Genomic DNA, 139799 nt, shown 5'->3' on the forward strand with positions numbered 1-139799 from the left:
TTCAGATCAGCCCCAGAAAAGCACTCCCACCCCACCCCCCAAACCAAGTCCTCCTTCAACCTCCTCTGCCCTACCTCCCCATCCTGAAAACTGCCTGCCCAGTAAAACTGGGAAAAGGTCAATGGGCCATCATTTAACCACCTTTAAAAAGGGATTATGAACTTAACCACTCAAACATAAACATTTCAGTGTATAATGAGCCAAAAAGGAAGCTGGCCGTGAAACTTGACTTTCTCTTGAGTTTTTAGAAAGTGTCTCTGAATTTCAGGGGAGAATAAGGCAATTGCCTTCCTGAATTTTTTTGTTTTGTTTCCTCCAGTGGTTTTTACAAGGTTTTGGGGAGTCTTTCTGTGTCCGTATCATTTGCTCTGCTCCTTCCCCCTAGAGAAACCGAACTTTGGAACAAACACAAATTAGGTTCTTCTGCTTCATTGGAAAAACCCACCACCATCCCTCGGAGGTCACGGGCTCACAGATTGGGAACTGGATGGGGCAGATATGGTCATCTAAGCCAATCCCTCCATTGTGCAGATGTCACCACTGAGGCTCAGAATCCTAGTGGTCAAGGTCAGCTGAGACAGCAAGTAACGGCCACAGTCAAGTCACTGAGGAAAGGATGATTATGTCATTCTCCCCTCCCCCCCCCCATCTCATTTTTGAGCAATAGAAACTCTTTAAACATGAGGAGGACTCACTTAGAACCAGATACCATCAATGGAGCACAGGAATTCTTAAGACTGCTCTGTATTGGAGTCCTCTTGGATCCCATTGTCCAAAAGGCACAGAGATCCAAGGATCAGACAGAACTAGAAGAAACCATAGAGATTGGAGTATCCAACTTTCCCATTTTACAGATTAAAAAATTGAGGGCGAAAGAAAGGAAAGCAACTTCCATTTTCCAGCACTAGAGAAAGTGCTTTTCCTGGCACTGCTCCCAACTGATCTAATCTTGTTTACATGGTGGTCGGCATGTTGTCTCCCGTTTTTGCCTTTCCTTAAATCCCTAATGTCTAGCACAGTGTCTGGCACATAGTAGGTACTTGATAAATGTTCATTGACCAGATGTCTGGGGAAACCAATTTTGCCCTTCTCGGAATCAGCTTTTGTTTTGTTTTTTAATTGTTGATATCTTTTATTGATTTAGTTATTGATATATTTCCTATATGCTCCATCTTTTTCCTCCCTCAGAGAGCCATATTTTTTTGAAAAAGAATTTCTTTTTTTAAAAAAGGAAGAGAAAAAAGTCAACAACATTAAAACATTACATCTAGTTTGCACACATAAATAAAAATATGTTAGTATGTTTACATTATACCCATGCCATATGTGTATGTTATCTGTCTATTTTTCTTAGAAAGCAAACCACATCTGAGAAATCTGAGAAAATGGTGGAGTTAGCAAAAAGCAATATAGCTGAACTTCCCCGCATAAAACTTCTTATTATTTTTTTAAAAATAACTTTTTATTGACAGAACCCATGCCAGGGTAATTTTTTACAGCATTATCCCTTGCACTCACTTCTGTTCCGATTTTTCCCCTCCCTCCCTCCACCCCCTCCCCCGGATGGCAAGCAGTCCTTTACATGTTGAATAGGTTACAGTATATCCTAGATACAATATATGTGTGCAGAACCGAACAGTTCTCTTGTTGCACAGGAAGAGTTGGATTCAGAAGGTAGAAATAACCCGGGAAGAAAAACAAAAATGCAAACAGTTTACATTCATTTCCCAGTGTTCTTTCTTTGGGTGTCGCTGCTTCTGTCCATCCTTGATCAATTGAAACTGAATTAGTTCTCTTTCTCGAAGAGATCCACTTCCATCAGAATACATCCTCAAACAGTATCGTTGTTGAGGTATATAATGATCTCCTGGTTCTGCTCATTTCACTGAGCATCAGGTTGTGTAAATCCTCTCTGTATTCATCCCGCTGGTCATTCCTTACAGAACAATAATATTCCATAACGTTCATATACCACAATTTACTCAACCATTCTCCAATTGATGGGCATCCATTCATGTTCCAGCTTCTAGCCACTACAAACAGGGCTGCCACAAACATTTTGGCACATACAGGTCCCTTTCCCTTCTTTAGTATCTCTTTGGGGTATAAGCCCAGTAGTAGCACTGCTGGATCAAAGGGGATGCACAGTTTGATAACTTTTTGAGTCAGAATCAGCTTTTGAATAATTGAAGGAAATGCCTGATTTCATTTAAACATTAGTGAAAATCATTTTTTTTCCATCCCGGTTTACAGATCCCTTTAAGGGTTCCAAGGATCCCAGGTTAAGATCCTCTGATTTAGAATTAGAAGCATCTTAGGGACCACTGAGAGCAACTGCCTATCTTCCATTTTACAGAGGAAGAGACCAATGAGATCACAGGGCCATTGAAGCCAGAATTCAAGCCATCGCCACCCTCCCATGGCCCGGCAACAGGTCATCTCCCCGCTGAGACCAGTTTCTTAATGTGTAAAGCGAAGGATGAGGCAGGAGGAGCCCTAAAGATCAAAAGGTAGAAGGGGGTTAGGTATCTAAGGGTCCCAGCAGGAGACTTTCCAAGTCCCATGTAATTTGCACATCAAACCCCAGCATCCCCTCTAAAGTCAATTTCTCCAGGCAGATCCCACTCTCAAAGGGAGCAGGGACCCTGCCCATCCTCCAGCCCTTCCACTTCAGAGAATTCAGCACAAGTGGACAGCCATCTGGGCAACCCCATGGTAGGGGGAGAGGGAATGGGGAGGGCCCGAGAACAACCTTTATTTAAAGAAGATGTCACACCCAAAAGGTTGAATCAATTCCATATTCATTTTATTATCCCAAAGGCTCTCTGACAAGACCAAGTCACGGGCCAGAAGACAGCTGGATCAGAGGTGGGGATGTTGAGTAACGACAAAGCAAGCTCCCCATGGCTGTGCCCAGACGTCTCCAGTCCTTCGAGCCCTCGTTTGGAGAGGTCCGCTCCGGCGAGACGTCGCTGGGTCCTGGAAATCTCTTCCCCTTAGAGTTAGTCCATCCCTGCCCCCCACTCCACCCCCGTGTCCCAATGGGCAAACTCCGGGAACTACTACACAGAGACACACACAGTCACTCTGAGCCTCTCGGTATTTTGGGAAGAGCCGGAGATTTGGGAAGAGCGGGAGAGATTTGGGAAGAGCAGGAGAGATGGGCACAGAAGGCAGGAAGTTTCAAGGCAGAACCTGGGACTTCCTGAATACCCCGAAACAAAGTTGGAAGAGCAGGATCCTGCTACTTAGGAAGGTTGGGGGGGTTCTGGAACAATCTGAGGTCCTGCAAATGCCTCCTCCCAAGAGTCTGCCTCCAGAGAGACTTTACTCTCTCTGATCTGACTCTGAGCATTAAAATTTCCAAAAGAAAACATTGGGGTCCAACATATTCACCTTCTGAATATGAGAAACAAGTGCTGAGTCTCAGTGTTTCCTCAACAAAATACTTATCTACTAATGAATCCAGGAACTTCAATAGAACAACCACACTCCCAGAACCCATGAGCTCCAATTTTTTTTTTTTATTAAAAGAAACATTTTCAAGTTGGTCGTACCCTAAAATATACAAAGTCTGCCCAACGCAAACCACTCGAAAGATTCTTTTCTCACCAGATGATCTGCCTGGTGCCCGGCGTCCCCCTTTCCCTCTTGGCTTTGCCAGCTTTCCCTTTCACTAATGGCAGGAAAAAGGGGACATGGGACCCTCTTCATCATTAGATTGTAAGTGCCTCAAGCCCAGGGCCTTTGCCATTGCCCTCTACTTCCCTCCACTCAAGGTACTATTTGTTGAATGACTAAATGAGTGACTAGTAAGTAAATACCAAGCCCTGGCTGGGCTTTTTTGTGCTTCCTTCTCTAGGACACTTGGGTGATGTGTAGAATTAAGTCAGTTCACAGGTTCCTAAGTTTCCCCAGCCACCCCAGCCCATAGGTCTTCGCCCGATGCCCTGTCACAGGCAGAAAAGGGTAGCAAACTCCCGGCCCTTGGCTTTGGCGTGGTGGTGGGAACTAACTTTAAACTGGGCCCTTTCCTGGACGGCTACTGGTCCCCCGTTCCCCCAGAGAAAAAGGTGGAACCAAGAAAAGCTAAAGAAAAATATACAAAATGAACCCCCCACCCCACCCCACAAAGGGCTTAGGGGAAGTTCCACTGCACAGGCCTGTCAGCCCCCTGGCCAGCTCCCCTGCACGTCTGCAACTTCAGACACCAGAGAGAGAGACCCCCAGATCTAGGATCCAGCCAATGTGTCCGGCCTGGCCTCGCAGCGGGAAGCTGGGGGGAAGGAAGGAGGAGGAAGACAAGGGGGAAGGGGGGCCGGCCAGGTGCGGCCCATCTCCCTTGCCCCCCACCCCGAGGCAGCTGGAGGAGCTCCCCCCTCAGCTCATCACCAAGGTCTCCACATGCACTTGGACACGGCCGAGGAAGGCAAGCCGCTGGGGATGCAGAGGGCAGGCTCCGGCCCTTCCTGGGCCACCTGGCTCAGTTCTACCTCTGAGGCCTCTTCTAGGTCAGAGCAAATGTCCTCACTGGGTGACAGCGACAGAGGACTGGGCAGTGGGGACAAGGGGCCCCCGGGGGAGCCCAAGCCGTCTCCCCCGGGCCAGAGGCCGCCCCCGGGGCCGGCGGCCGCGGCCTCCCCCAGGACGTCTCCCAGCAGGGCTTGGAAGCCGGCGCCTTCGTTGAGGGGCATGGACTCCAGCAGGTGGTTGAGGAGCTCGGCGGCGATGGCGGCGTCGATGCCCGGGCAAGTGGAGACGAAGGTGTGGACCTCGTGCATGCACTGGATGTAGCCGGCTGCGAAGCGTTCGCTGGCCTCCCGATGGAGTTTGTCCGATTCTGCAGCCGGGCAGGAGAGGAAGGAGGGCTCAGAAAGCCAGAAAGGGACAGAGGGGGAGAGCACACGCACAGCCTCCCTCCAAGGGCAGGGAAAGGAGGCAGGGCCAGCCCAGATCCTTCCCCGCCAGGGCCTAGGTCCCCCTGAACAGTCGAGGGCCCAGGGGCGGAAGCTCCCAGACTCACTCCACTAACACTCAGCACCTACCTGTGCCACAGGCGTGGCACTGTGCCAGCCCACGGGTGCCGAGGCAAGTAAAACAGGCTCTTGTATTCATGGAAAAAAGTCTGGGGGGTTTCTCTAGCAATCCCTGCCAAGAAGCTTGTGCAAAGTACCCACCCAGACCCGACCCCGGACATTCAAGATAGGCTCCCCAGAAGTTTACAGTCTCTCAGGGCCACGCCACGCACATAAAAATACAAACCACAACACAAAAAACCAAAACACTCACAAAAGAACTGGGAGAGGTGGGGGAAGGGAGTGGGAGACGAGCAACAGATGGTCCCTGAGCCGGGCCTCGAGGGAGCTTGGAGATCCAAGGGCTGAGCGAGGAAGGCTGAGCTGCAAGCCGGGCCCCCCAAAGCTCACCTGCTCACCGTCCCTAACACGTAACTCCCCCCCAGCCTTTGGAGACGTCACTACTCCCTAAAATCCCGAGCACAGAATCAGGGGGAAAGGAAGAGTGGCCAGTGGAGGGAGGAGGAAAGAGCCAAGAAGGGCTGTCTCTATTGTAGTGGAAAACAAGTTGGAGTCAGATGCCCAATGTGTCCAGCCTGGCCCCGTAGCGGGAGGCCGGGGAAAGGATTCTGCCCCTCGATATCTGCAATTTTGGATAAGTCACTTCTGCCCGGACCTCAGTTTCTCCATGTGTAAGATGGAGGTGAGAAGCTTGGACCAAGTGGCCTCTGAATGAAACTACTAGAGCCAAGTTCTGAGGCTCTAGAACCTCGAAGAAGTAGTTTAACTTTCCTGGGCCCATTTTCTCATCTGCAAAATGAGGGAGGAGGTTGGGCTAGGTCAGGGCTTTTTACTTGGGGTCTGTCAAGTTGTGTTTTGCTTTTTAAAATCAAATCACTGTCTTCCAATATCACTGTGGCCACATGCATTTTTCATGCCCTGAAAAATATGAATTAGAGGTGGGGTCTCTAAGGCTTCTGCAGACCCTGGTGGGGGCCACGGAACCTGGCCTAGAGGGTGGCAGGGATCTAAATCTCTGGTCCCATAAAGGGGCTGAGCTAAGTAACCCCCCAATCAATGGATCGATCCACAGTTCGATTGATGGACAAGCACTTGGAGGGCGAAGATTTGGGGATGCAAAGAAAAAGCAAAATCTGGCCCTGCCCTTAAAGAAGTTCTACTTGAAAGTGGATGGTTGAATAGAAGGCAGAACTGACACCTAGAACTGAGCCTGGCACTCAGGCTTATCGACTGACTGTAGAACAGGTGGATGAGGGCGAGGAGTGTGGCCAAGGCGGCCTGGCGGCCCCGGTACCGTTTGCTTGGGCTCTAAGGCCCCCATACTTTGCAGAAGGGGTGACGTGGAGCCTGGGGTACAGGGAGTTCCCAGTATTGTTAAAGAGCCAGAGAAGTAGGGGAGGAGAGGGCAGGAGGTTCGGGTTAGATTGGGGGCTCACTCACCCAGGGACCGGCTCTGCAGGACGCCCTGCACCCGCTTTACCGTGAGCTCCAGCACCTCCGCGTTCTCCATCTTCATCTGAAACTAACCGGGCAAGAGGAAAAGGAGGGAAGCAGGTAAGCAGAAGGGCGGAAATGCTGGGGCTGGGCCGGGGCAGCCCCCCCCCCCCGCCCCCTCCTGAAGCCAGCGGGACAGTCTCCCCTCCCGAAGCCGGCGGGACAGCCCCTCCCTCCCGAAGCCTGGTGCCCGTCTCCACGCTTCCCCGGGCTGGGGCAGTTCCCCCTCCCGAAGCTGGCAAGGCAGTCTCCCCTTCCCGAAGCCGGCGGGGCAGTCCCCCCCTCCCGAAGCTGGGCGCCCGTCTCCACGCTTCCCCGGGCTGGGGCAGTTCCCCCTCCCGAAGCCGGCGGGGCAGTCTCCCCTCCCGAAGCCGGCGGGACAGCCCCCCCTCCTGAAGCCGGGCGCCCGCCTCCACGCTATCCCAGGCCAGGGCAGTCCCCATTCCCGAAGCCGGCCGCCGGTTACCTCGGCGTCAGCTAGGATCAAGCGCAGCTCCTGCAGGCTCTCGTTTATCCGGGCTCTCCGTTTCTTCTCTACCAGCGGCTTCCTGGCCTGGGAGACAAGGGAGGGAAAGGGCAGGGGAGAGCTGCAGTGAAGTCCCCGCATCCCGAGGCCGGGCGGAGGGACTCCCGCTCCCACCCGGGCTGAGGTGGGGCCAGAAGGCTGGGGTTCGGCTGCCGGCTCTGCCGTGTGCCCCGGGGCGGGTCCGGGGCCGCAGGACGGGACTGCGGGAGAGGGTCTCCAAGCGCCCTTCCAGCCCGGCGCGGGGCGGAGGGGCCCTCACCTTTCGGTCTCCCTTCGCCTCCCAGAAGTCCTCCTCTTCCCGCCCGGGGCGGCTTCGGCTGGGCCGGAAAGACGGGGCCATGAGTGTTAGCCGGGCGGTGGGCGAGGCGGACGGAGCGGAGGGGACCCGAACCACCCGAACCCTCCCCGAGCCCAGGAGGCTTTTGTGGCGAGAGCCAGAGCTCTGCTCGCGGGCGCCTGGGGCGGTGGGGATGGGCCTGGGGGTGGGGCGGAGACCTGGAGGGGCGGGGATCCGGCCGGGGGGCGGGGTCCGAAGGGGGAAGCCAGGGGGGAGGGGGAAGGGAGAGGAAAAGAAGAGGGAGAGGGAGCCCGGAGGAGTGGGGCGGGAAGCAGGAAGGGAGAGCGAGCAGGAGGAGAAAGGGGAGGGGGTATGCGAAGAGGAGGAGGGAGAAGGGAGAAGGGGGAGGAGCAAGAGGTGGAGGGCAAGGAGAGAGAGAGGAAGGGGCGGTGGGAGAGAGGACATTGAAGGAGGAGCCAGGAGCGGAGGAGGAAAGAGGGAGAAGGGATGGCCCGAGAGAGGGGAGGAGAAGGGCAGGGGGCGGGGCGGGCATCTGTGACTTGGGAAGAGAGAGGGCTCGAATGAACCCCCCAGACTCCTGGGACTCCCCTCCCCCCAGACAACGCCTGGGTCCCGTCTCCCCTCCCCCCGCGCCCAGTTTATAAACTCCTATTTGCACCCCGCTGGGCTGCGGGAACCTGGGGAGGCCTAGAGGACCTACGGGCGCCCGAGCCTTTCTTTGTTTAGCCGGGCGGCCGCTGCCGAGGAGCAGCCCGGCTGGGCGGGGGAACTGGAGCTGATCCTCGCCCTACTTGGGGCGCTCGTACTGAGACAGTTCGGGGCACCACTGGGGAAGCGCTGGCTCTGGATCAGGGCTGCGTGACTAACCGGCGGGGAGGCTCTGAATAAGTCATTTCTCATTCAAAGGAGAAGCGATGCGTCCCTCATTTCTTTATAAAATGCTTCGGGCCTTGGGCTCCCTGCTTGCCCCATCCGTGACCCTGCTCACTCTGTCCCCAAGTGCCCTCCTCTTCCTTCCCCATTCCTCCTTATCAGCTAGAACCATCTAGCACCTCTGGAACTGGGAGGGACCCCAGAAGCTACCTAGTCCCAGTTCCTCAGTTTACAAGGCCAGCTGAAATGATTTTTTTCCACTGAGGTGGAAGTCGCCCAACTCCAGAGCCAGAATCAAAGTCCTCAAGCACAAAGAGAGTTCTTCTTTATCTCTATGCCCATCAGCCAGCCCTGTGATTGGTAAGCCCTCAGGGGGTTCTTGAGTCTCCCTAGAACTGTAAATGACCCATTATCCCCTCCAGGCAGGTGAGGTACCAAAGTTCCTACTGGGTCTCAGCGTTCTGGGCCAAGATGTTGGGTCCCATCCTGAATGCTAAGCTCCAGATGAGCTGGAGGGGCTGATGTCAGCCTACAAGCTGGGTTGTAAAAGCTCCTTTGCCCACTGTTTGAGTTGTGGGCAGGTTTCCATTTCCTCCAATAGTTAGCCCTATTTTGTCCAGTTAATCTGTGTCCCCCTCCCCCCAAGCTACCCTAGATTTAAGGAATTCTTTGGGTCAGCCTTCATTCAAAATCACAGCTCACAGGGCCCCAATCAATCTTTTCTTTCTTTCTTTCTTTCTTTCTTTCTTTCTTTCTTTCTTTCTTTCTTCTTTCTTTCTTTCTTTCTTTCTTTCTTTCTTTCTTTCTTTCTTTCTTTCTTTCTTTCTTTCCTTTCTTTCTTTCTTCTTTCTTTCTTTCTTTCTTTCTTTCTTTTTTCTTTCTTTCTTTCTTTCTTTCTTTCTTTCTTTCTTTCTTTCTTTCTTTCTTTCTTTCTTTCTTCTTTCTTTCTTTCTTTCTTTCTTTCTTCTTTCTTTCTTTCTTTCCTTTCTTTCTTTCTTTCCTCTAGAAGCTTATCTTCTAATCAGAAAGTACATGTTGGGAGTAGTGGCCAAGAATGTGAATTGTGATCTCAGACATCTCAGGGGTAGCAAGTAGAAGAACCTAGCAGTCAAACCCTTTCCTAAACACAAGAGAGTATTGGATTGGTTAGAAAGGAGATGTGGAGGGAGTCCCAGAGTGTAGAACCTGGTGGCTTCCAGACCCTAGCTCTGGTTTTGGAGGTGGGGAGCTGCCGTCTCCTGTTTTGGCATTTGCTGCTCTTCCCAAATAGCCGCCAGACTACCATGGTGATAAGAAATAGGATGTTTTAGTGAGAAACAAGTAAACAAACAGTCCAACAATTCTGGATCTAATGTCACAGGACTTGGATTCAAATCTTACACTTAACTATTTTATCAACTGAGTAACTTTGGAGAAGGTTTAACTTCTGTAAAATAAAGAGTTTGGATTGTTTGAGCTCAAAAGTCCCTTTCGGGGATAAATCTCTAATCCTTTGTCTAAGCTGTGGGTGACAAGAATATTCAAGACTGGGCTATTCTGCTGCCATCAGGTTCAGCATTACATTGTTATCTATTAATAGTTCAGCTGCATTTCTCTGCTGCATCCTGTGATTCTGCTGGATACTGGTTACGATGCAATGTCTTCCATGTGTAGGAAGGATATGTCACTCGTTTAGCCCATATCAGCTTCCATTACAAAGGGACACATCCATTCTTTTAGGCCACAGCCAGAGCCACTATGTCAGCTCCTTTCTGATTCAGACCCTGTCAGCCGGCCAGGTACACCTAGGCACCTTTTGAGCTGTTTGTTTCTTACATTGGCCCCTTGAATTCAATCTACTCTTTAAAATCCCTTTCAATCATTTTCAATCTCCAAGATGCCAATTGTGGTTCAAATAAATCATCCCAGGAGTGTGAATTACTTACCAGGGGTCCTCAAACTTTTAAAATAAGGGGCCAGTTCACTGTCCCTCAGACTGTTGGAGGGCCGGACTATAGTAAAAACAAAACCTTTGTTTTGTGGGCCTTTAAATAAAGAAACTTCCTAGCCCTGGGTGAGGGGGATACTCGTTCTCAGCTGCCGCATCTGGCCCGTGGGCCCTAGTTTTAGGACCCCTGACTTAGACTAAAAGAGGTAAGATGGAGCTAGCAACATTTCTCCTACTTCCCTGCCATAGATGAAGTCACCATGATCCCCCATACAGGAAAATTAAGCAACTCCAGCATTACATGAGATCCTTTCTTCACTTGATAGCATAGACTCAATCACTAAGTTCATATTGGCTCAAACTCATCCTGCAAAATCATAGAAAGTCAGAATTGGAAGGGCCCTTTCAGATTCCCTTTGAGATTATCAGTAATGAGATTTTTTTTTTTTTGCTTTTTTATTATACCTTTTTATTTGCAAGTTATATACATGGCTAATTTTTCAGCATTGACCCTTACAAAATCTTCTGTTCCAACTTTTCCCCTCCTTCCCCCACCCCTTCTCCCAGATGGCAGATAGACCAATTCATGTTAAATATGTTAAAGTATATGTTAAACACAATATATGGATACATTTGGATGGGATTTTAGAAATTATATAGTCTAATCTCTTCCTGAAATGGAATCCTCTCCCACATTGTCCCCCCTCCAACAACTGGTCATCCAATCTCTGCTGGAAGACCTCCAAGGAGGGAGCACCCCGGCCTTTTCTGTTCCCATTTAAATGGATCTAATTGTTAGAAAGTTCCTTCTGATATCAAGCCTAAATTTGCCCCATTGCAACATCTACCTTTTACTTCTAGTTTTTTGTTTGTTTGTTTGTTTGTTTGACCTCTGAGGCTACAAAGCTCCACCAGCAATGAATTAACCTGCCTGTTTTCTTATTGAATTTTTTGGAGGTTCTTTCCCCATATTTTCTCATTTATTAAGATGATGTGATTTTAATTTGCATTTTTCTGATCATCACCAATTCGGAGCGTTTTTTACAGGTGGCCATTTTGTCTTTTGTGATAGATATTCTCTACCCTGTGGCTGGTCACCAATTCGTCCTCTCTCCTCAGTAAATAGAGAACCTTCGATTCTCCTTTTATTTTTTAATGGTCCAGTTTCTTACTCTTTGGTTATTTATTGGAAGTTATTGAAGTGCGTGGTTTAACATGCTTAGCTAACCTCCCTTTCTGTCAAACTGCACTCCCTCTTCTCAGTTATTCTTGCGGATAAAGCCCTCTTTTCCTCCATCCTCTGGAGTCTGTTGACAGCAACAAAAAAGCTTAGTCTACACTTATCTGACCTTTTCTTTCTCAAATAAGGAAAGCAACTTCCCCAGAAGGGGAGTGTCTTGTCCAAAGTCAGAGAGCTACTAAGTAGCCGGGACAAGCTGGGTTTGTATCCTTTGGCTCCAAGGTCAGGGCTTTCTGCTACATCATGTCTACGGTTCAGACTCAATAGCATGTCCCTGCACTTATTAGGGATTCTAGCCTTGGGGGGGGAGGGGCTGGAAGCCTGGCCCCCCTGGCTTTCTGGGGCTGCCCGGTGCCCTGTGCCTGCCACAGCCTTGGAGAGGACGGTTTGCTTCGGATTGATTGGAGGAGGTGGCTCTGGACGGAGAGAGGCTGTTCTGGGCGAGGGGGGAGTTGGGGACTGAGGGGGTGCATGGTGTTGAGATGGGGCATTGTTCCGGCTTGAGAGGATGCTCAAGGCTGAGAGGCTGCCTTGAACAGGCAGGGGGAGGTCCCAGCCTAAGGCAGCACGGGTCGTGTCCAGCCTCCCCCCTCCCACTCCCCGTGCTGGGCACTCTCCTGCCCCAGGGGAGCCTGGGGCTGGTAATTTGATGCAGCTGACAGTTGGCAGCTGCAGGCGCCCCAACAGCGTGGGGGGGGGGAGCGAGGGGGGCAGCCCAGGGAGAGCAGAGTGAGCCAGAGCTAGCGACAGGTGTTCCTGCCTCAGCCCCTTTGTCTGGGCCTGGGGCCTTTGTGTAGGGAGGGGCGCCCGAGCGCTTTTGTTGTCCCCAGGCGGTAGGGGTTGGATGGAGAGGGGGAGCAGGGAGGGGGAGCCAGCCCAGCAAGCCCAACGCAGCCCAGCCCAGCCCGGCCCAGCCCTTCTGTGGGTTAGTGACCGGCCGCCCATCTGCTCCCCAAAGGGGGGAGGGAGAGCCAGGTGGATTCATTGTCTCCCACCCGACAGAGGACCTGGCCTTCAGGCGGCCTTTTCCCTCCTCCCTGGGAGCACTTAACCTACTGGGGTAGGAAGAACCCCCGCCTCACAGATTCCTCAGTGGGAGAGAATTTTGAGTCAAATTGCCCAACACTTAAATTTTAAAGATGAAGAATGTGGATATTGTGAGGCCTCAGCTTGCTGGAGCTGTGGGGACCTGGAAAAGTTGTTGTGCCTCAGTTTCCTCATCTGTAAAATAGGGATAATGACAACATCGACGTCCCCGGAGTGGTTGTCGGGAATCCAATGAAATATGATTTATAACGTGCTTAGCATAAAGTGAAATGAGCAAAACCAGGCGATCATTGTCCACGGCAACAGCAAGATTACACAATGATCAATATCAAAGCCCTGTGGCTCTCTTCAACAATGAGATGATTCAGGCCAGTTCCAATGGTCTTGTGATGGAGAGAGCCATCTGTACCCAGAGAGAGGATTGTGGGAACTGAGCGAGGATCACAATTTAGCTTTCGCACTCTTTTTGTTGTTCTTTGCTTGCTTTTTTTCTTTCTCATTTTATTCCTTTTTGATCTGATTTTTCTTGTGCAGCAAGATAATTGTGGAAGTATATATAGAAGAATTCCACGTGTTTAACATATATTGGAGCACTTGCTGTCTAGGGGAAGGGGTGGGGGGAAGGGGAGAAATTTGGAATACAAGATTTTACAAGGGTGAATGTTGAAAATTATCCATGCATATTTTTTAAAAATAAAAAGCTTTAATTAAAGAGTTTTTTTTAAGTGCTTAGCATAGTGCCTGGCACATAGTAGGTGATTAATAAATGCTTGTTCTCCTCCCTTCCTTCCTCCATAAGTTTAGATGATATTTTGATTCATCTACAGCAACTGTATAAAATATGAAAATATTTGTGATTTCTCTTGGGGACAACGCCCCGAATATTGCTCAACTGGTGGCTCGTGGCCTAAATTCCCAGCTTTTCAGTTCAAGGTGAGTGAAAAGAAAAATGTCATTTTTCTCCCATTCAGGCTCACTCTATTGTCCATGGACCTCTTTCTTTCTGTTAAGAACCATTTCAGGGGACAGTAAAAAGCCTTCATGAACCCACCAAACCCTTGTGAAGGGCTCTGAACTTCTCCATCTCTTCCTCTCCTCCCTATACTCCAGAGGACGACCATGTCCCCCAGGCCCAATGTGACTCCGGAACTCTGGACAGTTCCATAAACTCCATGAGCCTTAGTTTCCCCACCTGGAGGATAATAAGTGTACTATTTGTTCAACAGGGTTGCTGTGGTCAGGAAAGCTGGGGCAGGGGAGGGGAGTGAGTAAGGCTGATGCTATATTTGGAGTCCAGGCTTCCATTTTCATCAGCCCAGGGATCTTCTCTGATGGAGATTCCTCCTACCGATGTAGGCAAGGAACCTTAAGATTTGTCTGGGGGCTCAGGAGCTTATGGGACTTGCCCAGAGTCACACAGTCACTATAAGTCTATGCAATGAGAGAGGTGAACCAGAGGGCCCCTTTCCGCTCCAAATCTATGATTCTGTGATCATAAGGCCCAAGAGTAAGTGACTGTTTCAGTGTCACACAGTCAGGATGTGTGAGAAGCAGGACATGATCTTACAGTGCTGGCTCTCTAACCACTAAGCAGCGCTGCTTCTTGAGGTTATTATTCCCATTTTATAGCTGAGGAAACTGTGGCTGATAGTAGTAAATTATCCATCCAATTTCTCTTAACTCTCATGTTTTTGCTACTAAAATCCTTGGTTTGTCAACTCATTCAGCCTCAGAAACAGAGAGACTTTCACCAAAAGAAATGACCCGAAAGGAAGTGTCTGTCTTGCCACTGTACCCTGGGGACCAGAGGACTTTTCCAGCTCACTGGTAGGGAGGACTTGGAATGGTTGTTGTCTTTCTAGAATGGTTGTTGTCTTTCTAGAATGGGAGCCCTCTGAAACACTTCTGGCACACAGTAAGCACTTAATAAATGCTTATTCATTCATTCATTCATTCACCTATTCATTCATATGTCTAAAATGGGATTCAAATCCATATCTTCTTGGCTCTCTGTCTTTCAGCCACTTCCTGGGCTACCAATTGCCAGCCCTCTGAAAATACTGTTGAAGAGGATGGGGATGTGCTCGTTTTGTCCCCTTTGACCTGATGTCCGGACTTCAGGGCTCTTTATTCCTTTCATTTATGCTTCTGTTTGGAGCTGGATTTAGACACTTGCTAGGCCAGCGAAGGCAAAGCTTACTCCCATGTGAGCTCACAGTCCTCTTTGCCACCTGAAAGTATGAGCGAGTCTAGGACACGATTCCCACCCTGCCTGGAACCCTTTACCCCATCAACCACTTTCTAAAGGTTGTCTTGTTTGATCCTCACAGAAACTCTGGCAGGTAAGTGCTGTTATTTACAGACAAGAAAAATGAGGCAGACAGAAATTAAGTGACTTGTTCGGGGTCACATAATTAGTCAGTATTTGAGAGTAGATTTGAATTCAGGTCAATACTTTGACAACGGAGTCCGAGGCTCATGCTGCAAAAACTGAATTAACTTCTTTTGACTTTATCTCCCTTTCAGAGGAAAGGAGGAAAGACAGACCTGGGAGGAGTTGGGTGGGTGGGGGAATTGCTCCCTACTCTCAAAGAGACTCGAGAATAGGGAGATGTCCCAGGACAGCTTATTTGGTAACTGCCCTTAAGGCACCTCACAATTCTAACCACGCTGGACAGCAACACAGCCCACCCTGACCTCAAGAGGAGGAGGCGGACCCACTTCCCACCCTAGCCAACCCAAATGGCACCCGATGGAGAAAGAACTCTCTTTTTTTGGCTTCTTTCTCTCAGAATTCTCCCCCCAACACACACACAGTCCCAGAAAGTCAAGTTCCAATGACGCCATCAACTGGTGAACTCTGGGATGGTAGATGGTGTCCGCTTGGATCTCTCATCTCCATAGCAACACTCTCTGGGCCGAGAGCCCAGGAAGGAGCCTAGGGCTGCGCAAGAAAGAGGTTGTGTTATTGGATTCTAAAGCGCCAAGAGGGAAAATCATAACCCTCTGGAATAAGTGGAATCATGCACCGAAAGGCGAGCCCACAGACCAAGAAACAGAGATGACGGATACATGGCTGCCTAAGTAGAAGGATAGATGGATATGGCTAGATGCTCAGAAGGATGGACACATGAATGGATAGAAATACAGAGATGAATAGACAGGAGGATATGTAGAGAAAGAAAGGATAGGTAGATAGAGATAGAAGAGTAGATGGATAGATACGGGGACCGACAAATGGATAGAGATCTACAGAGATGGAAGAGAGAAGGATGAATAGAGGGATAGATGGAGATACATTGATAGCAGAAGGAGAAATGGGCAAAGAAGGATATGTTGAGATAGACAGACAGATGGACAGAGATAGCAACAGGAGAGATAAACAGAGAGACAGATATGGTTCTGTGAGGTTTATAGAGTGTTTGCCATTTATTATCTCATTTAGTCGTCATGATAACCTTGTGAGCTATTCAGTCTTTAACAGGAATAATGATCACTATTTGTCAGTAGACATAACGCGAATATTCTATAATAGCCCTTTCCAGCATATGGAACACCCCTAGTCCCTTAACTCTCATAGATTTTTTCCTTTTAATTAAAGCATTTTATTTTCAGAACAGATGCGTGGATAATTCTTCCACATTAACCCTTGCAAAACCTTGTGTTCCAATCCCCCCCTCCCTTTCTCTCACTTCCTCCCCTAGATGGCAAATAGTCTAATATACGTTAAAGATGGTAGCAATAGATGGGAAATCCAATATATCTCATAGTCTTTTAGCTACTGAGGGGGTGGGAAAGAAGTCTAGAGATAATATTTTGTAAGTCTTATCTTTTTAACTGAGGTGGGAGTTGCAGCACAGCAGGTCAGTAGTAGCAGCAGTCCGAGAACCGTTGCTCGCTTAGCTCAGGGGCTCTGGGGAGTTGGCAGAAGCCACAGATTGACAGAGAAAGCCCTGTCACAGAAGCAGCGGATCACTCGGCCCTTAGAAGGAAGGTTCCGCACTTGACTAACGCAGCGCTCTCATTTCATTGGCCCATTTGCTTTCTAAACTTTGACATAGGTATTACGACCTCTGATAGAGGGAGAAGGGTCCTCCTTGGTCCAACTCACAGTTCCTAGCAAAGGCTGAAACTTGTGGTAGAAATAATAGCGTAGGGGAGGGCAGAGAAATGACCAAGATACATTAGTATTTGTCTTGTTAGTCCTCAGATTTGTCCGGATGGACCAATGGGAAGACAAAGCTGGGGACATTTTCCCATCAGTAGTTCAGGACGGATTATTGGAGAACACGGGCTGAGCAATGAGTGAATTTCCTTGGCCAATATCTTCTGACAGTCCCCTCCCCCCTTTTAGATTGACAAGTTTCTTGAAGGTGATGGAGGAGGAGACTCACAGGACAAACTACGGTCCTGTCCCCAAATCCCATCAACTCGATTGAGGCGAACGCAGCTTCATCACAATAAGCTGGTGGGTCTGGTAACTGGCACAGAGCTGCGATTGTGGCGCCAGGGGCTAGAATTGGACCTGGGAGGACATTATGGAATGATGAAAAGATAAATGAACAAACATTCAGCATTTCTTAATTAATATCTTCCAAACAACCCGATATTCAATTATATCATATATAATAAAATAATAAAAAAGATTAAGATCAAAGAAAATATAATGAGTAGAAACCATTTTATTATTAGAATATTTATCTTTTCTATCTCGAAATCAATGCCTGGTTCACCAAACTTAATTTCCAACCAATGCTTCCAGGCTACTTATAGAATAGTCAAGATAATATGATTTTTACCTTCTGGGTAAACAAAGTCATTTTCCCCAAAGGCGCCATTTGTGGGGGGAGTATCTGTAAAGGAGTGCGCAGATCTCTTGGAGTGTCTCCCTAAGACATACTTTCGCACTCAGTTCAAATCAGGGACCAGCGTCGGGCCTTAGACATCAACCCGACAATTTTTCAGTCGTGCTGGGCAGGGCGGGTCTGTTGGTGTCTATGTTTCCCTTGGAGGGAGTGAAATCTGTTTTATGACTGACAATGACCAATATTGCTAGTCCAGGGCTGAGGTCTTGCTGTAGACAAAGGTGTTTTCACGAGCAGGATTCCAGGCTTTCATCCATAGTCACATATTAAGAGATCATAAGGTCATAGAGCTTCAAAGTTGGAGACTTTGGAGACCATGTAGTTCAACCTTTTCATTTGACAGAGGTAGAAACTGAGTCCCAGACAAGTGAAGTCACATATGGAAGTGAGGAGTCAGGCTTGGACCAAGGTTCTCCGATTCTGAAGCTAACCCTCTCTCCAGAGTCCCAGAGCTCCTCAGAATCGTCATCGATTGCAACCTGGCCCAGAGCTGTAATAAAGGTGGGGCGATGGAGGCTTTGCCTCAGGGTGAGAAATTTAGAGAGGGCACATACAGTAGGTGCTTAATAACCACTTGTTGATAGCTCAGTTGGCAAGGCTTTTGTGGTGGAGGAGGAAAGGTAGGGGACCCAAATTCCTTCCAGGTCGGTCCTTTCCAACTTTCCACGTTAAGCCTTAAAGCGCTAGAGGAATTCCCTCTCCCACCGCTCTGTTGGGGCTTTATTTTCACATCCGGGTCATTTCCAGGAATAGTCCCCTTCTTCCTCAGCTGCTGCAGTTCTCCAGGAACTCAATGGTCCCTTGTAACAAAGAAACGTTTGTGAGCAAAGCCGAGCAGTGTGGCCTGGAGGAGCATTCGGCCTTCTGTCTCCTTCTGGGAGACGTCGGGGACCCCTTCACTCTCCCCTCTCTGATTTCCCCCCTCTCAGCTGCAGAGGGGACTGGGCACTGCTTGACTCAGACACTAGTGATTGTCCTGGGGAGGGATAAGGGGATTGTGGGGGGGACAGGGCCTTCTGCAGGGGATCTGGTCTTGACCACACTCGGTTTGGAGACATTGGAAGCGTGCTTGTTGTCTCAGCCGTTAGGAGGCGAGGGCCGGGATTATTTCCGCCTTTATTTGAATCCCTAGTGTGGCCACGAAGCCTGGCGAGTGGCGGATGCTCATCATTTGCTTGTTGACTTGGGCACCTGACTTCTCTCTTCCGAGCCTCAGTTTCCTTCTTTGTCTCTTTGGCCGTTCAGTCGTTTTTCAGTCGTCTCTGCCTCTTTATGATCCCATTTCCTCGGCAAAGGGCCCGGAGCGGCTTTTCCTTCCCTGCTCCGGCTCATCTTGGACTCGAGGCAATCGAGGCAAAGAGGGCGAGGAGACCTGCCCAGGATCGCCCGGCTAGCGAGTGTCTGGGGCTGGACTTGGATTCAGGAAGAGTCTTCTTGCCCGCTAGCCAGTGCTCCGCACTGTGCTCCCCCAGCTGCCTTTCACCATAAGGTGCATGATGCTGAGACCTGCAATCCTTCCAGTGGAAGCTGCCCAAGTGCGGAGGGATGCGCTAGCCTGGGAGCCAAGAGACCCGTTACTTGTGGAACCTGGACAAATGATTTTGCCTGTGTGAACTTCAATTTCCTCCAAAATAAAATTGAGGGGGCAGCCAGGGGGCGCAGTGGGTAGAGCACTGGCCATGGAGTCAGGAAGATCTGAGTTCAAATCTGTCCTCACACACTTAACACTTCCTGGCTGTGTGACCTTGGGCAAGTCACTTAACCCCAACTGCCTCAGCAAAAACAACCAAAATAAAATTGAGGAAGGGAAAGTACTTATATTTCCCCATCCTGTCCTTAAGCACCAGAACACCCACGAGATGTGTTCGTGCACAATGTCGGGGTGAGGAAGCTCAGCCCGCGGGGCCCTAAGGCTGGTTTGAGGATGGCAGAATTTTTTTTTTTTTAAATGATGATGCTTTAGTGACAACCGTGTTTGGCAGCCTGGCCGACTCCTCCGGCCCCCACCCTGAGCGCTCTCTGAGCTTGAGATTGACAACACCCCCTCCTCTCACTGGGCCCCCCCTTTCCAGGAAGGGAGACGTTTCTTCATCCTGTCCATTCAGTGTTCCGTCCCGGCAAGAGCCTCCTTCTAGATCGGGGCCATGGACTGGGGGATTTCAGGGGAGTCTGTACTGCAGTTTAGGCAGTTAAGTACACGCTCCTGAGAGGGGGAGCACAGACTTCCCCAGACGGCTGCCCACGGGGTCCTGGGACACGCGGAAGGTTAAGATGATCCATCTCCACGGGGCAGGGTGGGTGAGGGGGGTGCAATGGGAAAGACATTAGACGGGAAATCAGAAAGGCTCCGAATGCTGCCTCAGTTTACGAGCTGGGTGGTTGTAGGCAACCCCCTAACCGCTCTGTGCCTCAGTTTGCTCAGATGGAAGCAGGGGAAGCTGCGCTGAAGCTCTCTGCAGCTCCAGATGGAAGAGGCGATAATTAACGGCCATGACTCTTCCTGCCCTGATGCTCTAGGATTGATCCAAACATTGGGGCCCGGTGCCTCCCCTCCCCTCCCTTGCCTCAGCCTCTGGGGACTTTCTGCCATTTGTCCCTGAAGTCCAGCAGCCTCTTCAAAGGACACTGGGGAAAAAGGATTGCTCTGCGGCCTCCTGAGCTTTGATCTTGCCAGGAAGGCTTCCGAGGGGCCTCCCCGGGAAACGCCTCGCTCTGGGACCTCACAGGTCCCAACACCACAAAGCAGGCCTGCCCCTCCATCTGCCGGGGAGGTGACGGGACTTCCGACAGCCATCGATCCTGCGGACGGACCCCCCGGGAAGCTGTTGGTTTGCCCTTTGGGCCTAGGGACGAACTTTAGCAAGACTTCAAGGAGAGAGAGGGAGGCGGGGGAAGCAGCTGGATTTGGAATCGGGGGCCCCAGGCGCCCCTTCCTGCCTTAGGCCCGAGATGCTCTGCCCCTCTGCACCTCATTTAGAGTTAGCGGGTGGGACCAGGGGATTTATCATCCCTGCCAGGTCTTAGGATCTTAAAAATGCTCTTGGACCCTTGCCTGGATGGACGCTTCTGCCATCCCCTTCTCTAAGAGCAGACCTCGCGCCTTCTTCTCCTCCCCCTCCCCTCCCAGGGATGGGCACCCAGTCCATCACCAAGCCTGTCAGGATCCCGCTTAGCAGGACCGCTAGAGGTTGTTTGTGCCCTGATATTCCTGGGAGGAAGCGTTGGAGGCCGTCTCAGAGGAGGCTGAGCGGGAGGTAGAACCGGCCAATTGGGGCAAAGCCGCGGGGCATTCCGTCAGGGACCCCTGGGTTTGGGAGAGGCCTCCGGCTCCCAGCCCGTTCCCAGAATCCCGGGCGCAAGCTCTGTGGCCACCCGGCCTGGCCCCGAGCGGGAACGGCCCCAACGGCCTTGTCTGTGTGTTGTGACCTCTGTGGTTACAAGGACCCCTTCTCTGAACCTCAGGCTAAAATGCAAAACGTCAAATGTGTAGGATTATAACACAATTAGATTGAAATAACTTTCAAAATATTAAAAAAAAGAAGTCCAAGGTTCTCCCCTTAAAAAGTGGTCAGTTGTCTGGGATCAGACGCCTGTAGTGGCCCCCTCCCGGGCGTGGAGCTCACCCCCTTGGCTGGGGCCCCGGAACCTCACCTTAGGAAGTTTGTCTGCAGGTTTGCATCATGTCAGGACTCCAACCAAAGATCTATTCTCCAGGAAAACCTTCCAGGAGGCATCTGTGGTGGCCCCTGGTCCAAGCACCCCCAGCTGCTTCTCCTGCGGCCTGGGCTCGGGGCCCTTCACCACCTCATCATCATCGCCTTCCTCTTTAGCTCACTGACATCCCTTCAATGTGGATTAGCAGTGCTCCGGGAGGCGGTGCCCGAGACAGAGTCCGGAGGAGCCGTCTCCCTCTATTTCCGGAACCAGTGCAGCCCCAAACCTGCCTTCACATTGCGGGCTCACATCACACTGAGCTTGCGGGCCACTAGCACCCCAAGCTCCGCGGCTCGCTCTTGTGACCCCAAAGGTCCTCGTCTCCAGAGCTCCGGCTTGGCCCGTCACAGCCGTCTAGTGTGTCAGCTCTGCGACCCAGCCTGGGGTCCTCTGTGAACCAGAGGAGCGGCCTCTAGGCCAGAGACCGGGGCAATGCTCGGTTAGCCCAGGGCCGCTCGTGGGTGTCAATTATGGTGCCATCGAGGTCTGTTTGCACCTTCTCCTGCAGAATGATGAGGGACACTGTCCAGCCTCTCTAGGGCTTGTCTAAATGCCCAGGTTAAAGAGCTGGCTGGGAAGGGCCACTTGCCCAAGCTTTCTCACTGGTCCAGTGTCAGGTAAATCTCTTTTAAACTAAAGTTGCTTTTAAGAATATTCCTGATCGGGTTTGCAGGGGATGTTTTGTTTGTTTGAAATCTGAATTCTAGCTCCCAGTTAATGTGCAAAATAAATGTGCATTTATTTTGTTCTTTTTTTTGTGGACACGGTGTCACAGAAAACGAGACAAACAAAAATATATTTACTTTATTTAGCCAATTTTCTAAAAGGCAAAAAAGTCATAAAAAGTAGCCACAAACAGTGAACTCAGAATCCTTGTGTGTGAACAAGCCGCTTGTCCACAAAGGCTCCGAAACAAGGCAACACATGGAGTTTAAATAACAACCAACACACACTTTTAGAAACCTCGAACAAAGGCTCAGCTTTCAAACGGTGGCGGACATTTCCCAACAGCCGGGTACGGGCGTACTTCCGTCTGTCTGTCCACTTCACAGATAAAGAGGCCAGGCTTGACACTGTATAAAGACAGCCACAGAATGACCTGAAGAGATCCAGTATCTGACACTCCCTTAAAGCAGATGGGCAAAAACATTCACTGCCTGGAGAAAACGATACCAAAATGCAGAGGAGAAAGAAACCCTTAACGCTGAGATTGGGGAAACCCTCTGGAAAGCGCATGTGCACATGTGCGTGTGTGTGTATGAACGTGTGTGTGTGTGTGCGTGTGTGAGTGTATGAGTGTGTGTGTGCGGTGCAGTCTTAGAACACAGTCCAGCCGACATCCGACTTGGGAGGCCAGCCCTGCCTCTGGCATTAAGATGGGAATATTTCTTGGGTTCATTTAGAACTGCGGTTTTCCCCGTCTGATCTGGCAGCTGATGGGCTTGGTTTTATTAAGATTAAAGTGACTTTAAATAAAGAGAACCTTCAATATGAGATTTTTTAAAAAATGACCTTGATGATCTTCATAACCATGAAGTTTTTTTTACCTTAATTAAAGGCCATCAAGGAGGGAAAAAACCCCAAACTCCTCCTTCATCTATATCTCCCCAACAGAGTCCAATTTAAAGTTGACGTATTAATGAACTGTTTTATCGATGATAATTTCCCACCAAGAACAAGGGAATATGACTGGATTTCCAAACTCCCTAAGTGGCCAGATCCTTGCCACGTTTTGCAGAGCTGGTCCTCTCTCAAAGTCCTCCTCAAAGTCAGAATAATTTACAGGCCTCCAAAGGCATGAGGAGAGGGGACCGGGCAGGGCTGGCCAGGCCATCGTCCGAATAGTGCTTTGCACACGCCTTCCTGGCGCTGGCACAGCACAAAGGGTCTAGGGGATTTTGATTCCACAACAGAAGCAGGTCTGCAGGGTCAAGTACGTGGAGAGAACGACTGACTGATGACAATGGAGGCTGAAGAGTGATGATCGTGCTCTTGGAGCAAAGCGATAGAATAACAACAACAGCAACAGCAACAACCGAGACTGGGGATGGGCATGGGGGAGACCAATCGGCACAAAGCAGCCCCAAGCCATCGGGTCGCCCCGGCTCGCTTCCCGTATCCCACACTAAATGCTGACCCTGCTGGAGCTGGATCCAGAACAATTCCGCACGTGTCCATGGTGGGGTGAGGGCCATTTGTGACTTTATCTCACGTAACGTATCGGACGCCGTCGCTTTCGCTAAGAGCGTGAAGCCCCTCACCAGACTCGTCAGAGATCTCACCACTTTGTGCTTGTCTGCAGCAGGAGCGGACCCCCGAGCTGCCGCCTCCCCCTTGGCCACCTCCTGAGCTCTATCAAGCTACAAAGCTTGGGCAGTTGTCAGGAAGGGGAGAAGAGGCCTGATTTGCTCTCTCTGGTTTCCTTATTTTTAGAAACTTTTTTTTTAAACTGACTAAATTATAATTTAGATAAGAAAGCAGCTCAATAAATAGAGAGAACAGAGGTGGGGGCTGAATACTCCGACAGCCCTGAACGATTTTCTCAGATATTAATACAAACTCACAAATTCTCACACAGCAAGCTTTAAACGACCTCCCGCTGAGTCTTCGGCATGTCCTCGGAGATGCCGAATCATCAAAGCGGGGAGAGAGGGGAGTCCCCGGAAGCTCTCCCCGCACACAGGGTGACACATTCAACCGGCAAGAGACAGGGTGAGAAACGAGCCCACGGAAGCGACGCTATCCACTCCGCAGAGTTATTGTACAAAATCTGCTGAATTACAGATGGAAAACCTGGAGCCCCTTCCCGGGCCCTGGAGACATCAGTTTTACATGGATTCCTTCAGACAAGTGACCTTTTTTCTAAAACAAAAAAGTTGACACGAATAAGTTATTTCACTAGAACCAAGTTTCAAGCTGTCTTAACGCTCTCTCGAGCCCAGCCTCTGCAGCGCACGGGGCGGCAGGTGCCTGGGAGGGGGGTGCCGGGCTAGGTCTCCTCTTGGGGGCCGTGGGGTGCGGGCGCGGCGCTCTTCTCGTCCGGAGCTTCCGGGGTTTCGCTGAGCTCCATCGCTGGAATATCCTCGTCATACGGCTCATCCACACGCTCTCTCTGGCTGTCCTCGCAGTCGGGGCACGCCTGAAAAGGAAAGCCGCGAGGTGAGCACAGGGGCGGGCGTAAGAGCCGGGCTCAACCTGGGCCCTGCCTGCAGGCCAGCTCTACGGACTTCCCCCGCTGGCTCGGCCCGGGCTTCTCAGCTTCCCCTCCAGATGCGGCCTTGGCTTTGTCCTGGGGTGGTCATGGCCCCCACCCCGGCCCCAGCCTTCCACGGGAATATGACCTCACGCACTCAGTCTAAGGGTGGGCATGGGGGGCCTTGAACTGCTACAGACGGCTTTGGGGAACCCCACAGATGCGAGCTCGAGATGTGTGGGAGACTTCAGTTCCCTGGGGCACCGGGGATGAGGCTGGGGAATGAGAGCCTCCGGCACGAGGCTGGCGGGTCACTGCTCTGCGCCCCTTCTCTCCCTCCCTTTCCTGGCTCCTGCTGAAGATCCTGAGGGAGGCGGCTCAGGGCAGACCTTCAAGGGTCTGAGAACAAGGTGGAAGGCCAGCATTGCCAGCCCTGCCCTTAGGAACGCCCTCGCACTGTCCTCTGCCCGACCTCCTGGGAAGTCTGGGGGCTGCTCCTCAGCCAGGACGCAGGCCCCGGGCCTCCATGGGGAGCTCCCGCCCCGTCATCGCTCAACACACCCTCCTCATCCAGTAACATCTCGGGGCCCCGCTCCAACAAGGCAAGTGCTGACACTGCGACAAGCCCCTTCTCCCCGCCTGCCTCAGTTTCCTCATTTGTGAAACGGGCTGGAGAAGGAAACTGACAACCCCGCCAGTGCCGGACAACTGCGGAGCACTGAGGGCTTTCCAGGTCTCCCCTCGTGTTTTCCTCCCTACAATGATCCCACTTACAGATGAGGAAATGGAGACAGCGACCCAATGATCTCACCCAGGGCCCACAGCGGGATTTGAATCCGACCCAGGCTCTGCCCCACAGCGCCCCCTGGTGGCCCCTGTCACACCACAGGCTGCGCACTCCCAGCCAGGCCCAGGCTCTGCCCCGCAGCGCCCCCTGGCGGCCCCTGTCACACCACAGGCTGCGCACTCCCAGCCAGGCCCAGGCTCTGCCCCACAGCGGCCCCTGGTGGCCCCCACCACAGCACTGTCCACTTACAGCCAAGTCCAGCGCTCTGGGCAGCCCTCCCCTGGGCATCCACGTGTGGACTTCATGCAACTCTCGCTTCTGCTCGTCGGCAAACTTGGGCTGGAATTTCTGCATCACCTTCAACTTTTCTCGATCTTCCTTCAAAACAGTTTCTAGATTTCTTAACAAAGGATTTAAAAAGGTCTCAGTCATCTTCGGCCCCGCCCACCCCTGGCTCCTCTGCCCTTTTCTCTGCCATCCAAGCTCCCCTACAGGCCTCCTTTTGGCCCGTGACTAGTTGGAGGGCCGTGACTTTCGTTTCCATCTTCAAATAACCCGAGAGCGGGGAGGGGGAAGGTGAGTCTGTAGAGCTACTCATTTTAGGGCAGATAAATGACATTATCTAGACTTCAAAAAGGAGCAAAGTCCATGGAGGATTTTTCTGTAGCAGGAGCTCCTATTTCAATAGAATCGGTTCCCCTTGTAAGAGCAAATCTCGTGTGCGCATTTAGAAAGGAGGAGCCCCTCTCTCCTCCACAAGCCAGCCCGGGGAGCTCAGCTCTTTCCCTTGAAGTCTCAGTCCCTGACCCAATCTCCCTGCAATCCCCCTGACCTAAACTCTCGGACAAACGGACAGACTGACCGAGCGACTGGCAGCTTAGCATCAAACTCCTGCTCCTCTTCCCCCTCCCCCTGCATCCTTTGCCTCTCAGCAAGATGGAACTTGTTCCCTTAGGGACAAGGAGGCAGGAGACGTGATAAGAAGGGCAAGACCCAATCTCCTGGATCGCTCACGGTGTCTCCATCAGGTCTCACGGTCTGGGACAAGGAGCAAGCCAAAGATGGACGTTGGATTCGAGGCCCACCGCTTACTAGCTACCCTGGGAAACTGCCTCCCAGAGTTGCTGCGTGGGAAGATCCCACTGACGCCCAGCTCTCTGATGGCACAGACCAAAACAAACATGGGCCACAAATGGGGCTGTTCTATTGTTTGAACGACACAGCCACCATCTGATCAAGGGTACGAGAGAGAAGATAGGGAGAAGGGACGGGAAGAGTCTGACAGTTAGCGAAGGCAATGGACTTTGAGGGACTCGGGGATTTTAAAAGACAGAGCTGAGGCAGCACAGAGGTGAGCAATGAGGAGGCTGTGGAGGAACGGGGAGAAGACCAGGAGAGAGAAGGAAGCCGGGAAGGGAGGCTGCAGCCAGGCTGGAAGGGCTCCAGTGCCAGAGAGAAGCGTTTGAGCATCTACTGAGCATGTGAGCTACCTACTCTTTATGAAAATCCCTCTGGTAGCTGAGCGGAGGCCGGCAAGGGGGGAGACCTGAGGCAGGGAGGCCCACAATGAGGCTCTTGCAAGTGCTCAGCCGCAGGCGTCGAGGAGGCTAAGTAAGGTCAGAGCCAGAACCTGGCGGACATCTGAGGCGGGACTCTGAGGCTACTACACCAGCCACCACCAAAGCCCTCGACAGGCACTCACCGGGAAGGAAGCTGGTAGGTCATCATGATGTCATCCTCGGTGTTTGCCGTCAGCATCCAGATGGGGTCCTGGAAGATGCACTTAAGGAAGTGCTCACTGTCTGGGAGTTCGGGGTTGAGTTTGGCCCGATGGCTGTTCTCCGAGGAGTCGATGCTTCCAAAGTATTTGCTCGTGTGGCTTGTCTCACTGCTGCCTGTGGAACCAAGAGAACAGCATGTCACCAGCCCTGGTGGATGGGAAGCCTCGCTCCATGTCTCTTAGGACACAGAAATAAAAGAGGAAGGGAGATATCGACCATTAGGAGGACACCCGGGGTAAGGGATATGATTGCATGGAGAACCCAAGATTGCTACAGTATGGCCATTTGGCTCCCCCTTTTCCCTGGCATTTTGCTCCTATTTTTGAAGATGCCCAAAGCTCATTCAGAATGGCTGCCACAAACAAGGCCTCCCATCCAGCCCCCTCTTTCTGACTTCCTTCATGGCAAACTCAAGCTCCCTGTCAGTCCCATGAGGGTTTCCCTGCCACTTCCCCAGGGGCTCCTCAGTTGCCCTGAACTGTCTGTATTGCTAGGTATCAGCACTAGTGAGGACTAGTGAGGAAGAAGGGGGACTAGGACCTCTGGGGAGGCTCCATAAGCATTTATGAGGAACCTCTCAGGTGCCGGGTATGGGAGATACAAAGACAACCAGGAATCAGCTCCAGGCTCTCCAGGAGCTGCCCCTTTGAAAGTCGGAGATTGGAAGACAGCTCAATCCAAGGTAGGGAAGAGGAAGGGGCGGAAAAGGCTGAGTGCACAGATCAGTTTTCTTCTTCCTCCTTCTCTTCCTCCTCCTCTTTTTCCTCTTATTTGTTTTAAGCTCAAGCCACCCATCACACACCATCTCATCCAGTAGCCACTGCTAGCCCAGTCCTGCTGCTGATCAGGCCTGAAGTTTTGACTTGCCCTGCTTCCAACACAGGCTAGTCCCCAAGGGATCAGCATATAGTGTGGACTTAGTGAAGATATGGGATTGTGGCATTATCCCTACTGCAGGCCAGTAGAGACCTGCCAGCCTCAGCCTCCATCTGTCAGGTGTGTGACAGCAGGCCCAGACAGAGGGTGCTTCTTAAACTGTGTTTTAAAGGAGCAGAAGGGCTCTATGGGGCAGAGGTGAGGAGGGAGTGCCATGAAGGAGAGCCAAGGGGACAGAAGCTGAGCCAAGTGGCCGAAGGCCTTAAAAGCCAAAGAAAGTGGCTTCTATTTGATCTTGGGAATTTACATGGAATTGATGATTAAAACTGATATTAAACCCATGCCTTTTTTTTCCCTTTCCAATAAGAAATGGAAAAACTCACGGGAAGAAAATCTGAAGCATTGCTCAGCTCAATCACTGTGCATTGGCTTTGCTCCCCTGCTTTTTAGCAGGCTTTTTTGGGGGGCGTGGGGTGGGGAGTTGTGAATCGGGAAGGAATTGTGTCAGAACCAGAGATCCATCAGCAGGGCCAATGAGGACAGAGGCCGACTGCGACGGTTCCCGTGCTTGCACCAAAGGGTAGGATCCCCAGGTCGGTGGCACTCACCTGTCCCCGTTCTAGAGGTGCCGCAGCCAAGGGATCCAGAGCCCAGAGACTCGGAGGCGGCCGACACACCGCTCCCAGAGGAAGCCGACCCGGTGGCAGAGCAGCCATCTTCTGCCAGCAAAATCTCTAGTAAGTCACTGGATAGAGAGAGGGCGTCGCTGTTGTGTGCATCCATTGGCGAGTCCACCTTGAGAAACGCAGAATAAGATTGTTTATGTGGAGGGAAAAAGCCACTTCCTTAGTCTCCTTCCTCAGAAGCAGTCAAGGTGTCAAGCCGGAGGTCCAGGCTAAGTCACGTCGCTCCAGACCTGACCTTGGCTCTCTTCTGGGGACCATAAGCTCCTCAAGGGAAGCTGCTATCCTGCCTTTGTGCCCCCGGTGGCCAGCATGGTACCCAGCCCGCAGGATTCCACGGTTTGCTGGCCGATTAAGGAATGCTGGATGCTGAGATAATTTGGTTTTAAAGCTTTAAGAGATGCCTCTCCAAGATATTTCTTAGCAGAGCTGTAATTAATGGACCATTTCCCAAGGGAAGCCAAGTGCAGTAGGGAGATTCTGAGGCTAAGCACTTTCCTAGTTTTTCATTCTGGAGTTGCAAGGGCATCCCGTCCAGCCCTTCATGTGACAATGTGGAGGAGAATGAGGCCTTAAGTGACTCGTTCAGGTCACAGGGGAGTTTTGTGGCAGACTAATTGGCCCCCAGACCTGTGAGCCCAGATCCAGGGCTCTCTCCCATCTCATTAATAGTCTGCCCCTATCAAGGCCGCCTTCTGCCTCCCCTTCTCTATTCTTCACCTCCACTCCAGGCTGGGTGACAGCCCCCTCCCTGTGCTTGCCACCCTGAGGACGCTGCCCACCACGGTCCATCCTACACTTCCCCTTCACAAGTTCCTTATTGAAGGCCACCATTTTTTCCCATGGCTTTGAAGGGCCGTCTTTCAAAGGAACGAGGGAAATCTGAGTTTCTACTCTCAAGCTATGTTTTAGCCTCCCTGAGTGACATTGAATTCTAGGTTTTTTTGGAAAAACAAAAATCAAATGTTTGGAATGTTCTAATTTGCTGGAATGACATCGAAAAGCAGAGTTTATTTCCAGCCTTTTTCTCTAGCCTTCCCGAGCGGTTGGAAAAGACCACTGAAAAGTAGTCTGCACGAGGCACCGATTCATAGCACTCGGGGATATTTTGGGTCTGGCTGAGAACCTCATTCTATCTGACCCCAAACTTTAGGAGGCAGAGAAAATACTTACTCGGTGAGGCCCTGGTCCTTTGCCATCATTGAACTCGGCCATTTTATTATTTGTTCCCTCACTCAATAGACCATGTCCTCCCAATGATCCAGAAATGGCCGCCACCGAGCTTTCGGCAACTTTGGGTATTTCTTCTAATTGAAGCAGATTTAGCTGTAAGGGGGAGCTGCATCGGGACTGGAACAAGGGTGGTGATACTTGATCTTGTCTTCCCAAGGACTGGGGCGTTGCAGATCGAGACGGCCCCTCGGGGGCCCCGGGGGCAGGAGGCCTTTCCCTTTCAGCTGGATGGTAACCAAATGACTGTGTGGGACATAGTGTCTGGGAGGAGAAAGATGCCTGAATGGGGAACTCGGGCTGGGCTGCCAACATCATTTGGGAAGAGCATTCGGGATGCTGGGGACAGCTGCTCGGGCCGGGGTAGAACGGAGCGTGCACACTGGGGTTCATCGAAGGGAACGTGTAGTTGGGTAACACAACTGCCATGACTGGAGTCAGGGGGGTGGTGAATGCTGGGGGCTGCAAGGAAATGTAATGCTGGGAGGTCCCGGAACCATTCAAATGAGCCTGGCAGGCCTGAGGAGCTGATGACACGCTTCCGGCTGTTGGGACAATTCCTGGCGATGGAAAAACAGGCAGAGGATATGCGGGCACCATGGTAGGGAACGAGGCTGGTGGACAACTGGCCTGGGAAGTGTCTGACGGTGACCACGCCGTCGAATTCAGGCCGATCAGTGGCGACCGAGGAGGGATGTGTGTGCCCGAAGTCGTGCTGTCAGATGACTCGTGGGGCTTAATTCGCTTGGACTTCTGTTTTCTGTTCTTTCCACTTTTTTTCCAAGATGAATCCATCATAGAAATACTATTTCTTAATCCTGGAACAACTGAAATAATGCAAAAATGAGCTGAATTAGATTTTTTAAAGTGACTCACTTCACACACTGAGCCCCTGCTGGAGGCCTCTCTGGGAGCTAGCCGGAGGCTAGGGTACAGGATGAACCCCAACCTCCAGGGCAGCTGGCACTGCTAGGATATTATGAACGGCTTTTAACCTGCACCTCAAGCCAAGAGATCTGCAGGCGGGAGGAGGATGAGAGTGGAAGTGCTGGGATCACCTGCATCCTCTGGACTAGCGCTCAGACCAAGACGAAGCTTACCAACACACTGCAGAACCTGCCCAGTAAAAGGGCAGACTCATCCAGGGAGAAAGACCAGAGACATGGACACCGGCGTGCTCGAGGATGGGCCGCTTCCCTGCTGGGGGCACAAGGCTGGGAATCCTGCTCCGAGATCTCGCCCTCCCTCCTTGCTTCCTGTGAGCGACCTACTGGGAGGCGCTATGGTGGGAGGCCGGGGTCCCAGCCCCAGCCTCTAGCTGTTCTGGATGCATCTGAGAGTCCTGACAGACGGGACATTTGGAAGGCGAGGAGAGGGACTCCTGCGGGGCTGGAGAAGGAAAGCCCTGATTTCCAAACATGGGAAGGTCAATGAGAAGAGGCAACGGCCGGCCGTGCAGGGACAGTGGGGGACGCCCCCACTGCTGCATGGACAGTGCACAATGATCTCAGTTCCTGACACCTCCTCTCCTGTATTTTAATGGGAAAGATGAGGGAGAGTGGGCTTGAGGACAAACCGCTACAGGTTTTAGAGCTCGCTGAGGGGCGGATTCAAAGCTTAGTCCAAGATGCGGCATCTAGAGATGAGGGGCAGATGTTCCCCGACAGCTTTTTAGTCCTTCTCCAAGATGGGGCCGGGGAGAAGCCGGCATGGGGGAACCTCCCAGCACTTGTCCACACTAAGCTTGATACAAGGAAGAGTAATTCCTAATCATCTGGACCATCCACAAGGTGGCCTGGGGGACTTGGGGAGACAGGGACTCCTCTCGCAGGAAGTGTTCGATCATGGATTCTACTAGAAGGCTGCGGAGATCCCTTCCCAACGTGAAATGTCATCACTCTGAGCCTCTATCTTGGTTACATTTGGGGTTAACTGAGTGAACCCACAATCAAGTTGTGGTTATTAAGCTATGAACCAAATCCGGCTTTTACTCTTCAGTGGAAAAAACCACAATACGAGCTCCTCGTTTCTGTGGGAGAATATTCCACTCAGTGACTCACAAACAAACTAGCGGAAGCTGGGGGTGTGCCGGCGTTCCCAAGTTAAAAAGCTGTCGGCGCCGCGTACGTCTGCTGACAGACGCGGCCCTAGAGGAGCAGAGGCTCCCGCAGCTCCCAGGAGGGGGGCCCCAGACCCGGCAGAAGGTGGGGTGCTGCCTGTGGAAGCAAAGGTGGGAAACACGGGGTGTCCCTTGCCTGGGCACTGGCCACGCGAGCCATGGTACGTGAAGGGAAGGGGATGCTAATGGAGGACGCTCTCGACGTGAGGAATACGGAGAGCCTGGACCCCCGGGGGGTGGGGGGCAGCAGGACTAGGAAACTCACAGCACGCTCACGCACACATGCAGATGCACACACAAGCACTCACATGCATAGACACAGTGTGCGCGCGCACACACACACACACACACACACACACAGACAATGCAGATGCACACACAAGCACATACACAGGGACCACAGCAGAAACAGCAGCCATGACAGAGGATGGGCACTGAGGGGGAGCACTGCACTGGAATTTAAAGCACCAGTCACTTCCCTTTGTTTTTTTCTGAGGTGGGGACCGGAGATGTGGGAGGTCCGCCCGTCGGTCTGGTTTTCAGGGGGCACTGATCTCTGGCAGAGGGCACGGGAAGGCAAACAGTGGGAGGTTTTCCTTCTAAAGAGGAGTCTGTGGCAAGGCCTAGGGGTCAGTCACTCACCACGTTCTATGGGGCGCCCCTTGGATCTCTCCTGCAGATAATAATGGCAGCGAGACTGGAATGTGCTGAGTCTAGTTGTCTCCTTAAACCTGTGCAAGAAGCTCTGCTCTTCCTTCTGCGTGTGGGCCGCCAGCACCTCCTTGGTCAGGCCCACCTTCTTGGGGAGCCCCTTGTCCGGGCTGGAGTTGCAGTGAGAGGTCGAAGCTGGGCCAGCGGCGTTGTCGAGTGACTCCATCCCACTCAAAGGGTCCTCTATCATCTCTGGGAAAACAGGGAGAAAAATGGGCCTATGAAGCCACCGTCCATGTTTGTCTCGGACGGGACGCCCCACGGGGCCCGGCAGAGAAGGGGCATCCGTGCTCACCCCTCTGACTTTCTAAAGGACTCAGACAGGAGAACAGTGTGCACAGGGACAAGATTATGTGACGACCAGCTGGGACGGACATGATGCTTCTCACTCAGCAATGCGGTGATTCAAGGCAACTCCAACAGACTCGGGATGGAAAGTGCCATCCGCATTCAGGGAGAGAACCATGGAGACTGAATGTGGATCAGAGGATTTGTATTTTTTTGGGGGGGGGTTTGTTTGCTTTTTCTTCTCATGGTGATTTTTTTTTGCCTCTTTGGTCTGATTTGCACATGTATAACCTCTGTCAGCCGGCTTACTGCCTTGGGGGGTGGGGAGGAAAGAATTTGGAACTCAAAAGTCCACAAAAACAAATGCTGAAAACTATCCTTTGTGTATTTGGAAAAATATCCTTACGACTCAGTAAATGCCCAACTCAGAGGAAACCCTCCATTAGTTAGAAGACTTTGGAAAGTTTCAAGCTTTGTGCTAGCAAAATCTGCAAATGCATCGACTTTATTAAATCCACCACACTGAGCACTATATAATCTTTTGTGGGTCCCTCATGACCCCGGAGACCGCAGTTGTAAGATCTATAGCTACGGTCAGTGAGTGGAAGGGGACCTGGCCCAGAATTGTCCCAAGGACTCTTCTGGGGGAAACCAAAGCCCTCCTACTGGCCTGTTTCTATGCTACTTATTTTTAAACAGAATAAACAGACCACTCATGTTAACTGAAGTCATGCGGTATTTTCGGAGTTGAGGGACTTGCATGGCATCATTATGCCCGGCCTTGCAAATATACCTTAGAGACTCTCTCTCTAAGAGGATACCTTAGAGAAGGGGACCAGGGGGAGGCGAACCTACCTGACTCCGGTTGGAGCTTCTTGTCCCCAACGTGGACCAGGGTGCTGCTGTAACTGCACTGACTGGTGAAAGAGACCACACTTTCGGCTTTGCCAGGGAGAGCCAAGGAGGCCAAGGGAGCGCCAACAACCGGGTGGTGATCTGCGCTGGCTGTTTTCAGGACGGTGACATCGGGATTTAAGGAAATTTTCACCATCGACGTCTCCTCTTTAGAAGGGACAAGGAGAAGGTACAAAAGTGGAAAGTGGGTGAAAAGCAATACAAGAATATTCAGGATGTTCCACTTAGCCCAGCATCCAGGGGTCCAAATGGCCAATCCCCACTTTGGCTGCCTCTGCAGAACTCGGCCCTCTAGACACGGGAGAGGAAAGGAAGGGCTCAGCTTCCAACACCAGACCGTTCTCATGGGGCACGCAGGTACTCTAAGGACACGTTACAATTACTAAATCATTTCTACTGGGCTGGAAGAACCTGCTCAATTCTGAAAAAGGTGTTTATTCTTTCTTCCTCCATACAGAAAAAAGCAATTGCAGATTCCTGTTGCAACAAGAGTTCCACAAGAGTATCACGTCCCAATTTTAGCAACTGTCTTAAAGTGCAACAAGTGTACTGCAACCCCTTTAACCTAATTTATGTGAAGCTTAAATAATCATAAGTAAGTCCTCCAATGTCATGGAAGTGGGAGATCTGTAAGACTCCTATAACACTTCAAAATGTGGGATCTATAAACAAATAAGCTTTAGTAAGCACCTACTGTGTGCCAGCACCACGGAGAGAAACCCCGAAAGGAAGTGTTCCTGCCTCCCTGGGGGAGAGAGCACATTCCTATCTAATACATACGAAGGCAATGGGAGTGGGGGAGGTGGTAGAAATCTTGAGAAGGGGGCACTTGAGTGGGATTTGAGGAGGCGGAGACGGATCTGGGGCCATGGGCCACTCTAGAAGCCCAAAGCGAGGGAAGAAGCATGCGAGAGCTGGCTTCGAGTTCCATCGGTCTGCACTTAAGCCAATGACAACTTCCCTCTGGGTCTCCAAAAGTGGAGGGCCTCTGAGGTGCCATTCAGCTCAGAGCCTGAGAACTAATTTCAAGCATCCTTCAGATTTTTTACCTCCCCAGGGGCCCGTTAGGGGTTGACTAGCACCTCTCTCTGACAAAAGGAAAGCAGGAGGTTTTTAGGATGCAAAGTGGCCTACGGGTCTCTTGCCAAGAATCACAGAATAAGAAGAGACTTGGCCAGGCACACAAAAAAGCCCCAGTGAGCCCAGGCTTACCTGCTGCTGCTGGTTGCCCTGGCTCCACGGAGAGGTTCTGCTCACCCTCTGAGGGCGAAGCTGGGACACAGGGCAAGGTCTCGCACTTGCGCTTCAGTGGCCCGGCCACACTGCAGCTCTCCAAGTACCTGTGGTGGGGGAAAGGGGAAAACGTCTCCACTGAAGGAAAAGCCGGCATTGTCACGAAGAACTGATGGAAAGGACATAAAAGTGGTTGCGTACCTAATCACACTGTCTAAGCAGCTTATCTGCTGGTAGGAATACACAGACTGAGTCTTACAGGCCAGCTCCTCTGTAATTATATTCCTTGGCAAGCCGGGGCCCAAATTGTCCTTCTCAGTAGCCAAGATATCTTTTGTTTGGGCATTTGAATTATTTTGACTCTCTGTAAGAATAACAAAATGGTTTGTCCATTTGTCACTTTTTCCCCAAAAGAAAAACACTTGCTAAGTTAATATGACGCCAGCATTTTAATTCTGCATACAGATGATGCTCGGGAGCCTTTTCTCCCCCTACTGTAGGTTGCCCAAAGTCATTCTGTCCTGCCTTTGAAGACTTTGGCTGCAGCCCCACCCCCCGAACCCCTCCATGTAACCAGGTTCTCCATGAACTCTGGCCTCGGTCGGCCCCAAGAAATCTCATCCCTTCCCGCGGTTCTGAGTACGAGCTTCAGGCTGAGCCTTCCAGGGTCTGACTGCTGCACTAACCCTTCTTCTGAGCTCCGAGTTCCAGACTGCATCTCCAACTACCTCGAGGAGCTCTCCAGGGGATACCCCATGAAGGCAGAGCTCCCGATGCCCTCTCAAGTTTGCTCCCCATTTCCCCCATTTCAGACAGTGCTCCGAAGCCTGGGCCCACCAGACATGAGGCTGGGAAGCGAGGACCAGAAGGAGAGGTGCTAGCAGCGGCTGAATTGGCCTCCAGAGCCTGACAGCAAGAACAGGGACGGGAGATCTTTCGAACCCCAGCACCCTCGACAGGCAGCAGCACACTGGAGCAGCGGCAGCAGTAAAGCACGGATGTTTGGGATGGTCAGTTTAAACAACAGCCATCAAGGAAAAGTTAAATTGGGGTGACAATCCCCACCCCCCCGAGATGGTACGAGATTGTGGCTGGAATTTCAGAATGGTTTCTATCCGCAACATGTGACCGTCTCAGATGGACAGTCCTAACGGCTGTTGTCCCTCTGGCCGGTCCCTTGCCATGGTGGGAGGCTCTCTACCTGTGGCTGGCTTCCTCATTTCTTCATTCTTGCACAGAATGGTGCTTTTGCTTGCGACCTTCTGGGCATCTTTACAATTCCCTTTCCGGGTATTCTTGAAGAAAACAACAAAAGTAGCATTCATTAGATACTGTCCCCCTCCGAGCCACCTAAACTAAATGCAATCAGATCAGAGAGACAGGAAAACATTTTGGTCAAGCACTCCTGCGGCACGAAACTGGCCCCAGCGTTCCAGAAGCCCCCGTCCTGAGAAGCCCTGGGTGAACTTTTAAATTTCTGAATGCTGTGACCGAGGGGACCTTGGACAGGGTCACCAGGCCCCCCCCTCCCAATTCTGCCGATGAGAAAAGACAAGAGACTCGCTCCACATCCCCCCAAGAGGGGCTGTTGGCGGAGCCAGCGCAAGAAGGCGGCCGCCTGACGCCAGCGGTTTGTGGGCCCCGTCCCGTGCTGCTTCTTGTTCTCAGGCCTGGCGCTGGATCTGGCCATTTTAAATGAATTTGTATGGAGACCTTTACATAACGTTAGTTTTTAGTTGCTTTAATTCTGAATCAATTTTAAAGAAGTCCCAAGTGAAGCGCTTAGAGAGTGGCCAAACCAAGGAGGGACTGCGAAGGAAAGTCCTTGGGCCTTCTTCTGGGACCAAAAGGGAGCAAGTGAAACCCCAACATACAGGCCTCCTCTTCCGCGAGTCCTCGGGCCGACGGCCGTTGCTGTCGCTGGAGGATGTCTGGCTCATCAAGTGCTCATGGGAGCCGTTGCTGCCCAGGCTGCCATAGCCGCTGGAGCCGCTGTGGTGGACGGGCTGAAAAGAGAAGCGCGAGCTCACTCGAGGTTACCACAATACATGCCCCCACAGCTGCTCACTGACCTTAGACCCTTGGACCTTCGGAAACAGACTCTGAGGTTGAGGGGGGAGGCAGGAGCGGGCCCTAGGCTCCCGTCGGGAGGACCCCACCCACCAGGGGCCAGCCCCTCGCCCGGGAGGCTCCTGCACTCCTCCTCAGTGAGGCGGCCACAGTGCCTCCCCCACATTCCGCTCCTTCCCACGTCACCCACTTCTTATTCCGGCTTCAGGGACCAAACAGAACATGGCAGCCTTCAAATAGCTGAAGACGGCTCTCGTGTCCCCGCCGAGTCTCCTCTTCCCCACTGCCCCCACCGATCCTCCTAGATAGGCTTCGGACCCTCCCGGTCTGGCCGCCCACCTAAGGGGCTGCCCAGCTGACCAAGGTCCCTCCTCGAGCATGGGGCGGGGAAGTAAACCAGGCTGTGGGATTCGGAGATGGGAAGGGCCTCGGAGCTCATGCAGTTTGGTCCCCAGACTGGACAGGGGAGGAGCTGAGGTGGGACTGAGAAAGGCTCTAGGTCTTCTGACTGCAAACCCGGTGCCCTCTGTGTGCCCCTGGTGCCCATCAGGCTGAGGAGAGCTCTTCACTCTTGGAGGGAGCTCTTCTACATTTTGGAATCCACCTTCCTGACACTTGCCATCCCCGTGTCTTCAGGGACTCTTGGGGAAGAGACGGAGAGCTTTGGAGTGCGCTCATCCTGGCCGCTGAGGCTGGCAGAGGCCGGCATCTCGCCAGGTTGGCTTTCTTGGCACTACAGTAGTCAATGCACCACAGCTCTCAGAGCTGAGTCTCTACTTCCCCACAGTTAGTACTTAGCCCAGAGCCTGTTCTAGCATACTCATAGAGCAGCACCTTGAGCCATTACCCAGTCAATGGGTAAATGCCCCAATCGATGGATAAATACAGGGCTAATACTGCTGAAGCTCTCGAGCCATTGCCCAGTCAACGGATAAATGCCCCAATCGATGGGTAAATGCAGGACTAATTCTGCTGAAGCTCTCGAGCCATTGCCCAGCCAATGGGTATACGTGGGGCTAATTCTGTTGGGGCTTTTGAGTCACTGTTCCATCACTGGATACACGTGGGACTCTTTTTGCCTTGCTGTCAACAGCCTCCTGAGACACTAGGCTTCAGCAGCAGAGCCTCTAAGGGCACCAGAACAGCCCTGTCAGTTTTAGCCCTGAGACAAACAGTTTTATACCCTGACCAAAGAACCTACCCTTACCTACTCTATAAACTGAGACCAAAGTCTTGATTTAGGGCCAAAATAATGGATCGTTGAAAGACTGATGGTTTAACCAGCTGGATAAAGTCTGACTTGTGAGAAAGTGAAAGCCACTGAGTCATCACAAAAATCTCTCAAATGAGTATAGCCATTGGAAAGTATATCTTAAGACTTCTTTTGTAAACCAGACATAGACCAATACCTCACATCCCATACCCCCCAAAAAAACAAAAAACAAAAAACAAAACAAAACCCAAATCCAACTGAACTTAAAACCTAAACAAAAAGGGTGATATCGTGAACAAACTCGAGGGACAAGGAAAAAAGAATGACCTTTCAGGAAAGAATTCACTACCAAAGCAGGGATAGCAAAGATAATTTAAAATGAAATAAAGAATTTTGATACATAAAAAGTTTTTCTGCAAACAAATCATTATAGCTAGAATAAGAAGGAAAATAGGTAACCGGGAAACCAGTAAGTTTCTCTGACAGAGCCTCATTTCCAAGAGACACATAGAGAAATGACTTGAACTTATAAGGATAAGAGTGATTTTCCAGTAGATAATGGTCCAAGAATAGGAACAGGCAGTTTTCTCAGGGAGAGATCACATTATCAATAAGAACATGAAGAAATGGTCTAAATCATGATAATCAGAAAGGTGCTAATTAAAACAACGCTGGCTCCATGTAGCACCTCCAGCTTAGCAGAGCTGACTAAAAGGATGAGAAGGTTGAGGGGGCTGCAGGAAAAAAGGGCCATCGTGATGCATGCTGGGAGAGCTGTGAATTGACCCCAACATTCTTGGGAAGTATTTTGAAACGACTGTCTTCCAAATGACCCAGTGATAACTAACACCACCGGGCCTGCATCCCCAAAGACCAAAAAATGAGAAGGATTCATCCATACAAAAACATTCAGAACCTTCAGCGTTTTTTTGGTGGTAAGTGAGGAGGTGCTCATCAATTCTGCTCTACAAGGATTATTCTTTGCTATAGCCAAGAAAGGGATGGTGTGAGAGAAACGTGGCAGGACACAGGTCAATGAGGTGGAGCAAACAACTCGCATAGCAACAGTAAAATGGCAAACAAACCATGTGGAAAGCCCCTGAACTCCCAGCCTCCCAGTGACCCCAATAACCAGGACCTGCCAGTGAGCCCTGCTGGGCACCGAGACATTGTTTCCAGGCTCAGCTAATGCAGAAGTCTGTTTGGCTTGAGTGTAAAAGTTTATAATAAGGTTTGTTTTTCTTCCTTTTCAGGAGGGAGTGGCGGAGGGTGAGAGACAGAAAGATTTTTGTGGATTGAAAACATAAAATTCATATTTTTTGGAATTTTTAGATTAGGAAAAAAGGAAGCAAAGCTAGAGAGAGATGAATAAGCTAAAGAAGATGCTGGCTAGCATGTACATGTGCTTCAGACGTGACTAATACATAAACTTGTTTTGCTTAATTATGTGTATTTGTCACTTGAGTTTTCTTTTTCTTTTTCTTTTTCTTTTCCCCCAATGGATGGAGGAGGAAGGGAAAGAAAACATTTTTAGTAATAAAAAAGAAAATCGAATTTTGAAAAGTCTCGTTTTACTTAAGTGCAGGATGTCAGACTATAGCAACAAACTTATACTTTGGATTTATAAACAGAAAGTTTATTTAAAAACTCCAAGTCATGTTGCTCATATATGAACTTACTCAGGAGAAAGGATAAAAAGGACAGAGTCTCCAAAGACCAGTCTGGCACTTGACACAGTTCCTGGTCCATGTTAAGTACTCGATAAATGCTCGTTGGCAGGATGAAGAGATGCCATGATCTCCCCTTTGCATTGGTACAATGACCAGAGACTCATGAAGGACCTTCCGGGGGCTTCCTCAAGAGTTCACATCTCCTATCCAAGTTCCCAGAATTTAGGGCTCTACCATTCAAAGCTGGGACTACTTCCAAGTGTCTCCCGCTACTCCATCAACTTGGTTACCTATTAACCTGCCCTGTGGTCATAGGCACTGACAAAACTTGGTTTATGAGAAGGACATTTTCACAAATGTGTGTTAGACCATTTATTATTCATTACAAAAGATCACTCTGTTGCTCCAAGTTTGTGAACTGCCGACCTCACTGACCACTGTGATAAATGTACTAAGTTAACACCGAGAAACCTACCTGCAATAACAATCTGTATATCTGTTCAGTGATCTCCTGAATACTGGGATGAGGAGTTTTCTCTTCCGTGCACGTTTGAGCAGCAAAGACATCTTCGTTTAAAGGCCCCCTGAACAAAATCAGCGAGACCCATCGTGAGAAGATCGCTATCCCGTGGTTCATAAACCCTGGGCTCACAAATAGGCTGAGCAATGGAGAGAGTGGCTGGTGCAGCCCAAGGACTGTGCTCCGGAGAAGGTCTGGCCTGCCTGTCAGCGCTGGAGCTTCCCCCTCCTTCCTTCCCGGCTTCTTTTACCTCACCCAACACTGCCCAGCCCTCTCTGGCTTCTTCTATTTGGGAAGCTCAAGGTTGCAATTTAGAGTATTTTCAGTGCAATGGGCATTAAGTAAGTGCCTACTGTGTACAAGACACTGTGCTCAGGACTAGAGTTACAAAGACAGATGTGGTGACGGAGACTTCTTTTTTTAAGGAGTCTCCAGTTTACTGAGAGGATGCACTTTATATTTTAGCTATGTCATCAATGAAAAACTGTTGCGGCTAGGTCAGAGGCATTATTTTTGGGCAAAAGTGTATTATGGATATCAAGTGTGAACATGGATCACGTACTCCAATAGCTGCCATCCCTACTGCCTTCCTCAGCACTCTTTTGAGAGTGAGACTTCATCTAATGTCCACAGGCTTCTCTCAGACAAGCCTCATTTTCAACTCGGCCGCATCCTCTACCTCGGAAAAGCTGGTGTGGGGCACTCGGCCTCTGTCCCAGCCCTGCATAATGGGGGTACACCTGGAACCCCCAACATCAGAGGACCTACCCAAAGGAGCAAGGATACTATAACAAAGGCCTGTTCCACTGAGTTAAGACTAGATTACAGCCAAATGTGGCTCCATCTCCAATCCCAAACCTTGACCTTGAAAACACTAAGATTAGAAAATGGCACCTACTTTCTCACTTACACAGTCATAAAGTCCAAGCATCCAAATACAAATCTGTGGGTCATCCTCACTCTTCCCTCCCTCCCTTTTCTACTTCACAAGTCTTGTGCTCTCACATGCCCATGCAGAGCTGCAGGGAGCAGGGCCTGGAGAGCCTCTTGCTAGTCTCATGTCTGCCCTCAGTGCCCATCTCTTATTCCTGCCCCAGGGCTGAGTAAGGGCGTGGGAACCATAGGGACCCAGAAAAGGGACAAGGGAGGAGATATGGACCCCGTTCACTTACGTCCTCACTTTATGTCTTCCAATTATAAAGGAAACTTTTCTGTTCCAAGGATTGATAAAACTGGACCAGCTGGTGTCCATCGTTATATACTCTCCATTTCGAGTGCAGAATCTGATCGGAGAATAGTCAAAAGGCTGTCCGCCATACTGTAGGACTGTAAGAGCGAGAAACATCTGTCAATTCTACATTTGGATTGATTGAGGTTAATAGCAACAAAAAAAAAAAAATTCACCCAAATCAGGAAAGGAGATTTAAAGATTTATTTTAGTTTTGTTTGTTTGTTTGTTTGTTATTGTTGTTTCGGTGAGGCTACTATCAAGGTTAAATGACTTGCCTGGCCAGGAAGTATTAAGTGTCTGAGGCTGGATTTGAACTCAGGTCCTCCTGACTCCAGGGCCGGTGCTCTAGCCACTGCGCTCCTTAGCTGCCCTTATAGATTTTTTCCCAGTTATTTTAGATTCTACATGTAACATGTGCATGTAACAAAAAATTGTTAGCATTTTAATACTGATTTGAGAAAATCCAACTGCCACTTTCAAAAGCTGTTTTAAAAAAAAACCCAAATTTTACTTACAGATAGCTTTCTTTTCTCTTAAGTGTATTTTTTAAGCATTCCACTCTCTAGATGTTCCTATCATTTCATTACCTTTTCCTTTAAGAACTGCTACGCTCTGCCCTTGGGTGCAGGCATATTTAATTTTGATGGTTTCATTAGGTCTATCTTTTTTGGTTGCATCTTTTTTCGCTCACCTCTCCTAATTACTGTCTTTTTGTCACCTTGTCAGGAGATGTGGTGGCTCTAACTGGCTTTCTGACTACAGTACAATAAGCTATCCTGCAGTTCCCTTCTTCTAACACCAGATGGATCTTTCTTTTCTCAGTGTATATTTCTTGTATATGGCAAGTTGGTAGGTTTTGCTTTTTCAGCCATTCTATAGTATACTCTTCTCACAGCTCTGACTAGTAAACTTGTTTCTCCCCCGCACTAAATTCTGTTATAAAATTTCTTTCCTTTAAAAAAACTCGCTAGATTTTGCCAAGAAGCACTAACTTCCTTCTTGCCTCTTCCCTCTGTTCTAGGAAGTTTCTTTTCTGGCCAGCTAAAGTCCACTTAAAGCCAAGAGGGACTCCAGACTTTCTCTTCCTTGCAGGGCCTAAGCCCAGGGTGCTCTTCCTTCCCAGATACTCAAGAGTGTTCACTCTTCTCTTATGTTCCTTTTGTGAATTTAAGAACTCTCCTGGGGCTAGTTTTCTCAAAAGGAGCACTTCTAAGAAATCCAACCCCCCCAACGCCTTAAAGAAGATGACTTACTTTTTTTGTGAATTGCCAGCATGAGAGGTCTGTCCTGTGGGTGAACGTGCACCAGAATGGGAGTACCAATCAGGTCCTGAGGTAGATAGCCCAAGAGAGGAACCGCTCTGAAAGTCAAACAAAGGAGATTGGGAAGAAGTTCTTTGGCTCACATCGAATGGGTACATGTTCTCTAAAATCTGGCTGAACACAATAATTGTAAAATATGTATGCATTAAAAAAATAAAATAGTTTATTGGGATTGCCTTTGGTCAGGATTAGAGATACAAAGACAGATGTGGTGACAGAGACTTCTTTTTTTAAGGTTCAGAAGAACCAAGTTTTTCATAGCTGGTCATGGATCTGACTTCATTTGTGTGGAGTGTTTTGTAATTGATGTTCATATAGTTCCTGGTTTTTTTTTTTTTTTTTGCAAGCAGACAACCAGATATTTTGTTTTGTCTACATTTTTAAATGAAATTTCTATTTCTTTCTTTTGCTGAAGGGCTTTGTCAGAGATACATGGAAATGATTTTATATCCTACAATTCTGCAAAAGCTGTTGTTTCAAGAAGTTTTGGATGATTTTCTAGGATTCTCTGACTGTATCATCATGTCACCTGCCAATCTTGATAATTTTATCTCCGTGTTGTCTATTCTAACTCCTTTAATTTCTTTTTCTTATTGTGAAAGGCAACATTGCTAGTGATTTTGAATAAAATGGTGATAATAGAAAAAAAATAAAGTCTACTTGAACAAATTCCACTTTAGATTGTGTTCATCTTGTCCAAATCAACCCAATATATTTAACGCAGTTTTAAAACAAGAATGGCAAGGGAGCCATTTCATTAAATGCAAACACAATATTCCCCAAAGCATTTCTATAGGAATTAAGTTAAATTATAAATTTAGATAATAAAACATTAAAATACATGTAATGGTCACTATGTGCCAGGTACTCTGCTAAACACTTTACAAACAGTATCTCATTCAACCCTCACAGACCCTGGGAGAAAGGGGCTGTTTAGTTTTTTCAATCACATCCAACTCTTTGTGATTCCATTTGGGGTTTTCTTGACAGGCACTGCAGTGGTTGGCTATTTTTTTCTCCAAATGAGCTTTCCAGTTCATTTGACAGATGAGGAAACTGGGGCAAACAGTGTGATGTGACTTGTCCAGGATCACACAGCTTAGTAGTACCTCAGGTCATATTTGAACTCAGGTCATCCTGACTCCTGGATCGATGTTCTAGCCACTGATGCCTCTGTATAAACATATATATTGTACACAGATGTACAAAGGAACATAGATATGTGTGTATATGTGCCAAGGAGATTTATCTGTATACATGTATCTGTCTATGTACAAAAGCTTCCTTCTCAGTACACGTGATACTCTTGCCTCTCAGTTTCTTTGTCTGGCAGAGGAAGGGTTTACATTTAGCGATCTCACCTTTCTACAATTCTGTGACTGGAGTGCTTCATCTGAACCTCAGCCAGACTTAGCCTAAGGATACTCTGGCCCAGCATCAATTTTATTAAGCAGGAGAAGACTCAGGTTTTTGTTGAGATGGGCATGAACAACAAGGTTAGAGGCAAGACAGAGAGGAAAAAGCTCACCTTTCATCTACATCTTGAAATAAACAATTTGGGGTGTGTGTTGTCGTAAATATTCTCTTATCTGGCGGGATCCTGGGCGCTGAAAGAACATTTTAGAGGAAAGCTTTATACAAGTGACACGCGAATTTAGTACAGACAAATTACAACTACTGGGAAATTTCATTTCAATTTAGTGGGATGAATAAGTTGCTAAAGAAAAAACCAGTACTGGATGGTTTGTTTCTGGACCTCTGATTTCCCTGGAGAACTGGCAGCAAGGAGCTCCTTCTTCCTAACCAAACAGACCAACCCCTTCTTGGCAGCTTCCAGCCTTATAGAGCTGCTCAGGGTAATGGGTGGCTAAGCAAGCTGCCCAGGCCCATATAATCAATGCGTATCAGAGATAAGACCCGACCTCAGTTTTTCTCTCTCCAAGGTATTAAAAAAATTGATTTCTGTCTACTACACCACATTTCCTCCCTAACAAAGAAGAAACTTACATTAACATGTCTGGTCAATTTCTCTTCTGTTGCTTTTATTAATTTGGCAATATAAAGAAAATGCTCCAACGATAGCCAAACATTGCTCAACAAAACTATTCTTGAAGTTTAATGATCTTGAAGGTCAGAACAAAACTGCTTTCGGCAAATTACTTGGAAAAATTAGGGAGTTACGACTCTGGAAGAGGCCAGATATCTTGGGAAATCTTGTGAGATGGGTTGACCTTACGGCTGCTATGACAGGGAAAATTGTTAACGAGAAATCAGATTGTAAAGCAGAATTCTTGTCGCTCAAGGACGGTCCCTAACGACCTCCAAACAACCTAGCTTAGAGTAGCTTATCTCTACAAATCGGCCATTTGATGATTTGGGAAGTTGAGAGACAAGTTGTTAAATTCTACATCTTTATTGACTATTAGAAGACCACACTTTTTGTTGGTAGGAACACGCGCCATTTTTGCCCCAAAGACAAGAGACATAAAGACCATGGGCTGTAAAAATGTAAAACACTTTCTTTGTCATTTTAGGGTACAGCTAAGGAAAAAAAAAAAACAAATGAATAAATACAGTTAAAACTAGAAATCCAGTGGCAAACTGGTGACAAGCAGTGTTTATATTGACTTAGTGTCATACAAGACAATTCCTGGTATCATAAGACCAATTACCTTCGTAGCCAGAGTGCACCTTCTCTGCGAGCAAAATACAGCACGGCTGAGTTTCTGCATTGTGTTTCTCTTGTATTCTGATAAGGTAAGGAGTCATTCGGAATGGATGATAGCGGATTCCATTTTCGTGATCTTTGCCGCCGCTATAAATCCAAAATAATAAAGGAATTATGAAGTAACAGACTTCACGGGTCTGAACTAGATTATAACAATGACATTTTAAAATGGCAGCCCTCCTAATCTGTCTGGCCTCTTGGGGAAAAGAAAAGACATCGCCTCTCTTCTGAAGAGCTGATCACTTCAATCCCTGGTATGTGACAGACCAAGGGACCTCTAGTCCCCAACCAGGTAAACATCCCGGGTTCAAGCCTTGGATTCACCAGCGGGCACCAGGCCCTGTCTCACTCCAACATGTCCCTCTCTTGTTCTCAAGCCTCTCAGTTCCATCAAGGTCTACATCTTCTCTGATACTTCAAGGCTCAGGGATTTCATCAATAGCATGAAATTTCCACTGATATTAATGGCAGGCAATTGGACCACTATCAAGGTGACAGTTTGGAAGTTTCAGCGGTGTCAAACCCAGCGCGTCACGCCCTGCCTTTATGGCCCTGAGAGAGGTCATCAGCCCAGCATTGGGCCCAACTCAAAGCCTCCTTGGCTTCAGAGACTCTCCCAGACTCTCTCAGGCCTTGGAGAATGCAGGGGTCATCTCTGTGACGTCATGCAGAATTATAGTGGGGTTTAATGAAGGCATTCATTATAGAATCCCAAGATTTTATTACTGAAAGGGAGCTTAGGGAATTATGCCTCCTGAAAACACTTGCATGTAAACAGGAACTTGAAGGGGTAATAAAGGAGAGGTGACTCTGGCCCCTCCTAGCTCCTCTGAAATGCAAATTAAGGCAACTCTGAAGTGAAAAAAAGGAACTAACTCTCTGCTTACTTAGCAAATGAAGGTATCCCATAATTCCTTAACACTGATGACGTAACCTTCATATGTCTTTAATTACCCAAGGAGTTCCAAAGACACCAGGCCTTGGCTCTCCATTCTCCAGCCTGCTGGAACCCTCCCACTAGGAGCGGGCTCCAGACCTAGTACGACTGAGATGGGGTTGGGAAGCAGTCACCACGAGTACAGCCACAGGAGGTCAAGCTCCAACGAGAAACAGGAGAAAGCCCCGCACTGTTCTTTCTCAGGTCTCTTTGTGGCTGGCACTTAGTCCCTAAAGACTCTGCTCAGGGGGTCTCACCCATTTGGAATGCTGACGGGAAACTGGCCAGTCCCTGCCCAACTTTTCCATTCATCAGTTTTCCTTCCCTAAAGGAAAGGGCAATGTGAAGCCATGGAAAATGCTGCAAACTGTCCATCCCAAAGGGCAGAAGGTTATATGGGGGAAGAGGGGAGTGTTAGGTAAAAATAAGTCCATCACCCAGTTTGAGAAACATCTTACTTCACTTTGGGCTCAGAGACCCTGATTTATCAGATACCTACTGGGGTGTCAGGGAGGCAGTGACAAGGATTGGCAAGGACTGCAAAAATAGCAGCTTTCGTAGAATCTGAAACTGCTAAAAAGACAAAAATTTTTCTAGCGTCATGATGTACTAAAGCTTTTCACCAGCCATATGTCATGTTAATTTAAAATTTTAAATCTACCCTTTTAAAAACAGGTCTGATTTTTGCTTTTTAATTTGATATTAGGCTCAGAGATTGGGGGGTCTGAAATAGTCCCAATCTTTGGCTCAATATTCAGTGAAAAAACAAAATTTTTTTTATGAAAAAAGATCACTTGGCTGAGCCATGTCTACTTTCAGGAGGACGGCTTTAGAATTTCAGAGTGACACATCGTGCTGATGAGAACCAGTCACTGCATACTGACGCCGGCAGAGTTCTGAGCGTTTTAAAACATTTTCCCAGCAGTTTACAATACTAGGAAAGCTGCTCTATTTGGGGCTCCCTGGCAGTGTCACCTCTAGGTGGAAGCTAAGGGCTAAGGACCTCTTATTATCTGTACTACTGTCACAGCCCCCCACCCAGCACATACACACACATGTATGCACACACGTCCAAACATACAATCTGACAATTAAAAAACTCTCCCTTTTCTAAAGCTCAGGAAGCCATCTGAGGGTGGCCCTTCCCCTGCCATGACAGATGCTATTTCGGCACACATTTGTCCAGTCTCTGCTATGGAAGAGGTGGGCCCTGACAGGTTCTTGAAGAAATGACTGGAATGGGCCCATTTTGGATCAGACAAATGCCCTGGGGCAAAAGTGTGGTTCAGTTTGGCCTAAGAGGAAGGAGTGCGCAATATGGCTGAAGCTAGATGCAGAAGACCACCCAGAATGGCAGAATTGTGATGGAGATCGCGGTCTCCAAGCAGGGAGACAATCCCTTAGAAAGACTCTGACAAGGGAGCTCGTGTTGGGAGTCTGGGGAGAGACAGCCAGAGCAGAGACAGTGGTGGGAGGTCGGAGTGAGAGAGAGGGGAGCCTTGCAGCAGGCAAGGGGAAAAAGGGGGCAGGGGCGGGCATGGAGATGGATGCGGATGGATCCTTCAGCAGGGGCGAGTATGGAGATGGATGCAGATGACCCCTCAGCAGAGGTGGACACAGATCCCCCACATTGGGACACCTTCCAGGACTGGGGGGAAGAGCTCTAAGCAAGGGGGAGAAGGGGACAGAGAATTAGGAGTTCTGCGAGCTCAGAGCCACCCTGGCCCACATTAGGCAGTTGTTCTTGTCATTTCTGGCTGAGAAAAGCACCTTTAGTCTTACCTGATGCGGCAGAAGAAAGACTTCTCCTCCATGTAATCCTGGCTAGAAGAATCTATAAACACACAAAAAATTGTAAGTCACACACACAATGAAAAACAACTCAAGAATCCAGGTCTGAAAAATAGCTTTTGCTGAAGCACAAGATGGAAACGCTGACTGTGGCCCACCAATGGGACGCAGCCTTCTCCTGCCACGCGGGGCTCCTCAGCCGGCAGAGCCTCTGAGGGAGGCTGGCATTCCGGTGAGGCGCACAGAGGCTCTGGAGCCCCCCCCCCCAATTTTTAGACATTCCCAATTCCATTTTCTGCTAACCTTGATCCTGTAGTTCAGTGACTCAGACCCAGCCCTGGCCCATGGGGTGGTCGGGGGGCAATGACACCCACCGTACCTGCCTCACAGGCCTACTGGGAGCGAAGCCTCTGGGTGCCATAGCTCTCGGTGCCATTCTCACCAGAGCCGCCATCCCAGCCTTTGAATTCTCCCAAGATACTTGCCTAGAACAAGGACCACTGCCTAATAATGGCATATACAGGGCACAAGGCCCTGAGGTCCCACGGCAGCGCCTTCCAGAAGTCATCCAAGCCTCGAGTTCAGATTCAGGCCTCCCCTTTAGCTTCCTGAACGGCCTTAGCCCAAACCACTTAACTCCACTGTTAAGTGAGGAAAGTGGCCCAGATCCCCCAAAGTTCCTTTCTGGCTCCCGTATTCGAAGCCAGGGAATGCGCTTCTCCGTCCCATTTGTGCCCCCTTTGCCACAAAGCCCACCTGCAGCTCTAAGCTGAAGTCTAACAGCCAAGCTTCGCCACTGCTGCCAGGCCGGCTTGGCCGGCAGCACGGAGAAGGGCACGGGCTCCTCCCGGGGCTCCCCTAGCCCTCCTCAGAGACGGGCCTAGATCCAAGGTTGCTTTCAGTTGCTCTTCGCCTTATACCCAGCCATGAGTTTAGTGACAATTATAATCTTAGCTGGCAACTACTTGGTGAAACAAAACCCGTGCACATGACACAGGGACATTTCTGGTTGGTTTTGGGCATTGAGGCAGCGATACTCCCTCAGGAATAGGAGGGGAAATGACCCCTACCACCTCTGGCCTTCTGCCCACAGGGACCCTGGACTTTGGCTTTGGGGGTGCTTGTTCTGGGCGGGGCCAGCTCTCACACTGGCACTGAGGGTGGCATGGCCTTCAGATGGTGACACTCCATGAGCAGGGACACTCCACACCAGGGACACAGATAATTAAAGACAAAGATTAAATAGGGAAGGAGGATGCCCTCAGGTGGGGTCTTCCCTCATCAGAACGGTAGCTCCCTGTCGGTACTACTGCCAGCTCTTGAATGCCATGCTGGTAAGTGCTTCCTAAAAAGGATTTGTTCCTTCCTCCATTAAAGTCAGTGGTCCGAAAGCTGATCTTTCTAACTGCCTCACATTGTCCCACCCATGTCAGGAGCCCAGACCCTCGGCAAGAAAACCTCAGCTGGCAGCCTCCAGGAAGCCTTTCTGGGTCCTCCCTCCTGGCCCCCCACCTTTTGGGGGAGCACTCTGCCCTCATCCCATTCTACCCTGAGCCACTCCCCACACTTGCCTGCCCATTGTGCAGGACTGGCTTTTTCATCCTCAGAATGCCAACCCTCCCACAATCCCCAGAGGTCAGCCTCCCCTGGGACCCCGAGGTGGGCTGGGCAGGGGCCCCTGCACTTTTGGCTGACCTCATGACTTCCAAACATTCAAGCAGAACCCCCCACTTGAGGCAGGCCCCGCCGAGGGTCGGGCAGCTGGGACCTCTCACCGGCTCTGCGGCAGACGCTCCAGGCTGGGAGTCGGGATGGAGCGGTGGAGCTGTGGAACACGCTCACGTCGTGGGGTGCCAGGAATTCCACAAACTTGGCGTCGCGAAACGCATCCTTCTTACAGGGAAGAATGGACGCGGCCTGGTCAGAGACGTACGCGATCTTTCCGGTAACCAAGGAGATGGCCATAGCAAACATATCCTGAAAAAGAAGCGAGAGGAGCTCAGCGCTATCTAACCGAGACCCCAGCCTCTCAGAGCTGTGCCCAGGGGCACAGGAGCCGCTGGCACAGGGCGGTTGGGGACCGCCCAGCATGGTCTGCAGGACAGGGGCCTTGCCCTCTCACCGGCCCCTGAGTGAGAGCCTCTCCCCACCAGCCTTTTGGAGCAGCAGTGGGAGTGTAATGTGTGAAAACCCCCAGGGGATCCTGGACTGGAGAACCCAGAGCTTCGCTCCATGTGAGCTGTGTCTTTTGGTCCCTCTCTGCTAAGTGATGTCACCCTAAGAATCAGGGACACGGGCTACTTCATTAACTGGAGTCAGGGAAAGACCAGAGTGGCCGCTGCGGGCAGCAAGAGAAGATCTGGGGGACCCCGAGAAGAGTCCCCCCTGAGCCACCCATGTGACCCTGGGGAAGCTGGGGAGCTGGCCCACCCCAGAAGGCCAGGTGTGCTTCGCTTCCCCAAATTTATCGCTGTTCTATCACAAAGGGTTCAGGAGACCATTAAATGATGTGTCCGGACTGCAAGGACACTGACATAAACTGAGCATCCGACGCCTTGGTAACACTCACCACGTTCTTCATGATGTATTCTGACGTCAGAGTCTCGATCTCCTTGACCGTGTAAGAAGGCACATCCAGATCGGCTGAATGGTTCTCACTGGTCATTAAGAGCTGATAATACTCTTCGTTAGCTGCAAGGAAGAGAAGAGGTTTTCTCTTTGGTTTTTTAAAACAAGCCAAGATTCTCAATGAAAAATGGGTTGGAGATGAAAAATGGTGAAGAGATGAGCCCCCGCCCCTCGCTGACCACCACAGACCAAGAACACCTGGGCTAGAAAGGCTGGCAGAGGGATTTGGTAAGGGACATTTTTCATTTTGCTGTTTTTCTAAAAAGCCTCCTCTTCTCCTGTAAAAAAAGGGGTGAACCAGGACAATTTTGAACGCCCCGACTGCCCGTCTCCTGCTGTGCCCCCCAGAGTCGGCCCCCAGTTCTGATGCCTGCAAGTCAAGCCTGTGGGAGCAGATGCTCGTCCAAAGCCACCAGTGCTTTCTTTCAATCCTCACGTGGCACCTCGGGGGGCCTAAGTCCCTAAGGGACTCAGACAGGGCTCGATATGGAAGAAAACAAAGCTTTATTGAGAAATGGGCTTTGCGTGCTTCTGACGGCCGCCCCTCAGAAGCGTAGCTCTTGGGGGCTGTGGCCTGCGCTCTCTGGGAGACAGACTGCACAGCCTTCCCACCTCCTGACCGTGCCTCCCTCCACACCTGCCCTCCTATTTCCTCGATCCCCCACCTGCCACGTCATCGTGGCCCCGGCTAGTTTCCCTCTCTGTTCACAGGGATAACAACATCTGTAGCACTGCCTGTGAAGGCTGGCGGTGGGGCCACGTGAGAGAATGTATGTAAGATGCTTCACAGATGATAGAAATGTCACCATTAGGGTTTTTTCTGGTAGGCAAAAACAGGGAGCTTAAACCTATTAAGGTTCAGGAGCTTTTGGTTGTAGTGGCATCTGACCCAGCAGCATCAGGGAGCCCCAGAAGGGCCCCAGGCAGAACAGTGATGTGGCCACCTCCGAGTCCCAAACTGTGCCAGGTAAACTGCAATGGGAAATGTACAAGGCTGAGCCCCAGGGGAAGGGAACCGACCTGAGGCATGCTGGGAGGTCAGCTCTACAAGGGGGAGGCAGGGAAGTGGGGGACATGAAAGTGGGGACTTAGCAAAATGAATGAGGCAGCAGTGTGTGGTGGGCCACTGGCTGAGCCTTCAGATCCCTTCATTTTTGTTTTAGAAATAGGAGTCTGGATTGGAATATTTCAGCCTGGAGATATATATGGGCAGCCTCACACACCCATACCCCAGCACTCACCCACACCCTCTCCCTCTCCCCCAGCCACCCGCACCCCCACCCTTGCCAAGAATGCAGGTACCTTTGATTTGTTTGATGCTCCTGAGGGCGTACTTCAAGGTCGCCAAGGTGCTGGACTTGCCCTTGGTCTTCCTGTCAGGAGGCAGATGACCTTTCAGTTCCTTTAGCGTCTTGATCAGCTCTTTCTGAGTTTTGGCTTTGGCTGACTGTTCACTGCTATGAAAATTAAAGAAGTGATAAGAGACTCCTTTCTTTACATTTTCTTTTCTAAGGAGGAGGACTGGGAGTCCTTGAGCCAACAATGGGAACTCTCCCACTGGGTTTAGGAAGTTTTCCTGGAAGAATTTTCAGGCACTGTGGCCCCAACCCCCAAGATTGTCTGGGAAATAGCCCCTCTGACTTCCTGCTGTAGCGGCCAGGGAAGGCAGGGGCTTTCTGAATGCTGTTCAGTTCAAGTGGATCAGCTGGGAAGAAGCCCTCAAAAAAGGTGGCATAGGGGGAAGGGAGGAGGAGAAGGAGGAGGAAGCAGCAAAGAACACTGGGTAACCAAGATGAAAATCAAGGTGTGAAATGGCAATATCCTGAAGAACAGGACCAAGTCAATTCTACAAAGTGGCTTAAACTCAGACATAGACTGGAGGAACAGAGGCTCCACTTGGTGGCTGCTCCCTAGGAAGCCCTCCAAGAGAAGCTGATGTAATCTAGCGATGATTTTGTGGGCCTCTGATTTTAGGAGGGCTTCTGTTCTAACAATAAGTCAGTGAGTCTAAGTCTTCTGGCTTTGGAGTCTGCCTCAGGAAACTGAGGCAATCCAATTTGTGTGATTCTGAAGAGACCACTCCTCAGTCAAGTAGCTTCTGGCCCCAGGAGAGTCTCACAGATCAAACCTGAGACAATAGTGAACAGACCATTCCTCAGCTCATTGCTGACTGTCAGACAGATAATCTGTTGGTCAGTGGTGACCAAATTCTGGAGACTGCTCCTCCGGGCCATAGAATTAGCACATCAATGAGAGAAAGTGGATAAAGGGGTCTCTTAGCTTCTGCTTCCTTGCTAATTTCTTTGGGAACTTAGCCCGCTTGTAATGTTGCATTACAATTACAATAAAACGTTGTCCTTTGCCTAATTCTTTTGCGACACCTTGGGACACCAGTCTATGACCCCACCATCCTGCCAGCCTGCACGGCAATATTTGGTGCTTCTAGGGGGACCACGGCCCGGGAATATCACGCTTCCCAAAAAAGCTCCCAGGGCTGTTCTCCTCCTCCTGGATATTTTAAAGGGTCAAGTTCAGAACATTCAAATAGTTAGACATACCTGCACCCACTGGTGGATGGATTGTGGGCAGATTTTACAATCATCAGCCTAAAAGCATTCGAACTGTTGGGACAAAAAACAGGAATGCAGAATTTAGAACAAATCCTTCTTTTTCCCATACTTGCCCCACCGCAAACAATCAGACCAGGGAATACACTCAAAAGTCAATAATTAAGAGGGTGTTGGGGTGGATTTTGGGTGAGCCAGATAACTTTTAAAATGAGGTGGATAAACTTTACGATCTTCAATGGAAGGTTAAAGTATTTATTGGGTGCTCACTGTGTGTGAAGCACTGGGCTACAAGCTGAAAAGCTTGACAGAAAACTCCTATTTGGGGAAATAAGACATGAGGGAGCGTTTCTCTTTAGGGGGTGCTAAGAGTCTGCCGAGGGTCAGCACGCAGTGGCGGCCCAGGTGGCCTGTGGCAGCGCACACGCTCTCTGACCGATGAGCACAGAGAGGGGCCATGGGTCTAAGGGGAAGAGCAGAGGGGATGCCCCACAGAGCTGGGGATGGGGCCAGGGTGGGGGGAGAGGAGGGCCAGACTCTGGACTCTAAAGCGTCACGATGGCTCAAGAAGAGGGAAGAAGCAGGGCAGCTGGGGGCCTGAGGAACCAGACCTCTTGTGGCTCTCGGGGGACTCCACCAGCATGGCAGAATCCTTCCCGTTTTCGTCAGAGTCGTTGCCAGGAGACTCGCGCCCACTGAAATCATTCTCATTTGTTTCGTTCCCACTCGATCCGCTGCTCATCTCGATGTCTTCCTGGAGGGCATCCACGTTCTGACCTTCGGTTCCGTTATGATGGTCAGAAGCCAGTTTGGAACAACACTCATTCATTGTGTCCTCTTGAAGTAAGACTGCTGAAAAGAAAAACACAGTTTTTCAAGGTGTGAAGGAACAATTAGCAAATGTCTAACTATGCTGAGTGACCCGATGGAGCCTGCTTAAAATACTTATTTGATTTATATATGAATATAATCAATATATAACATATTTGTTAACTACAAACATATAAATGGCATATAAATTTTACATGTATACTTATGCATATATATATTAATGCATTTCCTTAAAAGCTTAGTCACAAGGCTAGGAGCATTCTCTTGTTTATACAAGATCTACTTTTACTAAAGAAGATGAATTCTATTTCTTCACAATCTTGTTAATAATTAGCACACACTGACACCCCTAAAGGCTCTGCCCGGGTGCAGGTTCATCATCTTTATTCACAAAAACAATGGTGACTTAAATTTAATAAAGCTGCCAGTGTCTGCATCAGAGCAGAGCCAATCCCATCATCTGTTTCAGTTTCATTTAATTAACTGCTCAATGGGGTGAGTTTAGGGAGTCTGAACTGTAACCGGCTAAAGGTGGAAAGGGGGACATGGGGAAGCCCAAGCTAAGGCCCCCATCCTAGGGTGTCCCTTCTTTAATTGCGTTACCACAGGTATTTGTGAGCGCCAACAAGAGAATGAGTGACGCAGGGCCTCCTGTGACCAAACCGGTTGGACGCTGCCCCTGGAACGACCCAAAGCAACTGAAAGCCCCAATCCAATAGACACCAATAGTTATCCATCAGCACTAACTGCTATTCTGGTACCTTGTTAGTGTCCTTAATAGCATTAAACGTATTGGAGATGTTGACTATAAGATCACCTCCTTTATTAATCACTGATGAAGAATTCCAGTCTGATTCAACAAGCCTTCGCCAAGGACCCAGTGGATGCCCTTTCTGCCTCTTGCTGCCCAGTGAGGAAGGTCTGGCCCAAGCTGGCACAGAGCACTTACTACCAGGCACCCAAGGAAATGCAGAGATTCAGGCCCATCAGAGTTTTCAGCTGGGCATATAAGTCCATTTGTGCCATGGCTCTGCTGGGGCCGTGTCCAGGTGGAACAGGGTGCCACTGAGGCTAAGGCGAGTCCCAGCCACCTACAGCAGTCCCCGCTAGAGCGAGGAAAGGAACCTCCATGGGTATGAGGGCGGACTGGTACTACCACATTCCTGGAAAAGCGATGCAACTAAGGAAGCCTTTGCTAGATCCTTTGACTGACCAAGAGAGCACAAGAGAGAGAAGGAGACCCCAACTTAACCGCCTGGGAGCAGAAAGAATGTAATAACCTGGGAGGTGCCATGAGGAAGGCTTTCTGTGGGGATGGTGGCTCTGCTGTGAAGGGGTGGAGGGACTGTTTTCCGGACAAGGTTCTAAGGTGTATAGGGGACACTGAGGAGGTGAATCTTAGTGAAACCACGTGGGCAGAAATGGGAAACAGGCCTAGGAAGGTAGACGGGAGCTGTACTGTGGAGAATTTTAAACAGCAACCCAAGGATTTTGCATTTCATTCTAAAGGCAACATGGGACCCCCGAATGCTTTAATAAAGGACTGATTGGTCAGTGTCACATCGACCATCGCATGGCAGACAGGGGAGATGGCACTAGTGGTGGGCAGAATCTGAATCAGGCCAGAGAAGGGAAGAGGAGAGATCAGATGGTGAGACAGATGCTGGGAAAGCGCAGTTAACAGCGTCAGGGATGAGCGACTCTAAAGCTGTGAACCTGGGCAGGCCGTGGTACCACCGAGAGAAGCTGGGAAGCCAGAGGGCAGATAGGTTTGGGGGAAATGCAATGAATTCTGTTTGGGACAGGCTGGTTTGAGGTGCTCATGCTACTCAGAGAGAGCTGTCCAAGAGGCAGTGAGGCGTTCATTTGGGATTGTAGCTCAGAAGGGAGATTAGGGATGGACACTTTGGAAAGGGCCAGCACAGAAATGATGATCGAACACTTAAAAAAACTAGAGAGAGGAGAGGGTCCTTCACAGTCTTGGGCATGCTTTGGACAGTCGGTCAACTGGCTAAGGACAGGTCCTATCCCTCCTCTGTGAGAAGAACTGGGCCTTCCAGATGGCAGAGGCGTGAGCAAATATCCTCCAGGGGAGACACACAAAAAGCGTGGTGTCCACCACTGCTGCTTCCACTGCCCAACAGTCCAAATCTGGCTCTCTGTGCTGTCGATGCGAGCGTCACATTTCTCTGACCGGATTCCCCTCTACCTACTTAGGCTCACCTCATCTCACACACACTCACACAATGGGGAAAACAACTGCTTCCTCTGGGCAGGGAGGTCACTTTTAGCTCATGTCTGTATCTTATGAAAAGTTCAAGAGGTGTAGTTTCTGGGTAATCATTTTTTTAACTATGCTAGTGAATAATTAATAAAAAGATTGTCATTTGGCTGTTTCTTCTTAGTCAAAAACCCCTTATGGAACCTTCTCAATGCCCTTGGAAGAGTGGCTGTTTCTGAGGGTGGAAATCAACTCTGATTGGTTAACAAGAGATTTACCTATTGCCCATACCACCCCACCTGGGGTAATCCAGACAAAAGGGGAGAAATCCACTTCCAGCCAGACCTGTCTGACCAAAACATGATGGGCTAGAATTCACTGATTCATCTAATGCAGGGGTCTTCAAACTACGGCCCCCAGGCCAGATGTGGCAGCTGAGGATGTTTATCCCCCTAGCCCAGGGCTATGAAGTTTCTTTATTTAAAGACCCACAAAACAAAGTTTTTGTTTTTACTATAGTCCAGCCCTCCAACAGTCTGAGGGACAGTGAACTGACCCCCTATTAAAAAGTTTGAGGACCCCTGATAAAGGAATATATGACCAGATCTAAGTTTTCCATCAGTTGTACACTTCAAAGGCTACCTGAAAGACCTACAGGAGCTCATTTTTAAATGAACAAAGTTCTAGAAAAAGGGAAAAACCTTGGTCTTAATTGAATAATTGGTTCTGAAGTTGATGGTATAATGGAAAACCCAATCACCAAGTTGTCAGGGGCTCAAGTCTGTCCCCCGGCTCTGCTACATACTTCACAGAGCTCTGAAGCAAAAAGGAGATCATAACAACCTTATTATCTACTGCACACTGGGCTGTTCTATGTAAATGGACTGTACTCATTATAATAACGTGCAGAGAATCAGAGGAGGACTTCTGGGAGGGGGGACCTTCTAAGGGACCCACATCCCTCAGATCTTCTTGTGTTCCTGTTGTCAGAGCCCTGCTAGCTGCCTGATCCATTGGTTCTTTCAGGGATTACCAAAAGGAATTCTAGAAAAACATCAAAGATGAAAGGTCCCGTAGAAATAATCTCATTTAGATGATTCAGGCCAGTTCCAATTGTCTTGTGATGAGAAGAGCCATCTGCACCCAGAGAGGATTGTGGGAACTGAGTGGGGATCACAACATAGTATTTTCACCTTTTTGTTGTTGTTTGCTTGCATTTTGTTTTCTTTCTCATTTTTTTCCTTTTTGATCTGATTTTTCTTGTGCAGCACGATAATATAAATATGTATAGAAGAATTGCACATGTTTAACAAATATTGGATTACTTGCTGTCTAGGGAGGGGGTGGGGGAAAGGAAGAGAAAAAAAAATTTGGAACACAAGGTTTGCAAGGATGAATATTGAAAATTATCTATGCATATGTTTTGAAAATAAAAAGCTTTAATTTAAAAAAAAGAAACAATCTCATTTTACATATGTAGGAATTAGGCCCAGAGAAAGAGAATCTCTATCTCAGATTTATCCCACTAATACACTGCAGAACTGTACCCCAAACTGAAATGAACTGCTATGGAATTGGCTAAAATAATATATGACGGTCTCAAAGGACATTTATGTCATCTCAAATACACCAGTGGAGCCATATCTCTCCCATTTTAAGCCCAGAAGCACTCCCTGCAACAGTGTGGCCTGAAGCCTTCCACACCTACGGAGTCTGGGTCATGGTCATTCCTGCTCCGAGTCTCCTGCCAAGCCACCACCCAAGGGCATAATGAACCAAAGTGCAGTTGGGGGCTTCTGCATGGGCCGCCACTGGGAGTCTCAATCAGTTGTGCTTGGAGGACTGGCTGACATTTTATGTTACTATTGCTTCACAATATCTCTTGCAATGCTTCTTTGAAATTCTTTTGAAAGTGTGGTACGTGATGATTGTATAAATATGTATGCATATATTGGCTTCAACATATATATATATATTTTAAACATATTTGATACATACTGGGTTATTTGTGATCTGGGGGGGGGGAAGGTGGGAAAATTTGGAACCCAAGGTTTTACAAGGGTCAGTGTTGGAAAATTATCCATGTATATGTTTTGAAAATAAAAAGCTTTAAAATAATTAATTTAAAAAATCTCATTTCATGGGGGAAAAAAAAGAAAGTGTGGTACAGTCCTCCACGCCTCCACATATCTGCGCGTTCCTGCCACATACCTGCCACACTTTAGCTCTCCAGTAAACCTCAATTTCAGTTGGCGTTCCATGACTTCCATACCTCAAAGAATACTGGTAATATGTGGACAGGTCTTTGTTTTAGGGAGAAGTCTGAAGTCACTAAAAGCACAGTGCGATTCCTCAAAAGCAGTCCAATCTGCCCTTCCCTCTGCCCCATTCTTGACTAATTCATCATTTTTAGAGAGAACAATTTCAAAAGTTACAGAGGGATTATTACACTTCCTCTGAAGACCTAGTACTGAGTCCCCATATCTTCCTTATAAAATAGCAGGGATGAACCCACTTCGATGCACTGTGGCAGCAGGTTGGATGAGGCTTCTGGAACTCTCCAATCTGGGCCAACCATTCACTGTTCTCTTAGTGATACAGTGCTAAAGGAATGGAATCAAATGGGACTTTCGTGCATAAGACCTGGCCATTTATTTCAGTGGCTCCATGGAAGGACAATTTGGGTTTGAGGGCCTAGAAACTGCCACCGTCTTGTTCTGGCTAGTAGACAATGGTCAGCTCAAATCTCAGTTGAGTGGAGAGTCAAAAATGGTGCCCATGGGTGAACAGCAGTCTGCTGGCCCGCAGGGTAGAGAGGAATTTGAAACACTCAGAGCTAGTCAGCAAGGGCTGTGGCCCAAAGTATGGACTGGTGATTCATTCATAGAGCCTAGCCTGGGTCCCAGGGAATGGAGATGAAACTGCCATGTCCTCTGCCACTTGGTTCTCACCTCGGCGGGGCTGAGGCCCAATGGCAGGATGCCAGTTTTAAAAAACTCCCTTGGGCTATCAAAGTGCCAGGAAAAAAAAAACTGAATTTGGGAAAACACCACAATTCCAGATTGGGAGAGGCCTTGAGAGCCAACTTAGTAATCTCAGACAATAAGAGTTGTGCTGCCACTTCAGAACTGGTGCTATGTATGCCCTCTGAAAACAGATGCTCTGCCTTCCAAACAGCCAGGACCGGCAAGACGGAGAAACATCCCTAAGAATGTTGGCATCTGGCTCAGGAGGGCTACAGGGGGTGGTCTGCAAGGGGCTGAGAGTAGGGGCCACAGTAGCAGGGATCTGGCCAGTGACACTGTGTCAGCCAAATCTGAACTCAGGGATGGAAGAGGGAGACACAACAAATGAACGCAGCACTCAGACAGAGCTCTTGAGAAGAACACGGTGAGAAAGAATTGTGGCTCTTTATTAACTTATATACAAGATAGCAAAATGCTTTTGGTGATCTCTTTAAAAACTGAATCATACACATATAATGTTCACTTCTTTAGATTTTATTGAACTTTAATATTGACAGGCATTTAATTCTGTATTCTTGAAAAAAGTAATGTGACCAATACTATCTGTAAGGCTATTCACTTAAACATTAGCTACTAAAGTTAAAGCATCTGTCCAAAACACGCCTGCTACAGGCTGCCACGGTCCACACAACAATCGTTCTTCGGCTTTGCCAAAGTCTTTACTGGCTCTCGGTGAGGTCTGGCCAGATTGGGGGCCAGATTGGGACCCAGATGGCCCCAGCCCCTGTGGAAAATCCCTCCTCCCCAATCAATGAAATCCTCCTGGTTGCCAGGTACTGGGCTGGGCGGCATGAATGCAAAGACAAAAAGGAAATGCTTTCTTCTCATAAATGAGAAGTGACCAGACCTTTGGTAACATATTCATGTACAAGTTTATGGAAAACAGATCCCAATTAACAAAATAGTTTTGGGAGATGCAGACCCCTGTGAGGATGAGGAGGAGAGGAGGGGCCCAAAAAAGGCCCCAGGGAGCAAACCGAGCTTGGAAGACGAAGGTCAAGGGGAAAGCATCCCAAGTCTGTGAAGTTAAAAGTGGTGTCATGACCCTTTCCTTCCTTCACTTCCCACTTTTTGGCATCAACAATTTCTTCAAAAAGGTCAAGTTGGACGTGTTTTCATGGTATCCTCTCACTCTTTCTCAGCCTTCTTCTTTCTTGGAGATCTGCAAACATTTTGATCTTTAAAGTGTGGGATCTTTTGGACCCCAGAAGACTTTTGTTGTGCATTATGCTGTAACTTCACTTTTTGATGATCTCACCCACACCAAGGACCACCTTCTGGATTTTGGACCAGAGGCAGCCTTCTTGGTGGACAGATAGAAACTTCTGGCCGGTCTATGTATCTGGGGACTCTCAGATTCACTCTTGCGTTGGATTTTCCAGCCTACTTTCCCCTGACCTCGCTTCCATCCACCTTCACATGGATTTAATTTGCAGGGTCTTAACAAGTTCCTCATTAGAATTCTCTCTCTTCCTCCTCTATACCATTAGTTGGAATAGATGCTGGGGTTGTCGTCAAAGGGCTCTTTCTGCAAAGACTTCCATTGAACATTGCTCCATGAGATGAAGACCATCCCAAAGTGTGTTTCTTGTGGCTTCTGGTTGGACCTGAAATCTTCTGTCTCTGGGAAGAGCCCGAGGCATTTATTCCGCTTTCCTTCGGTCATATGGTCCAAACTTTTTAGGCCAAGGAGGCCATGGCTGCCCCAATTCAGCTCTTCCTGGAGCACATCCTGGACCGCAGGTCGACAGACAAGGCTGGACCATTTGGCTTACCAAGGACTAAGCGGAAGCTAAGGGACTGTCTAAATGTGGGATGGTTCTCGGTCCCCTGTTGCCCAGTTTCTACTCCTGGCTGGTCTAGCAGTGGAGGCTGAGAGCCACTTTGCCAGCCTCCCTGATGATGCTGAGCACTGGCTTCAGAGGCAGATGGAGAAGAGCTGACCTTGGCGCGCCCTGGCAGCACTTCCCAGTGCCTGTGCCATGGTGTGGGACTCCTGGGTAGAGTGGGTCTTGGTGTTCTGGCCTCTCGAACACAGAACATGCTTTATATGTATCTGTGCCGCCGAGGGAGTGAGGTGTCACCGTAATTCATGCAAACTGCCTTCTGGAGCCTTTTCCTACATGTTGAAATTTTTGGAAGTTATTTTTCTCCAATTAGAAATTTGTGTCTAGTCCTGGCAACAGGCTGCTTGTGTTTCAAGGCCCAGTCTGGGTAAATACAGAGCTAGTCATCCCTGACAGTCTGAGAAAAAGGCCACTAATATTATTTTAAATAGTTACCATTCCTAAAAGCAAATTTCAAAACCCACAACAAAGTCTTAATAAATTAAATCCTGGTTTATATTCTCATCATCCAACTGTGTAGGGCTCAAGCTTTGAACATTTTAACTTGCCAGGACTTTCTTGACATGGCCCCTTGCGTCTGGATCTTCACAGTATGATGTGCCATGTAGGCAGACCATGATTAAATCAGAATTGTTTCCTCATCAAAACGCTTAAGTGATGCTTAAGTGGCTGCTCACTTGGACAGTACAACACAACTGGAAAATAAGACATGACCCGATGATGCTGTGGGCAACTTTTCCATGGACCAGCGTGTGCACGAGCGGTCTAAACATCCAAGGGAATGGACACAACCAGGGAAAAGTTTGCACAAACACTGACTTTGGTAACTCCAGAAGTTGTGACACGGCTTTAGAATCAGAAACGCCCCAGGAATTCCAGCTCTCTGTCCACGAGCTCTATTAAATGTGGGCCAGTCCGATATCCTTCCTCATCATACAGTGGCGCCGAGTGGCCAGGGACATGGAGACCACCATGCAGGAAGCCCTTCCCCAAATGGCAGGGCACACACCAAGAGCCCCTGCCTTCCGTCTTCAGCCCTGTTGTGTCCCTTGTGCCTCACCCTGAGGCTTTTCTGCCGCCATCTATATCGAGGTGAGCACAAAGCAGGTTCCGTCTGCCACAACTCCCTGTAAGCTCCATGAGGGGACCTGGGATGGGTTAAGTGTGCCAGGACCGTGCTCTGCCCAAGTAAGTACTTCAGCTCCGACAGTCCTGCAGTGGCTAACCAGGATGTGGCTGAGCAGCCCCTCAGCCCCCTTCCAAGCCCCAGCCGTGGCAATGCTTTCTCCAAGGAGCCTCTTTCCTTCTTCAATCAAGTTACTCTCATTGCCCCTCAAGAGTTGGGGGCCCTTAGGCCCCCCTGGACTTAGGATCACAGACTACATGCCCAATGGCAGCTTATTGACAAAGAAGGAAAGCTGGGAGGAAGAGTGGAGGAAAGAGTGCTCAGTCTGAGTCGGAAGCTCTGGATCTGGGTCCCTTCCCAGCTGTTTACTAGCTGTGTGGACCTGGGCAAGACCCACATCACTTCGGTCACTGTAAGAGCCCCTGTGTTCTTATCTGTGGTAACGCTTCCCTGCTGACTTCCAGACCTGAGCTCACACAAGAGAATGGGAAGGAAGCCACTGGCCAGGACACGTCCCCTGCTGGGCTGCCTGCAGCTGCTCTTGGCTCTTCTCCACATTCCCTGCATTAACAGGGCGGGAGACCCAGAGAGCCCCAGCTGATGGTGCTACCCCACCGTACCCCGAAATCCCCCTCCAAGAGAGCAAATATTCTGGGGAAGGCAGAGAAAGCCCAAAGGAGGAGGTGCCGTGGACATGAAGAAAGGGGCGGGGGGCCAAATGCTGCCTGACAGGATCTTTGCTTTTCTGGTGATGCAGGCAAGGCAATTGCCTTCACAGGCCCAGATTCCTCATTTGTAAACCAGAGATACTTGTGCTTCCTATGTTAGGATTGTCGGGAATGAAAAACTTTGCAAAAGACTCTATAAATATGAGTTAGGATGATGATGATGATGAGGCAACATCCCTGGCATCTGGCTAAACCCAAATCAATAAGGAAGCCCCTAGAGGAAGCTGAGTAAGGAAATATATGGAAAGCGAAAGGCCGATATCCATGTTAAGACAATAGGGATATGTCCCTTAAAGTTTGTATGATGGAAAGTTTCAAAAACAAACTTATCACTAATGAACAATGGAAGAATAAACTTACCACTTTGGAGAAAATGGACAAGGAATGTCTTAATAAGTCACCAGTACAATTGTGTATTTGAAGTTCCAAAGGCTAAAATTGTTCCAGATCCACCTGGAAGAAAAATGTGAAACTTCAGTGAGCATTATTTCCCTTTAGGAAGCCCTCATAGATACGGGTATTAACCCTTTCCTTGGTATTATAGGCCTCCCATGGCCCTGGAAGGACTTCAGAAGTAACCAGACAGGCTGAGTGCTAGGTAGACAACAGCCCTGGCCTGGTAGCTCAGACCCATAGGCGCTCTGACATGGCCACTATCTACCTTTAGTCTCTTGGGACCTCAGTTTCTCTATCTGTCAAACCAATAGGTTGGGCTGTCTGATTTCCAAGGATCCTTCTGACATCATTTAACATATTCTGTTTTGCTCTGCCCATTTACAAAGCAACACAAGGTAGTTCATGGTGAATGTAATTATTTGTGGGAACCAGGAGAGAAATAACATCTTTCCATCGTGTTCGTGAGAAAAGTTAAGAGAGGTGTTATTCAATCTAGGGAAGTCACTAAATTCATTCCCCTCACCCACCAGGCTCAGTAACTGTCCATAAAGGAAAGGAAGCTTGGTAACAGGGATTCCTGAGGAAGTCATGGGGGACACTGGGATTTACTGAGGAAGAGAGGGACCTCAGAGACCTACTTGTGCAGCTCGATGGAGGATGGATTGGGAAGGAGAGCCTTGAGGCAGGGAATTCTGGGAGGAGGCCATCAAGAAATGAGCCAGACAGAGGCTGGAGTGAAGGGGACAGATATGAAAGACATTGTGGAGGCAGAAGTGACCTAAAACTTAGGAAAGGGAAAGAGGGAAGGAAGGGGGGAGAAGAGAAAAGGGAGGGAGGAGAGAAGAGGGGGAGACGCAGGAGAGAAAAGGGAGGGAGAGAAAAGAGAGGGAAGGAGAGAGGCAAGAGAGGAGGGAGAGAAGAGAAGGAAGAAGAGGGAGGGAAGAGGGAGAGAGAGGGAGAAGAAGGAAAAGGAGGAGAGAAAGAGGAAGAGAAGAGGAGGAAGGACAAAGAAAGGGAAGAGGAAGGGAGAGGGGAGGGGTGGGGAAAGATGCACCTCTGTCCCTTTTCTTATTCAGCCTCATTTGATCCATTCTAGACAAGGTGAGTAAGCCAGAGTAAGGGAAACAAGATGGAGCAGCCAGCAGGAGCAAGAGCCGGGCAGTGTAACTGGACCATATAGAGGGTGGAGAGGTGCAAGGAGTAATAAAGCTGGAAAAGAGGGTGTGAAGGGCTTTAAATACCAAGCAGAACCGAGAGGAAGAGACAGTCAGCCCTGTTTTTATGAATGGAGGGTGACTAGGGGTGCCAGGAGGCAGAGAGAGACCCAGGAGAGATGTCAGAGGCTTGGCCCCCTCAAGAGGCTGCTGAGCATTCCTTCACCTCTGTTTTCCTCTGGATGAATTTATTCAACAATTGCTGCTTAACTTCCTACCTAAGCAGGGTACCGGAAAAAGAAAGAACCAGCAGCCCCAGCCTTGTGAGGGAGGGATGAATTGGGCTTGGCCTGCTTGATCTCAGGGTACAACTCAAAACCAAAAAGGGGGAAAATGAGAGCCATTGCCTGGTAACAAGAAAACACTTCCCGGCCCTTCCAGGGGGCAGGCGATCGCTGGAGGAAGCCCCTTCCCTCCAGTACAGGGCGGAGGGAACCACTTGCAGGGAGGAGTAGAGTGGGGGGCTCCCTGTAAAGTGGGTTGAGCCAGTGCTGGGCCAGGATCACCTCACAAGGGCTAGGCGAATGACTGTCAAGTCACAGAATTCCTAGGTGTGAAAGCAAAGATTCGAACTGGGCCAAAGAAGCAGGAGATCTCCTGGCACTCCCCTCTGCTGCTTCTCTCCCGAAAAAGGGCCACGATGAACTTGGAGTGGTTTGGAATGAAATCGTTCTCTTGAAATCACATCTTGGTCTGCGAATGGCTCTCCCGGGCTTGGAGACTCTCTTGGTCTTTTGGATGGCGACTTCACACCAGCCTCTGCCGGAAATCATTCTATTTTCTCTGTCCACACAGAGTATTCCTTCGGGAGAAAACAACTTAATTCTTCTAGGAGTAACCCATTTTTTGGGGAAACATTTAGCACACTTAACATCCGACTGCAAGACAAGCCACATTCCTTCTTCTTCCAAGATCTGTTGGCGACGCTTCCCCCACAACTGATCCTAAAATCCTGGGTCCAAACTGCAGATTGTCAAATCGAGGACGGACAAATGGAAGGACTGGCAGAGGGCACCCATCATCTGGAGAGTCGAGGGCCTCTGGGTGAGGGGGCCATTTAGGTGTTCACAGTACCTTTAACTGGGGCAATGGGCTTGTCATTAGAACTGGTTGCCTTGGCAAGCAATTCTATGTGATTTATTTTATGAATTTAAAAACCTGATTCTGAGTAGAATCTCTGGACTTAAACCATGTTACGAATTCTGTCAGCCCTGCTCTAGGGAGAAAGTAGCTGAACACGGCCAAAGATGACTAAACCAATTTCCTATGGTCCCAGACTCCTCCTCCCCACGCACACCCCTAATAGTTCCACACAGAACAACAAAAAGAGCAGCGGCCTCTTAAGCCTTCCCTCAGATAGCCCTGGGAGGCCACCGTACACAAATGAAGTACAAAGGGGGAAGTGAAAGACAACCCCTGGGAGGCCCATTGCCATAGAATAACCTCTCCCATCTGCATCCTTCTCTGTTACCATCATTGCCCAGAATGAGGGCAGAGAAACAGGGTCCAGCCCTCAGGTCTCCTGAGCCTCTGACAATCCACTCGAGGCTGACAAGGAGAATGCAGCCAAAGCTCTGGGGCTCCCTGGGAACCAGTGCTGCTTTCTCCCCATTTCTGACCCAAGGGAAAAGAGCTGCCTTGTTCATCTCTCAGAAGGACTTTGCCATCTATCCCTCCTCTCTCCTACGAGCCTATCCAAACACTCCCTTCTCTTGAAACCCTACCTGCCAATTCCTGTGGGTCAGTGGCCCTTCCTGGCGTTTAGAGGGTCCAGCAGAGAACAGAAAAGGTCCCAAAGCTCAAAATGTTGGAACAGAACTAGACATTTTTCCTTTTAACTCACATTTTAAAATGACTAAAGTAAATCCAATTGGTAAGTTTGTAATCCATGTACAAATAAATAGCACTTTACATTTTATATATCTCATGTGATCATTTTATGTTCAAATCAAAGCATACAGGATATTTTATGTTGCTAAATTACTAAGGTAAGTATAGAATTAGACAGTCTTACAGTAAGTCCGACTTCCCCTCTAATGCCCAAATGATGATGATGAAGATGATGATGGTGATGGTGATAGTGATGGTAATGGTGATGGTGATGGTGATGATGACATTAGCAAGCATTCATCCCTGCCTTTAAGGCCTGTCATATGCTCTACACACAGCCCCTCATTTGATTCTCACGACAATCCCAGGAGAGAGGAAGGAAGTCATTTGCAATCCTGACCGTCGGTCCTTAGCCCCAACTCCTATACAAGAGCCTGCTGGATACTCGAAGAAGTCACTGTCTGCTTTTAGCATTATCTTCTCCAGGTTAAACAATGAGAATGATAGAGGAAGGGGGCAGGAGAGAGGGGAATAAGCATTTATTAAGTACCTCCTATGTGCTAAGTGCTTTACAAATCTCAGTGGATGCCAACAACAGCCTTGGCCGTTTGGTGCTTTATCCCCATCCTAGAGATGTGGAAACTCAGGCTGAGGGACGTTAAATGGGGTGCCCGGGGTTCCACAGCTAAGAGGTGTCTGACGCTGGATTGGAACTTGGGTGTCGCGGAGCCCAAGCCACGAGCCGCTCAAACACTGCACGGCAAGTCTGATTGCTCAGCATCCTGGTCCGGGGTGCCCGGACGTACCTACGCCTGTGCTCTGGCTACAGCTGCCCAGGGCATCCCAGAACCCTTGTCACCCACCCGCCTTGTTCTGGACGCTCTGCTTCTGGTCAGGAAGCCCCAGGCCGGATTAGCCACCGGGAGCCAGACTGCGGGCTCCTGAGCCACAATGGCAGCAGCATCTCCCGTCGAGGTGGCCCTTGATAGTTTTCAAAGTGACTTCCCTGCCCAAGCAGGACATCTGGGCCTCCCAGAGAAGGCCCTGGTCACTGCACCCATGTTTTGGTCATGGGGGCAGTGGGGCGGGGTAAGAGGGAGCCTCCTACTCCACAGAAAAGCCAGGCTGGAATGACCCGAGCCATCAGTCAAGTACTTCCGCTTTCTGAGGAGCAAATAACCCAGAGTAAGAGTCAGGAGCTGCTTAAGCCTCTGAGATCCCCAGCCCTGCCAGCTCTCCCTGCACCTCCAATCTCTTCCCATCTCTTCTCCTTAGCTTCCTCCTATGGGAGGGGGGTAGTCAGAGGAAGAGGAAGGCGGCCCCCCAGGGCCTCTGGGCGCCTGGACTGCGGGCCAAACAAAGTGGTGATCAGAACAAGAGCACCTACACAGCCGAGCGCCTCGGGGAGAAGCCCAGTGTGCCTCCAGAGAGGGAGCGGCTGGTCACAGCCCCCTCCCAGCAACTTCCCCCCCCCCCAGAGGCAAACCCTTCCCCGAGGCTGCCCTGAAGCAGGAGGCCTGCTGGACCATGTGAAATAAACAAACAGAACCTCCCATGGCAACGGTGGGGTAACAAAGGAAACTCTCAACACCCCTGAACCCAGCAGCCAGAGGCTGTGCAGGCCCCCCCACACCAGGGCAGCCCCTGCAGACAACGCGGGGTCCTCGGCACCCACGCCGTCGGGGAGCCCCCTGCCAGACTTCCTAAATGCCCTCGTTAGTGCAGGGAGCTCCTGCTCCAGCTGAGCTTGGGGGCTGGGCCACAGGACTGGGTTGGGCATAGCAGCATCCTTGCCCCGCATCCTCCCATTCCCCAGGCCCACAGCTCACTCCGATTCCCTCCTCAATTAGAATAAAGACTCCCTGAGCACAACAAGAGGATCGGGCTCTGTTGAGCTCGGTGCACACAGCAGGTGTCTAATCAATGCGTGTACACAAGAGATGATTAAGTACCAAGACAGACAGGCCACATATACCTGCCGGGAGGCCCCGGCCTGCCATAAGTGGGGCTCTTAAGAGAATGTCTTCTCACTTTTCTTTCAGGCTATTCAAGTGGCTGCCCATGTGCCAACCTCTGGCAACCCCTGGCAGACTGCCCGAGTCTGATCTGCTGTAGGCCCAGAAGCAAGCTGTCCGAATACCGGAGGGAGGGCTCTGCGGACCGCCCGAATGGGAGCTGGGGACAGAGACGGACAGCAAGCGGGGGCCGAGAGAGGGCCGGTGCAAGGGGGAAAAGGGGGGCTCGGCATGCTGGGAGGGGGAGCGGCCTGGGGCGGCTGTTGTGCGGAGTGTGGCTGAGAGAAGGGCCGGCCCTGAGGGAAGCGAGCCACACATGCTCACTGGCCACCAGCGGCTGACCGGCCCACCGGCCAGGCGGCTTGACTGTGCTGCCACCTAATGGCCAAAGCTCACATGGGCACAAATGGGTACCAGTGCCATGGCCAAGAGCGAGCTGATGAACAGCTCTATGGGCAAGCCTGGCATGGAGGGCAGACGGGGGCGACTGGCACTACAGCCCTGCCAGGACCGTCTGGACCCCCTCCACGCTGCCAGTCACACAATCGAAAAGAAAAAAGGGAAAAAGTGTTCCTGCTCAAGAAGCTAACATTCTGCTGTGGGAGAAATTTATCATGGAAATGACCTGTGCGCTTGTGGGTCTTGTGCATGTGAACACACACATGCACAAACATTCAAGGAGGAAATGGCGTGTGCCTGTGTGTGGTACCCCCCTCACAAAGCACCCCGAAGAGAAAAAAATGAGACAAACACAAGGTAATCTGAGGAGGAAATGGTGTGTGTGTGTGTGTGTGTGTGTGTGTGTGTGTGTGTGTGTCTACGTATGCATGTGCGTAAATTTGGGGAGGGAATGGTGTGTGTGTGTGTGTGTGTCTACGTACGCATGTGCGTAAATTTGGGGAGGGAATGGTGTGTGTGTGTTCATGTATACACACACACACACAAACTAATCTAAGGAGGAAATGCTGTCTGCATGTGTGTGTTTATGTATGCATGCATGTAAATTTGGGGAGGGAATGGTGTATGTGTGTGTTCATGTGTACACACACATATACCAGTGCAAACTAACCTGAGGAGGAAATGTCTGCATGTGTAAATGCATGTCTATGTACACATGTGTGAAACTTTGGGGAGGGAATGGCGTATGTATGTTCATGTATACACACATATATACCCACACAAACTAATCTAAGGAGGAAATGCTGTCTGTGTGAACATACACATGTGTGAAAATTTGGGAAGGGAATGGTGTATGTGTTCATGTGTACATACACACACATACACATACATATATCTGTGCAAATTAACCTGAGGAGGAAATGTTTTCTGCGTGTGTGTGTCTACATATGCATGTGTGTAAATTTGGGGAGGGAATGGTATGTGTGTCCATGTGTACACACACATATACCCATACAAACTAACATAAGGAAGAAATGTTGTCTGTGTATGTGTATATGTGTCTACATACACATATGTGAAAATTTGGGGAGGGATCAGAGAACAGGGAGAGGGAAGATTTGGCTGGGAAGGAGACTATGAAATAAATACGGAGAGGCAGGAGGCAGCCTGATGCTTGCTAAAACAGCGCGTAAGTGAAGAATAAACAAGCTGGGAGTCCAGGCCTCTAGCGAGTGACTGCCCTTGGCAAAGTCCATTTTGCTCCCGAGGAAGCTCCTCCAATCACCTCCTGGGCCTTGACTTCATTCTAAGGAGAGGAAGTTTCTCGATGGACAAGTTTCAGGTGTGTAAGGAGAACATCACTACTCTTAGCAGTGAGCTGACAGTCCCGGGAGGAGAGCCATCTCCAACAAGAAATAACTCTTAAGAAGTCATTTTGTAAGCTCAGTCTAGCCATCAGCTTAATGAAACTTAATAAGGTTAGGCTACTCAATGATTTTAAAACAGACGGCCCCACAAATGTAGACCAGGAAAGCTGCCTTGGCCATAGGTTTGCAGACCACCAAGAGGCGCTGTTCCAGGTGCTGGAGACTGAAGACCCAGATAAAAGGAAGCAGCCAGAGCTGGTTCTTGGGGAGAGCTCCAGAAAGTAAGAATTAAAGAACCACAGAACTGTGGTACCCTCTCTTCTGCACATCTTTCTAGGTGCACAAATGGTGTTTAAAAAGATTGTGTGACTCGGGATCTTCACTAAACTCAGAATCCACTCTCACCCGTAAAATCTGGGGCTTCCAGATGCAGTCTCCAATCTCCAGCCACAACACAGCCCTGGGCCCAAGCACACAAGCCTATAGCACAGATCCTGCCTCCCTCCCTCACGACAGAAGGTCTCCCATTCATCTCTCTGAGGCAGCTCAGTCAGCACGAGCGGTAGGGATAAAACCCATGCACCTCCAGTCCCCCAAACCCCCAAAACAGCTTCTTGCTGTTCAGTCATTGTTTTCAACCATATCCGACTCTTCTTTCTCACCCCTTTGGGTAAGATACCCCTTTTGGGCTGAGATTCTGGAGCCCTTTGCCATTCCCTTTTCCAGTTTATCTGGAGGCCAACAATAGGAAGAACCTTAAGGAAACTAAACTGGCCCAGGATGAATCAGCCGCAAGCTGGTTCTTGCCTGTGTCTCCAAGAAACACCTGTTTGTTATAGAAACCAGGAACCCTGAATTTTCATTTCTGACACTGGCCTTTCAAGCTAGCTGGGGAAAGCAGAGACTTCTGGAGCTCCCCCCTCCCACCCCTTTTAAACCAAGGCTCTGATTGAGTCACAATCTCTGTCCCCTCGCTGTCTTCTGTGATTTATAAAGGATCTGGATCTGGAGGAGATCTCCTTGGTGCCAAAAATAACAGTAATGTGAATTTGGTGGGACTGGTGCATGATTCCCTTGCACATTGATTTCATGGAAAATAAGCTTCCTTGCACATACAAATGCATGTGATTCTTCTGGCCACAGAGAGGCACTGTTCCAGGGGCTAGACTGATGGAAGGAGGGAAGCAAGATCCCTGCTCCAGAAAGAGCCGGGAGGCGGTTCTAGAGAGCAGACCCTTCTAACAGCTCTACTCTTTGGTTCTGATAAGCCCTTTACCCAAAGATCATCGTATTTAATCCTCACAGTGCTGGGGATCACCCCAAGGGCACCATCAATATTTCTAGGAAAGATTCTGAGACTCTTCCAGGGTCCGCAGGTCCCCGAGGATCCATTCGGACCCCGGACCCCAACCCAGGGCTTTCGCCATTAGCCTAAAGTGCAGCCCGCGAGAGCCGACCCCGGGTCTGGCGCTGGATGGGAGCTCAGCTGACGCCAACGCCTCCATTTTGCGGGGAGGAAACTGAGGCTCCTCGTCACAGGTAGCAAGCGCCCCGGTGCTCTGCCTGCAGAGCACCAGCGGACCCGAAGCAAGCGTTTGTTCCGCTCCCACCAGGAGTACATGCATTTAGTAAGAGCGTCATGATCTGCAAAGCGCTTTGCACACACAGCTAGGACTACCCCCATTTTATATAGGAGATCACTGAGGCTAAAGGGTTCAGGGTCAAGGTTTGCCGGGGGCGGGAAGAGAAGGCAGACCTTCCAGTTTCTGAGGGCCGAGCCCACGGCTGCCCCGCCTGCCTCCCAGGGTTTGCACTCTCCGGGAAGGAGGAAGCAACAAGTACACTTCTATGGATTCCGCAACAAGTACGGATTAGGCGCCAGCTGTGTGCCGGACAGCTGGCAGGCAAAGCCTGCCCTCCGGCAGCTTCCACTACCTCTCGTTCCCCGGCTCCCCCACCCCCGCAGCTCCTCCGAGTCCCTTTAGCCGCATCGTCCCCTCAGCTGCATCGCCCCCCAAAGCGCTTTGCAGGCCGGAGTTCGCGGAGCGGTGACGTCACCGGCCAGACCCTTCACCTTCCCCGCGGCGCGCCCCTCCCCCCAGGACCCTTCCCTGCCTTCTGGACACCCCCCCCTCCCCGCCCGCACTCACCGAGGCTCTCCGGGCGGCGGCGGCGGCGGCGGCAGCACTGGGACGACGCGCGGAAATTCGGCGGCGCAAGAGCGGGGCCGGGGCCCGAGCGGCTGTCTTCGAGGTGGAGGCTGAGCTGAGGTGGACACGGACACGACGCGACGCGGCCGCCGCTCGCCAGCGCTACGAGGCCGGGCGGCTGTCACATAGTGGAAAACGTGACCGCACGCGCCGGACCCGCCCCCCGCGCCCAGACATTGGAGGCAGCCCCGGCTCATCTGCATAGTGGGGCGGGGACCCCGCCCAGTTCCTCGTGCCTATTGGGTGAGCTGCCTGTCGCTCGTTTTACATAAGACGCACATGGAACACCATGTTCACTCCGGCGCGGAGCCCTTCAATGAACACGAGAGGTTCCCCCGGGGTCTGCCAGATGGTTCCTTCCACTTCCGCTCCCCGGATTGCTTCATTCAAGAGCCTTCGGCGTTCCCGAGGAAGAGGGGAGCGGAGTGGATCAATCCATTTGGGAGCGGGGGGGGAGAAAAGAAGGGAGAGAAGGGAGGGGGAAGACTCAAGACTGGCCCCCACATCCACCCACCGGGGACGCGCCCGGCTCCATTGACGTCAGCGTGACGGAGGCTGCGGTTGGAAGGAGGTTTGAGCCGCGACTCGGCGTGGGCTGAGCTGCCTTCGGGAGGCGGGGGAAGGATTGAGTCGCCTGCGTGAAGAGGGGAGCGCGGAGCTGCACGGCGGAGCGGGAACTGGCGGCCTTCCGACTGACTCCGGGGCGCGCGGGGGCGTGCGGGGGCGGGCCCGCCTCGAAATGGGGATGCGTTGTCGCGCTGTCCTGACACTGACCGGGGCGTATCCGGGTATAATAAAGATGCACATAAACTCAGGTGTACGGCCGCGGCCCAGGGCGTGAGGAAAGCGATTACGGCAGATGGGGGCTTGCGCGTGCACGGAGGTGCAGAGGCGCGTTCCTTGTGTTTACATAACACCTATACACATTACCCGTACACTGCATGAACTCCTCTCGCCCACGGAGCTGGACGCCAACCAGACCCACATGTGCGTGCACTTGTGCACATACACGCTCCCGTCCGGAGCCAGATTCGTGGGGGGGAACCAGTCCCTTCTCATGTCCCCGGCGGGTTTTCTTGCAGAGAACCGGCGCCGCTTGCCACCCCTTCCCTAGCAGAGCACGAAGCTGAGGTGAAGGGTTAAATGACTTGCCCAGCGTCACGCAGCTGTTAAGTGTCCGAGGCAAGATTTGAACTCCTGAGTGTTCCGGACTCCGGAGGCGGACACCCGGCTGCCCCACCTCCCTACACATACATATACAGGGATACATGAGGAAGGAGACGGAAAAGCTGCCAGAGGAAGGATTCGAACTCCCGCCTCCTGGAAGTACCGAGCCCCAGGCCAGACATCCCAGTTAATAATTACTGAGCTAGACCAAGAGCATCACAATATAACCACCCCCTTTCTTAGCCGGAGAAGCCATGCAGAGGAAGCTGTCCTCAGAGGGAGGAAGCCTGGGATTCCAGTTCTGCCTCGGACACATCCCGGCCATGTGACCTTAGGAAAGCCTCTCTTAACCCCTGCCAGTGCTTCCTGTTTGAGGCAACTTTTTCCAGATTGAATTGCTGGGAAAGCGCCAGCTTGCCTGAGGGAAGGGAGTCTCCCCTCCTCCACTCTTCCCCACGTCCCTGAAATCCCTGGTCCCAGCTCTGCGGATGGAGCCGCACTTTCATCACAGCCACCTGTAGAGTACCAGTATTATGCCCACTTTACAGATGGGAAGTGACTCACTGGATTTGCCCAGATGGTGAGCCCAGGTGGCAGCCTAACTCACAGAGCCTCTGCAGACTCCGAGTCAAGGGCTCGGGGAGCTTCTCCAGCTTCCAGCAGGAAAATGATTGTGACCAGCTGAGAGCTAAAAGGAAGCCCGGAAGCCACCGAATCCCACTGAACTCTACCTGAAGAAGAAGCTTTCCCAACGCCCCAAAGAACTGAAAGCGTTTGAGCTGTCTTTGCCTAAGCGCCTATTCCGTGCAAGCCATCGTGCCGGGGTCTGTGAACAAGGGGGAAAACAAAGCAGTCCAGTTAATAGAAAGAGGGGGAAACAGAAAGGAAGGAGAGAGTAAAAGAGAAAGAGGAAAGGAGCCAAGGAGAGAGCCGGTGATGGCTTCCCTCCCACCCCCATACTGTGGGTCTTGGAGCAGAAGCTGGCTGTTCACTTTCCCTGACCTCCTTCAGCCTCCCACTTGCTAGCATCCTTCCTTTTAACCCCCCCAAATTACTTTGTGTCTGTTTTGGTTTTCTTTATTTACACTGTTTCTCTTTTCAAGAGAATGTAACCTCCTTTCTGGGAGGGACTCTATAGCAGTGTCCTCTGGATCCTCAGCTCCCAGCACAGAGCCAGGCACCCTAGAGGTGGAATTTAAGAGGGCGGATGCTGCTTCAGATAAACGTTGGTTCAAATGACCTCTGAGGTCCTCTGAGGGTCTAGAATTGTGTGGCTCCATCTGAGCTTTTCAGCCCTGAGTCATTTTCTCCTCATGGTCCATTAAACAAACTAGGATTCTGCTAACTTGCAGGACTTCATGGGGGACCTGAGAAATACAAAAGGGGAGGGGGAAGCATACAGGATCTTTTTAAATTAGTCTTATCCTAAACTTGACCTAAGCCACCAAGTGTGACCATTTCCATATCCCCAAAGTTGGGGATCTCTGCTTTGGACAGCTTTTTTTTAAGTGCATACTAAATTCAATATATGACTTGTAAAGCTTTCCAGTGTTTAGCACAGTCCCTGGTATATAGTAAGTGCTTAATGAATGCTTTTTGATTCTATCTGCTGGTTTATTTCCCCCTCTGAACCTCTTTCTGTTCTTTTTGTGTGTTTTAAAGAAAGCTTCACTGATTTTTTGTTATTACTATCATCATTCCCTCTCCTCATCCTCCCTTAAATCACTCAATCCAACAAACATCCATATTGGCTGTGTGGGAAACTATGTCTCTCATCCATCTCTGTTCTCTGTCGATGAGTGACTCACTGGTCCTCGGGAGCTGGACTTAACCATTACATTCATTGATCCAAGTTCTGAAGTCTTTCTTCATCACAGTGCTGTCCTTGGGGAAATTATTCTCCTGGTTCTGCTCACTCCATTTCACATCAGTTCATTGAAAGCTTCCTGATTTCTCCAGATCTGTCATTTCTTATGGTACGAAGTATTCCATTCCATTTATGTGCCTAATTTGCTCCCTAAATGATGGCCATACTCTGTTCCTCCTTATTCGATACCTCCAAAACCCACTGCCATGAATATTTTTGTCCCTATGGGCCCTTTTCCTCTTTCTTGAATGTCTTTGAGGCCATAGATTAATAGTGGTATCACTGGGTAGTCTTCCCTATTCTAAGAAGTTCACAAGCGAATAAGGCCAAATAGAAGAAAATGCTAAAAATGTGTGTTTCTAATACAAAGAATTGACCATCAGGAGAAAGAAGAGATTCAGTTGGGCCACAATGACCCTAGAGACTTTCTCCTTGAAGGATGAGTCGTATTTCAGGAGTGAGTCAAATAAGGTTGGAGAAGGGGAGCCAACAGGGGCATGGGAATGGACATGGGCACAAATAGAGGTGCTTGAGAATGGCCAGAGGCTGGTTCGAAAGAAATAGAGGCTTAGAGACCAGAACCATTCTGTGGCCTTTCCACTGTCCCAGACCAAGTGGCCACTGGGTGCAGGATTCTCCTAGATCATTAGGGATGGAGATTGAAGATAGATACTGACCTTATGTCTTCAACAAGTTAGACATTAGCTTGAAGGAACAAAACATATCCCAGAATATTCAAGATAGAATAGAGCATGGAGGCCATCTAATATGTCTCCCTGAATGAGAATCCCCTCTAATACCCTTCATAAAATGCTTGTCTGGTTTTTGCTTTATTGGGTTGTTTTCTCCTCTTAAAATGGCACTATCTTGTTTGCTGGTTTTTGTTTCCCCAACACTTAACAGTGACACTTCTAGAGAGGAGGAACCCCTAACTCTTGATGTAGCCCATTTGTCTTTTGACAGCTCCCACCGTATGGTATCTCCCCCACCCCTTTCTGCCTCTTTGCTATTTCAAGCCTTCTTTTCCATGTATTAAGAGTTTCCTTTTCCCCCTCCTTCCAGACCAGAGCCCAGCCACTATATTTGGGAAAACTAAGCCCTGGGCTCTGAGCTTTCTGAAGACACACGTTCTCATCTACTTCCTTCTCTGGCTTGCTTATAGCTTGGGAGCTTGGCTCCCACCCAACTCCATCTTGTTCTGAGAACCAATAAACACTACCACCCCCTCGGCAAAGCGCATGTGGGGCAGTCCTACTGTTCCAGCCATCATCCCTATGACTTCCCAGATCAAAGGTTGCAGGGTAGCCCTCCACATCTCTAGAAGTATGACTTTCTCCATTCAGATGTGAGCTCCCTGAGGGCAAGGACTGTCCTGCTTTTGTAACTGTAGCCTCAAAGCTTAGTATAGTGCCTGACACCTAGTAGGCCCTTCATAGTGAGGCAGCTACAGTCAGTGAAGTACTGCCTGAAGTCGAGAAGAGTTCAAATCTGGTCTTACCCACTTAGAAACTGTGTAACCCTAGAGAAGTCATTTAAATCCTGTTTGCCTCAGTTTCCTCACAGGTAAAATAAATTGAAGAAGGGAATGACAAATCTCTTTGTCAAGAACAACCCAAATAGACCACAAAGCATTAGACGCTGCTGAACAACAAAAGCCCTTAATAATGCTTTTTTTATTCATATGTAACTTAGATTTCCATTTTGCATTGGCCAAGTTGGTGGAGAAAATACTAGGCTTCCTGCTGGGTGAGGGTGAGAAGAGAGATATTCTTCATGTCTTCTTAGAGAGGGCTTCAGACCAATTTAGATACATAGAGAAACAGATTGTAGAATCTGCATCCACAGAGAAGCTGTTTTCAACTTATCTCTCTCTAGACTCTTATCTCGGGTGAGACTAGGACCTCTTTCTTATGGAACTCGCATCTCATCTCACCACTATTGAAAATGTTCATTTTGGGGGATATTTTCTGGTATATTCTAATCTGTAGAACTTCTCTGATTTCTTTTGCCATATATTTGGATAAATGAGTTTACTCACATTCACTTTTTGCGATTGTCTTTTGTGTAATTAGTATTTGATAGGAAGGAGTCATAAGTTAAGGCCTACCTTTATTCCAAATCTAGCCATCTCCAGGTAAGCAATATTTAGAAGGCCAGAAGCACTTTTTTTTTTTTTCCTGAGGCAATTGGGGTTAAGTGACTTGCCTAGGGTCACACAGTTAGGACATGTTAAGTATCTGAGACTAAATTTGAACTCAGGTCCTCCTGAGGCTGGTATCCCTCTGTTGGATTTTGGAATCAGTTTAGTGATCCCTTCTCCTGTTAATCCTAGTTCTCCGTAAAGAGCCGTGGGCAAAATACCAGAACTAACTACCCAGGCACCCCCATGAGAGTGATGTTTCTATATGTTTCACCAACCCATGTGGACACGGACACAGACACACCTTACACGTATGTGCTAGGCACAGTGCTTGGTGAGTAAAAACAAAAATGGAGGAGTTGTTGTCCTTGAGGAGCTTTCATTCTCCTAGAAGAAGCTGACATACATTGCAATGAGTAAATGTAAAATATCCAGAAAGTAAATCCAGGGGCAGCTAGGTGGCACAGTGGATAGAGCATCGGTCCTGGAGTCAAAAAGACCCGAGTTCAAATCTGGCCTCAGACACTTACTAGCTGTGTGACCTTGAGGAAGTCACTTAGTCCTGATTGCCTCCCCCAAACCCCCAAACCAAAAAAAGGGTTATTTAAGAAAATGAACGGGGATGGGGACTAGCAGGTGAGATGGACAGGACAGACCTCAAGTAGGAGGTGAGCCTTGAGCTGAGCACTGAAGGAAGCCAATGAAGAAATGGAGGTGAGGAACAGGTGGATTCGAGCATGGAAGACAGATGGCAAAGACTTGGAGGTGGAAAGTGGAATCTACCCCAAAAGGACAAGCAAGGAGGCAAGTGGAACTGGAACAAGGTCAACCGGGTGATACAGCCAGGACTCCAGCTCCTCCTTCCATCTTCCTCTCCTAGATCCTCCAGGTAGGACAGTTGGGAGGGAGAGGCTAGGAAGCTTAGGGACCCTGAAACTGGAGCAGGGTTTCCCTGATTAGCAGTTGGCTTGCTGAACCACATCTAGCAGCCCGAGGCCATTAGCAACATCTCCATTATTTTCCTGGGAACTACATGTTTTCTGAGGCCTTCCTTGGCCTTGTCTCAGAAGACAGATGTAAACTTAGGCAACTTCCCAGCCTCCTTTGCTACAATCTGTCAGTATTTGTTCTCTTAGCCTCCAGTAGGCTGACTCCAGAACATTTGTCTCTCTTTTCTACTCCTCTAACACCTAATGTCCTGTCATTCAAGCAAGTACTCCCTGAAGTAACTTGTCCCAGTGACAAACTCAGGCACTTCTGCCCAGCCTACATGTTTCACGGATCTAAGGGTTCAAACCCAGCCTTCTGTGCTCTGAGCCCCCTGGCCACATAATGGACATGGTACCAACACCAATCTAGATGGAAGATGATGATCTAGAGCAGGAAAGGACTTCAGAGGTCAACCAGTCTAACCCCGCCCCCCATTTTGCAGATGGGGGAGAGGGGAAGGGGCTTAGCCTAGGTCATGTGGATAGACAATGGCAGAGTCAGGATTTGAACCTGGGCCCTTCAGAGTCACCACCTGTTTTCTCTCTTTCTCCTTCACCGAATGACTAATCCACAAGCAAATCCCCTCTCCTCCCTCCGAGCCTCAGTTTCCCTCGTCTGTAAGGCGAGAGGGTCAGCGGTCTGGACCCTGCAAGTCCCAGGTCTTAAAATCCAAGATTCCAACGAACTCACCCAAACTGTGTTATTAAAGCGTCCCCGCACCCGCCTCCCTGGCTGAGGCCGCACATACAATCTTGGAGTACCTGCATGCAATGACTCCTTGTTGTGTTCAGTCTCGACCTGGAAACCAGGTAAATACAAAGCGTTCTTCCTTTTCCCATTAAGAATCCACATCCTTTATCCTGCCCCAACCCACTCTTGTCTCAACTTCTCTCTTGTTTCTTCTATAATTGTCATTATTCAGTCATTTCAGTCATGTCTGCCTCTTTATGATCCCTTTTGGGGTTTTCTTAGCAAAGATATTAGAGTGGTTTACCATTTCCTTCTTCAGCTCATTTTTTAGCAGATGAGGAAACTGAGGCAAAGTAAAGTGACTTGCCTAGGATCACACAGTCTGAGGCTGGATTTGAACTCATGAAGATGAATCCTCCTGACTCCAGACTCAGGACTCTTATCCACTACAGCTCCACCTAGTGTCCTCCACTATAATTGTACCCTCTCTGCTCCATGGCTAAAATTTTCATTTTTATTTTGATCAAAAGATTTGGAACACAGAATTTAATTCCAGTATTTCTTGTTTCGATTGTAAGAATTTTAATTTCTAATTTGCATAGTGGGTAGATTTTTAAAATGGGGGTCAGGGAGATCTGGATTCAAATCCCTTCTTAGATCAGGGGATCGAAGCTTAAGGCTGCTTCTACTTTCTATGACATAGGGGACTTTGGGCAAGTCACTCAAGCATCTCCCAACCCCCAATCCCTCTTTATTTCTTTGCAGGCTCTAGGCCCCAGATTGGGTGCCATCTTCATATCCCATCCTCCATCTCACCATCTGCCCTTCCTAAAGATTGCTCCCTTCTCCCTTCACCTCCCCTTCACAAAGCTCCCTTTCTCGGGCACCTCTCCCCTACATGAGTCAGGCCTCACCGATTAGAATATAAACTGTTTGAAGGCACAAGGACGGTTATTTTTTATTAATGCCACCCTGGTTGGGTTCCATTAAACCTGCATGATGACTCTAATTCTTCTCTGAGAAGAGGATAGGAGGCAATTAGTAAGTAGAGCACTAGTCCTGAAGTCCTCAGGAGGATCTGAGTTCAAATCCGGCCTCAAACACTTAACAATCCTAACTGTGTGACCCTGCACAAGTCACTTCATCCCAATTGCCTCATCAAAATATAGAAATAAATGTAGAGGAGGAAGGGGAGCTTCTGAGAATACGCTCAAGCATTTTGTTCAGGTAGAATATGTTTTTGAATTTTTAGTGATATTTTTTGTTTTCTACCTTCATTTCTGAATTTTATTTAAAGACAGAAAGAATGATTTCTGGGTAAAACACAAAAAATAGAGACATTGGGGGCCAAAGGATTCTGGCAAATAGCAAGAGAAATGGGGACCAATTAAGGTTTCTCTCCAATATATCCCTGGCCTATTCCATGTGGACTTGGAGCTGTCCAGTTCACCTTTGCCCCCTCTCATCGCCTTTAATAACAAAACCCTTGACCTCAGAGTTAAATCAATTACCTTTACTAGAAGGAGGCCATATACATAAATACATACACATATGTGTATGTATTTTACATATGCATATATATGTAAATATACACACTTTATTATATTTTAATTTTAAATTTTCTATATATTTAAAGACAAGAAAATTGTTTCCAGGAGAACTGATTCTGTCAAGTACCAGCCTTCACTATAATCCCCTAAAAGCCCCAAAGATTAAATCTCTGCCCACTTGACCTTTTCTGTCATTTTCCCTGGCGTAACCAAAGCCTCGGTTTACGTCGCTAAGAAGTTACATTTACTCTCCTACGATTTCTAAAAGCGTGGCTCTGTCTAGCTTCCTGGCTTAAATGATATGCACAAAAACCCTCCACTTAACATGATTGAAAAGAATCTCAGGCAGCCTGATCGAGGAGAGGTAGCCACTTGGCTCCATCCATATAAGCACAATCACAATGTTTCTCCATGATTTCTTGCTCACCCCTTCCTCCCTTCCTGGCTCAGCGGTGACTCACTTCATTTCAATTTAATTTGACAAGTATTTATTAAGCATCCTACTATGCGCCAGGCTTTGCACTCAACACCTGGAATACCGGGGATCCATAGAAGGAATGGTCCCAGTCCTCAAGTAGCTCATACAGGATTGTGGGGGAGATATGTATATGCAGATAAACTAATAGAGAAGATATTAAAAACTACAAAGTAATTATCCTTTTGGGGTAGGAGATGGAATGCTAACAATTAGAAGAGTCCTATTCAAATCCTGTGGCCTAATGGTTATAGTCCCTGAACGAGCATGAGGATGGCGTGAATGTTGTCTTTGTATCCTCAAAACTGAATGCATTGCCTTTGTATGCAGTAGGGGTTTAATAAATGCTTGTTGGATGGGATGGGGTCAAGATGGAGGTCATTGGTACCACAAAAGAGCAGATGAGCCAGATAATTTGCAGCCTGTTCTTCAGGGTGGAGAATGTTCTAGATGGACAATGGGATGGTAAATTGGCTTTTCAGAACACAAACTTTCTTTTCCCCTTGAAATAACCCCACCCCAAGGCCCGTGGGACCCCTAGTGTGATGGAACACTCCGATTATGGCTTGAGAAGGGCCTTAGAGGTCACAGCCCAACCCCGTCAGCTCACAGAGGCAGCCCCTTCTACTGCACTCCCCCTGCCACCAGCCGGCCCTTGCGCATCCATGAATCCTTCAGCCTCCTCCCGAGACCTGCCAACAGCAGAGACGACACTGACAAATCCCGGCTTCAAAGTCAGCCAGGGGACGTGAGGCTCTCAGGAGTGAAACACTGAGGACAAAGAGAAACGGTTCCAGCGAAGAGAGAAAAGGGAGGTGGGACTGTCTCAGGAGGCTGCTGGGCCTCAGGCGGGGAGACCAGGGGACTCTGGGACCTTCTCGCCTCAGTGACCGTGCTGAGAATCCGCTCGCTGTAAATCTGGGATCCATGAATTTGTTGAGTTTTTTTTTAATATCCTTTAATAACCGTATTCCAATATAAATGTTTTCCGCTGTCATCTGGTGCATCTTATGCATTTAAAAACATGAGTTCGAGAAGGGGTTGATAGACCTCCCCAGACTTCCAGAGGGTTCCAGGACACGTGCACAAACACGTGTGAGCACACACACACACACACACACACACACACACACACCCCCCAGAATCCCTGCTGTAAATACTTCTGATTGTATGACAATCAGGACCACTTGCCTCCCCTCTCCCCGGCTCTGGAGGTTTCCATCCCAGAACGGCGCCCAGAGCATGCTGGGACTGGGCCCCTCCAGCAACGATTGCCGGCTCCTGAGGGACACATCTGCCCGTCCCCTTTCAGACGGGCCCCTGCGTTGGCTGAAACACTAATAACAGTGGCTGCCACTTAGCTCACACCTTGTGTCCAGCGCTGGGCTGAGCACTTTACAATTATCATCTCATTTGATCCTCACAAGTAGGCTCTATGATTATCCCCATTTGACAGATGAGGAACCTGAGGCCCAGGATCACCCAGCTCTCCAGCTTCTGAGGCAGGATTGGCACTCAGGATCTTCCCAAGTCCAAGTTCAGATGGGAAGCTCTGTGCCAGCCCAGCTCTGCTGGGTTTGAAGTCAGAGACCCGGCCTCGCTCTTTCCCTAAAGGGCAGTGTGACCGAGGACAAGTGAGTGGAACTCGTTTCCTCGGCCTTTGCAGGCTGGCTCCCCACTCCAGGGGCCTGACAGGGAGACTCCCGCTCTCCACGGCCTCCTTTTTGCGGCCTGCGGCAGAGATGGACACCTCCTATCAACCCAGGGCCTCTTCTCTGCCCACAGCCTTTCTGTCCTTGACCTCAGCCAGGCCCCTGGGCTCTGCCCTCCCTGCCCAAGCTGTTGCCCCCTGGGCCCCTGCTTGTCTCCTGGGCATCTCAAACCCAGACATAAGTGGCCGGCTTCCCTCCTACAGCCAGGGCTCTCCCAGACTTCCCTGCCCTGCCCAGCTTGCCGTGGTTATCCCAGTCTCCCGGCCTGGCCATCTTAGCAGCAGCAGCCTGGACTCCTCAGTCTCCCCCCCCCCCAATATTCAATCAATTGTTGTGGATTCTTCCTCCCGATGCCTCTGGGGGAGCCCCCTCCCCTCTGCTTGGGCAGCCCCCGGCATCTTGTAGTCCTTATGCCCTCTCACCTGGAGTCTACTAAGTGCTGTCCCACCTCTAAAATCCCGCTTTCTGAACCATCTTCCCCAGGGCGGCCAAAGTTAGTTTTCTAGAGCCAGACCTGGCTCCGCACCCAGCCTCCTTCGGGAACATTCTGTAGCTCCCTATGGTTTCTCTTTCTAACTCTGAAGCTTGACCTTTAGCACTAGTTTGGGTCTAGACTCAGCTGAGATCCGGGCGGAGCCTCCTTACTCAGGCCAGCCCACTGCCTGCCAGGCTGACTCCCCTTTCTGAATCCCTTCCCACAGAGTCACCCTCCAACCTCCCCTTCTCCCTGGGATCCTGACAGGCTCCCTGCATTCTGCTCAGGATTCGAATCCGCCTCTCTCTTCCTCGCAGGGCTGCTGAAAATCCTCAGATCCAAAGAGCGAGTGAGAAGCAAAGGGAGCGCGATCTGGAGTCTGGGAAGGCGGGGACGGGCAGAACGACTCTCTGCCCTGGGCACGGTGCCAGTCCCAGACTTTCTTTGTGTCCTCAGCCTACACGGCTTTGTTTGGGGAGTGTTGTACCGGTCGCCTGGATATTGTCTGGCTCACTTCTACCCGGCCGTTGAGTCACTAAGACTGTATGTGCGGCCTCAGCCAGGGAGGCGGGTGCGGGGACGCTTTAATAACAGTTTGGGTGAGTTCATTGGAATCTTGGATTTTAAGACCTGGGACTTGCAGGGTCCAGACCGCTGACCCTCTCGCCTTACAGACGAGGGAAACTGAGGCTCGGAGGGAGGAGAAGGGATTTGCTTGTGGATTAGTCGTTCGGTGAAGGAGAAAGAAAGAAAACAGGTGGTGACTCTGAAGGGCCCAGGTTCAAATCCTGACTCTGCCATTGTCTATCCACATGACCTAGGCTAAGCCCCTTCCCCTCTCCCCCATCTGCAAAATGGGGGGCGGGGTTAGACTGGTTGACCTCTGAAGTCCTTTCCTGCTCTAGATCATCATTCTCCATCTAGATTGGTGTTGGTACCATGTCCATTATGTGGCCAGGGGGCTCAGAGCACAGAAGGCTGGGTTTGAACCCTTAGATCCGTGAAACATGAACAGACCTGGAAGAAGCCCCTCCCCCCCACTCTGCTTATTATGGAAGGCTGTGGGAAAGAACCAATGAGAAGAAGAATCAGGGAGATGATAGTTCTCCAGCTCATTTGCCAAATGAGGAAACTGAGGCAGACAGAAGTGACTTGTCCAGGGTCACACAGCTAGTAAGCCCCTGAGTCTGGATTTGAACTCAGGTCCTCCTCCAGCAATGCCTCCTAGCTAACCCTGCCTACAAGTGAGGACATTACAAAATGGGTGCCGGTAACTTCCGGGCTGGGCTAAGCTGAAGAGAAGAGGAAACTTCCTGAGGAAGGTGGTACTTGAGCTGAGCTTTGCTCGAGGGCATCAGGAAAGGGGGAGGCGAGAAGTACAAGCCTGGGATGGTGAGACCAGTTCTGCCAACCCAGAAAGGGGGATGATGACCAGAAAGCTGCAAAGTAGGCATGGGACCATTAGGGGGCGCCATAGTGTACAGAGCACAGGCGCTAGAGGACCTGCGTTCAGATTCAGCCCCAATACTTAATAGCTAGTCACTGCGTCTGGATTGTCCCCACCAAAAAAAAAAACAACAACAACAACAACAACAACAACAAAAAACAAAACAAAACAACAAAAAACAAAACAAAACAACAAAAAACAAAAGTTGGTAGTGAAAGGCAGAGATTTAGGCCCTAAAGCACCTGACAAGGGTCCCAGCTCAAGATTATAGATTTAAAGCCAATGTAGGCATGGACTGATAAACATTTAACAGCCGACTCTGGGTGGGTTACGGAGAAACTGGATATTTGAACTGCATCAGTAACATGTTCTCCATCAATTTCTAAAGTCTCAAAATCAATAATATAATATTATTAAATAAATAATATAAAATAATAATAAAAGAAAAAAGAAAACCATAAATCAAGCCTCGGTGTACAATATTTGTTGATTTGTGAGGTTGAAGGTAGATGGAAGGGAAGAACGCTCTCATTTTACAGATGGAGAGACTGAGGCCCAGAGAGAAGACATGATTTGATTGAGGTCACCCAAACAGCAAATGGCAGAACTGGGATTTGAACCCAGCTCTAACTTTAAATCCAGTGTTCTTTCTACTGCCCTTCCCCCCGCCAGTACATGAGAAGCTAGACTGAGGTCTAGGGCCAGTTGGCCATTTGCCTTTTCTCAGCTGCTTCCTGCCCCGGAGTTCTTTCCAAGTCCCTCATGCTCCCAGGTCCCTGGAGAAGCAACGCATTCTGAGTTAGGCAGCAACTCTCCCAAGACCCTTTGATAAATTGTTCCGTGATGGCTGTCAGAGTTGGTACAATATGGCGAAACCGCCCCCCCCCCCAACCTGGATTTCTGGAAAGTTAGTTCTTCACAAAGAATGGGAAAATCTCAAGGGCAAAACCAATCCCAGAGCAAAGATTTGGCAGAAGGAAGTCAGAGCTGACAGAAATGTATCCCTGAGGGCCTCCTGCAAGGCCACTGCTTCTAAGACTGCTGGCAGGAGTGAGGGAGTAAAGGTGGGGCAGGGGAGGGGAAGAGCTCACCTGGGATGTTCAATTCTGTGCTGCTAAAGGATTGCAATTATTTCCAGCACCTTCTAAATTGCAGCATCCTGAGGCAGAGCACTTATCACCCCACCTTAATTACAATCCAAGGGACCCTACCTGCTGATAGAGTCTAGCCTTCACATTTGTAAATATCATACGGTGGATAGAGAGACAGTGTTGGAATCAGAAAGTCCTAGGGAACATTCAGGTCCTCTGACACGGCCTGATCATGGCAAAAGCCACGGAGCTGCTGAATGACCCAGCAAGTCTCTAAGAGGGTAAGTTGTAGGTCAGCTGCCAGAGGAAATTTCCTCACTGGGAGCTCTTTGTGCCAATGAAATCATAGGCCGAGGCCTAAGTAAATAAATCAAGTGCAAGAGTCAGCGTAGTATGGCGGAAGAGCTGACCTTATAGGCAAACCCCATTTTGGACCCTTCTCTCTGCGTGATGGACAGGTCACCTAACCTTTCCCATGGTTTCCTTCTCTGTGAAATGAAGCTAATTTCACATCTGCCTTCTAAGGCCCTTGGGAAGCACACATAAAACAGTGAGGGGAAGCATTTTGGATGTACCACAGAAATACGGGGGCCGTTGTTGTGGTTTTCGTTAAATGTGCAAGTATTTTCGGTTGTTGTTCAGTCCTAATTAAATGGCAAACTCGCCTAGTATTTCCTCCAAGAAAACTCCAAACAGGGTCACAAAGAGGCAGATGGGACTGAATCGACCAACAACCACCACCAAAAATAAGCCTTTAATCAGAGTCCATGGGAGGCTCCGTCGGCTATCTCCATTGGGAACTCTTCATACAAGACAGTCCTCCAAGGCACGGAAGGAGAACTGCCTCCCGCTCCGGCCCCAGTCTATAATGGCAATAGATCGCACAGCTGGGACGAAAGGCGCAGCTGTGGCTGCTGCACCCGGTTGTTGACTCTATTTGTAAAATTTCCAATCTCTGAGCAACATCTACAATTCTTGGGGAGAATTGGCAGAGACCTGTTGCTATTTCTGAGAGCAACGCTGCTGCCACCCGCTGGGGGCTCTGGGAAACTAGACTAGGAGCCTCCTCAGTGACATCTAATTCTAAGGAACTACAGGAAACAACTCCAGATGGAACTCCTGCTTCCCACTATTTCTCATTATCTATCTAGTCATCAGTGTGAACAACGCTCCTCAGTTGCCCAGTATCCAATGGGGCCCTTAAAAGAACTCTTTCTTTTATTACGAAATCTTTATATTTTCAAAACATGTGCATAGATAATTTTCAGCATTCACGCTTGCAAAACCTTGTGCTCCAAATTTTTTCCCTCCCTTCTCCCCACTCCCTCCCCTAGATGGCAAATAATCCAAATAGATGTTAAACACTTGTAATTCTTCTATAAATATTTCTACAACTATCATGCTGCACACACACACACACACACACACACACACACAAATCAGATAAAAAAAGAAAATGAGTAAGAAAACAAAATGCAAGCGAACAACAACAAAAAAGTAAAAATATTATGTTGTGATTCACACTCAGTTTCCACAGTCCTCTTGGTACAGCTGGCTCTCTCCATCACAAGACCATTGGAACTGGCCTGAATCCCCTCCGTGTTGAAGAGAGCCAAGTCCATGGGAATTGATCAATGTTTAATCTTGTTGTTGCTGTGTTTTTCTGGTTCTGCTCACTTCACTCAGTATCAGTTCGTGTAAGTCAAAGAACTCTTTCTTAAAAAATTCTCATAATTGTCAAATATGTGCTGGAGGATAGTTTTATGTATTTGTTTTCCCAAATTTCAAAAGTGGGGAATATTAGCCAAGAGAATAAGAAAATACTGGCCTACCCACCCTAACAAATCTGGGATCTTTGTGTTGTAGAGTCTGAAAAACAAGGGCTAAAATTATATATTTTTGGAGGTATAGTGTCAGGCTTCAGTTAGAATTCTATTTCAAAAACCTACCAGCTGTGTGACCTTGAGTCAGTCACTTCTCTCAGCCTCATTCATCGTCTTCTTTGGGAGAAGGAAGGTGAGTAAGGGCTCTTATCAAAGAATAATTTTGCATGCCAGAAACTACTGGGAATCCAGGGCACAGCTATTGGCAACACAGAACCTAAAATTTGGATGAGACCATGGAGGCCATCCAGTCCTACCAGAACATCAGTTCTCACTGCAACAGCTCAAGCAAATGATCCTTTGCTTAGGCCTAGCATTGAGGAGGCATCCACCAGTGAGGAGTCCATTAGGGAGGAGGTACCCATCAGTGAGGAGGAGTCCACAAGTGGGAAGGAGTCCACCAGGGAGAAGTCCATTAGTGAAAAGGAGTCTACCAGTGAGGAGGAATCCACCAACTCTGCTAAAAATCTAACTTTACCCAGCATTCCCCTCATCTACTAGATTAATAATCCTGTTGATTGATTCCATCTTTTCTTCCTTCATGTTTTATATACTTTTTTATTTTCATGTAGCTGAGTTATGAGGAATAACATCCCCAACCTCTTCTTTCTACACTAGGTTGTTATTTGGGGTAGGTTTTATGACTTTTGCTTCTAAGCTAGTCATTCTTTTTCCATTTTTTTCCTCCAGAGCATCTTTTAAAATTTAATATTTTATTTCTTGCTTCATTTTTTCCTTGTGAAAAATCATTATTTTAATTGTTATTTAGCAAATCTTTTTCTTCAAGTTGTTATTGTGTTGCTCTTCTTTTTGGAGGGTCTATTTGTAATATTTTTTTCCTATTGCTTAGAATCTTCTCAGGTGCACTCCCTGCTGCACTTTTGGGTGGCTCTGTTGGGTCTCTCCTTGGTTTCTACCTCCCAGAATTAGGCTTCCTTGGATCTTTGAGGTTCAGTGTGCTAGAACTTTGGGACTCAGTAAGGCATCCTGGGATAGAGTGCAAGGTACTTCAGAATCCAGGAGCCTTGGATTTCCCTGTGCCATACCACACTGGTCACTGCCAACTTCCAGGGCCTCCAAGATCCTCATCCTGGGACTTTTTACTTTAACCAGTCTAGGGCTTTAGTGAGGAAGTGTTCCAATGTTGCTGCTTCAGACATAAAGCCTTGAAGGTAAGCTTGTTTCCAGTGTCTCATTGAGGTCCCAGGTGGATTACCTGTGGTAGAGATGGGAAGTTTTGACCCCTTTCTTGTTGTCCAAGGGCTTCTGGGTGTGTGTGTGTGTGTGTGTGTGTGTGTGTGTAATTCTGGGGTAGAAAGAGTATCTTACAGTATAGGAAACTGGACCCAAAGAAGGTTATTAATAGGGAAAAGGATCAAATTTGAGATTTCATTGCCTGGGCTCACAGAAGTATCAAAGGTTACCCATGAACCAAAGCCTTCCTCTCTAGCCACTCTGCCATGCTGCCTGTCATTAATAAGTTGATGTCAAATTGGACAATGCTCTGTAGTGGCGTGTCCCCAGGGAGCTCACCTTGACCCTGTGCTGCTCAGTATTTATTAATCAGTGAGCTGGCTAAAAAGCAATGAAAAATTTACTAATTCCATGAAGGTGGGAGTGATATTTAATAGGTTTAACCTCTGATACATCCTGGCTGTAAACTAGGCAAGGCACATCTCTCATTTGGGTAACTTTTTTTTTTTTTTCTGAAGCAATTAGGGTTAAGTGACTTGCCCAAGGTCACACAGCCAGGAAGTGTTAAGTGTCTGAGATCAGATTTGAACTCAGGTCCTCCTGACTACGGGGCTGGTGCTCTATCTACTATACCAACTAGCTGCCCGAGTACTCTTTAAGACTATAAGTAACAGATAAATGCCGATCTATATTGGTAGAAGGAGATTCCTCACCTGGAAGTTCCTTATTATTGAGAGGTATGGCCTGCCCTTAAAGTAGTCAGATTCATCCTCTTCCATCATCTCTCCCCATCCTTTAGGTGTTTCCTACATCTGTGGGGCCCCATTTGTTACAAATTTCCCACCTACTGCCCAAGCTTGGAGGAAGAGTAGACCCACTCAGATACGCCCAGGGAGGGATCACCCGTCCGAATTAAAGGGCAAAGGGATGAGAAAGAGCAACACATTCTCATTCCTCATGGATAAAAAGCTTAGGAAGCAACCCTGGAGGCTGCTTAGGGACAGCCCAGGCTGAAATTCTGATCTTGAATCAGGAACATTGCCTCTTTCCTTCCAAAGACCTTGATCTAAGTCATTATACATTGTTCAAAGATTGGTGGGTTGGGTTTTGTTTTTAATGTGTTGGTGGTGAAGATTCCTAAACACTTTTGTACAATGAAGTAAAAACTATTATGGGGGAGAAGGGCAGGGCAGGAAGGGCAAGTCTCTCTCTTATTGACACAAAATAGAACAATCTTTGATTCCTCCCAGAGAGAATCTTTCCTCTCAGCCAAGAATGAGCTTTCCTCAGGAGAAACCTGACAGCAGAAATGGAAGTCCAGCAGGTCTCTGTGGGAGGATGGCCTCAGCAAATGTCTGGGAGCAGAAGACCCTTCTGCCTGGCTTATTTCATAGGCAAGTGGATGCAAAAATCCATTTTCCAACAGATCAAGATACATCCTGGCATTTGCCACTTAGTGAATTAGGGAATTATCTCAGAAACTCCAAGGTCCCTCCAGCTGCCAGGGGCTCCCCTTTCCAGGTAACTTCACATCTCTCTGCTCATTCATTGTCTCCCTGAGGGCAGAATTGTTCTATTTTGTCCATGTAGCCTCAGTCCCTAAGATAGTATCTGAAACATAGGGATAGGAATCAGACCTATAACTTTTCTGGCATCGGGAACACCCAGGTGAGGAAATTCCTTCTATCCATACCAGAAGAGCTCAATATTTTCTCTACAATTTATGTCTTAAAGAAAAGGTAGCCCGCTGAAGTGACATGCCCAGGTCCCATTGTTAATATAAACTCTGTGGCTCAGAAATGGTGAGGGGTCACCATTTAATAAAAAGCTGGAGAGATCTCTAGGAGTAAAGCAAAAGTTTATTGTATGTTCTCGGGAGAATCAGGCATTCCACCTGTCGAGCAGGCAATAGAAGGAGGTACCTTTTAGGACAGGTTTAACACTTAAATGGTCCCTAACACAAATACCCCTCCCACCACTGACCCTCATCCTCATGGGCTGAGGGTCTTACATTCTAAACTTGGGAACTACCCAAGAAATTGAACTTGACCAATGAGTACATAGTTGCTCATATTTGATTGAAATAGGGAGAAAATGATGTCATGGGAGGATAACAGGAAGGGGACTTACGTATGCCTTTGAATCAATGCTCAAAGACCTTCAGGTCTACTCAAACTTTGAAGTAGATGAAGTCTTACTCGATTTTTACAACTGTCTTTAAAGATCTCATATCTTGTTCAGTACCAAATGTGAATTTTTATACCAAGGTCTTCTGAATGCTAAGGCTGGCTGCCTAACCACTTTGCCATACTGCCTTTCACATATTAGGCTGCCTGACACATAATTGAATTATTTGTGTTTTGTAGAAAAAGTAGAATTTTGGGGACCAGAGATTCCCAGGATTCTAGGAGCAAGAGATGGAAAGACACCTCTGTAGTGTTCTAATCTGGCCAATTCATTTTACAGATGAGGAACCTGAAGATCCCAGGGGAGGACTTAGCTCAAGGTCATGGGGAGAAGGAGGAGCAAGGGAGGTGGGGCAATGGTAGAACCAGGATTTGGAGCCAGCTCTCTGCAATCCAAATTTTGTTCTTGGGCCATTTTGCCAGAACTTGTAACTTTTAGACTAAGGCACAAGTCTTGCCCAAAATGGGCAGTTGCATAAGAAAAATGGCAGCCATAGATGGAAATTGATGGGCTCCATTCTAAAGAGTCTCTAGGGCTCAAGGATTGGATTTGGGAGAACAAGTTTAGGGCTAAAGTCTGGAGAGGCAAGTTAGAGTCTCAAAACATCAGGAAGATTCAGATTCTGGGATGACGAGTTGAACAGAGGTATCCATGGGTAGCGCAGAGATTATGTTTTCAAAACCCCAAACTGACAAAAAGGAAACAGAGTGTCTGCATGAGGTAGACCTAGAAGACATGCTAAGATTCCGAAAGGCCTCTGCAGTATGGTCTGGCACTTTCTCTCCTCCCAGGTTTTCTTGGATCTCGGGGCTCCATTCCAGCTTGCTGGAACTGGCAGAATGCCGGAGTAAGGACTTGGGAACTTAATGCAAATTGAGGCTCAGAGTTATTCCTGAGGCTCAGTGGAATATGACTCACAATTGCAATATGGTAATGACTGAGAGCACTTTATTCAGAAGGAATAGATTAGAGAATATGGACAGCAGAGTAACTATTTCAGGCTGCATCTATGAAAGGAAAACTGAAGAGGGAGGCGCGGAAAGAAAGATTGGATGAGGATGGGCAGAGGGAGATCCAAAAGCAATATTATTGATCACTAGATGAAGGAAGGAAAGGGAGGACAAGTTCCAGAAACTTATCAGAAATCTGCTGGAAAGGCATGCTGGGTAAGGACGAGCATTTAAAATGCTCGAACGTTCTTGGTGTTCTTCAAAGGACAGAAAAAGCAACAAGGGAAAATGTTGTTTGTACATCGTTTTGACTGGGCAAGGAAAACTCTTGGTTTCTTTGGAGAAATGAGAGGAGCCTTGAGTGTGACACAATCACGCCATCTTACAACCCAGGATGGACGAGATAACCCTTTCTTAAGCAAGATGATTGGAAATCGGTGATTGGACTGACATTGTAGAAGGGTGGGGGTTGAAACAGATGATTTCTAGGATCTTTCCGAACTACAATCCCATGATTTTATTCTGTGAATAACATTCTTTTTTTTTGTTGTTGTTGTTCACTTAAGCTTTAAAAAGTCTTCATCCCAAAACATTCTAGGAATAATCCAAATTTAAATTAGAGTTAGAGAGAGGATCAAGTCCCAGCTTTTAAAAAGATGGAAGCAATTAAAATAGTTGTCAATGCAAAAACTAATTAAGACAGCAATTCTTGATCTTTCTGTGGATCTTTCACCTTTATGGTAGTCTGAGAAAGCCTATAACCTCTTTCTCAGAAATATATTTTTAAATGTACAACAAAAAACATATCAGATGATAAAAAAATCAATTCCATTAAAATAAAGTTGTCAAAAAAAATTTTTTTTAAACCAGCTTACAGACTTCAGGTTATGTCAGCTGAAGAATTTATAAGGGACAGGGAGTCAGATAGAAATGAAGGGGTGCAGCTTCTGGGGGAGATGTAGCAATCATCCTGAGGGCCCCTGGCCTTAGGAGTGCTGTAGTTCTACAAACATTGCCCACTGTCAGATTACAATCTGTTTGTCAGTGGTAACAAGGTTCCTGAGACAAAATGAAGTGTATACCAGACCCCTCCTCCACACCACCTGTAAGCCATAAAAGTAGCCTCTCAGTGACATGAAGCACCTGGTGTCTCTAACTTTTTTGTATAAATTTATTTCCTTGTGATGAAGTCTAGATATGGGGGACCTAAATGAAATTAGGGTTTAATTGAGGTCTAGTGGCAGGTTCGGGATACAGGGAGTTAAATAGAGCTCCCCTGCAACCCCTTTAGAGTTGAGGCAAGGATACAGAGTTAAATGAGGTCTAGTGGTGGTGCAAGAGTTCTCTATAAAGGAATTTACAAGCCCGAAAAGCTAGATTGATAAAATTCTTTCAACATACCTGCTACACCAACCTGGGGACCCTCACTTTGTTGGGCTATCTTCCAACTTAACAGAAAGATAGTAAAGTATTTAATCCTTGGGAAAAGTGTCTGATTTAGCAGGAGAGAAGGGGTAGTTGGTCCAATGATCATTTCCTCCAATGAAAAGAAGTGTACTAGGTTGTGACTCACTCACAAACACCCTTTAACCTCTCTGGGTCTCAGTTTCCTAATATGTAAAATGAGGTGGATGAATCAGAGGGGGTTTCTTTCAGTTGCAAATCTGTGATGATGAATAATGACCTATAAATATCCTTCTTCTTGATAGAGCAAACAGCAAAATGGAGAGAAGTTCTACCTTTTCTCTATGGCCCATAATCGTACAGAATGTTCTCTCTTGATAGAAGCTCAGAAACATTTCATTTTTATCTGAATTCTTCGTGAGTTCTGGAAGCACCAGCCATGATCCTCAGGTGACTGTCAGCACATCTGCCTGCAGGTGACGCTCTTTGCCATTGGCCAAGTCTTCCCTTGATGCCCCTATGCCAAAGAAAGTGTCAGATCAACATCATAACTGAACTCATCATCTTTCCCCCTCCTCCTGGGCCAAACTTTCCAATTTCTATGGAAGACCCCATTTTCCTACCATTCTCTGAGGTCCATAACCTTGTCTTGGCTCCTCATGTGCTCTCATCCCTCATGATCAATGAGCTGAAAATACCATTGTTTCCATCTTTATAACATCCTTTCCATCTGCTTCCTTCTCTCCCCTCATACAGACATAGTAGCTATCCAAATCCTGATCAGCTCTCCCCTTGATTACTGTAACAGCCCCTTTCTGATCTCCCCATCTCAAATCTCTCCCTCTTCCAGTCCCTCCTAAATAAAGCTGCCAAAGAGATTTTCCTCTACACAAAAGTGACTCTCAAAACCTGTGGTTTCCTATTGCTTCTAGAATAAGATACAAACTCCTGGGTGTCCATTCTATAACTTGAGCCCAACCTATCTTTCCAGCCTTGTTGGACATTACTCGCATCCATCTCTATACTTTTCAATCAAGCCAATCTGCCTTGGTTTTCCTGCAAAAGATATTTCATTTCCCATCTCCATCCTTTTATCCTGTCTGTCCCTCATTTCTTTTCACAAATTCTATTTTTCAATGAATTGGTATCTTTTTCATATCTATTTTGTAAGGCGTTATATGCCTTTTCCATTTCATCATATCTATTTTTTAAGGATTTTTCTTCAGATAATTTCTGTTTTTCCTTTGCCATACTCTCTTGCAAAGATCTCATTTCCTTTCCCCATTTTTGTTCTAACTCTCTTTTAAGTTCCTTTTTGAAATCTTCCAAGAAAGCCTTGTGAAATGGGAATCAGCGCACATTTCCCTTTGGAGCTTTATCTGGAGTTGATTTGCCTTTAGGAACCTCAGAGTTTGAGGTCTGTTCTTTCTCTCCATAAAAGTTGTCTATAGTCAGAGTTCTTTTGCTTTTTTGCTCATTTTTTAAAGGGTTAAGATCTGCTTTTAAGGCAAAGAGGTGACAGCTTCATTAATTTCTCCTGGGGTCAGTATTTCTGACTGACTGACTGCTGGTAATCACGGCCAGGTCCCAAGTTTTTCTGGGGCTCAATGGCTTACAATTTGCCTTTTATATTTGCTTTTGGGTGTTTTACAGCAAATCTGCTAACCACCGACTTGCAACCAGGACAGAGTAGTCTAAGAGCCTCACAGAAGACTCCCCGGTGGGCAGACACCCCAAAGGTCTGGCTCTCTGCCCCAGCTCCTTGCTCCAGACTCCCTACCTGTGGTCTGGGCTCTGTGGATTGACCCCTGCCCACTTAAAACAGCCCTGTTTTGAAGTTCTTCCAAAGCATCTTCTTCTGGAACTGTGTTGTACTCCAAAACCAGTTCAGAGGCTTGATTTGCTGTTGGTTTGAGAGGAGGTCAGAGCAGGTCACAGAAAGTCATGTCTGCTCTCCATCATTTTGGCTCCACCCCACCCCTCATTTCTTTCAAGTCCTTCTTCCTTCTGCCTCAGAGATTTCTTCTCTTTCTTTATAACAGAGCTGAGGTACTCACTACTTTCTGCTTGAAGCCTTTCCTGACAGCCCCACTACCACCACCACCACCACATACTCAGCATTAGGGTAATGTCCTCCTTCCAAACTTCCTTGTATTTAACTACTTTGCCTATATTTCCATTGATTCACTTTATATTTATAGCTATAAATGTTTGTATATGACTGCTTCTCTCCACTAGCCATTAGAAAAGTAAAAGCTCTTGGAAAGAAGAGATTGTTTCATTCTTTTATTCCTAGCACTTTTCACAGCACCTGATATGTAGTTGGTACTTAATAAATGCACGTCGAAGGAGTTTACCTTCTATAGAGGAAGCAATACATACACAAATAAGTGATTGGAAATGATATACATTTAGGGGAGGAAATGGGAAGGGGGAGAGAAAAATGGAACACAATGTTTTGCAAGGGTTAATGTTAAAAAATTATCCATGAAAAATCATCCATTTTGAAAATAAAAAGCTTTAAATAAATAAAAGAAACTATATACACATGAGATCTAAGTTAACTCGAGGGTGGAGGGAAGGGTGAGAGGGACCTTTCAGGGAGAGGACACTTTGCAGGATCTGAGAGGTGAAGCTGGAGATTGTTCCCTCCTGGGATGAAGGTCTTTGCAAAGTTGGGGGGGAAAGGCAGTAGAGCACGTGTGTGAGGAGTCTCAAAGGAGGGCAGGAGAGTAACTGAGATCAATCCGGGGAGCCAGATTTGGAGGGGCTGCAACTCCCATTTTAATGATGCTCTTCAGCAGGAGAGTGACAATGTGACACAGGGTCCCCGACCCCACCATCTTCTCACCAGACATTGGAACCAGAGACCCCCGACCAAATGAGCGAATCCTTTCAACTCTCAGAATTTCTGTCCTCCCCAGCTCTCCGCCCGACCTCCATGATTTTTGGTTCTAGAAACAACCAACTCAATGCTGTCATTCCAACTGGAATAGACTGTGTCCATTTCTTCTTCTTGGGCTCCATTCGCTATCCATTCAACCTGCTGGGACTGAAGTTAGGAAGACCTGAGTTCCAATCCAATTACTTACTGGCTGTGTGACCCTAGATAAATCACTTCACTTTTTACCTCAGTTTCCTCGGCAGTGAAATGGTAATTACCCCCACCTCACAGAATTGTTGTGATATTCAAATGAGCTATCTGTAAAGCACTGTGTCTGGCACATAGTAGGTCCATTGCTTAATCCCTTCCTTTCCCCCAATCAGAATTCCCTTCCTAACCACCCTTCTACATATATGTTGTTTCTCTCTACTGAAATGTAAGCTTTTGAGGGCAGAGTCTTTGCTTTTGTATTTGTATCTCCAAGCTTAGCACCATGCCTGGATCTAAGCTATTTCATTTATTCGCTTGCTCACTCACTTCATTTATTCACTCATTCATTCATTCCGAAATGTGTTTTCAGCAGAGTTGGGAAAGCAATGGGTCGGCTGGGATTAGGCCTGGTACTGTCCTGGTCCTTAGTCCAAAGGATTCCCAAGTGAGAATGCTTTCTTCCCCAATAACCCTGACAGGGGACTACCTGACTCCCCCAGGGTGGGGCGGGACGGCCATACTGGCTTTGGCAGCCCAGGGAGTGGGGCCGAGTGGGGAGAAGGTCACACTTTTTTGGTGTTTTAAGTCCTTGAAAAATCTAGGAATCAAGTACCGCTCTGCCCATGGCTCAGATCCTGGAGTCAAAGGGCAGTTGCATTCTTAGAATCCACGTGTCTGCTGGCTGGAACTTGGCAGCAGCCTCCGGTCCAGGTGAGAAGGCTGTAAAGATGGAGGTGAAGGTTACTGGGCTCACCTGCCTGAGGGCTGAAGGCTCGCTCTATGTAGTCATCTCTAAGGAGGTAGGGCTTAGGGGAGTCCCCAGTTGTCTCTAAGTAGGAGGGGTTAAGAGAAGGGTCCCCATCATTTCCAAGCAGTTCATTTGTGGCAGGGAAGGGTCCCCAGATACTCAGCTCTAAACAAGTAGGGCTGGGAGGAAGATCTTCAGGTCCCAGTGGTTCTATGCAGGGGGTTTCTTTCCACTGGTAAGCAGAGACAGGAAAATCAGCCAGGTGCAGAAATGCCCTGAGGCAACTCAACCCCTGCCAGCCTCTGACCTCAGGTACTCCCGGGTGGGGGCAAACTCTGGGTGACATTAGTCACACTTTAACCAAAAGCTACCTTGAGTCCTGGGCCTGAGCTTTTGTTTAAAGGGATGGTTGGCACCCGGAACATTCTGCTTTTGGCTTGGAATTTTTCCACAAGTTCTTATTTGGAAAACAGGAGGAGGGGAAAGGGTCTTTTTCTGGTAAAGCATTAGCGTTTTTGGCTGACGGGATCTCCCTTGATTTCATCCTCAGGTTCCTGGACGGCTGGCCCATAATGTCAGAGCAGGAAAGGGCTTGAGATAGCATCTTGTGACCAACCACCTTATTGACAAATGAGGGAGCGGAAAGGAAATGAGGGGATGGCAGAATTCTTTTCCCCTCCCCCTCGCTGGAGGTCCCTGCAGTGTGATTGGCCCGGGGTCCCACAGCAACCAGGGATCTGAGGCAGGACTCGGAGCCAGATCTTCCTGCTCCCCTCCCCCTCGGGGCAGACCTCCAGAGGGCACTGAGCCATGGCACGCAATGGCATTTGTGGTAAACTTTAACGAGACAGATGGCCCAGTGGATAGAGCAGGTACTTTCTAGCTCTGTGGCTCCCGGCAAGTCTCTCAGCCTTCTGAACCTAGATCTCTTCCTCTGCAAGATGGGGATAGTGACACTGCCTGAGATCATGTGTCTTGGATTCTTGGCAAACTTTAAAGATGAACTGTCACGATTGTCAGATTAGCCTCTAGTGTGCTAGTGACTCCCTAAGAAGCAGGGGAAGTATAGAGGGAGGAGGATATGCTTGGGGATTAAGGGCCTATTTTTATTTTTACTCATTAACTGCATGACCCCAGACAAGATTCTTAGTTTCTCCATACCTCAATTTCTCTCATCTGTAAAATGAAGGGGATGGATTAAAGTAGGCTCTAAAATCCCTCCCAAGGCTAATCATCAATGAACTCATGTGACATGAGTCTGGGGGTGTTAACAACAGGCTTTCAGCTGTTTCCTGCTTGGCAGTAGACTGTGCTCCAGCTCATAGTCCTCGCTTAGTTCTCACCAGGATAAGAAGCTGCAGGACGTTGTCTCTTGGTTGCTGTCTGAGGCTCATGCTGATAGGCGGGGCTCCTGGGTGCGATGATGGAAGGAAGTCTGGCTCTGAAGCTAGCTAGCTCTGGTGATGTGAACGAGAGGAGAAAGATCGTATCTGTGGAACTATGAATGGGAGAGTTCCGATACTCTCAGTCTTGGACATTTACCAGCTGTGTGATTGTGGGCAAGTCCCATAACTCCACTTGCTTCAGTTTCTTCATCTGTCAGATGAGCTGGAGAAGAAATGGGAAACCACTTCAGTATCTTTGCCAAGAAAACCCAAATGGGGTTGCAAAGAGAAACCGAAAACAATTGAACAACAATAGCACTCTCTCTATCTTCTTATCACCTTGAAAAAGATTAGAAAAATAAACTTGGTGGAGAGCAAGGGGCGGTTCCCTAGAGGATGATTGATACTTTTAGGGTCTAGGGTAGATTGTGGATTGACACTCCTACAATATAGCTCATAAGTCCCCATCTTTCCCTTTAATAGTCAGCAAGGAGACACAACTAGCTCAGAGGAAAAGCCCTTATTGATATGATGCCGTAAAAATGATAGTCACAATGTATTTTTGGGGTGTACTCTCACAAATAAGACCATCTGTGGAAATAAGAGGTACAAATTTAAGTCACAAAGAGAGTGAATTATAAGTAGGTCACATATGTGGCCAAGGCAACTCCCCCTCGTCCCTGGTATCGGAGGGCCTGAGGTCCTTCTTTCCTTGAGGATCCTCACGTGCCGGCCTTTTGATGTCCAGAACTCATTTCCCACTGAAGCTGTGGTCAGCTCTCCCCTCTGTGGTTGGGTCACACTCCTTAAAAGGGCTTCCTCCCATTGACTTCCTCTTAGTGTCCGTATCTGACTGGAACGTATGTATTCTTGGTCTCCTCTGGATTGACGTCTCTTGAGCCAACAACACAATCACTGGATGGGGTGTCTCCTATTGAGTAAAATGAGGGAAAGTTTCCTACAAGGGAGCTGAGCTCTCCCTCACCAGCTATTTATTGACTAAATTTTATGGAACTCAGCCTTCCAATGGCTGCCCAATCCCTATTTGGTCAAGAGCATTTTCCTCTGATTTTTGAAAGCAGGTTTGCGGCATAATGGCTAGAGTGCTGGGACTGAAGTCAGGAAAATTCCTCTAATGAGTTAAAATCTGCCCCCAGACACTTATCAATTGTGTGACCCTGGGCAAGTAAGTAACTTAACCCTTTTTGCCTCAGTTTCCTTATTTAAGGACAATTTATTTAAAATGAGGTAGTTTTCTTTAGGGGATGGTGATAGAGTTTGGCTCTGTGATTGCATTATCCGAAGGATTTTCCATTGTGGAAACTCTTTACCTACATCGCTCAGCAACTTCATCTGGATTTCATAAGTTGAGAGAATCCCGGGGTTTGTTATCCAGGCCATCGCTAGCCGGGGACATCTCACACAGCACCCCTGACAAATGATTATCTGGTCTCTGTTTAAAAACCTGCAGTTGGGGGAGCTCCTTATCTCTCCAAACAGCTCACTTTACTCTGGGACTTATCTAGAGCTTTAGAATGCAAGTCCCTTCAGCTCTGAAGGGATCATGTTGAATTTATCCTGTTTTTTTAAAAGCCCAAACTTTACATCATTGAGTCTCACTTAGAAATCTTTTTTTCTTTTGTTTTACTGCGTTGATGAAAATATTCTGGCGTTTTATTTTGGCGGCGGCTGGTGGCGGGGGTAGTAGCTTACAGATTTTAAAAACTCTAAGCTCTTTGTGAGCAGGAACCATGTTTTCTTTGTAACCCTAGGGCTTAACCCACTGCTTAGGCACTGAAGAAATACTGGTTGGCTGATTGATGGCAATTTTTCTCCTACAGACCGGAAATTTACCTCTTTTTAAAAAACTTTGCCCTAAAAAAGACCCACATGTGCAAAAATGTCTGTGGCAGCCTTTTCTGTAGTAGCAAAAAACTGGAAACTGAATGGATACCCACCAGCTGGAGAATGGCTGGGTAAGTTATGGAATAATTATTGTTCTATAAGAACCGATCAGTGGGATGATTTCTGAGAGGCCTGGAGAGACTGCCATGAACTGATGCTGAGTGAAGTGAGCAGAACCAAGAACATTGTATATAACAACAACAAAATTATGTGATGATCAACTCTGATGGACGTGACTCTTTTCAACAGTGACATGATTCAGACCAGTTCCAATGAAGAGAACCATCTACATCCAGAGAGAGGACTGTGGGAACTGAGTGTGGAGCACAACAGAGTATTTTTACTTTATTGTTGTTATTGTTTGCTCACTTTTTGTTTTCTTTCTCACTTTTTTCCTTTTTGATCCAATTTTTTTTGTGTGTGAAGCAAAATAATTGTGGGAATATGTATAGAAACTAACATATTTAACATGTTAACATATTTAACATATTTAACCCCCTGCCATCTGGGGAAGGGGGTGGGAGGAAGGAGGGGAAAAATTGGAACAAAAGGTTTGGCAACTGTCAATGCTGTAAAATTACCCATGATATAACTTGTAAATTAAAAGCTATTAAAAAAACAAAAAGAAAGAAAATATGTATAGAAAACATATGTTGTATTTAACATATACTTTAACATGTTTAACATGTATGGGACTGCCTGCCACCTAGGGGAAGGGGTAAAGGGAAGGAGGGAAAAAGTTAGAACAGAAGTTTTTACAAGGATCAGTGTTGAAAAATCACCCATGCTTATGTTTTGTCAATAAAAGACGATAATAAAAAAAGAAATCTGTATAGAAGAATTGCACATATTTAACATATATTAGGTTACTTTATTTCTAGGGGTGGGGGAAAAGGAGAAAAATTTGGAATACAAGATTTTTGCAAGGGTAAGTGTTGAAAACTATTCATGCATATATTTTGAAAATAAAATGCTTTCATTTAAAAAAATGAAAGAAAAATAAGGAGAAAGCTTGCAGGCTTTGAGGACTTGTACCATATGTGACCAATCTAACCTCACTTTTTTCCACTTTGCATCAGGTCATACATGTCTTCCCAGGTTTTTCTGAAACTATCTTCCTTTTCATTTCTTAAAGCACAATTGTATTCCATCACAATCTGATACCACACCTTGGTCAGTTATTCCCCAATCGATGGATAGTCCTTCAATTTCTAATTCTTTGTCATCTCTAAAATAGCTGCTATAAATATTTTTGTGCACAAAGGTCCTTTTCCTTTTTTTAATCCTTTTGGGATGCAGACTTAGGAGTGGTATTACTTGGTCAAAGATATGTATGGTTTTACAGCCCTTTGGGCATATTTCCAAATTGCTCTCCAGAATGGTTAGATCAGTATTCAACTTCACTAATAGAATATTAATGTTTAGTTTTCCCCACATCACCTCCAACACATTTTCCTTTCCTGTCATTGATTCCTAATCAATCCCACAGGTGTGAGCTAATAGCTCCGAATTGTTCTAATTTGCGTTTATCTCATCAGCAATTATTTAGAGCATTATTTTCATATGACTATAGATAGCTATAGATTACTATAGACTATAGATTACTTTGTCTATAAGCTATCTAGATTATAGATTACTTTGTCTATAAACTGCATGTTCCTATCCTTTGATACCAATTGAGAAATCAGCCTACCTTTCAAACTAGAAATTCATCTTTCTTTAAGATTAAAATGGATTGGATCCCAATAAAAAGAGACAGCAACTAGAGAGGCTTGTGTTGGGGGGGACGGAGTGCTGGGCTGGGAACTGATTGTTTAACCAATAAGCACTTATTCAGCTCCTATTGTGTGCCAGGTGCTAAAATAACAAATGGGGATGGAAATGCAAAGAGGGAAAGTGTCCTTATTCACAAGGCTTTTATGGAGTGAGACCCTAGTTCTATGGGGTAGAAGCTGTTGACCTCTGCTTGCAACTAACTAAGATGTCTCCTGTCCAGTGTGAAAATCATCTCAGATTCTGTGGCCAATGCAGCTGAAAAGTTGACATCATTCAGTGCCTACCCAGGATTGGCAGCACATGGGGGCAAGCTATGCGTGCACCCCGGCCACAGGTGCCGTCCAGCCCAAATGGAAGGAGACAGGTGCTTCAGACTCTCCACCTGTAATGGATGCTGGGCCCATTGCATCAAGTCCCCAGGGCCTCCTCAGCAAGATCCACCACTGCTCAAAAATCATGGAGCTAGTACTTGACACAGGGAAAAACTAAAGAGATCTCGTTTTTAAGCCAGGAGGTTTTTCATCTGATGGTACCTGAGTCAACAGGTTTTTCTTTTTCCTGATATTTGTTCTTTTTATCATAGATTTCGCAGGGGTTCCTAATTTGGGATCCTTGAACTTTTACACACACATACACACACATACACACACACACAATATATATATATATATATATATTTGAATATTAGGTGATTTAAAAAATAATCTGTAACAAATATAGATTACACAATATACATATATACATACCTGTATCTATTATACATATATAATACACATATGCATGATATAAGATATAATTTATATAAATATATGCACATATGTATTTACATATTTTATATATATATTTTAAAATCACCTTAATACCCAAATATAGCTCCTCTCCCTTCCCTACACAGAGCCATTCCTTTCAACAAATAGTTTTTTAAAAAAGAGGAACACTCCTCCAAGTGGGATTCCTGTTGATGATCAGAAGAAGGTGGGAGAACAAACAGTGCCCTTGTTTTCTGGGAACGGGGCTAGTCCATAACACTATTCAGCCAGGTGATATGTATCATAGGCCTGCTGTCTCAATATTTTATATTATAATATGAATTTGTGAACAGGTCAAAAAAAAATAAAAAGAGGGGAAGCCATTTTGCAAAACTAGCCAACATGTCAAGCATGGTTTGATGGGACACGTACTAATCTGTAACTGCAAGCCCTCAGCTTTGCAAGGAGGACCAGGAGGCACGTTTTCTCAACTCTTTTCCACTGGCCCTTCTTGCTCATCACGATTACTGAAAGTGTTTGGTTTGATTTCACGTGATTATGGTCACTGTGTGTATTGTTTTCTTGGTTCCGCTCCCTGCCCATTTCGTATCAGTTCGAGGAGATCTTTTCCTCGTTCCCCCGCATTCGCCATGCTCGTCATCGTTTTGGAAGGCATAGAAAAATTACATTACGTTCGTGGGCCGCAATCTGCCGGCCATCCCCCATCCTCGGACATCTACTTTGTTTCCGATTCCTTGCTGTCACGAGGAGTGCTACTGGGAACACTTTGGTGCATATGGAGCCTTTCTTCCCAGAACTGACCTCCCTGAGGAACATACCTTGCTGGGTACTCCCTGTAACTGCAAAGATTTGTTACCCACTGGAGAAAATGTGGCCAGTCCTTATCTAGGTGACCTTTCCCTCAAAGGAATCTGGGAATACAAGGCAACTTTGTCAGAGCGTGGGAGGGGAAAAGGTAGAATGAAATGAGAAAAATGCAACAAAACAAATTTTTTCCAAAGTCTAGAATGATAGTTATTTCCTAGGAGGAAAAGTATTTGGAAACCTCTGACCCCAGCTTGTTAACAATGCACCATTTCCCAAGTTCCATTTCTTAGGTTCTCAACTGCTTTTCTTGGCATCCCCAGTACTTAGCACAGCGCCCGATATGTGTTACTCAGTTGATTCTTCACAATCATTGGAGGTTTTCTTGGCAAATGATGAAAAATATTGCCTATCTCTAGAGACTCGGTGGATTGGGATCGCACATTGAGACATGGCCAAAGTGGGAATTTGTTTTTCTTGACCGCATTCTTCTTATAAAAGTTTTATTAATTGAAATAAAATAAAAGCTTCCAAAAATAAGTTTCCAAAGGAGTGTTGGAAAGGGAGGAGGGCACCCAATAAATATCAGCCTATGAATTCAAGTGTTGTTCCATACTTCATGGACCTTCCAAGAGGAAGGCACGAACAAGTGGGGAACCAGGCTAGGTCTGACTTTTAAGCTGAGTCTTCAAGAAAGCCAGGGATTCTAAGAGATGCAGGTGAGGAGGGAGAGCATTCCAGTTAAGGGATGACCAAAGCAAATGCATGAAAACGAGAGGGGAAGTCTTTGGTGCTAATTTTGGACCCCCTAACACTCAAGGCAGGATTCCTCATCCTGAACTTTTTTTTTCCCCTGAGGTAATTGGGGTTAAGTGACTTGCCCAGAGTCACACAGCTAGCAGGTGTTAAGTGTCTGAGACCAGATTTGAACTCAGGTTTTTCAGGACATGTTAGACGGGAAGCTGAGAGACGGGATGGGCAGCTTCTGCCGAGGGAACATGAGGCGGTGCGTTGGTGATCTCTGTCACTGTCCAGCTGCCCCCAGGAGAGGGGGAGGGTGGGCATCTTCCCAAACCTCCTCGAGCTCTGTCCCAGTGAACATCCCCCGGTGTGAGGAGGAGGCAAAAGGCAAAGCGCCAGCTCAATCTCCGTGAGCAATAGCTACTCCACTGAGCTAGTCATCAACTCAACAAGCTGCGGCTTCTTTCCTCTTCCTCCCCTCACCCCAAGCCAGGAACTCAGCCTAAAGCACTTCCAGGTCTCAGCAGGAGACTGTCCCCCTCCACTACATGAACCAACTTGTTCCAGAGAGCTCGAAAATACTTCTGGAGCCCCCTAATCCCCCCTGCCAGAAAGGAGTCCTCAGCCTCTGAGAAGGGGTGCCTGCCGGCCTCCCTGGGAGCCCATCTCACTTTGGGCAGCTCCCATCATTAAAAAGCTTCTCCTGCCATCTTTGCTGAATCTGCCTGACGTTCTCGGGCTGCCCTTCGGGGCCAACAAAACAGTCTGATCTCCATTATACACTTCGACAACGATATTGTATGAGGACATATTTTGATGGAAGTGGATTTCTTTGACAAAGAGACCTGGGTTTCAATTGATAAATGACGGACAGAAGCAGCTACACCCAAAGAAAGAACAATGGGAAATGGATGCGAACTATTTGCATTTTTGTTTTTCTTCCCGGGTTATTTCTACCTTCTGAATCCAATTCTCCCTATGCAACAAGAGAACTGTTCGGTTCTGCAAACATATATTGTATCTAGGATATACTACAACATATCCAACATATATAGGACTGCTTGCCATCTAGGGGAGGGGGTGTAGGGAGGGAGGGGAAAAATCGGAACAGAAATGAGTGCAAGGGATAATGTTGTAAAAAAATTACCCTGACATGGATTCTGTCAATATAAAGTAATTATTAAATAAAAATTAAAAAAAAAACAGTCTGATCTCTCTTTGCCACCCATGCTCTAGAACACAGCCTGCATGGACCCCTGAGCTCTTCTCCAGGGAAACCATTTCCAACTCTCACCATCAAACCTACAACTGGGTTTTTGTCATTATTGTTATTGAGTCACTTCAGCCATGTCTGACTGAGACTCCATTTAAGGTTACTGGAGTGGTTCGCCATTTCCTTCTCCAGCTCATTTTACAGATGAGGAAACTGAGGCAAACCAGGTTGAATGACTTGCCAACAGTTACACAACTACTAAGTGTCTGAGGATGAATTTGAATTCAGGTCTTCCTGACTTCAAATCCACTGCTCTAATCACTGAGCCACCCAGTTTTGAACCAAGACAGAATACATAAGTATTGTCAGTAGCATTGGCTAGGAAGACCTGAGTTTAAGTCCTGCCCCAGATGCTTCATAGATATGTAATCCTGGGTGAGTCACTCAAATGTGTGTCTTAGTTTCAACAACTATAAGTTGGGAATCATAGTATCACCTACTTTGTAGGATTGTTATGAGGATCAAATGAAATTATATTGGTAAAGTGCTTAGCACAGTTCCTGGCACACAGTAGGGGCTTAATAAATGTTTGTTTCCTTAATCCTGGAAACTATACTTTATTACATATTGACAAAAATCATGTTTGCCTTTTTGGTTGCTACATTCCTCTGCCAGCCCTAGCTCTTTTTCAGAAAAACTGTAGGTCTAACTCTACCTCTTCTCCTATCTTATACTTGTGACATTGATTTTTTGAACCCAGATGTAAAATTTTACATTTGTAACAATCAAGTACATCCTGTTCCAATTTCCTAATGAAGAATGCCATCCCCCACAGACAGGGAGTTTTTTCAAAGGAGGGAGAAGCTGAGTGTGAAAAATCAACTAATCTTTTCCAAGAAAAGCTAACACCCTTCCACGGTTTTTGCAATTGCTCCCCCAAATCTGAACTACCTGCATGAAACCATCTCATGTGGCGGGAAGGAGAAGCTGACTCCATGGCATAATAATTCACACAGCTAATAAGTGTCTAAGTGTCTAACAACAATAACAATAATAATTATAGATGACATTTACATAGCACTTTACAAATATTATTTTATTTTATTCTCAAAACGACCCTGGAAAGTAGAGGCTGGTATTCCCTTTTTAAATAAGAAAACTTATTTTGAGCAGACACAGGTTAAGTGACTTGCTAGCTTCCCACTGCCAGTAGCTCAGATCAAACTTGAATTCAGATCTTCCTGATTCCAAGTTGGTAAGAGACGGGATTGAGATGATCCAATCTGACTCTAATGCAGTACTTTGTGCACTGGGCTTTCTAGCTGCTTCTAAAGGTGGTTCTCTCTGTTCCCTGGCTCTGATACCTTAAGTACTCTGAAACTGGAGTCCCGGGGGTCAGCTTCTACGTGTCCCACCTATTTTGGACACATACGCCAGCGTTTCGGGAGTATTTCCAATATTCAGGCCGAATGTGCCTTATTGTGGTCCGCTCCACTCCCTTCTAAGAACCAGATGATTATCTGGAGAGTTAGGGCAGTGTGGTACAATGGATGCGTGTGTGGGAGTGGGAGGAGGTTATGCTGTATGTACAAGTGGAAGAATAACATGTACCCAGATTAGTTATCGATACCACAGACAGGGGGTGGGCCTGAGGGGAGGGGAGCCCTGCTGCACCCATCACTCTTTCCCTCCTCTTCCCCCTTGTCAAAAGATTCTGTGCCCTGGCTTTCTCTCACCCCACTCAACACTCCACCCCCTCTGCGTTCCAGCTGAACCGGTTCACTCACTGATTCCCAAAAGCCACATTCCATCCTCTCCTTTGCACAAGCGAGCACACTTTTGGCACGCCCAGTCCCCTGGCCGGCGCTCTTCAGGGTCACGGCTCAGCTCAGAGTCCCTTCCTTTGGCAGCCTTTCCCCCCTCCCCACTTGTGAGCATTCTCTCTCTCTCCGCAAATAACCTTCACATATATTTACTTCTTTTTTTTTAAAGTAGTATTTTACTTTCCCAAATACATGTTAATATAGTTAACATTCATTTTTGACATTTGTGCAAATCCTTTGACCCTTCAGCAGTGTCTCTACTGGACCTGTACCCCAAAGAAATCGTAAAAAAAGGAAAAGGACCCACGTGTGCAAAATGTTCATGGCAGTCCTGTTTGTGGTAGCGAGCAACTGGAATCTGAGGGGAAACCCGTCAGCTGGGGGATGGCTGAATAAATTGTGGTATATGAGTGTTATAGAATAGATGACGAGCAGGAGGATTTCAGAGAGGCCGGAGAGACTGACAGGAACTGATGCTGAGGGAAATGAGCAGGACCAGGAGATCATTGTGCACAGAAATAAGAAGATTATACAATGATCAATTCTGATGAACGTGGCCCTTCCACAATGAGATGATTCAGGCCAGGTCCAATGGTCTTGTGATGAAGCAAGCCATTCTCTCTCTCTCTCTCTCTCTCTCTCTCTCTCTTTCTCTCTGTTGTTCGCTTGCATTTTGTTTTCTTACTCATTTACTTTCTTTTTTTGATCTGATTTTTCTTGTGCAGCAGGAGAATTGTATAAATATGTTTATACATATTGGATTTAACATATATTTTAACATGTTTAACATATATTGGACTGCTTGCCATCTAGAAGAAGGGGTGAGGGGAAAGAGGAGAAAATCTGAAACACAAGCCTAGGCAAGGGTCAATGTTGTCAAATTATCCGCGCATATGTTTTGAAAATAAAAAGCTTTAAAAATTTAAAAAAGTAGATGCTATTATTCAAATAAACTGAGGCAGCTTCAGGCTAAGTGTCTGTACACATCAACAACAAGATTATGTGATGATTAGCTGTGATGGGCTTGGTTCTTTTCAACAATGACAATTCAAGGCGATTCCAATAGACTTGGGACGGAGAGAGCCTCTGCATCCAGAGAGAAGACTATGAAGATGGGATATGAATCACAGTATAGTATTTTCACCTTTTTTGTTGTTTGTTGGCTTGTTTTTTTTCTCATTTTCCTGCTTTTTGATCTAATTTTTCTTATGCAGCATAATACGTGTGGAAATGTGCTTAGAGTCAGCGCTGCTTACTTCTTCTTTTTTTTTTTTAAGTAGCATTTTATTTTCCCAAATACAAGTTAATATAGTTTTCAACATTCATTTTTGACATCTGTGCATGCCCTTTGACCCAGCAGTGTCTCTACTGGGCTTGTACCCCAAAGAGATCATAAAATGTTTAACCTATGTTTAACCTACATTGGATTACTTGTTGTCCAGGGGAGGGGGGAAGTGGAGAGGAAGGGAGAAAAATTTGGAACACAAGGTTTTGCAAGGGCGAATGTTGAAAACTATCTTTGCATGTATCTTGAAACATAAAAAGCTATTATTATTAAAAACATTCGTTTTTGGAAAATGAATGGATGCCCATCCATTGGAGAATGGCTGGGTAAATTGTGGTATATGAATGTTATGGAATATTATTGTTCTGTAAGAAATGACCAGCAGGATGAATACGGAGAGGACTGGCGAGACTGACAGGAACTGATGCTAAGTGAAATGAGCAGAACCAGGAGATCATTATACACTTCGACAACGATATTGTATGAGGACATATTTTGATGGAAGTGGATTTCTTTGACAAAGAGACCTGAGTTTCAATTGATAAATGACGGACAGAAGCAGCTACACCCAAAGAAAGAACACTGGGAAACGAATGTGAACTATCTGCATTTTTGTTTTTCTTCCCGGGTTATTTTTACCTTCTGAATCCAATTCTCCCTATGCAACAAGAGAACTGTTCGGTTCTGCAAACATATATTGTATCTAGTATATACTGCAACCTATCCAACATATAAAGGACTGCTTGCCATCTAGGGGAGGGGGTGGCGGGAGGGAGGGAAAAAAAATCGGAACAGAAACAAGTGTCAATATAAAGTAATTATTAAATAAAAATTAAAAAAAATTTTTTTTAAAACTTTATGTTCCAATTTTTCTCTCTCCCTTACCTCCCCCCTCCCAAAGACAACAAGCAATCTGATATAGGGTAATTCTTTCAAACATATTTCCAAATATAAATATTTACTTCTTTGTGTACAGGTTGAATTCACTCTGGTAGATGAAAGCTCCCTCAGAGAAGATTACAGTCATATCCAACTTTCTGTGATCCCATTTGAGGTTTTTCTTGGTGAAGAGACTGGAATTGTCTGCCATTTCCTTTTCCAGCTCATTTTTACAGATAAGGAAACTGAGGCAAACCCAGATTTACACAGCTAGCAAATGTCTGAATTTGGCTTTGAACTCAGATCTTCCTGACTCTGGGCTTGATCCTCTATTCATTGCATCACTACTTAGTTGACCTAATTGAGACCAGAGGCTGGTGAATTTGTCTTTGTGTCCCCCGCCTCGAACACCCCAGGTGCTAACAATCATACTCTCACAGCTACAAGCCGGAAGCAAGCCCACTGAGCCCCCCTTCCCATAGTCCTTGAACTATCTTCATGAAACCATCTAATGTGACGAGGGGAACGAGTAGCTGACTCCATGGCGTAATTAACTTGTCTTCATCACACAATGAGACTCCAATAACACTAATAATAATTTTAAATGACATTTATGTAACACTTTAAGGTTTGTAAAGCACTTTACATTGTTTTATTTAATCTCAAAACAATCCTGGAAAATATTGTTTGAGTTGAATTAACCAGAGCTTCGGGGCTGCTCCCTGGAGTGTCCTTCTCTGGCATCCAAGCCCTGGAGGATGGTGCTTTTTAGGTGAGAGCCCGGGGAACGAGGCGAGGCGGGGGCAGGGGGTGGCGTGGGGCCCCGGCTTTGTCTGCCAGTTGGCATCAGGAGTGAGCCGGGCACTTGACCCGGGGAGAGCAGATGAGGTGACCAGACCTGGATCCGGCTTGAATGATGAGGGCTGATCCCAGGCAGCGCTGACTCACCATGTGCCTTCCCCGATGACTAGATTTCGCCCTAATATTGGTCTGAATGTAGGACAAGCTTCTCGCCAACGCAGGTGAGTATGAAGGATGAGTTCAGCCCTTGATGAGGCTTATTTTTCAGCATCTACTTAAACATTTCCCCTTTTCAAAGAGATCTGATTGTCGGGACTTAGCTTATAGTCAGCGGTTCAATAAGCTAGGGGCTGGGGGTAATGCAAAGACAAGAAGCAGCGAACAAGCCATCGACAAATGCCCCCCAAGTGTTTGTTGTACAGAGATACAAAGTACAAAGGATGAGACAATTTTGACGTACAAGAAGGGGCTGATGGGAAAGGATGAAACCATTCCTGCCCTCAGGAAGCTTGGAGTCTACTGAGCGGAATAGCGCGTACACGGATAAATAAATACAGCACACATCCAAAATCAAGCGGCAGGGCTGGGCTGGGGTCCCTGCCAAGCACGTGGGCGTCTCCTCTCCCTTCTGTGAGGGGGGGATGCTTTCTGACCTCTGGCTTCAAAATGGAGCGCTGGTGACCCTTGTGGCTGGCTGGGTAGAGATGAGTGGAAACTGGGGAGCCCCCCTTTATATAAGCTATCAGAGCTACAGAGAGGTTCAGAATTGGGGTTACCCTTACAAGGTTTTGCAAGGGCTAATGTTGAAAACTTGTCCATGCCTATGTTTTGAAAAATTAAAAGCTTTAATAAAGAAAAGAAATAAAGGATGAAAAAGGATTGGGATTACCCTTTCTCTTTGGAATGCTTCACCTTGGGGTTCTGCTAGCTCTGACCTGAACTTCCAGCAGGCTTGCGGGGTCCTTTGGGGATTTTCCTTTTCTCTCCCCGACTCCCAACACCACAAGCACCTGAGGACATGTGCTGCCTCGGTGGTTGGAGACTGAACTTTTGGCTGTGGTCTCCCCCTGTTAGATTGTCAGCTTCCTGAAAGCAGGGACTGGCTTTCATTTTCCACATTTGTATTTCCAGTTCTCAGCACAATGTCTCCACGTAGTAGGAGCTTAATAAATGCTGATTGACTAGCTGGACCTCGAATTCTCAGGCTTCCTCACTTATTTTGTCTTCCTTTCCCTGAGACCAGATCATAGAATAGTGATCCCGAGAACTGGGTTTTTCTCACCCCGACTAGAACCTTGGGAATTTAAGAGATCGCTGAGGGAGTCCCACTTTCCCGACAGGAGGTATGGCCCCAAACTACATCTACTTCTTGGAAGCAATGAGGACATCCAGGATCGGGCAAAACTCGAAGGGACGGGAGAGCCTCTCCTGGCAGCCAGAACATGGGGACTTTCTGAGTCGGACAGATCCCAGATAAATGTGAAATCTCTCTCTAGCAGCCCTACCAAATCATCCTCCCGGAGACTATGATAGGCGAATGAATGAGTGAATGGACGGGAGCCTGAGGCTGTTTCATATTCTAAGTTTTTGTTCATTTGAATGTAGGAGTCTTTGGTCTTGAAGCATGGAGAGACCCTCGCCATGAGCCATGGCCAGATTTCCATCTCAAAGCCAAAGAAAAGCTCATTGAACTTCGGCCATTCCCAGGATGAATCGGGGCTCTGAGAATTGAGCAAGGGTCCCCTGGGAAAGGTCACGCACTCCATCGCAGGGCTCATCCTCTATCATCAACATGGGGCTTAGTCCCTTCCCTCGTATTCAGAGCTCGTCTAAGCTGGATTCCTTTCTGAACTGGCCCGCTCGTCCTAGCACCAAACAAGTCAGACTCCATCCCACCCTTTCACAGGGACCTGCTGGAGAACTTTTTGTTGGTGGTATTGCAGGAATCCCTGGAGACAGCGTGTCCAGATTTTCAGCTGATTGCTCGCACAAAGAAGGAGATCTGCTGGAGAAAGAGATGGCTGGTCCTGCTCGCCAGACAAGCAGAGAAGTATTTTGAGCCAAATTTGGTTCCTTGGAGAAGTATTTTGAACCAGATTTGGTTCCTTTCATGAGGGTGGGGGCTGACTTTTAGACAAGCCCGAGACCCTCGGCTGAGATCCAAGAGCCCACCTGCCCCAGAAGCTCACCAGGAAGGAGACTTTGCCACTGAGAGGGACTTCAGCTTTCCCTTTCTTTTCTTTATTTTTTTTATTTTGCTAGTGTTGCTTGATTTTTAACATTGTTCTTTCCTAATTATTTGGAGTTGGGACAGCTCCCTACAAGCACCCGGCAGTCAGGGGTCAATAAGAACTCTGAAGTCAAACAGAATGGGTCAAATCTCTCTTGTATGACAATGTCCTCCACGTAGTAGGGGCTTCCTTTTAGTCCTGGGAGCTGGCTCTCATGGCCCACCTAAGTCTTTTCTTCTCCTTAATTCCTTGCATCAATCTTTGCATAATTCACACCAATCCTGGCTGAAGAGAGCCAAAAGTATCCAACAATATCTCTTAGTCTACTCCAGGAAGAGCCGGTCCCTTCATTTGAGCATTGCCCCAAGACCTTTGGGGAATTGAACAACGTCCTCACTGAAATCCCACGCCCCGCGAGGGACGGATTCCTTGAGAGCAGCACGAGGACTCTGGGGATTCTGGGGCTGCTTGGGTGCGAGGCGCCCCATTCCCGTGTGTGACCTCGTTTCCTCCATGTGCGTCCCTCACTGTTGATGCTTACCTGTGCCTACCATGATGTGTGTGTTTGTGTGAGTATCCCTTGGGTTTATGGGAGAAATACTCTGCTTACCACCGGGGAATGGCTGCCTTGAACTAATTGTGTAATCTGCTGACAAGAGGAAAAAGTAAAGACATTGGGGGGGGGGGGCGGAGATGTGCTGGCTAGCTACGGCTGGTGTAGACATGTACCCTTAAATACTTTGGCTCTGAAGTGAATCACTGTCGCCCCACCCCCCAGATGAGAGGATGCTATAGAATGAAAGCGGATCCAGGATCTCCATCCTGATTGCCTGGGTACTTACTGCATGGATATGCTGATAAACACTTTATTTTTCTAGGCTATCATTGGAAAGCGGCTTTCTGATGTACTGTGGTTTTGTTTTCCAGGTCAGACCAACTGCTGGAAAACAACTCTTATGTCATATAAATCACATTTAAGTGTTTTGTTTACTAACATTCAGAATTGTGGGGGACATCGTGAATAAGCACTGGGACTATGGCTGCCCGGGGTTGGGCAGGTGTTCCAAGCTTGAGTTTCTCCAATCAGCCCATCCCAGGACCAGAGCTTGTGGGAGCAGACCTTTGACCTTCACTGACCAGGATGGCGTGGACTTTATACCATCGAAGAGTTACAAAGTACAGACCAAGGAGGATGGCAAACAGTAATGATGCCTCGTGCGCTCTGATGCATTCTAGATTTCCCAAAGAAATAACATTTAATGGGACTTCTTGGGAATTAATTAGTAAAGCCCCTGTTGGTAATCCTGGCAATTACAAAGAAAGTTTGAGGACTTCCTGGTGAAAGGAGTGACTGAGGACAAAGCAGAGCTAGGCAGGACATCCCCTGGAATAAATGACCCATTCCTTGACCTTCAGTGAGGTCAGAGGGCTCTCCTAAGAAATTTTGGTATGGAGACAACATGTGGACCAATGGAAAACCAGTCCATGCCAAGTTGTAGAAAGACTGGGCAACTGGATAGCCCTAAAGAAGGACCATGAGTAGATGTGGGAAAACTGGGACTAATGGGTCTGTATACAAAAGAGAGCATAAAAGAGCAAAAAGGACCCTCATGTATAAAAAATGTTTTTGTGTTGGCAAGAAATTGGAAATGGAGTGGGGTGCCCATCATTTGGGGAATGGCTGAATAAGTTATAGTATATGATTTAATGGAATATTATTATTCTAGAAAAATGATAAGCAGGCTGATTTCAGAAAATGGATTGTTCGTGGAACTGTTGTGAAATGATCCAACCATTCTGGAGAGCAATCTGGAACTATGCCCAAAGGGCTAGCAAATTCTGCATCCCCTTTGACCCAGCAGTGCCATTCTTGGTCTGTATCCCAAGGAAAACTTAAAAAGGGGGAAAGGATCCACCTGTGCAAAAATGTGACTTTTTGTGGTATCAAAGAATTAGAAAATGAGTGCATGTCCATCAGGTGGGGAATGGCTGGACAAGTTGTAGCATATGAAGTATATTCTATAAAAATGATGAACAAGCTAGTTTTAGAAAGGCCTGGAAAGATTTACATGAACTAATATTGAGGGAAACAAGGAAAATCAGGAAGACAGTGTATATAGTAACAGAAAGATTGGGTGATGATCAACTATGAAAGACTTGGTCCTTCTCAGTGATCCAAAGTAATCCCAACAGACTTTGGACAGAAAACGCCATTTGCATCCAGAAAAAGAACTAAAAAAGACTGAATGTAAATCAACAATCAACACACACTTTGTGTGTGTGTGTGTGTGTGTGTGTGTGTGTGTGTGTGTGTGTGTGTGTTTAATCTCTCTCAGGATTTTTCTTTTTGCTCTGACTTTTCTCTCCCAACATGATTCACAAAGTGATATGTATTAAAAATAAATAAACTTACTAGAAAAAAGGTCCCTGCGTTATAAAACTGCATATCCTTTGGTCTGGCAGTTTCAATATTGAGAGAAGCTCCCAGAAAAGTTCTCCACCCTCAAAGTCTCATCTGACGGCCTGTTGCAAATGGGTCTTTTTACCAAAGAGATCATAAAAGAGCAAAAAAGGACCCATAAGCATAAAATTGTTCGTAACACCTCTTTTTGTGTCGTCAAGGAACTGGAAACTGAGTGGCTGCCCATCATCTGGGGAATGGCTGAATAAGTGATAGTATACAATTTAATGGAATATTTTTATTCTATAAAAAATGATGAGTAGGCTGATATCAGAAAAGCCTGAAAAGGTTTCCCTGAGTTTAAGCTGAGTGAAGCAAACAGAACCAAGAGAACACTGTACACGGTAACAACAAAATTATGTGACGATCAATAGTGATGGACTTGACTCTTCTCAACAACGCAATGAATTCAAGGCCATTCCAATAGATCTGGGATGAAAAACGCCATCCGCATCCAGAGAGTTATAGAGACTAAATATAGATCAAAGCAGAGTATTTTCCACCTTTTAAAATTTTTTTCTCATGGTTTTGTTCCCTTTTAACCTGACTTTTCTTGCATAACATGGCAAATATGAAATAGATTTAAAGGAATTGCAATCATATTGCTTGCTGTCTTGGGGAGAGAGGAAGTAAGGGGAGGAGGGAGGAAGTAAAGGGAGGGAGGAAGAAAAACTTGGAGCACAAAGTCTTACAAAATAAATGTTGAAAACTATCTTTACATGTATTTGGAAAAATAAAATATTGTAGAAAATTTTTTTTAATGATCTAGAGAAGGAAATGGCAAACCACCCCAGTATCTTTGCCAAGGGGGGATCAAAGGGCCCTGAAAAGAAAATGTATTCTTCCAGTCCTGAGAGACACCTTCCATGGTCCCAGTGACCTGTTGGGATGCTGGTCCCCTCTCTGAGGGGGAGGAAAAGAGAGAGGGATGGTGAGTCATGGAGAACGTAAGAACCCACTCACAAGTTACAAAGAGACCTTACAAAATGTTAGATAACAGTTCATATTGGGACAGCTGAGATGTGGAAGAGACTGGTTGTGTGGCAGCTGCTGAAAGGTCAGGGAAATCAGTAAAATCTATCATAGCCCTGAAGGGCTTCTGTTCAGACAGGGCAGCCTTTTCCTGTTTAAGGTTCATTAAGACGACATGGAGGCCATTCCTGCCTGATCTGAGGCAGGAGAGGCAGGAAGCCGGCTCAGGGCATCTCCACGTTTCCGGAGATGGGTGACTGAAATGATGTTTTTAAAGTCAGTTAGGCCGTTTCTTCAATTAAGAGCATTTGCCCCAAAGCAGTAAATAAAGCTAATGTTCTCTTTCCTCCTCCAAAGCCTGGGTACAGATTGGGGGAACCTGCTCTTCATCCTGGCTGGGAGAGAGTTCAGCAAATGGAGGCTCTGGGTGTTTTGCTGTTCTCAGAAAGCTGTCTCCTCCTGCCTAATCAGGACCCAGCTGTAGCTCCCTGGCAACAGTGATGATATGTGCTGGTGACAAAGTCCCAAACAGACCCAAATAAAGGCCTCTTAGTCATTGCTGACTCACCCGAAGAGAAGGTTTGATTCTTCTGGGAAGAGGATTTTAAAAATAAATGGAATATAGCATTTTCTCGATATAGGGAACCTGTCACATACAGGGAGCAGATCGAATACATCAAAGCTTTCCATTCAATTCAATTCAAAGCATTTATTAACATTCTATATGCCAAGATCCTGGGTTAGGCCCCAGAAACAAAAGGAAAAAAATCTTTGTTCTCAAGGAGCTGACATCTCACTAGGGTTGGGGAGAGACACGGGGAGAGAGGAACATCTAAAAAAGATCTAAGAGAGAGGCAGAGCTGGCCTTGGAGCAGAGACCCCCGGGTCACTTCCCATCTAGGATTCATCCTATCTATGGGATTCTGAGCATTTAAATAAATTCTGTGGGCCTCAGTTTCCTTCTCTGTAAATGAGGAGGTTAGATTAGATCAAGTTGTCCAACTCCACTAGGAATGGGGGTACCCATCTCTGCCCAAGGATCTCTATAGGTTGCATATTGACTTAGTTTCAAAATGTAACATTGCCTCTGGTTTATTGTCTTTTTGTTTATTTTGGAAATAGTTCCCAATTCCATTTTAATCTGTGTTGGGACCCCTGGGAGTGTTTAATATCTGTGGTCTCCTGTGATCCTTTCTATCTCCAGGGCTCTGCCCGTAGCTATGATCATGCCTGTGTAACCCAAGACAAGACACCTCAGCTCTTTGGGGTCTTGGCAGTCTCATCTGTAAAATGAGGAGGGGGAAAGGCAGAGGACTAGATGGCCCCTAAGCCCCCTCCCAGTCCCAAACCCATGAATCTAAAATTCTATTCTAATTTCAAGGGAGAAAAGGAAAAAAATCTCAACTGGGCCGGGGCTGCTGGGCCAAGAACAGGAGAGGAGCCAACGATGCCCTAAAATTCAATGATGGCTTTTTTCTCTCATTGGGTCTGCCCTGCAGTGGAGCCTTCTGTCTGTTTGAGGGCTAACATGAAAGAATAAGTGAATGTACACAAAAGCACTTATTAAATGCTTCCCATATGCCAACGGTAAACACTGGGGATGCAAAAAAGGAAAGTGAGACAGTCTTTGTTCTCACGGGCTCACCTTTGTGACAAAAAACCCAGAGAGAATGAGTTTCTGGAAAATTAATGATCAATGTATTAATTAGGCTAGCTAATTAGGAAGAAGTTGATGATCGCTGGTCTCTCTCGGTAACCAAAGACCCCTAATGGAGATGCCGAAAGCCTTAAATATTGTTTGGAAGGCAAGGTCCCTGATATTTTATGAAGAAGTGAGCTAAAAGTCTTCAGTTCCTGCTGAGAACATGGCTTGATGCTCCAGCACTCTGGACAGAGGAACCCTCTCTACCCAGACTACTCTTCTTGGTTGGTTTTCTCCTTTATGAGCATCCTAAACTCCCATGGAGGGGTACAAGGACATGGACTTTTTTGGGGGGAGGAGGAAGAATTCACCTGCATTAGGTTCTCTCTACACTCTAAACTGAAGTAAATTCTCCCAGTTGGGTGGGGTCCCACCCAAGATTGGAGCGCATGAATCCCCTCTGTCAACCAGGTCCTTCAGAGAATGCCGACTGACCTGTAGGGACTGGGCGCTGAATGAGAACCTAAAAAAGCTGGATCCTGATTAATAATGAGTCATTAATTACATCCAAAATAATAGTTTCTCTCTTCTAATTGAGGGAGATAACAGTTCTTGGTGGGTACAAGGTCAGGATAGACAGCAGGGTGCCAGAAGTTGCTAGGGTGTGGTGTCAAGGCAGGTGATAAGGTGCAGTGGCCCAAAGGATGCTGGGCTTGATCGGACAGCAAGACCACAGATGATTCATCCCTTTGCCCCTCACAAAGTAAATGGGGCCCAATCTGCCTCATTTTAAAAAGAGGAGCCAAGCACTCCTTCACTACGGGCTTTCTCTCACTCCATTTGTGCCATAGCAGCCTCACTCCCTGCACTGTCCCTTGTTCCCAGATGTTCCCTGTACCCACTTGGGGGGCAATGGCAGAGCCTCTCCAGTGATTGGAAAGAGCTTGGAGAGGTGAGTCCACAGTCCCCATAGAGCAACTGGCCTGAATCAGCTCCCCAGTCATGGCTACAACCAAGTCCAACTCCAACAGGCAAGATGGCAGCTCCTTCTAGCCAGCATCTTAATGAAAGGTGACTCCCTTACTACGCCTTACAGAAGGTGACTCCCTGATCACTGAAGCCATTCACCATAACCTGGACCAACTGCCCAGCTTAGAAAGAGGAGAGGATAAGGAGGTAGAGGAGGGCTAAGGCTGCTGGAAAGGGAAGAAGGATCTGAGGCTCAAAGTGCTTTTGTTGTTCTCCCCATCCGTACTTCATCCCCCCCATCACGATCCCAGACTATGACATCCCATCACTATGACACCCCACAGGAAGTGCTGGGCTGGAACCCCAGAGGCAGCAGCTTGGAAGCTCTCAAAGGCCAAATTCTCTGGCCTTGGCCATACCACCTTCTTTGACTCTACTAACTGAGGATGATCTAACTTCCTCTTAAGAGCTTGAGAAGGTGTGAGCCAAGGATTCTGGTTTAACAATGTCCTTCTTAAACTGTGGCACCCAGGAGCACAGCACTCCAGCTTTGGCCCAGACAGAGGAGAGGATGGGACATTCCCACCTCCTTCGTTCGGTGCACCGTGGAAGAAAGGCAAGAAGGAAGGAAGCATCAATATAATGGAAGCCCCTTGAAGACAGGAACTGTTTTATTTTGACCCTTGTGTCTCCTGCACCTCACACAGGGCCTGGCACAAAAAGGCCCACGATAAACATTTGCCAATGGAGATGATTCCTTGGATGGCTCAGAGAGGAATGAAGCTGGTCAATAGCCTGCCCTGTGGGTGTTTGAGAGACGATCTCTCATGGGAAATGGAGGTCTAGATGGTCTAGTTTAGGGAAGAACTCAACCAATCGTCCAAGATCAAGGTGGCTCGCTCCCCAGTCTATACAGGGCAGCCTGTGGACATTTATGATCCTGGATGGGGGAAGACGAACACACCACTGGCTCCACGAACCCAACAAGCCTGTGCAAATGGGCCGGACAGCGGGCTAATCAATCCCCCTGGATGTGAGGAAGCAGACTAGCAGAGGTCTCCTTCAGACAACCAGAGCACCACTAAGCAAGCTACACAGCCCGGGGCCTATGGCTGATCCGTGTAGATTTGAAAGCCCTTTGAAGTCTTCACAAAGGGGAAGCAATTGGTCTGCAGGCACACCCCTTGGAAATGCAGAGCCAAAATTCCAACATAGACAGACCTATGAGTCCATCCTGATCCAGCTCTTGATACATCCCCTCTCCAAAGGATCATCTATTCATTATATAACAAGATTTCCCCTCCTCCCCACATTGGGAAACTCTCACCCATCCCCCAGGCTTTCCGTTCATAGATGCTAGAGCCAACTGGATCAGACTTGCCCAAACTCATTATTAAATGTTCAAGGTGAGCATTTGCACCTTGGAAATACAGATCTGGGTTCAATTTCTTGATTTCTTGATTGTCTGGACTTTTGAAAGTGATGGAGGAAAATAAAAATAATCTTTTTTTTCCCAGTGTGATTGTTAAACATTTAGCACCACCCATACTCCTGCTTCTATTGCTCTCTTCCTTAAATTAAGGTCCAATCTGTCTCCCCCACCATCCTCCCATTTGTCCACAAGAGCCAAGAATGCTCTTCTGCTCCTCAGCCCTGAGATCCTTGAAGGGAATGCTACTGTGCTCCCAGAATCTTCCCTTTTCCAGACTAAACGCCTCCATTCCCTCCTCGATTCTAACATGACCCCTCACCATTCTGATCATTCTTCTCTTGATGGTCTCCAGCTTCCAAGACCTTCGATATCTCTTCTGCAGGCTAAGCATTCTCCATTAGGCTGGAATCTGCAGCCTGCTCCCATGCTGACGGCCCTTCCCTCAACACGCTGGTTTGTCAGCTTGGATGGCTCTTAGTGGACCAGCTAAGGCTCCCTGTTAATGAACACTTGGAAATGTCTCTCTTCCATCCTTTCTATCCATTCCAACTACTACCCTAATTTCAACACTTATTGATCGCATCCCAGGTAGTTTTGTTGATTGATCTTTGCCTGAGCTTGTAATTTCAGGGGTGAAGAAAACTCCATCAATGTTGATGATACAGATCAGCAACTAACATGTAGTTGGGTCTGGAGGAGCTCGTCGATTGGAGAATGGCAGAAGAAATGGTTGTCTATGAATGTGATGGAACATTATTGTGTTGTAAAAAGGGAGGGCAGCTCCTATCCAGCACAATGGATAGACCACTGGTCAAGAAGATGCCCCTTTGACTTAAAATCTGGCCTCAGACATTTCCTATGACCCTGGGCAAGTCACTTACCCTGTTTGCCTCTTCAGTTTCCTCATTTATAAAAAGAGCTAGAAAAGGAAATGGGAGACCACGCCAGTCTCTTTGTTAATAAAATCCCAAGTGAGGTCATGAGGAATTGGACCCAAATGAAATAATTGAACAACAACACAAAAATGGAAGAAAGAGATGGTCTCAGAGAAAACTGGGAAAACTTGTATGAACTGATGCAGAGAGAAAAGTTACTATACCATAATGCTAAAAAAAAACAAAACAAAACAAAAAAAACTTAATGCTGAGCAATAGGAGGACTTAAATTGGGGGGCCCAAAGATGACATGTACTCCCTTCCTCCTGACAGAGAATTACTCAAGATGAAGAATGAAATGCATATTTTCGGACATGGGCAATGCAGAGATTTCTTTATTTTTTTTATTTATTTTTGCTGAGGCAATTGGGATTCAGTGACTTGCCCCTGGTCACATAGCTAGGAAGTGTTAAATGTCTGAGGTCACATTTGCACTCAGGTCCTCCTGACTTCAGGACTGGTGCTCTATCCACTGCACCAATTAGCTGCTCCAAGATTTTTTCTTTTTTTTTTTTGCTTGATTGTGCTTATTTGTTACCAGTGTTATTGTTTTTGTTTTCAGTTGATGGAGGGAAAGTGGAGGGAAGAAAATAAACATTTGTATACTTGAAAATACAATTATAAATTTATAATTCAATCATAATATATTTTGATTATTTATAAATAATTACAAATAAATAAAAGATAAGAATGATTGAATATTTCATTTATTTTTTTAAGTCATATATAGGTAGTAGGTGGGATTTATACTCCAGTCCTGGCAGTAACTCAATATAAATTCCTCAATTGTGTTGAACTTCAGAAGAAATAAAAAAGTTTTCCTCATCTTCACTTTTCTTTTTAGAAAGTTAAAAAACAGAACTCTGTTCTTTGTGAACTGGGTCAGTCTACAGAGAGCATAGCAAGAATGTAATTGTGGAGGGTGGTAGAGAAAGGCTCCTAGAGCTTCAAAAGTTCTGACCTTCCTCCCCTTAGACTACTCCCTGCCATCTCCATATTCCTTCCAGCCCCATTCACCCAACAGGTTTGTTTGACAAACCGGGTTCAAAAATGAGAATCTGCCTCAAGTAGCAATGACCAAGGCCTTGCACATCACCCATGGACCCGCTTGCTCTCCTGTCCTGTCTGAGCTGTACCCAGTGTGAGGGGGATTGGCCTTTGCCTTGAGGAGCCAACATGGTGGGGGCCACACCTGTCAAGCGGACATTCATATTCTTCATAGTCGACGTGCCATGCTCCTTCTGAGGGACCCACGATCCTAACTGATGAGGACCTCACCTGGCTCCCACGGTTCTTCAGTTCTGGCTTTCTGAGCAGCCCCCGCAGCCCAGGTGTACTCTGTATTGCCCTCAGGTGTCCACCTCCCCCTTCATAAACCAATCCTGCCATTGACTCTTCCCCCTAAGGCTTTCCTCACCTCCCCAGTCACTTCCCCAATACAGTATTGTCCCTGTCCACCCTTGCCAGTGTCTGCGTTCTCCCCCAATAGAATATGAGATCCCAAAAGGCAGGAAAGTCTTCCCTTGTGGATCCCTGGTAATTAAGAGAGTGCTTGAAGAACTGAGTCAATAACAAGGAGGGCCTGGGAGGATGAGCTAATGTTATCCCAGCCCCTGAACACAAGGATTCCTAATGACAGCTCTGTGATCCTGTCATGGCTGATCGATCAGGAACCATCCCCACCCTGTTCCACGCCCTGAGTATTCATGTTCTGTCCATTTCCCAGAAGCCCGGGGTCCTTGCGCCTTGTGTCCTCAGAACTGAGGCTGCCATTTGGGTCTGGGGTCTGGGAGAGCTCCCCTCTCTACTCCCCATTTCCTACCTCTGCCCAGGGCAGGATTTACATCCCCCCCCCATTCTTCCCAAGGCTCTGGTCCCTACCCCAGAGTCTGACCTACATCCCATCAACAGGCACAGTCTGGAGGGGCAGGCACCAGGCAAGCTCTCATTCATACTCCCTGCTTGTCTCTCCCCGGGCTTTGTCTCCCAGGAATACTTGCCATGTAGGACCTCACCAGGAGGCCCCGGATCCTTTTGTGTCGTCCCCATTCTTTCTTATGAGTCATGGCCCCAATACTCTTACAAAAGGACCACGGCCTCCATCCTGTTCATTTCCACACACTCTTCTCTATTGGGATCTTCTTGAGCTACTTCATCCATTCACTATTTTTTCAATGAATGGCCTTTTCCATTTTTGTTTCCCACGCCCCTCCCCCCAGCCAGCAGGTACCTGGATAGTGTGAGCTGGCCCCTGGCAGCCCAGCTCCCTGCCTCCTCTCAACTCTTTCCTAGGCCTTGGCCCAGGGCCTTTGTCAGATCGGGGGCCTCCTGCCACGACAGAGGGGAAGACACAGCAGCCAGTTACTTCGAATAAGCCTCTCACCTTCTCGGAGCCTCAGTTTCCCCCACTGCAGGACGAAGCAGTTGGACTCCTCCAGCTTTAAATTAAGGGTTACTTTGTGCTGGGCACTGTCCGAGGGGCTAGAGAGATAGACTCTGCCCTCAAGGAGCTCCCATCCTTCAGATCAGACAGAACCGGGAGGGATTTAAAAGCTAATGAGTCCAACCCCCTCATTTTACAGATGGGGAAACTGAGGCACCACGAGGTTAAATGGAAAGCCTAGGATCACATACTTCCTAAATGTCTGAGGCAGGAGTCAAATCTAGGTTTACCTGACCAAGCCCAGCACTGTGCCTACTCATCCACGGTAGCTCTAAGGAGAAAGAGGGAAGGAGAACCCAGGCGTGGAAGGAAGGACAAGTACCACGTGCCTGTCAGAAACTGAGGAGGGAGAGAATACTTTCAGGCAAAATCAGGGAAAACTTCACAGAGGGGGTGGCACTTGAGCTGAGCTTGGAGGCAAGAGGATTCTGAAAGACAGAGGTCAAAAGGAAGTGAATCCAGAGAGGTAACAGGACCTTGTCGAGTTTTGAGACAGAAGTCTGGGTTCACATGAATGTTTTGTTAGTGAAAGTGAAATAAGGATAGAAAGATAACAAGACTGTGGAAGGCCCTAAAGACTGGGCTGTGGACTTCGAATTCGATCCTAGAGGCAATGGGGGTTTTTTTGAGCAAGAAAAGGATGTGACCCATATTAAAGAAACTGGTCATGTAGAACACAGTATCGATGAAACGAGAGGTTAGGAGGCTACATATACCATGTACCTGATACGGAGTGATGGCAAGGGGGATAGAAAGCAGCCAAGAGATGTGAGAGTTGAGTAGGCAAAGCCAACAAGCCTTGGTGGCTGGACAGAGACGGGGCAGGGAGAGAGAGGGGTTAAGGACAAGCCATGGTTATGATTCTGGATGGTGACTGATAGGATGGCAGCACCTTTCCCAGACCCCGGAAGGACTAAGGCAGGAGACAGATTCTCTCATGACATGGTGAGTTTGAGATGCTAATAGGACAGCCAGGCAGCCGGTGATGCTGGGATCCAGTTCAGGAGAGTGATGTAGGCTAGATCTCTAGATCTGGAAATCATCCTTGCAGTTGGATTCATGATGGCTGATGGATGAGAATGTAAAGGGAAGAGACCCGGGTTTTATATAGAGTCTTGGAGGATAGATCCCCTAGGAGACAGAGGGAACATGACAACTTAAGCAAGACAAAGGAGAGGCAGACAATAGGAGGAGAACCAAGACAGATCATATAAATATCTCTGACCTAAAGGCAACAAAAGGAATGAACAAAGAAACATGTGGGTTGGGTTCCCAAAGAATGGCTTGGAGTCTACATAAGATTTCTGAAAAGCCAACCCCCTTTCCCCAGAGTACGTTAAGGAAAAGGACATCTGGCAGCAAAGAAGAGAGCTGGCGATGTATTCAAGAGAGTCAGTCCTGAAAAGAGGGAGTGAACTTGAAAAGAGAACCAGATGAAGAGAGAAAAACTTTGAGACCAGGTAGTTCTAGAGGGATGTGTTCCCTTGGCCACATGTGTTATTATTATTACTATAATTATTATTATCTTTAGCTAGAATAATAAGTTAACATTTAAAGTTTGGAAAGCACTTTACAAAAATATTTGATCCCACAAGGTTGTCCTCAGTTTATAGTCATGTCAATAGATACAACTAATTCAAAGGAAAAATATTTATCCAATATTAGCTACAAAATTTTCCCCTCCATAAACCTGGGGTGTGTTGTTGTTGAGTATTTTCTTTGCAATCACATCTGGGGTTTTCTTGGCAAAGTTACTGCAGAGGTTTGTCATTTCCTTGTTCAGTTCATTTTACAGATGAGGAGACTGAGGCAATCAGAGTTAAGTGACTTGCTCAGGATCAAACAGCTAGTAAGCATCCGAAGTCAGATTTAAACTCAGGAAGATGAGCTAGGTGATGCCATTGACTAGAGAATGCCAGACCTGGAGAAAGGAAGCTCCGTCTTCCTGAGTTCAAATCTGACTTCAGACACTTACCAGCTGTGCCTTAGTTTCCTCACCTGTAAAATGAGCTGCAGGAGGAAGTGGCAAACTCCTCCAGTATCTTTGCCAAGAACACCCCAAATGGGATCCTGCAGGACTAAACAACAACATCAGAATAGGAATTCCAAAACTGAATGGGTTGACTTCCCCAGTGGGGTCTGAGGTCATAGCTTCTAGAGCTCTGGATCCATAGAAGGATAAGTGGAGATTTCACATGGTTCTTGAGCAGGTGCTGTGTGACCCAGGCTGTGCTAGTTGCTTTAGGGGAGTCAGGAGATAGAGCCCGTGTCCTCCCCAGGGATTGGGTGGAAGAGTCAAGCTTCATGCACTCAACAGGCCAGCCCAAGAAAGCAAAGGCTGAATAAATGATGGGATTCCTTGAGGATCTTAGAGTTTAGAGCAGAGTTAGGACTATGCGACCCAAGACATGCTGGAAGGAAGAGCTTGGTAAAGAGCCCAAGAATTCAGGAAAAGTTACCAGCATTCCACATGGGAGAAATCCAAGTTCCCCAAGCTAGCCGCAGGATTCTTTTTCAGAGAAATCAGACCATGGAATGGTTTTTCTCCCTTTTCATTTCAAGGGCCTCCCACAATGCAGTGCCACACACAGAATAGGTGCTCAATAAATGCTTATTGAGTGACATCTCTGACTGTTTTAGAGCTGGACTAATTTTCCAGAGATCCTCTTGCCTGAGAGCCAGCAAGGCTGGGTTAAGGAGCAGACACTGAACAGGAGTGAAAGTCGCCAAGAGCCCGGCTCTCGGCTTGACTGAAGCCTCTGGACCTGGAATGTCTGTCCAGGGGAAGGGGATAAAGGATGTTAAGCAGGAGTCAGGGGAGAGGGAGTGTGAGGGAATACTCCACCCTTCAGCTTATATTCAAGGCCCTCACCCATAACTGGACTCCCCCTCACCTTTCTGGGTAAATCCCACCTTAGTCTTTCTCAGACTTAATGACAATTTTTTTGGTCCTGTTCTCCATAGTTTACCTCCTATTTCCCATGTGCCTTTGTGCAGGAAATACTCACGTCTCCAAAACTCTCCCTTCTCACATCTGGGAATTCCTGAATTCCTCCCATTGTTCAAGACCTTGCTCTCAGGAACCCCTTTTAGGAATTATTTCCCCTCCCTCTACCCCCACCCTCCGTGCTCTGCTCATTTTGGAAAAATGCACACATAGGATTGTAGGATCACAAATTCAGAGTCCAACTCTCTCATGACACAGATGAATGAACTGAGATACAGACTCACTGACTTTCCCTACTGTTTGAGGTGGGATTTGAATTCAGGCCTTCTGAAGGCCTGACTCCCATATCCAGTGCTTCATCCACTCTGTGACCGAGGTAACAGAGCCAAGCTCAGTCACCAAATCCCAATTCTAGACCAGTAGACTCTCCTTCAGACTCAAGCACCCCACTCCAGCTCCACTAAGGACTTGCGTCTTTTGGTCATTGAACACGTTGCTCAGGAGAAGCTCACGGGATGGGACCTGACTGCCCTTTCACAGCCCCTCCCAACCCTAAGGACTATTTAAAAAGTGAAAAGCAAACTAAAGATCCAAGGCTTGATCTCAAAGCACCAATAGGAGTATTTGGGGCTGGATGGCAACCCTGACTGGTAAATCTGTCTACATCTATGTCTAAGGCGGCTCTGACACAAGCATGTCTGGTACACTTATGAATAAGGAAGCTCTGGCAAGATGCAACTGGACTCGTATTTAAATTTTAGTCTCCTAAGCCCCAACCCATTGGACCACCCTGCCTCTCTCCATCTTGTTAGCTAAATGTTACTGGAATTAGAGGACCTGGATTTATATCTCAACCCTGCCATTTACTGGATGACCAAGAACAAGGCACTTTCACCTCTTGGAGCCTCAGTTTTCTCAGCTGTAAAAATAAGTGATTTAGCAAGTGCTTTCCCTAGGGCAGGCCACACAATTGAGTAGAAAGGATTCTAGATTTGAAGTCGAAGACCTGTATTTGAATCTGTCTTCAGATGCTAATTAGTGTCTGTGTGATCTGCTTCCCGCTTCTGACCCCAGTGTCCTGATCTGTGATGGGCCCAGTGACCTCTGAGCTCCCTTCCAGATCTAGCACCTAAAAATCTATGATCTTATGAATCGCCACCTGCGTGACTTTGGACAAGTCACTCCCCTCTGGCCTCAAGATCATTGTCTGCAATCTGCGGGGCTCAGACTAAGGCCCTTCCCAGCTTTCTATCCAGGTCTAGGGTCCCTAGATATGACGTCACCACCGAGCTTCTCCTCCCTCCCAGGGGAAGCTCAGCATCTCAGATCCTGATCCTCAGCTCCCTCTCCTAGAAGTAAAACCAGAGTTCATTGGGGTGTAGATCTGAATTCAAATTCTGCATTGAATTCCAGCTCTCCATCCCTCCTTGTCCAAACACACTCATCTCCTCCCCCGTCCCTCCAGCTGCCGCAGAGTAGGCCAGCTGACACACTCAGGCTCTGGCCCACACACTCTGACAGAGGCTGAGCAGGAAATGATCTCCTGAGTCATCCTCACCACCTCCTCAATTAACTTACCTGTAGGCTTACCAGTCTTCACAGAACTAGAAAGTGGGCAGTCCCCTTGTACTCCCATCCCCATCCCCAGCAACCAGTGCCCTCACTCAGCTCCCCAGCTGCTTGAAGTCCTAGCAACATTGTGCTGGAGCTACTTGTTAAATTCTCTGTGTGGACATTTATGTTTATGAAATTGCTCATTGTCTTGCTCGTTGTCAAGATTTAAGAAAATAACAGTGAACAGTTTCACAATGTGGCTAAACAATGCAGCTCAAACTTAAAAGTGTATCATGGGAATATTCCGCCGCCCCCCCACCCCCATCTCCTGAGAGCTGATTGTTAAACATTTACCAATACAACCCAGGTCCTACACTGTGATTCATCTCACCAAAGACTTTCAATCCACAATCAACAGGTTCTAAAATTATTACTCACACTGTGGGAACTGAGTGTGGATCATAACATAACATTCTCACTTTTTGTTATTATTCGTTTGCATTTCGTTTTCTTATTCATTTTCTTTTTTTTTTATCTGATCTTTCTTGTGCAGCAAGAGAATTGTACAAATATGTTTACATATATTGGATTTAATATGTTTTAACATGTAAAACATATATTGGACTACCTGCCATCTAGGGAAGGAGGGGAAAATTTGGAACACAAGGCTATGCAAGGATCAATGTTGAAAAATTATTTTGAAAATAAAAAGCTTTTTAAAAATGTAGGCCATACAAAATTTAACTGAGCTTACTGCAATAATAAATTTTCATTTAACTTTAAAAATAAAATAAAATTATTCCTCATCCCACCCAGTCTAAATCCTAATATATTTTGTCCATTTGGGGAATGTGGTATGTGAATGGAAGGGAATGGAATTGTGCCATAAGAAATGATGAGCAGACATATTTCAGAAAAACCTGGCAAAACTTCCTTGAACTGATGCAAAGTGCAATGAGCAGAACCAGGAAAACACCGTATACAGTAACAGCGATATTATATGACGAGCAACTGTGAATGATTTAGCTCTTCCCAGAAACATATTGATCCAAGGCAATTCCAAGGACTCATGATGGAAAATGCTATCCACCTCCAGAGAAAGAACTGACAGAGTCTGAATGTAGATTGAAGCAGATTATTTTTCACTTTCTTCTTTTCATCAAGGTTTTTTCCCTTTCGGTCTCTTTCTTCTTTCACAACATGACTAATATGGAAACATGTTTTACATGATTATACATACACAATCTATATCAAATTGCTTACCATTTTAGGAAGAGCGAAAGGGAGGGAGGGAGAAAAATTTGGAACTAATTTTTTTTTTATAATGAATGCTTAACAATCCCAATAGACTTTGGTCAGAAAATTCCATCTGCATCTGGAAAAAGAACTAAGGAGACTGAATGTAAATCAAAACGTGCTATGTTCACTTCTTTTTTCTTTTTTTCCTCCCTCTCCCATGGTTTTTCTTTTTACTCTGACTTTTCTCTCCTAACATGATTCATAATGTATTAAAAATAAATATACTAGAAAAAATAAACTTAAATCCAAAATCAAAAAATAAAATGAATGCTTAAAATTGTTTTTATATATAATTGGAAAAAATAAAAACCTATTAAAATAAAATGAGCTAGAAATGGTAAACTGCTCCAGTATTTTTGCCAAGAAAACCCCAAATGGGATCCAGAAGAGTTAGACATTATTGAAATGATGAAAACATCTTGATAGATGACCCTACCATCAAGTCTCCAGGTTCCTCTCCCTCCTTTCTCAAGGACTCAGTACCTGGCTTGTAGTTCTTCTCTCTGTCCAAACTGTGGGACTCCAAATCACATGTTGTCAGCTCTTTAAATAACTTTGCTCCCATATATCAACCTCCTCATTCCCTTGACCTCATCACTCACAAATGGTTCCATGAACCATAATTCTGGACTTCTTGAACCTGACCATCACCCATGTCCTTCCAGTTCTCCCCATACCTCATCCCCTTTCTTTGACACAGCTTCTGGTCCCTCCCCCTTCCTACTTTCCCTCTGTCCCGACATCACTTTCCTTCCTTCCTTTTGAATCTCAACTTTTTCAGTAGCCGCCAATTCCACCTCCCCAGTCCTTGAGCTTAAATCCTTTGTCCCAGTGCCCTATCATGAATGAAAGAAGGATTGACTCCTTTCAACACTCCAACCCTAGATTGCTCCCAGCCACCTGCCATCTTTGCACTTTCTTGAGAATGGGTGAATGGTATTGGAGGGATCTGCACTGATTGGATCTGTTACAGATCTATAGGATTCAATTTCACCTGGATCTTTGCTCTTGCAAACCACTCCTCCCACCTCTCTCTCCTAATCAGTTCTCCATCACATTCTCCACAATGGCAGTTCCACAATTTCTCTTCTTTTCTCCAGTTTCCTAATCCATCCCCATCCCTTCCCCTTCGCTCTTAGCACAGGATGTCACCACATTTTTTTTAATTGAGCTGTCACAATCTCCTTCCCTTCCCCAATTCTGTGCCTCAGATAACTTCAGCATCCATCCTGCCCCATCCTCCACTCCCTTCTTCCAGTCTGGAGGAGAGGGCAAGAACCCTTCTCCTCAAGCTCTTGGCTTGTGCTCTTCACCCCAAGCCCCCAGCTCTTCGGGAGTTGAACTTCCCTGCAGTGTTTAGCCTGACCATCACCTGCCCCTGAATCCTTCCTCCCTCCCTTCCTGACGCCATTCGGCTGTGGTACAGTCTTCTCACTTGCTTTTGTTCCTATTCCCTTTTCAGGAGAGTATCTCTCAGTGCTCTGACTCACACCCTCTCCTCTCCTCTCTGATTACACTCCTGCTGACCTTAGCGGCTCCCATGTCCATCCTGATGACTGAGAGCTACAGAGCCAGTCCTCCCTTATCTCCTGAGATCCAAGATGGCAGCACCAACTGTCTGCTAGGTTACTCCACCTGGACAGTTCAGAGGGATCTCAGAACATCCCCAAACAGAACTCATCATATTTCCTCTCGAATTCCCAATGTTTGTCAGACCACCAATCTGTTGGGAGTCATCCTCCGGCCCCCATTGTTAGGATCTCTTTAATTTGTGCATGCTGTAGTCATGACCCACTCTTGTGACCCCATTTGGCCTTTTCTTTTTATATTGGAGTGGTTTGTCATTTTCTTCCCCAGCTTGTTTTACAGATGGGGAAACTGAGGCAAACAGGGTTAAGTGATTTATCCAGGAGCACACAGCTGATTTGGGTTTGAGATGCCTCTCGGACTGCCTTGGAGATGCCTCTTTAAGAACTAAGAGGCAGGCTTTTGCAAGCCCACCTTTCTTGTCTGATTGACCTATCAGTCCTGCTCTGGGTGGCTCACAGCCTAGTTGAGAGATCTGAGCTCCTGAACCAATATAGATCCCTTTCACAGGGACATAGATACGAAGCTGGAGGAAACCTCAGAGGCCACATGGTACCCTCTGCCTCTTTTTTACATCTGGAGAAACTGAGGCCCAGAGAGATATAGGAGCAGAGATTCTGCATTTCTTTGAGGTTCTTCTAGTCCAAACTCTAGTCCCGAAGCTCAGAGGCAAGACCTCATGGGTACAAATGCTAGAGTTCTCGTTCCAAGCCAGCCCCCCGTTTCCCAAGCCTTGCCCACCTTTCTCTGGCTTGTTCCCTTCCAGATTCAGCCCTCACTTAGGCTTACTCTTCTTGGACCCATTCCTGTGGCCTTGGTGATTTGGAATCCTGCCCTTCCCCCTCTCTCTGTGGGAGTTCAGAACCTCAGGACTCCTCTTGAGTCTGGGTCTAGCATCCTCCCTGACCACAGGTGAGCGTGGCCGGCACCCACACCTGCCAGAAGCAGCTCTCTGCTGCCCTCTGCTGTCCCTGTAGCTCCCTCACAGCTTTTCCTAACTTTTCAGCACCTAAAGGGCCCTAACAGGTTGGCCCTTCCAATCACCCAAGCCAAGGACCTTCCATCACTCTCTGGACACGTGGTCATCCAGCCCCGGTGGGAGAACTTCCGTCTAAATACTTAAATAAAAATTAATCAAATCACAGAAAGAAACAGCAATACTCAATAACTGAAGATTCTAATTAACCTTTTAGACAAAGAAAAATCCAGCAAAACAGTAAATAAGAAAAAAAGTCAAGAACATGAATAGAATTTTAGAAGTCTAGATATGCTTAGAAGTCTAGTGATCGCTGAACGGGAATAAAATGAGTATTTGTGTTTTTAAGCTGGAAATGGAACCTTTACATAAATTGACCATATGCTAGGGAATGTGAATCTCATAAACAAAGATAGATCCAAGGCAATCCCAATAGACTTTGGATAGAAAATGCCATCTGCATCCAGAAAAAGAACTGTGGAGAGTAAATGTAAATCAACACATACTATGTTCGCTTCTTTTTTCTGTATTTTTTTTCTCTCTCTCCCATGGTTTCCCCCTTTTGCTCTGATTTTTTTCTCCTAACATAATTCATAAATCAATGTGTATTAAAACCAATCAATTAATTTTTTAAATTTAAATTTTTAATTTTTTAAAAAGCAGAAAATCCAAATATTAAACATTTTACTAGCTAAAAACTCTTTTAAAATTATAATCAATAATCTCTGAAAAAAAGATTCAAACTGAAACGAATACTAAAAAGCAAATTCTAAAAAGTTAGCAGGTGAAAGAAAAAAAAGCAGAAATAATAGATAATTTCATCCAAAAAATGACAGCTATGAGATAATAAACCAAAACTTTTGGAATGCAGCCAAGGAGACAAAGAATAGATCAATGAATCAGGCAGGCAACTTTAGGATAAAAAAAAAAAACAATTAATCAAAAACCCCAAATTAAACATCAAAATAGAAACCCTGATAATCAAAGAAGAAATTATCAAAATTAAAAGCAAAAAACCCAGACTATATTAAAAAATTAGGAGCTGGGTTTTATTTTATTTTAGCAGGGGAAGAGGAGAAATAGGTAAACGTTTAATTTTTTAAAAGAATAGGAAAACTAAATTGATAATATTCCCTATATGGTTTTAATCTTGCATTTGGAAGTTTGGTGAATCTTCAGACTATGAGTGACTGAAGAGTTGGTATTGGGGGGTGATGAAATCTGGTTGACAGAGGGACTGGAAGGAAAGACTGAGTCAGAATTGAGCACGCATAGGAAAGTTTTGAGCCCATAATCTGATCTTCTGCTCTCTTCACTGATGGCTTTCAAGTGAGGAGGACTTTTGTGAGTTCTTGGGTAGGAGAAGAAGGGCAGCCACCATACCTCCCACTCAGCTGCCACATGTCCTTAAACACATAGCACACCCGATTTTTAAAAAATCTCTTTAAAAATTTTTTTTATTCTTTCCTGATCTGAAAGAATATTTGAAGATAGAACTGACCCAATTAGAGCTTGTTAACTAAAGAAATCAGAAAATTAATGACGGGTCCCTCAGTAATTAGAACTGGCAACAAAGAGCCAAGTTGGTAAAAACTGGGACTACTAGATATCAGTGGCGAGAGTGCTAGGTCTGGAGTCAGACCCAGCCGGACTCAAATACTTACTACTTGTATGAACCTGGGCAAATCACTTTACTTCTGATTTCCCTTTATTTCTTTATCTACAAAATGAGGCTAATAATATCATTCATGGTTATCGGGAGGATTGAATGAGATAACGACTGGAGCTCATAATTGAACACCAGATAGATAATTTTGATTACATTAAGTTAAAAAGTTTTTGTACAAATAAAACTAATGCAGACAAGATCAGAAGGGAAGCAATAAGCTGGGAATTTATATTTTTTTTAACATCCAAAGTTCTGATAAAGGTTTCATTTCTAAAATACATAGAGAATTGATTCAACTTTATAAGAATTCAAGCCATTCTCCAACTGATAAATGGTCAAAAGATATGAACAATTTTCAGATGAAGAAATTGAAACCATTTCTAGTCATGTGAGAAAGTGCTCCAAATCATTATTAATCAGAGAAATGCAAATTAAGACAACTCTGAGGCACCACTACACACCTGTCAGACTGGCTAAGATGACCAGAAAAAATAGTGATGAATGTTGGAGGAGATGCGGGAAAACTGGGACATACACGGATACTGTGACACTGTGATCCAGCCATTCTGGAGAACAATTTGAAATTATGCTCATAAAGTTATCAAACTGTGCATACTCTTTGATCCAGACTTGGCTCTTCTCAACAAGGCAATGATTCAAAATAATTCCAATAGATTTGGGATAAAACCAGAGAGAGAATGATGATGACTTGATGTGGATCAAAGCATAGTATTTTCATTTTATTTTCCTTTTTTAAATTTTTTGGACTTTTAAAGAAACATATTTCCATATTTTTTATGTTGTACAAGGAAAATCAGACCAAAAGGGAGAAAACCCCAAGAAGGAAAAACCAAACAAAGCAAAAAAAGGGAAAATACTATGCTTTGATCCACATTCAGTCTACATAGTTCTTTCTCTGGATGCAGATGCGTTTTCTAACTTAAGTGCTATAAAGCATAGTATTTTCACCTTTTTTGTTATTAGTTTGCTTGTTTTTTTGTTTCTTTTGGTTTTGTTTTTTTTAACTTTTTCATTTATTTTCCTTTTTTGATCTGGTTTTTCTTGTGGAGCACGACACATATGGAACTATATTTAAAAGAGTTACACATGTTTAACCTACATTGAATGACTTTCTGCAAAGAACTGAAAGATAAGTAGATGTCCATCAACTGGGGAAGGATTGAATAAGCTGTGATACGTGACAAGTTGGTTTTAGAAAGGCCTGGAAAGATTTACAAGAACTGATGCTGAGCAAAACAAGCAGAACCAAGAATACATTGAACCCAGTAACAGCAAGAATGCGGGATGGTCAACCATGGTCCTTTTCAGTGGTTCAGTGATCCAAAGCAATCCCAATCTCCCTTTGGAGATTGAATGTAAAGTGATCGACATATGCTACATTCAGTTCTTTTTTCTTTTATTCCCCCCCCCCCCCCCCCGTATGTTTTCCCTTTTGTTCTGATTTTTCTCTCCCAACATGATTCATAAAACAAGGTGGATTCAAATAAACCAGTTTTTTTTTTTTTTTTAAATAATTACTTTCTGTCTAGGGGAGGGGGCTCATGAGGAAAGAAAAATTTGGAACCCAAGGCTTTGCAAGGGTGAATGTTGAAAACTATCTTTGCCTGTAGTTTGAAAAAGAAAAAGCTGTTATTTTTAAAAGGTACGTGTGGGTGAGTGCATATGTGAGGGTATGTGGGGGAGGTGCGGATGAGGACACGTGTGAGCTGCGTGACGGTGAGAATGTGAGTGCGTGAGGATATGAAAATACATGTGTCAGTGTGTAAGGCTGTGTGTGTGTGTGTGCAGGTATGTGAAGGGATTAGAGTGTGTTCTGTGTGAGTGTGAGTGTGTGTGTGTGTGTGTGCAGGTATGTAAAGGGATTAGAGTGTGTTCTGTGTGAGTGAGTGACTGTGTGTGAGTGTGTGTGTGTGTGTGTGCAGGTATGTGAAGGATTAGAGTGTGTTCTGTGTGAGTGAGTGAGTGTGTGTGAGTGTGTGTGTGTGTGCAGGTATGTGAAGGGATTAGAATGTGTTCTGTGTGAGTGTGAGTGTGTGTGTGTGTGCAGGTATGTGAAGGATTAGAGTGTGTTCTGTGTGAGTGAGTGAGTGTGTGTGTGTGTGTGTGTGCAGGTATGTGAAGGGATTAGAGTGTGTTCTGTGTGAGTGAGTGAGTGTGTGTGTGTGTGTGTGCAGGTATGTGAAGGGATTAGAGTGTGTTCTGTGTGAGTGTGTGTGTGTGTGTGTCTGCAGGTATGTGAAGGGATTAGAATGTGTTCTGTGTGAGTGTGTGAGTGTGTGTGTGTGTGTGTGTGTGTGCAGGTATGTGAAGGGATTAGAGTGTGTTCTGTGTGAGTGAGTGACTGTGTGTGAGTGTGTGTGTGCAGGTATGTGAAGGGATTAGAGTGTGTTCTGTGTGAGTGAGTGAGTGTGTGTGTGTGTGGTGTGTGTGCAGGTATGTGAAGGGATTAGAATGTGTTCTGTGTGAGTGTGTGAGTGTGTGTGTGTTGTGTGTGTGTGTGTGTGCAGGTATGTGAAGGGATTAGAGTGTGTTCTGTGTGAGTGAGTGAGTGAGTGTGTGTGTGTGTGTGTGCAGGTATGTGAAGGGATTAGAGTGTGTTCTGTGTGAGTGTGTGTGTGTGTGTCTGCAGGTATGTGAAGGATTAGAGTGTGTTCTGTGTGAGTGAGTGAGTGTGTGTGTGTGTGTGTGTGCAGGTATGTGAAGGGATTAGAATGTGTTCTGTGTGAGTGTGTGAGTGTGTGTGTTGTGTGTGCAGGTATGTGAAGGGATTAGAGTGTGTTCTGTGTGAGTGTGTGTGTGTGTGTGTGTGTGTGCAGGTATGTGAAGGGATTAGAATGTGTTCTGTGTGAGTGTGTGAGTGTGTGTGTGTGTGCAGGTATGTGAAGGGATTAGAATGTGTTCTGTGTGAGTGAGTGAGTGTGTGTGTGTGTGTGCAGGTATGTGAAGGGATTAGAGTGTGTTCTGTGTGAGTGTGTGTGTGTGTGCAGGTATGTGAAGGGATTAGAGTGTGTTCTGTGTGAGTGTGTGTGTGTGGTGTGTGCAGGTATGTGAAGGGATTAGAGTGTGTTCTGTGTGAGTGTGTGAGTGTGTGTGTGTGTGCAGGTATGTGAAGGGATTAGAGTGTGTTCTGTGTGAGTGTGTGAGTGTGTGTGTGTGTGTGCAGGTATGTGAAGGGATTAGAGTGTGTTCTGTGTGAGTGTGTGTGTGTGTGTGTGCAGGTATGTGAAGGGATTAGAGTGTGTTCTGTGTGAGTGAGTATGTGTGTGTGTGTGTGTGCAGGTATGTGAAGGGATTAGAGTGTGTTCTGTGTGAGTGAGTGTGTGTGTTGTGTGTGTGTGTGGTGTGTGTGCAGGTATGTGAAGGGATTAGAATGTGTTCTGTGTGAGTGTGTGAGTGTGTGTGTGCAGGTATGTGAAGGGATTAGAGTGTGTTCTGTGTGAGTGTGTGTGTGTGTGCAGGTATGTGAAGGGATTAGAGTGTGTTCTGTGTGAGTGTGTGTGTGTGTGCAGGTATGTGAAGGGATTAGAATGTGTTCTGTGTGAGTGTGTGAGTGTGTGTGTGCAGGTATGTGAAGGGATTAGAATGTGTTCTGTGTGAGTGTGTGTGTGTGTGCAGGTATGTGAAGGGATTAGAGTGTGTTCTGTGTGAGTGTGTTGTGTGTGCAGGTATGTGAAGGGATTAGAATGTGTTCTGTGTGAGTGTGTGAGTGTGTGTGTGCAGGTATGTGAAGGGATTAGAATGTGTTCTGTGTGAGTGTGTGTGTGTGTGCAGGTATGTGAAGGGATTAGAGTGTGTTCTGTGTGAGTGTGTGTGTGTGTAAAACTAATGCAGACAAGATCAGAAGGGAAGCAATAAGCTGGGAATTTATATTTTTTTTTAACATCCAAAGTTCTGATAAAGGTTTCATTTCTAAAATACATAGAGAATTGATTCAACTTTATAAGAATTCAAGCCATTCTCCAACTGATAAATGGTCAAAAGATATGAACAATTTTCAGATGAAGAAATTGAAACCATTTCTAGTCATGTGAGAAAGTGCTCCAAATCATTATTAATCAGAGAAATGCAAATTAAGACAACTCTGAGGTACCACTACACACCTGTCAGACTGGCTAAGATGACCAGAAAAAATAGTGATGAATGTTGGAGGAGATGCGGGAAAACTGGGACATACACGGACACTGTGACACTGTGATCCAGCCATTCTGGAGAACAATTTGAAATTATGCTCATAAAGTTATCAAACTGTGCATACTCTTTGATCCAGACTTGGCTCTTCTCAACAAGGCAATGATTCAAAATAATTCCAATAGATTTGGGATAAAACCAGAGAGAGAATGATGACGACTTGATGTGGATCAAAGCATAGTATTTTCATTTTATTTTCCTTTTTTAAATTTTTTGGACTTTTAAAGAAACATATTTCCATATTTTTTATGTTGTACAAGAAAAATCAGACCAAAAGGGAGAAAACCCCAAGAAGGAAAAACCAAACAAAGCAAAAAAAGGGAAAATACTATGCTTTGATCCACATTCAGTCTACATAGTTCTTTCTCTGGATGCAGATGCGTTTTCTAACTTAAGTGCTATAAAGCATAGTATTTTCACCTTTTTTGTTATTAGTTTGCTTGTTTTTTTGTTTCTTTTGGTTTTGTTTTTTTTAACTTTTTCATTTATTTTCCTTTTTTGATCTGGTTTTTCTTGTGGAGCACGACACATATGGAACTATATTTAAAAGAGTTACACATGTTTAATCTACATTGAATGACTTTCTGCAAAGAACTGAAAGATAAGTAGATGTCCATCAACTGGGGAAGGATTGAATAAGTTGTGATACGTGACAAGTTGGTTTTAGAAAGGCCTGGAAAGATTTACAAGAACTGATGCTGAGCAAAACAAGCAGAACCAAGACTACATTGAACCCAGTAACAGCAAGAATGCGGGATGGTCAACCATGGTCCTTTTCAGTGGTTCAGTGATCCAAAGCGATCCCAATCTCCCTTTGGAGATTGAATGTAAAGTGATCGACATATGCTACATTCAGTTCTTTTTTCTTTTATTCCCCCCCCCCCCCCCCCCGTATGTTTTCCCTTTTGTTCTGATTTTTCTCTCCCAACATGATTCATAAAACAAGGTGGATTCAAATAAACCAGTTTTTTTTTTTTTTTAAATAATTACTTTCTGTCTAGGGGAGGGCTCGTGAGGAAAGAAAAATTTGGAACCCAAGGCTTTGCAAGGGTGAATGTTGAAAACTATCTTTGCCTGTAGTTTGAAAAAGAAAAAGCTGTTATTTTTAAAAGGTACGTGTGGGTGAGTGCATATGTGAGGGTATGTGGGGGAGGTGCGGATGAGGGCACGTGTGAGCTGCGTGACAGTGAGAATGTGAGTGCGTGAGGATATGAAAATACATGTGTCAGTGTGTAAGGCTGTGTGTGTGTGTGTGTGTGTGCAGGTATGTGAAGGGATTAGAGTGTGTTCTGTGTGAGTGTGTG

General features: G+C 47.2%; 2 protein-coding genes and 1 long non-coding RNA gene across 6 annotated transcripts; 1 reads left to right on the forward strand and 2 right to left on the reverse strand.

Moving 5' to 3' along the window:
• Positions 1-2784: 2784 nt before the first annotated feature.
• HES6 (hes family bHLH transcription factor 6) lies at positions 2785-7749 on the reverse strand. The gene is made up of 4 exons (XM_051999429.1): positions 7316-7749; positions 6997-7083; positions 6477-6558; positions 2785-4840 (listed from the first exon to the last, which is right to left on the reverse strand). Exons 1-4 carry the CDS (start codon positions 7394-7396, stop codon positions 4389-4391), a joined length of 702 nt encoding a protein of 233 aa, XP_051855389.1. The 5' UTR covers positions 7397-7749; the 3' UTR covers positions 2785-4388.
• A 14061-nt stretch (positions 7750-21810) lies between these two features.
• PER2 (period circadian regulator 2) lies at positions 21811-74955 on the reverse strand. 4 transcript variants are annotated; one of them, XM_051999431.1, is made up of 24 exons: positions 72664-74955; positions 63653-63745; positions 54125-54362; positions 53505-53567; positions 52249-52403; positions 50888-51009; positions 50094-50295; positions 48310-48361; positions 45535-45677; positions 44391-44469; positions 42794-42900; positions 41482-41635; positions 40265-40373; positions 36711-36842; positions 36038-36131; positions 35038-35200; positions 34816-34943; positions 33544-33750; positions 32332-32592; positions 29514-30397; positions 28266-28452; positions 26703-26895; positions 25250-25400; positions 21811-24159 (listed from the first exon to the last, which is right to left on the reverse strand). In XM_051999431.1, exons 3-24 carry the CDS (start codon positions 54340-54342, stop codon positions 24010-24012), a joined length of 3954 nt encoding a protein of 1317 aa, XP_051855391.1. In that variant the 5' UTR covers positions 54343-54362; positions 63653-63745; positions 72664-74955; the 3' UTR covers positions 21811-24009. The 4 variants fall into 4 exon arrangements, with proteins under 4 accessions (XP_051855391.1, XP_051855393.1, XP_051855390.1 ...); XM_051999433.1 differs by having other exon boundaries at positions 52249-52400; positions 54125-54365; XM_051999430.1 differs by having other exon boundaries at positions 54125-54365.
• LOC127563160 (uncharacterized) lies at positions 69034-71501 on the forward strand. Its single transcript, XR_007953905.1, has 3 exons — positions 69034-69503; positions 70851-71075; positions 71353-71501. It is a non-coding gene; the product is annotated as an uncharacterized LOC127563160 (long non-coding RNA).
• Positions 74956-139799: the final 64844 nt, after the last annotated feature.

This window comes from Antechinus flavipes, chromosome 4 (genome assembly GCF_016432865.1).
Source record: "Antechinus flavipes isolate AdamAnt ecotype Samford, QLD, Australia chromosome 4, AdamAnt_v2, whole genome shotgun sequence".
Taxonomy (NCBI): Eukaryota; Metazoa; Chordata; class Mammalia; order Dasyuromorphia; family Dasyuridae; genus Antechinus; species Antechinus flavipes.

What these genes read in the sequence shown, in the direction of transcription:
- PER2 (XM_051999431.1), bottom strand. Translation starts at nt 54,342, where the DNA reads ATGAATGAGTGTTGTTCCAAACTGGCTTCTGACCATCATAACGGAACC. An exon ending in GCTGGCAATTCACAAAAAAA is followed by an intron (nt 41,636 to 42,793) that starts GTAAGTCATCTT and finishes TCGCTCTTACAG; the next exon opens with TCCTACAGTATGGCGGACAG. An exon ending in CACCTCTAGAACGGGGACAG is followed by an intron (nt 26,896 to 28,265) that starts GTGAGTGCCACC and finishes TTGGTTCCACAG; the next exon opens with GCAGCAGTGAGACAAGCCAC.
- HES6 (XM_051999429.1), bottom strand. Translation starts at nt 7,396, where the DNA reads ATGGCCCCGTCTTTCCGGCCCAGCCGAAGCCGCCCCGGGCGGGAAGAG. An exon ending in TGATCCTAGCTGACGCCGAG is followed by an intron (nt 6,559 to 6,996) that starts GTAACCGGCGGC and finishes TTGCCCGGTTAG; the next exon opens with TTTCAGATGAAGATGGAGAA. An exon ending in CCTGCAGAGCCGGTCCCTGG is followed by an intron (nt 4,841 to 6,476) that starts GTGAGTGAGCCC and finishes GCCCGGCTGCAG; the next exon opens with AATCGGACAAACTCCATCGG.